The sequence below is a fragment of the Rhinolophus sinicus genome, chromosome 14 (genome assembly GCF_057876585.1).
Source record: "Rhinolophus sinicus isolate RSI-liver-muscle chromosome 14, RSI-T2T, whole genome shotgun sequence".
Classification (NCBI taxonomy): domain Eukaryota; kingdom Metazoa; phylum Chordata; class Mammalia; order Chiroptera; family Rhinolophidae; genus Rhinolophus; species Rhinolophus sinicus.
In genome coordinates, this window is record NC_142514.1 from 88,066,960 (window position 1) to 88,194,837 (window position 127,878).

Sequence of the window (127,878 nt, forward strand, 5' to 3'; positions counted from 1 at the left end):
AAATCAATCAACGCAGGGAAAGTTAAGGATGACCTCATCTCCTCCCTCCTTTGTCTCTCCTTACTTCCTCCCTTTCCTCCCCCCTCTCTCCCTGTGGCCCTATTATTTCTGCTTAGTGTAACATACCCATTAAAACACACACACACACACACACACACACACACACACAGAAAATAATGTGTTGGCAAGAAGGGGGAGAAATTGGAACTGAAACAGTATAGCAGTTTCTCAAAAATTAAACATAGAATTACCAGATAATACAGTAATTTCACTGCTGGGTGTACACCCAGAAAGAATGGAAAACGGACTCAAAGAGGTATTTGCCCACCCATGTTCATAGCAGCATTATTCTCAATAGTCAAAAAGGTAGAAATAAAGCACCCATGGATGAGTAAATAAACAAAATGTCATCTATACATATAATGGAATATAATATTATTGAGGCTAAGGGAGAAGAGGATGGGGAGTTAGTGTTTAATGAGCACACAGTTTCATTTAGGGACGTTCTGGAGATGGATGGTGGGGATGGATGCACAACAGTGTGAATGTGCTTAACGCCACAGAACTGTACACTTAGTGGTAAGTACAAGTTAAGATGGTAAGTTTTATGTTATGTGTATTTTCCACAATTGAAAAAAAAGAGCTAGGGGCGTCCGGTTAGCTCAGTTCGTTAGAGTGCGACGCTTGTAACACCAGGGTTGCATGGGCCAGTGTGAGCTGTGCCCTCCACAACTAGATTGAAGCAACTACTTGACATGGAGCTGATGGGTCCTGGAAAAAGAAAATTAAAATTAAAAATAAAAAAAGTTAGAAAAATTTTAAAAAGAGCTCATAGCTGAGTCCCTTTGTAAAGCAAAACTCTTTTGTATGATGTGAGGAACCACACCTCCTCCCCCACCTAATTTGTTTTGGAAATTCAGATTTATGGGTATTGAATTACCTATTGCCACACATACCTGAGATACTTTTGCTCTGGGAGCTGCCTAATTGCAATCACTTCTTCAAGGAGATTCTGTGACGGTCACTCATTGACAGACATTTTATTTCATGCTTGTGTCTAAAAATTACTTTGAGAGTCAGAGACATTTACTCACCTCCATTACTATGTGCTGACACGTATATGACAACCAACCTGCTGCTTAATAATGTCATTCTGTAATCGCCCCTACCGCAGGGAAACTGGGATAGATGGATACGTATTTTTCCGTAACATCACAAAAGTGCAATGAGAAACTCCTGTTTCTCTCAGCAATCAGTGGGAGTGCCAGGCGGGATGAGTAATGGACCTGCCAACCACAAATGAGGCTTCCTCTTACTCATCCATGCACAAAGCTGCTTTATCTCCCTGGTCCCACCCATATGCCCTCCCTGTCCTTTCCTCCAGAGAAGCCTGGGACTGAGATGAAAGTGGGCACACTGTCCCCCAAGTGCAAGGAGACTGTGAATCAGGAGCCCGCCTGGCCCTTGCAGCATGGGCCCCAATAACGCCTCCTGCCTGGGCCATACCTTTCTTCTGGGGACCTCAAAGCCCTTAAAAGCATTGACTATGAATCCTCACAGGCCTGAGCTAGGGCTATGGCAAGGTTGGGGAAACTAAGACACAAGGGTGTCACAGTCATGATGAATACCACGCAAGAGGATGGTCCAATGAGAATTCGGGACATCCATGTTATCTTTACTGCCCCCCTCACACACACACCCTTTTTCCTGCTCTTTTCTGGAATCGAATTCATATTTTCAATGGATGGGGAAAGGGAATAACAACCTTGCACAAAATGTAATCCACAAATAGCAACCCAGTACTTTGAGACAGCCCAGAGAATCTATGTTTGCATGGTTTTCAGAAAAGCTTTTCTTCCTGAACTGAGTGTCTCTCCTTTCTGAAAGCTTTATTTCTTACAATGCCAACCTTTTTGTAAGGCAGTCACCTCAGGCTATTATACTTAGTGTTTTCCGAACTTTAATGTGCAGAAAAATCAGTTGGGCCTTATTAAACTGCAGAATCTGATCCAATAGTGCTGGGTGGGGCCTAAGACTCTGGATTTCTAATAAACTCCCAAGGACCACACTCTGAGTAGCAAGTAGTAGCTAGCAGACAGAGAAAGCCACCTGTAGACAATAACCCTTCTTGAAAAAACACTTGGAGCCTATTCATTCCTCCCTTAACAGCAGTTTTCTGGGAGCTTAATTATTCTGAGTCTTTAATTATTCTGCCTCTTTAGAGTCTAATTTGCAAATGGTGCTAATGTTAGCATATCATAGCACTGCAAGGAGGTAAGAAAGTTGTGGTTGTTTAAAGACTATACAAACTAGGGAGATGGTGCTATCTCTGATCATACTTAACATAGTTAATAGACATGCTCCTTTAAAGAATAGTATCGGGTATAATTGTTTGCTCAGCAACATTCCAACACATTAGACTGAAGCAATTGTAAACTTAATAGGAGGTCACTTGGGGTGAAAAGAAAAAATGACTTTCAAACCAACCATACGATGCATGTCAAGTACATAGTCCAGGGGTAGAAGAGGTTTTACTACATATGTTTATCAGTGTCTGACCTGACATTTCACCTCCTCCATGTAATTCATGTTCCCTGCTGTTGTCATGACAACACTGATAAGTAGCTGGGCTTCTCAACACCCACGGAATGCCAGTCACCCAGGCAGTCTAATTTTTAAGTCTTCCAGCCTGTCACCCTATAAGAGGCGGTTGAGGCTCTGGGGCATGATTTCTAAATAATAAGGTGTACTGCAAAGTCTAGGTCCTGCCCAGATGGCAGACTTCAACCCGAGGCTGGCCCTGAACAGGAACCGATCACCGTAACAAGAGCTTTGTGTCTGGGCTCCTCTGGCCCAAATATCAAGGATAGGGACAAAGGGTACAGCTGGTAATATCTACTGCCCGCCAGCACCTCCCGTCCTCCCCCACCTCACTCCCCACCCTCTCTACGCCCACGCCTCTGTGTGGGCAAGATGGCTGAGACAGCGCTGACCCACAGTCCACCAGCGTGCTTCCATCCAGGTGTGTGGAGGGGGCTGGTGGTGGGGGGGAGGGAGCAGCTCCTCCAGCTCTGGCTTCTGCTACACAGCAGATTTTCATTCTCTTCACAAATTCCTTCAGCCTGACAACATAAGAAACGATTGTACAGGCGCAGTTAATATTCCCTGTGTACTCCTCCCCAACTTTCTCATCCTCTTTCCAGAGCTAACTATTATCATGACCTTGCTATTGCCATTCCGATGTGTATCTTACACTATTACTTCATATGTTATGTCATAATAAAAATACGTTATTGTTTTCCCTGCCTTTATATAAATGGCATCCCACTGTATGTATCTTAAAAACGTGATTTTTTTCAGTAAACGTTATCTTTGTGAGATGTGTCCATGTGGATACATATAACTCTAATTCATTCATTTTAATTTGCTGTATAGCATTCTACCGCATGGATTTAAAACAATTTATTATCCATTCTCCTGTTCATGGGCACTGAAGTCACTTCATTCCCACTCTTAAAAATACGGTTGTAATGCAGGTCTCTGGTCCCGCTCTCGGCGGGTGGACACAGAATATGGTGAGGCCAAAATGAACAACAACGGAGCCATAGATAGGGGAGTCATACCACTATATTCTCGATGGTGGCTGGTCGACACACAAAAGCAAACATCCGCCAGTACTCCAGCACGGCGTCTTCCTGCAGCCCAGTCTCACTGGCAGCCGGGCAAGACACAGTAAGTAGGATCCACACGATCCGCAATCCACCATCCACGCTTGCTAACCCCATTTGCTAGCTGCAATACGCTGCTCGCTTCTCTGCCAACCATCCAACCTCCTAGCATAGCCACGGCAATATATTAGTGGCCAATGGCCAACCGGTTACAGCTGATGGCCAACTAGTTACAGCTGGTGGCGTCTACTATCCGATCTTTCCATGTGTGGTCGAGAGCCTGAAAACTGCTCTTTGGGACTCCATCCCTACAATGGTTACCATGAACATACTTGTAAAGTCTCTTTGTGCACGTGTCCTAGATTCTTTACCTAGGAGTGGAACTGTTGGGCCACAGTAGACATATCTACAACTTTCCTGGAAGTTGTTATTTGCTGTTCCAAAGTGTAGCAGCTCGTACTCCCACGTGCAGTGGGAGTTCCTACCTCTCCACATCTTTGCCAACACAGAACAGTCAGAGTTTTTACTTTCTGGTAGTCTGGTAGCAAGGAATGGTATCCCCACCCCCTTTTAAGAACAGCCTATAGCTCACATGCCATACAGTCTGCCCACTTAAAGTGTACAATCCAATGGTTTTTAGTGTAGACACACAGTTGTGCCTCCATCACCATAACCGACTGCAGAATATTTTCATTACCCTACAAAGAAACCCAGTTCCCCTTAGCCATCACCCCCATTCCTCCTCCCTTCCCCATGTCCCCAGCCCTAGGCAACCACTGACCTACCTTCTATCCCTGTAGCTTTGTCTATCTATTCTAGACATTTCATAAGTGAAATCATACTTTCATTCTGTTCACAAATTCCGACAACAACAATTCACTTTATGTCTTTCACGTTGGGAAATATTTCAGTAAGTTGTTGGTGCCCATTTTAATTTGAATTTCCCTAATTACTAGTGAGCCTCATAAAGTTTACATGTGCTTACTAGCCATTTCTATTCCTCTTTTCAAAATTTCCAGTTGACATTCTTTCATCCATTTTTAAATAGCGTTACTTATCTTCTCCTTGTGTATTTATAGGAGTTAAATATTCTGTATATGAATCCTTTTTTGGTTGTGTATGTTACAGATGTTGTTGGAAGGCAATCCTCCTTGGATTTCTCAGTGCTCCTGCACTGTCCAAACCTTTCAAAGCAACAGATATGGACATGCTACAAAGGTAGAGAAGGCCTCCTTTCTCCCCAGTGCCCTCCCCGGGGCCCTTTACTCGTTATTTTCTAAAGGTGATGAAGGCATAACCATTTGTTTACTAGCCATTTGTTTACATTCCAAATGGTTATAAAAACCCAGAGACCTGCCTCTCCTTTCCCAGAGAGTGGATTTGTTTACATTAGAGGGCAAAGGTCTCTCCCTCCCTGAGAGTGGGAGGGACAGATGTGCCGAAAGCATGTATGCATGTTCTGAGATCCACGGTTTTGTTGTTGTTTTAATTTTTATTGGGGAATACTGGGGAACTGTGTGTTTCTCCAGGGCCCATCAGCTCCGAGTCCTTGTCCTACAATCTAGTTGTGGAGGGCGCAGCTCAGCTCCAAGTCCAGTTGCCGTTTTCAATCTTTAGTTGCAGGGTGTGCAGCCCACCATCCCACCATCCCATGCAGGAATTGAACTGGCAACCTTGTTGTTGAGAGCTCGCCCTCTAACCAGCTGAGCCATCCGGCCGCCCCTGAGATCCACAGTTTTAGAGCTCTTTCCTGTGTGACAAGCCCTGTGCATGCTGGGTACATCTGACTCTCACTGTGTTGCCCATTGGGAATTGGCAGTAAGACCAATATGTGAGGAAATAATTGATCTGTTCTCTGATCCAGAAACTTCATGTTTCCAATAAGGTGTATAGATATACCCAGGGTAAATATATATAGATATAAAAACTTAGATATCTTCTCTTAGTCTGTAGCTTGTCTTTTCCCTTTGTTTATGCTTTTTTTTTCCATTTTGGTAAAATATACATACATAAAATTTACCATTTCAACCATTTTTTTAGTGTACAAATCAATGGCATCAATGTATTCACAATGTTATGCAACTATCAAGACCATCCATTTCCAGGACTTTCTCGTCTTCCCAAACTGAAACTCTGTCCCCATTTAACACTAACTGCCCATCCTCCACTCCCCCAGCCCACACCGTTCTACTTTCTGTCTCTATGAATTTGACTCCTCTAGGCCCTCATGTAAGTTAAATCATTCAATATTTATTCTTTTGTGGCTGGCTTATTTCAGTTAGCATGATGTCTTCAAGGTTCATTCATGTTGTAGTAGCATGTATCACAATTTCCTTCCTTTTATTTTAATTGCAGTAAAACACACATTACATAAAATTTACCATCTTAACCATTTTTAAGTGTACAGTTGAGTGGAACTAAATAGATTCACATTGTTTTGCTATCATCACCACCAATCATCCACAGAACTCTTTTCATCCTGCCAAACTGAAACTCGGTACCTATTAACAATCACTCCCAATTTCCCCCTCCTCTGAGCTCATTCCTTTTTAAGGCTGAGTAATTTTATATCCATTGTGTATATATAACACATTTTGTTTATCCATCCATCCATTGATAGACACTTGGGTTATTTCCACCTTTTGGCTGTTGTTAATAAAGCTGCTATGAACATTGGGTATGCAAGTATCTATTTGAGTACCTCCATTTATTCTGTCTTTTGACCAAAAATAATAATAATAATAATAATAATAATAATAATAATAAGTTTTAACAGTTCACTTTTTTACCCTTTCCTGTATCATCTGTGGTATTTGTTTGTTTTTATGTCCCATAAGTATCATTTAAAAAAAATTCCCACACATGCTACAATGGTCAGCCTGGTTTCTGGTTCCCATTGCCCTGTGATCATAATGCTGAGGCTGGTCACCCCCAACTCAGGCTCTAGGCCAACCCCACCCAAATTACAGTAAACAGACTTTATGCCCTGGACCCTGTTATTGGGGTCCCCCATTAGCATTCCTTGGGTCCAACTCCAGTCTAGTGACTCCAGCCTTGTGTCTGGTTCCTCTTGGCTGAGTCCCATCCACGCTCATTGGTCTTCTAATGAATACAGTCTTGTGCCTGAACTCAACCCCATGGTCCAGGGCCTTGTTGTGTCCTATGCATGAACCACCCACCCCCGCTCAGATTGTTTGAGTTCTAGTCCCTTTTGTAAACCCCTCCCCAGGTCAGTGAGGTCTCAGAGAACCAGTGTCTTGGGGTCACTGCCTCCTCCCCACATCTGTTTAGTCTACAACCAGAGGTGCCTACATTCCTCATGCAAACAAACTGATCATTATTCGTTCTACCTTTTTTCATACAACCTACTATGTGCCAAGCACTGCTTGGATACAGGCAGACAAGACCCATGTCCTCATGGTGCTAACTGGGCAGTTGGGGAACAGGAAATAAATAGGAAAACATGTGAAGACATGAATTACTTAGAACCTATAATAAGGCTCTAAAGGTTATAAACAGGGTGTTGTGCTAGAGAGTAACTTGGCCATGGGGATGCTGCACCTATGGTGATTAGAGACGGCCTCTTGGAGGAGGAGCTAGAGATCTGAGACCTAAAGGAGGTGAAAGAGCTGGAGAAGAAGTATGCTAGACAGAGGCTCACTGCAGCTGCAGGAGTCACAGGCCAGGAAGAGAGTCAACACACTGCTGCCTGGGGTTGGACCTCAGCTCCTGAGGCTCAGCTGAGCAGCCCCAACTCTCCAGCTGGGCCCACATCTCCGCAACCAGCTCTGTTACCTCCAGGGCACTCACTGACTGTGTGGCCTGGTCCAGGACCCCTCATCTCCACTTGGACCTCCCAGAATCGCTCCACTGTGGCCCTCAGCCAAGCTGCTGCGGCCATTCCCACTGCCAAGAAACTCATGTGACAAGATGTTAAATAAGCATTTATTGAGTAGCTAACACATGGACAGCCCGAAGTTGCAAAAGTAAATAAGCAAAATAATTCAAATCAGGGTGTTGAAGCAATATTTGCATACTTATAGCAGCACTCTTCACAAAAACCAAAAGGTGGAAAATACCCAAGAGTCCATCGATGGATGAATGGATAAACAAAATGTGGCATATACATACAATAGAATATTAGTCAGACTTTAAAAGGAAGGAAATTCTGGCATGTGGTACAACTTGGATAAACCTTGAAGGTGTGAAAATTAATCAAGAAGACTTCAACCAAGACTGGAGTTGTGAAGGACTGCAGGGGGAGCACCCACACACTACCATTCATCAAAGTTTGCCCCACAGGGGAAGAGATATGCCTTACATCTCCAATGGGAAAATGTTTTCTACTCTACTACCCCAGCAGGAGGATGGAAGATTTTCTCCTCCCCCTGACAACAACCTAGCCAATGAGAGACTGTCACAACCCAGCCAAAAAGAAATGACGTTGAACCTCGGCTTTTTGTCTTGAAGGAATGAATTCAATCAAGAGACGGAATTTTGTGCAGAATAAAAGAGCCAGAAATTTATTAGGAAAAGAAAAGAAAGCCCACTCCAAGACATGGAGTGGGCTGACACAAGAAAGGGAAGCAGCCCCGCTTTACATTGTGTGAGGGCTTTTATTTCTATGGGTAGAATTGCCTCCCCCTCTCTCTTCTTTTATCTCTCTCCCTCTGAGGTGCCTAGTCCTCTGGCATTTAGCAATGCATTTCTTTTATTTAGGGTCCTATGTAAACACCCCCCCACCTTGGTTTTGGGGCATATGTAAACACATCCCTTTGGGGTATGTGAGAACCTGTAATCCTGCTGGGTAACTGCTAGGGTCTTCACCCAAGTAGGAGATGCAGCAAGGGGCTTTCTAACCAAGGCTGAATTTCTCCTGCTGCTCATTTCTGTCTACCTACCTACCCTATCAGACTCTTTGTTTATAATAGCTCCTCCAACTTCCCCTTTCCTCTATAAAAGAATAGTCCATTCCTCTAGATTTGCTTATGGTTTGGCCATATAGCTTGCATGTCCCAAATTACAATTCTCTGCTATTCTTGAATAAACCCATTTTTGTTGGTAAAATAACTGTTTTATTTTTCAGATCAACAGAGAGTATTACACTAAGTGAATTAAGCCAGTCAAAAGCGACAAAAACTGTATGATTTTAACTGTACATAGAGTGGTAAAATTCAGAGACAGAAAGTAGAATGTTGGTTTCCAGGGATTGGGGGAAGAAAGGTATGGGGGTTAGAGTATAATGGGTACAGAGTTTCAGTTTTGCAAAATAAAAAATGTTCTGGCGATGGAAGGTGGTGATGTTTGCACAACAATGTGAATGTATTTAATGTCACTGAACTGTGAGAACTCCATAAACTCAAACCCCTGCACTAGACACTTGACCAAACGCTAGCATGGCTTCTAGCAGCCTAAGGCCTGATCACAGGGAAGACCCACTCCCACCTGGAGAGCCTGTCTGGAAAAACTCAAGGCTGCCAAAAGAATTTACCCTTTGTTCCCAGCCAACGTCTAATTACTCCCTTTCTTAGAGCATTTATTTTAAAAAGCTTATAATTATAAATCTTTCCTCTTTTCAAATATGTGTATGTTTCTGCTACAACCCAGGAGTCTTTCTGAAGGACCTGAAAACCATTCCTTTTAATGTATCATCAAGAAGGCTAGGGCCACTCACCCCCAGTGTCTGGGAAGGGGAAAAGCCTAACTTTGGTAAATGCCAGTTAGAGGACACAACTGGCCTAGCTGCATTTACACTGATCAACCCTTTTCCAGCTTTTTGAAATGTTTCATTCACTTTCCTCCCTGCTTGAAGCCCTGCTCCCACACCCTCCCTTTAAAATGCCCAGTCATTTCTGGCAAATCTGAAAAGAGCTGAGCTGTTTCCCCTACTGCAGTAGTTACTGAATGAAATTTATTTTCCTGCTTTAACTAACATCCAGCTTTGTTTATCTTTGACAATTGTACATTTAAACATGGTTAAGGATATACATTATATGTTATGTGTATTTTACCACAGTTAAAATTTAATAGTCATAGTGGAAACATTTTACTTAAAAAACTAAAACGGACTTTTATTCAAACAGCTTGCATTCTAATGGAAGAAATTTGACATCTGAGAAAGATCATGAAATTGTCATATCTGAGGTACAGAAGAGGGTCTGGGAGTGTTTGCAGGAGAGACAGTCACTTCTAGTGGCAGGGTGGGGAGGAGGACAGAAATCAGGGAAGCTTTCATAGAGATACACGGAGAAGAGCATTCCAAGAACCCAAGGGGCCAAAGCTCTGAGGTGAGAAAGCAAAGGAATGCTCAGACCACAGCAGGTATTTCCATCTGGTGGGAACTAGAAAGCTTCAATCTGAGAGGAGCTTGCCAGAAGGAAATTTTGACAGGGAGCGGAGAATCAAATCAGATCTTGGTTTTGCTCTGTAGGCCAAGGGGAGTCACTAATGGTTTTTAAGCAGGTAAAGTGAGGGATCTAACTCACACTAAGGGGATTCAGAGTTTGCAGCCCTAAAATATGCATTTGGGGATATTGATTATTTGAAGAAACAAAAGACTCAGAAAGAAATTTTGAACCTCCCCCTTTACCTTCCTAAAGGAATTCAGAGATAAAAAACTGCTTAAAGGAAGAGCTACCACCTCAGCATCAAAATATGAACTAAGCGTGTGGCAGTCAGGGAAGAATCTAGCAAAATCTGTTTGTTAGACTCCGTTGTTTCTGGGTGGCCGGCAATAACTGGTTTGCCACACTTTTGCTCTTTCTCATCTCCCTGTGGATGGCCTGCTTTCCCTTTGAAGTCCCAGACCCCTGGCTCCCTCTCCTTAGTCCAGAATGACATGTAAGCCTCAGCTGCCTGATTCCTTTTCCTGTCGAATATTCTCATGGAACCCCCCATATGTACATGCATAATAAATTTGGTTATTTTTCTCCTTTTAATCTGTCTCATGTTAATTTGATTATTAGACCAGCTGTAAGAACTTAGAAAGGTAAAAGGAAAATTAGTTTTCTTCCCTCACGATACAAAAGGCAGAGGATACCAGAGGTCTGGTGGTGTGTACCAGAAAGAACACAGAGGCTGGGGGGAAATTCTGAGAGCTAATACCATTGTCCAGGTGAGCCAGTAGAGAAAGGAGCATAGAGAGAAAGGCCACGGTGGGGCCCTAACAAATAGCTGATGTGAAACATCCAGAAGGAAGTTGGAGCAAAGGAATGCCCAGGATCGGGGGAGGGCAGTGCTAGTTCCAACAGGAAGATAAAATGCAAAAAGAGGAATGTACTGGGGGCAAAAGCTGAGCAGTTCATATTTAAACTGGTTGAGCTAGAGAAGCCAATAGGATATCCATTAGTTTATAATACAAGTCTAGTACTGATTCATTGAATAAAAGCTGCTTTAATTGTTAATCTGGAAGGGAGATGTCCATGGTAGGGTTCATTGGGTTAATGATTTGATAACCCTTGCCCAGCTCCCCTCCCTCTAATGAAACTCAATTCCCTGGAAATTGGGTTCATACTCTAGATTGAGTGAGGAGAGAGAGAGAGATAAAGAGAGAGAGAGAGAGAGAGAGAGAGAGAGAGAGAGAGAGAGAGAGAGAGAAGAAGAAGAAGAAGAAGAAGAAGAAGAAGAAGAAGAAGAAGAAGAAGAAGAAGAAGAAGGAGGAGGAGGAGGAGGAGGAGAAGAAGAAGAAAAGGAAAGGAGGGAGGGAGGGAGGGAGGGAGGGAGGGAGGGAGGGAGCGAGGAAGGAAGGAAGACAGTAACTCCAGTAACTCTATTTGTAGGAGTTGCATTACCAGTTCCTGGATAGGAGGGTTTGGAGTTTGTGACTAGACCGGTGGTTCCCAAATTTTGATGTAAATGTGAACCCCCTGGGGATCATGTTAAAAAGTAGATTCTGACTGTGTAGGTGAGTGGAGCCTGAAATCCTTTGTTTCCAACAAACTCCCTCCCTGGTAATCTGGGTGCTGCTGCCCTGGGAAGCATATTTGAGTAACAAGAGGCTAGAACACACTACTGAGATGTTGAGAAGGCAGGAGGGGAAGAGAAGGGAAATGACTGGAAACCTACCTACTCAGCCCCAGAAGTCACCTGTGCAGCATCCATCCTGCAAATGCCTCTGAGTCTGAGATTGCCCCGAGGGTAGATGGACAAGTAGTGATAAGGAAAGAACTGGAAGAGCTCTGAAGTCAGGCGGGAAGAGCTCTGAAGTCAGGTGCTGAAACTTACTAGCAATGCAACATTTGGCAAATTATTTCCTTCTAAGATTCCTCAATCTGTGAATGACACAATAAGGGCTACTTCCCAGGATGGGAAATATGAAAGGAGGTAAGAATCAAGCCCGGTTCTTGCCATGACTAAGGATTCTGTCATAGCTAAAAGTGTTTTTCCTTTTAAATCTAAGGGGAGTCTACTCTAAATACCCCTCAATGGACTTTGTTAACAAGGAAAGGGTACATACAGATGAGGTGCTGACTAAGCTAGTGAGCTCTGGAGCCAGCCCATATGGGTTCAGATCTGAGCTCTATCACTTATTCACTGCGTAAAGTGCTCAGACTTCAGAACTAAATGGAGATGATAATAATGGCACATCTTTCGAACCGTTATAATGAGGATTAAATGTGCTAATGCACTGAAAACAATGTCTTGCCATGTAGAAAACCCTCAGTACATGACAGCAGTAGTTGTTATTATTTGTTTCAGATTAGCAAAAGTGATCTTTCATAAGAAAGTAGTCAAAGACCATCTTTGTGCTCCTTGGCTGACCACCACCCTCAATTCTATTCAAGAGGTTGAAGACTCCAAAAGGGAGTTAGAGATTGTAGAGAGAATTTCTTTGGAATAATTCTTGAAGTGCTTTGGCATTTCTCACTCCCTCCCCACAATGGGGTAGGTAGAGGGGGCGGGCACCTCCCCCTTGCTTCAAGACCAGTGGGAGGACCTTCAAGAGGACCAGCTGGGGAGCTTGACCTGTGTCCCCTTAAGTTAATGGGATACAGTGGACTGATGCTGGACTAGGACTTGTGTCTCAGAACCCCTCAAGGCAAGAAGCCATGGCTGACACGGAACAGCTTGCACTTTCGGAGTCTGTGAGCTGTTCACATGGATAAGAGATAGGGCATGTCTAGAGAAAGCTGGCCTGAAGTTGTCACAGAATCTGCCCAAGAAGGTTACCTGGAGAAGCAAGGAGAAGTGAGCGGACAGAAGCTGCCACGACCAGCTGACGGAAATGCCTTCACCTGTGCTAAAGAAAGTTCAGTGAGAGTCCCTCAGGGATCCCTCCTCCAGCATTTTTACAGGTTAAGTATCACTAAAAATCTCATGAAAGTGTTTTTTGAGATAGAATCAACTATAAACATCTGCCAAGCCCAGAGAACTTCGATGCCAGCTCAAGATAGATCTATTCCAGGAAGACTTCTCGTTCCCAACACCCTTACTTGTCTAGCCTACTATCTCCTCTCCACCTTGCTTTGATCCTGGAGGGGTCAGAACCCATGGTTAGCAAGCTGTAGGAAGAAGGGTTGAATCTCCAGGTGAGGAAGTAGTGACGTCTCCCCAAATCTCTTTCCTACTAGTGGCAACCCGTCTAAATCATACCAAAACTGTGGGAGAGAAGAGGATTAATTTTCAATGAGATGCAAAGATTTTGAGTTTTGACTGTTACACAAAACTGGACCATTGAATTCCTAAAATGAAACTGATTTGCAAGACTTGAAGTAACTGGAGATTTTTTGTCATCTGAGACTGACCAGACAAGTCACAGGATCTGTCCTAAATTTCTTCTGAGGGGTAAGGAAGAAAGAGTCCAAAGAGTGGGTTTGAACAGGCTGGGGGCAGGGGGAATATAGCTGTTTCTGTTGACAATAGCAATGGTCAGTGTAGCACAAGAGCAGGAAATCAACATCCCCTGAGAGACTGCAGAGCTCCTGGCAGCAGCTTCCATTACGTGGGTGAACAAAACTGACTCCTAAGCCATACACTAACTCCTAAAGGGAATAACTGGGGAAGAGGGGAAATTTAGGAAAATACCAATACTCCAAGTTAATCAATTAGGTGTCAGTTCAGAGCTTTAAAATTTGGGGTACTGTTGTACTTCTGACACATTTATACCCAACCATGGGAGATGTCAGAGGCACACAAGCTACAGGTGATGAACTTCATCTCAATTGTAATTTATAAGAATAGAGACTGTACTGCTCCATAACAAATTACTCCAAACTCAATAATTGAAACAACAATGCACACTAATTATCTCACATAGTTTCTGTGCATCAGGAAGTTGGAAAGAGCTTGGGTGGACAGTTCTGGCTCAGGGTCTCTCATGAGGTTGTAGTTAAGATGTCAACCAGGGTGGTAGTCATCTGAGGCTTGACTGGAGATGGAGGGCCCACTTTCAAGATGGCTCAGTGATATGGCTAGGGCAGAAGGCCTCATGTTTTCACCATGTGAGTCTCCTCAGAAGGCTGCTGGAATGTCCTCACAATATGGTAGCTGACTTACTTTAGAGCAAGGGGTTCGAGAGAGTGAGAAAGAAGCCACCATGCTTTTTGTGACTGTTTGGGAAGCCACACACCATCAAGTGATAGCACTATGTTCAATAGAGGTATCACTAGGTTCAGCTCAAACTGAAGTGGAAGGGAACTAAGCCCCACTTCTTAAAGAGAGAGTGTCAGTGAGTCCGTGGCCACCACGGAGAGTAACTTCTCTCCCATGCAGAGAGAAGAGGGAGACAAAACAGGAAGGAGGACATGCTGAGTGGAAGGGCAAACAGGCCCGTCAATGAAGCTGGGACCCTAAAGCACCAGGTAAGGCAAAGTTATGACGTATGCCAGATTTTGGTGAGGCCCTTAGAGGACGATTTCAAAGTCATGAAGGGACCTCAAATAAATCACTGGCAGGAGTCTTTATAGAAAGAAACTGGGGAGCATAGCTGACAGTATTACAGGACAGAGCTATCAATCAAGGACTTCATGAAATGTTCCAGGGAGGCACCCAGATAACCCAGTGTTCTGGGTCACAAACCCACAGTGATTAGATACTGGTTCAGATGGCAAATAAAAAAGAAAGAATTGTTTTAAATTCTGGATACAAAGAGCAATGAGAGCAGACTAGGCCGACAAATATTAAAACATATTTTAAACTTACAATAATTTTTTCAGTGTGATGATGCTGCATGAATAGATAATAAATCAGAATATAAAATCCACAAAAAGATCAAATGATAAGAATTTAAATATATGATAAAGGCAGCATTTAAAATCTTTGGAGAAAATATGCACTGTTCAGTAGGTTGGTATTGGGAAATCTGCAGAACTAGTTGGTAAAGAAAAAGTTGGGTTGCTATTTCGACAAAATTAATGCCTCATAGATTTAAATTTTAATAAATAAATAAATAAGTAAATAGGGGCGGGCAGATGGCTCAGTTGGTTAGAGCGTGAGCTCTCAACAGCAAGGTTGCCAGAAAATGGTGACTGAACTTGGAGCTGAGCTGTGCCCTCCACAACTAGATTGAAGGACAACAACTCGGAGGTGATGGGCCCTGGAGAAACACACTGTTCTCCAATAAAAAGATTGTTTTAAATAAATAAATAAATAAAACCACGAAAGTACTATCTAGTAACTAGAATAAAGCATGAGAAAAATATTTTATCATCTTGAAATAGTTTCTAAATATGACTTCCAGAAACCATAGAAGATCTATCAACTCAACCTCATGAAAAAAAAAAATCTTCATAAGAAAACCTATCAAAGTAAAACAAAATACGAACTGGGAAAAAAATATTTGCAACTCATATCACAGACAAAGATATAGACAAAGACTCTTAAAAATTAAAAAGAATCAGACCAAACTCCATAAAATAATGGGTAAAGACAGCTCATAAAAAAGGCTCTTTACATTAAAAAATTTGTCAATCTCTCTGATAATAAGAAAAAGCCAAGTTAAAACCCAGTGAGGTAACTTTTTTCACCATGTAGATTGGCAAGATCAAAATGTGAACCATGTGTTGACAAGTATCTGGGGATGAGTACATTCATATTTTGCTGGTAGGAGGATAAACCAATGCCCAAATTTGTGGAGAGATCTTGAAAATATCTACCAAAATTACAAATGCACTTCTAAGAATTTAACCTACAAATATCGTCATATATGTATGTATTGGGGAAGGGAGAATTCCCCTCCCCCCCTTTAGTTCTTACAGCTGGACAAGTAATAAAATAATAAAAATTGACACAAGACTAGGTTAACAGGAGAAAAACTAATTTAACATGTGTGCATGGGAGAATCACAATACAATGCTCAGATCATAAAATGAGGCTCAAAGAAATGATCGAACCAGGCACCTTTTTATACTATTTAGGTAATTTTAAAAAAAAGAATAAATTTGTGAAAAATTGACAGAACAAAAAAAAAGTGCTCATTTGAAAGGAATCTAAGCAAGGTTGGGTATTCATTAATGAGGAATTTAAACAAAGTGGTAAATTAGAAAAGGTAGTAAGATCTCAATATACAGACTCTGGCTCTGAGTTGTTTAACTCTAGCAATAAGGGGTTTCTTCCAGGTACAGGACACCTTTCACGTGGGGAATTTATTTGCTGCATTCAAGGAGACAGGGAGGGTCAAGTGTCCTCATGGCACTAGCTGCTGGTCAAGTAATTTTAATTCAAAGTAATCAACAACATGCCATTGTGGAATATTTTGGGGTGACCGCTCTTGGGCCCCAAATTGTCACATCACATATGAAGTAATTATTCATTGAAATTCCAAAGAATTGAAAAGATCCAAATGTCCATCAATAGTGGACTTTTTAAATGAAATGTGTACTATTACGCACAAGTTAGAAAATGGCAGAGATCTGCATGTACTGATGTGGGAAAGACTTCAGCCGGATACGTTGTCTAGTGACATAAACAAGGTGCAGAGCTGTGTGAATGTCACTATTTGTTTAAAAGGAGGAGGGACACGAATATTTACGTATATATTTGCCTGTGTACACAAAATCTGTGAAAGTCACACAAGAAGCTGGTAACACTGCTTACTTTTGGAGAAGGGAACTGAGTAGCTGGGGGGGGTGAAGGGGAGTGAGAGAAAGACTTCACTTTATTTCATTTTATATCTTTTGAATTTTGAAACATGTGACTAAAATACTATTAATAATTCCAGGATGGGGAAAATTTAAATAAAAACAAAACAAAACAAAAAGAGTAGGTCCCAAATTGAGAAGTGAAATCATGAACATGCAACATTCTTTTCTTATTTTTTAAATTGAGATATAATTCAGATATCATGAAATTCATCATTTTAAAGTGTACAGTTCAGTGGCTTTTAGCATAATATATACAAAAAGGTGTGCAATCATTACCATTGTCTAATTCTGGAGTATTTCATCATTCCAAAGGGAAACCCCATATGTTAGTGGTCACTCCCCAGGTCCCACTAGTCCCAGGTAACCATTAATCTGCTTTCTGTCTCTATGAATTTGCCTATTCTGGACATTTCATATAAATGAACTCATACACTATGTGATTCTTTGCAGCTGACTTCTTTCACTCAACATAGTGTTTTCAATGTTCACCCAGGTAGCAGCAAATGTCAGAACTTCATTTTTTTTAATGGATGAAAAATATTCCATTGTATGGATACTGTCGTGCGGGAGACCCTGCTCGCTGCGCCATTTGTCGTGCGCGGAGGCCTTCTCACCGCGCCATCTTTCAGGCGGGGCGGCCTGCGGGGTCTCTGCTCCCGCTCCCCACACAAGAACGCAGGATATGGTGAGGCAGAAAAGGAACACCCACGGAGCCATAGGTAGGGGAGTCATACCACTATGGTCTCACTGGAGGGTGGGCCCATCGGACGCCGACCTGCCGTCCGCCTTTCCGCCGACCGACCGCCGACCGACCGCCGACTCTTCTCCACTCTCTCCTCTGTTCCTCTCTCTCGGCTCTCCTCTTCCGCTCTCCTCGGCCCTCCTCTTCCGCTCTCTTAGGCTCTGCTCGGCTCTCCTCCGTAGTCGCAGCAGTTATACCAGCGGCCAATTGGCTAACCGGCCACAGCCAACGGCCAATCAGCCACAGCCGACGGCCATTCACCACCCGAGCCAGCACCCCTCCAAGTGAGGCCGAGAGCCTGTAAACTACTCTCTGGGGCTCTGTCCCCACAGATATATATACCCTTTTTGTTTATCAGTTGATGGTCAGTGGGTTGTTTACACTTTTCGGCTATTATGAGTAATGCTGCAGAAATGCAAAATTTTCATCTACATCGATTTCAAGATTTCCTAATACTCAAAATGAGAATTGGGCAGCGTGTATTGCCACATAATGGATATTTTCTGTACACATTTTCAAATACATTTAAAATACATTCTGGTCCAACTATGAAAAAGTCAAATGTTCATTTAAGTCCAATCTTTCCTTTTCCATCCCATGCACTGCTCACCCACCTTCCTCATCTCTTCTCGGTTTTTCCTGTCTTCTCTGTCTGATGCCCTGCCCCTCTGTGCAGTCCCAGTCGCCCTTTCTTCCTTTACGGTGCATTTTTCATCCCCGCTCTGTTTGCCAACATGTATAATCATCATTGCCAAATTAATTCATCCTGGAAAAAATTTAAAAGCTGACACACCCCAACTTTCTTTGAATAGTCATTTTTGCCATTAGCTCCTTGCCTGTAGGCCAAGAGGTTTGTTGAAACCCGCCCTGCCCCCCTTCTCCCGCAAATATGAAACTCTGGTATTTTTTAAGCCCAGATTGACTGAGCCCCAGAGACTCTCTTAACAAGAGATTAGGTTTAGCAGCAACTGGACGGCACTTAGCTCCAGATAAGATCTGGAGAAGCACCACAGACGTCTCACACACACACACACACACACACACACACACACTCCCTCCAGAGAAAACTTTTTGCCTGGAGTTTCCTGAGAGTCAGAGTAAACACGAAAGATAAGAGCTGCTCAGATTCTTCTGCTGCCATCTTGGTTCATCCAGGCTCCAGAGAGAATTCCCTCCGAGTGTGAAGCACAGGCCTTATTTACAAGAGTGGATACTTAGTAGTGAAAGTTCAGAGTTTTAGATCAGTCCTTGCTCAGGAGCTGAGGTCATTCTGTTACAGCCTGAAGGAAAGTTGTTTGGATTTTAAAATTATAAGTGTCATTGTCCTATAAGTGACTGAAACACTCTTTAATGGAATATAGACACATATATTTTTTAACTGTATGTTTGCCTTTATATTCCCACTTGGGAATGGCCAGCAGCCTGTCTCACCTGAACTACTGCAACAGTGTGAATTGCTCTCTCCGCCTCTCCCCTTGCCCGTCCTGTCATCCTACAGTGACACAGGTTGATCTCCTCCCACATTTTTCTGTCAGTCAGACCCATGTTCTAAAGCATTCCATGTTTCCCTGGTACGAGGAGGACAAAGTCCCGATTCTTAGCCTGCTGCATGGACACATACAACGTGCCACCTTTGGGTCCCCATCTATCTGTCACTGCTCTCACACACACCCTCTACTCCAACCAAACAGGTTCACTCTCCTCTGAACACCCCAAGCACATCCCGGCCTTGGCTCAGACCATACTCTCTACTCTCTGTAAGGCTCTTTCTTCCCTCATTCAACAAGTATTTACAAAGCCCCACTATGTACCAAGAGGTGGGACTTCACAGTGGCATGGAGAGTGAGGGCAGCAGACAAGGCATCAGGCAGTTCTAACACAGTGAGAAGACGGGTGGGAGTGGAGAGCAGGACTCTGGAGAAAGAGTCAACCAGCTGAGGGTGGGGGGGATGGGGGAGAATAACATCAGCCACACTCACTGAGTGCTTTCTGTTAGGGACAGCCGGAGGAATGAGTCACAGGAGAACAAGATTGGTCTATTAGAATTTATTTGGTGTGTGTGAGCTGCCGGAGGTCAGGCCAGAGCGGAGGGAAAAGATCATAACCTCCCCAGCAAAGAGGGGTATGGAGTTTTATAGGAGGGGGTAAACGAGGCTGTTCCCCCTTCAATGCTTCAGGGGGTTTTCATTGACAAAGGGTTTCAGGGCATGACCAAGCCCTCCAGCTCCACACCCTGGCCCCAGGTCACCATCTGGACCGCCCAGGCTCACCCAGGCCCACAGATCACAGACCCCTAGGAGCTAAAGCAAGACAGAATCAAGACAAGATGGCTTTTAAGATAAGGTTTCTGCTCCTGGCCTAAATATGGCTTAACACTTTCTACAACTGTTGTAGGTAAAGGTCTCCCCATTCTAGAGAGGCTGAGAGCCAGCAAGTGGCAGAGGGTTACGTGGGGCAGGCCCCTCTGCAACACCCCACTGGGAGGCCCACCTCCTCCACCAGCCTCCCAGGTCAGACAGGCCCAAGTGATGGCTCTGACAACAAAAGCTCTTACCCTTTGCGTTTCATTTAGTAAGTCATGGCATAGGCGCTTGTTCTTTGCAGTGGTTTTAAACTTTGTGTGCATGTTTTATCTTGTCTCCCCAGCTGGCTATGTCCCTGTGGGCAGGCCATAGTTTCATACACATTATTTTGTACAGAGTAGGCAGCCAATAAATATCTGTTGAATGAATAAGTGAATGAATGTACTCATAGCACCTGGTTATCTATCCAAACTATCTGTCCAAAAAATAGCTCCTCAAAACAGAGATAACTGCTCTTTCCTACTTTACCAGGGATGTTGAATAGATTAATTAATTTGTGTCTTTAATAAGACTTGAGATCTTTCGTTGAAAAACTCTAAATCTTGCTGGCTGAAAAAAAAAGCTTATGAAATAAAATATATTTTACCTTGTAATAGGGCCTCAAATACTCTCCTTTATAAGCATAACATCTCACTTAAACTCAAATTCAAACACAAAAGGTGAAGAGCATAGAATAAGGGGAAAAGGCTGATGTCATGTCTCTTTTGTGCGGTGTCTAGAATGATTTCTGAGCGCCGGATGGATGCTGCCCACTCAGAAGAAATGCACAAAGCAATGCCCCACTCAGAGTGGGCCTTTTCCTGAAGGGTGGATGGCTCTGCCCATCCAAAGCTGGGACACCAAAGCTCTGGAGAAGCTTCTCACCCAGCAATTAAATCTGCTGGAGCTACGCCCAGGCCCCGAGCAGCCTTCAGCTTTGTCTCTAGAAGAAAATGCTGCTGAGCACCTACGAAATCTGCAAGGAGATTAAAAATAATTGAACGAGAGCCACAGCTTTGCTCTCCTTGCCTTCCCCTCTGGGCATGTGGCTGCCTGCTCCCAGAATGCCGCGTGCAGCATGGGAGGTGGCCTTCCAGGGAGGACTGGGCATGGTTGTCCACACCCTTCTTTAAAGTCTGTCCTCTCTCTGTTTGAGGGACACTGCCCTCCTTCTGGCCAGGTTTCCTGTCTCCTCCACCGTCTCCCACCCCCATCCTCATTGTTCTACCCGCCTTCAAGGTTGGAAGCCATGTTCTCTTTCATTCTCTGCTCTTCACACTCTGTCCAAGCAACTCCCTTATTCCTATGGTGTCAAATACCCACCCCAAGTGGCAAAACCCCCAAATCTTACATCAATTTACACACTTGCCTGCTGAGAGTGCAAACTCATTATGCCCCAAAGTATTTCATTCCTGATTGTCTCCTGATTTCCCATCTTGATGTGTTGTACCACTGTCTGCCCTGCTACCAGGGGAGCCAGAAACCTGGGAGTCATCGAGACACTCCTCTCTTCTCTGCAGCCACATGTGCTGTGAAGTCCAGTCCTTTTCAAGTCCAAGCCTTTCCATTCCAACTACCAGGGCCTTCATTCAGGACCTGGCTTTGAATCCCTCAACTCCCAGCTCAGGGCTGGCACATAATTAGTTCTTAATACATATGTATTAAATTCATGACTGTAATGAAGAGTAATATGAGAAAACACATGATTTCCATGTTAGAGAAAAAGAAACTATAGGCCCAAGGTGGGGCTATTTACCCCCAGGACAGCAAACCCAGATTTAATTGCAGTTTCAGCCCCTCCCAGGAGTGGAATTTTAAACTGGAATTTCCTGATCAGCGCTGGTGAGGTAATCTGCCTGATAAGACCCTTGTGCCTTCCCCCAGACAGGCCAGACTTGCCTGAAATGATCCTTTCTTCTTCTCTTTTGCTAATAACTTTCTTGTCCTGCCCAGTTTCCTATAAGAACTTTCTATTTTGCACAAATCCTCACAGCATCTCTCTGGGTACTGGATGGGATCTTGCTCTATTCGGGAATCCTCCAATAAAGCCAATCAGGTCTTCTGATTTACTTGGTTGAATTTTGTTTTTTAACACACATGTGGAATTTTATAGAGATGAAATAAGATGCAGAGCTACATACAATTTCTAAAGTTTTAAAATTTCTGAAACCCCAGAAACTTTCAATTTTCTGCCTGAAGTCTAAAATCTCCACCTCACTCTACAAGACTTTTTCCCCAGCATCCTCAGCTAAAACCGCCAAGCAGTAGTGTGTTAAGGGGAAGGAGCCATCAGCTTGGGTGCAGACAATAAGGGGTGGTTTTGGCTATAAAGATTTTAAACAAACCAATTAAAACCCTCTGTTTTTTATTATCACCATGTGCTGGCAATTCTAAACAATGTCAGTGATAAAATTCTACTTGTCCCCCTGCCCACCCAGTAACCCTGTCTTTTTGTGGTTTTTCTTTTCATTGTTGTAAGGGAAGCTATATATGATCTTTAAAGCTCTGTCAATTAAAGAGAGAGACCAGAAAAAGCTCTCAATTGATTCAAAACTACCTTCTCCTCTACCTTCCTTGGCCTGCTTGAAAGATTCTTAACAGGATATGGAGATGAAAGAATTAGGCATTCATCTAAAGACTTTGTAAATTTCCTTTTCTCTTAGGGGTTATGTGGGGGCGGAGCCCCAGAAAGTAGTTTCCAGGCTCTCGGCCTCACATAGAAAGGTGTTGGCTCAGGTAGTAAATGGCCATCAACTGTGATTGCATGGCCATCAGCTGTGGCTAGTTGGCCGTCAGCTGTAACCAGTGAGCCATTGGCCACTAATATAACTGCTGTGGCTACGCTAGCAGAGAGAGAAGAGGGAGAAGGAAGAGAGGAAGATGGGGGCTAGCAAGAAGATGGTGGCTGGGCTGGCAAGTGTGGATGGCGGTTTGCGGACAGTGTGGATCCAGCCTCCAGTGAGAGTATAGTGCCGCCAGAGAGACCGTAGTGGTATGACTCCCCTACCTATGGCTCCGTGGGTGTTCCTTTTTGGCCTCACCATATCCTGCGTTCTTGTATGGGGAGCGGGAGCAGAGACCCCGCAGGCCTCCCCGCCTGGCACCCCGCAGGCCTCCGCAGCAAGCAGGGTCTCCCGCACAACAAATGGCGCAGCGAGCAGGGTATGGTGCCGGCCAAAGCTCTCCGAAGGGCGGTGGAGCAGTTTGTGTGTATGAACACCCAGTCTCAGGAAGACCAGGAGGAGCAGCTGCCGGAGAGCTGGACCCCCGTGGAGGGGTGGGAGGACGTGGACGGTTCTCCCACCAGCACAGGAAAAGCCATGCAGCTGCCGGAGAGATGGAGCCCCGTGGAGAGGTGGAAAGATGTGGACGGTTCCCCAACCAGCACAGGCCGGAGAAAGCGAAGGTCGTTGCAGCCCTGTGGGCCGGGGAAGTTCCTGCTCAGGCAGCCCGGATGCAGGACTTGTAGTCCCAGGAGGTAACGCTTGCTGAGTCCTCCGTGGGAGATGAGGGTGAGGTCAAGGTCGTCCCTCACCCCCAGGACAGCCCTGGTGAATGACTATGGACTATGGGGAATTGCCTTCCATCCCTAATTTAATGGACCGCTTGACTGTTTGTTTGGGAACTGTTGTTAGTGGAACTGGGGGATATTTGCTTTTGTCTCTTGACTGGCCACCATTGAGAATATGTAAGCACCTTGATTGTGAGTCGCTGTTGTTCCAGCAGGGTACCCTGAGAGGCACAGAGAGAGTGGCAGTGCCCTGAGAGCCCTGGCTGAGTCCAGGAAGTCTGGCTGAGCCCTGAAGATACCCTGGCTGTGCCCAGGAAGTCGGGCTGTTCCCAGAGAGAGTGGCAGTGCCCTGAGAGCCCTGGCTGTGTCCAGGAAGTGTGGCTGTGCCCACAGAGAGTGGCAGTGCCCTGAGAGCCCTGGCTGTGTCCTGCCCTGAGAGCCCTGGCTGTGTCCAGGAAGTGTGGCTGTGCCCACAGAGAGTGGCAGTGCCCTGAGAGCCCTGGCTGTGTCCAGGAAGTGTGGCTGTTCCCAGAGAAAGTGGCAGTGCCCTGAGAAATCCTAGCTGTGCCCGGGGAAACTAGTGGTACCCTAAGAAGTCCAAGAAGTCTGGCCGTGCCCAGAAGTACTGGTGGTGCCCTGAGAAACCCTGGCTGTGTCCGGGAAGACAGGTGGTACCCTAAGAAGTCCAGGAAGTCTGGCTGTGCCCAGAAGTACTGGTGGTGCCCTGAGAAACCCTGGCTGTGTCCGGGAAGACAGGTGGTACCCTAAGAAGTCCAGGAAGTCTGGCTGTGCCCAGAAGCACTGGTGGTGCCCTGAGAAACCCTGGCTGTGTCCAGGAAGACAGGTGGTACCCTAAGAAGTCCAGGAAGTCTGGCCGTGCCCAGAAGCACTGGTGGTGCCCTGAGAAACCCTGGCTGTGCCCAGAGAGCCTGGCTATGTCCAGGATATTGCATTCACCCCCAGGCTCCTCGCACAGGTCCCCTCGCGGAAGACGCTTGTCGTGTAGATTGTGAGGCGAGAGCCTGTAGGGGTGGAGTGTGGGGGCGGAGCCCCAGAAAGTAGTTTCCAGGCTCTCGGCCTCACATAGACAGGTGCTGGCTCAGGTAGTAAATGGCCATCAACTGTGATTGCATGGCCATCAGCTGTGGCTAGTTGGCCGTCAGCTGTAACCAGTGAGCCATTGGCCACTAATATAACTGCTGTGGCTACGCTAGCAGAAAGAGAAGAGGGAGAAGGAAGAGAGGAAGATGGGGGCTAGCAAGAAGATGGTGGCTGGGCTGGCAAGTGTGGATGGCGGTTTGCGGACAGTGTGGATCCAGCCTCCAGTGAGAGTATAGTGCCGCCAGAGAGAATATAGTGGTATGACTCCCCCATCTATGGCTCCGTGGGTGTTCCTTTTTGGCCTCACCATATCCTGCGTTCTTGTATGGGGAGCGGGAGCAGAGACCCCGCAGGCCTCCCCGCCTGGCACCCCGCAGGCCTCCGCAGCAAGCAGGGTCTCCCGCACGACAAGGGCTAAAAACAAAAAAAAATTAACAATTTTCCTCCCATCTTCTAAATTCTACTAGCTGGGATAATAATCGAATTAACAGAGATTAACAAGATAAAATCAAAACTTTAATACATGCCCATGGGGAATTCACATAAGCATGAAAATTCCAAAGACAGAGAGGCAACATTGGGTATGCATAACGTTTTGGACAAAGGAGAAAAAGGCGTGGGGGATGGGGTCTTAGATTTCAGAAGTGAGAATGGGCAATTTACAGGTAGTTAAGGAAGACTGGAACGTACATGGCAGGCAAATTCTTGCTGGGCAACTCAGAAACAATGGGACACATTGGGTATCTGGCTAACAGAGTTGGAGTCTTCCTGACTAATCTAGGATGAAGATTTCTTAATTACCCAAGGCTCCCTTCCTAAAGCAGGTAGAGTTCTCTGTCTGAATCTCTCAGGTAGGAAAGGGAAGAGGTTCAAATGTTCTTTGAGTCCTCTGTTTCTTAATAAATAGCTTAAAATCAATATCCCAAAGGCAGCTTCAGAATGGCAAAGTTTTTGGGTTCCCTTCAGGGCTTATACCAATGAAATAAAAGATTTCTAGGCCATTTCTGCAGTATTCCTATAGCCTTAAATACAATAAGCAATTGTTACAAACACGATGTAGTTTTGGGTAAAGATACACCATAAGCACACGCATCTCATTTCACTACCTTCTGAAATGCTAAAAACGAAACAAGTAAAACCCACATAGGGGCAGGGAAAATGAGAGAGAAAACAAATGAAACTTTGGAAGCTGGAAAACAGATGGACCAGTGGGAAATGATTTAGCTGACCTGAGAAAGTTGAATGCTAAACAAATGGGGAAAGCTGAAAACAGCTTGATTTACAGCTCAGAATCCTTAGAAGACGCAGGAAACATGGGTAAAGGAAGTATGCCTTTCATCCTAGGGAGACTAAGGTAAAGGCTGTTTAAGAAGCAGTAAATCCATGTATCCCCTCCCCAACTCCAGGACAGCAGAAGGTGGGAGAGCTATTCTCAGAAGAGGGGAAAGGAGAAGTTCTCTGGGATGCCAGGCACAGTTAGGGGTGAGGAGATTCTACTGAAGGAAGAAATGGTGTGAATGTTTACACACTGAGGAATGAGGCAGTTAAAGTGTCCCGCTATAATAGGCTTCCAGATGTTGGCAGCCAGGCTCTCACTCCAAGCAGGGTGCTGCACTATCCTGGGTATGTGTGTGTATGTGTGTGTGTGTGCATACCTAACCCGGCCAGCCCCAAAGAAAGAACTAAAGATATGGACCTAGCAGTTCCTCGTCAAAGGGCCCATGCAAATCATTCTAAAGTATTGTTCTCGGTCAGCACGACCTATCTGTTCTCAGGGGTCCCAATCAGGGGCTTAATTCCAATTCTTAATTAGGAGCAGGGTTAACTGACATCTAAGGAGAGACTCTAATGTGAAAGAGACCAAAACAAAGAAAGAGGGAAACAACCTGGAGGCAATAGGACGCTGCAGGGAGAAGATAACTTCCAGAACCCACTTTAGCATTAAGAGGAGCTGTCCAGCCTCCAGCCAGGGCCTCAAAAAGGGGTCAAGACACCATTTTATTTTTCATGCTATATTATCTTTAATTAGGGATGAAGACCCTTCCAATCGTGTCACCTAGATCACCCACTGCTCTGTCTAACTGCCTGTCTCTTGTCTCTTTCTTCCGCAGTGGTGAGGCGGATACACTTCCCGCGGGGAAGAGAAATGCAAGATTTGTTGCCTTTACCAACAGCTAAATGTTGGAGAGCAGGTTGGCAAAGCTGTTGCCATTGGCATCTTTCACATGCACCATATCAAAAAAACCACGGTGTCTCTCTTTATGGTGATCACATCAATTCCTCCCAGGTTAGCACCGCCAGTCACCATGCACAGGTTATCAGTGTCAAGCTTGAAGAAATAGTAATTTTGCTGGTCTCCAAATCAATCTGAATGGTGTCATTCACCTTGATGAGGGGTCAGGGTAGTGGAGGGTGCTAGCATCATAGGTCATGAGATGCGGGATTCCTTTTGTGCCCACAAAAGTATTTCTCACTTTGTACAACTTGTACATGGCCTCCTCAGGTGTAATATGATCCAACAGCAAAGCGACCCTTGTTGTCATAGATCAGACAGAAGTTCTCTCTGGTCTTGCTGATACTGATGGCATGCATCAAACCAGCGGGGGAGGTCACATCAGCTTGGACCTTGCCGTCAATCTTAGTAAATGCCTGCACGCAAACTTCTTTACTTCATCTCCTGTTAGGGCATATTCAGTCTGTTCCTTAGGGAGATGATGAGAGGGAGACATTCCCTCAGCTTGTGAGGACCGGTAGACGGATGAGGAGCAAACACATGAGTCCGTTTATCCAATGTTTTGGATCCATTACATGCTTCAGATGCTTGTTGGGATCACGAGCCATGGCTGCAGCATTTTTTAAAAACAGGAGGCAGCATTTTTTAAAAACAATGTTAAGCGATATACAGAGAAGAGTGCCTATTTGTGGGAGGAAGTGGGAGGATATCAAAAAGTTGCATCCAAAGAATAGAAGAGGTGCTATTAGAAATTAAAACTATATCAGAAATTGAAAGTTCACAGTAAAATTGGAAATCTTCCAGGGCAAAAAGACAAAGAGATAAAAAAATAAATAAATAAATAAGTCAAAGAACTGGTGATCCAACGTAGGAGAGAGGTGAAGGGAATCCCATAAGACGGTGAAGGGAGACCCCAGCATGACAGCCATGACAGCATGAGACCCCAGCATGCACCTGCCCAGGGGCAGCCAGCCCAGAGAGCTTTCATGAAGATGAAATCCATAGGATGTTTGATGAAAAAGAACATTCTGGAAAGGGATCTAGACCATAGGCCGAGAGTTTGGGATCAAATTAGTTATAGCCACACAGAAAAGTAAACAATTCTTTTTTAAAAAGATAATTGATAATTGGGAAAAACTAATAGCTGGACAGGAAAGACAGACAACAGCTCAGGCTCTGCTCTGATCAGTAGATAGTCCCACTAGAGTGAATACCGAAACTGATGTAAAATATGACAGTATTGGGAGGAGGGGGGAAGAAGAAAGGAAGGGTAATGTGTGGGAGGGGGCCAAGGGAGGAACAACAACTGCATCTTCATCTTTCATGGAAGAAAGAAAATATGGAATGCCTTAAACTGAAAAATAAAGCAATAGCAATATAAGACTAGTTAATTAGAGATCTAGAGGTAAACACCAAAAGAATCAGCTAAAAGCACATAGCTGACATGAAGGAAAGAGAAATTGGAGAGGAGGGAGAACGGGAAGTGATTTAGGACTATTTTTTGTGTAACTTGATGATTTAATTGACTTTTGAAAATAAATATATACTGTGTTTTGCCATGTACAATGCGCACCCATGTTTTTTGGCCCAAACTTTCAGGGGAAAAAAACTTTCGTTTTAATTTTTTAATTCAAATTTTTATTTGTTTGCATTTAGGTACTTGTTTTTTGTATTATAAAGGAATCTTAGCATTTATTTTTAAACATATTATGGTACAAGAAATTTTATGTAACAGATAATTACAAAACACAAGAACAGATACGAGGTATAAGAAATTTTATGTATCAGTAACAAATGTATGATATTTACGCATCATAGAAGGCCAAGAACTCTTCTTTGTTGTAAATTCAATGAAACCAGTTATCGTATTCCAGCGTATTATTTTGCATACGGATATCCTTATTGATTTCTAGAGTTACACTTTCAACTCATAAACATAAATAAAAGAATTTAAAACATTTATATTGACATGGAATTATAGTATAATACTATCCATGTATAATGCACATTCTTATTTTTCCCTCACAAATTTGGGCAAAAAAGTGCACATTATACATGGCAAAATAAAGTACATACATTTGATAAAAAGTAAAACAAACAAATATGGGATTTATTTGCAAGAGGAAAAAATGTTTATTCTAAACTAAAGCAACTCATTAATATTATGAACCCTGAGAAGGGCTCCTGGTGGTTAACTGGGCTCAAATTAAAAACAAAAACAAAACCAGAGCCTAGCAGCCGTTTCTAAACAGGGGCTTCTCATGCAAGCTGCACTTTAGGGAGAAGCCTATACTAAACTGCACTGTATTCCTGCCTTTTGAGCCAGCCCTTGTAAAGGAGTTCCTGGAATCCTATTTCAACGAATAGGACTGAGCCTTTCCACATCCAGTTAGAGCTGTGGAACTATATCCCCATCAGCATATTCACTAACCAATCAGAGGGGCTCTATTCTGACTAATCAGAAACTGAATATTAACTGAAGCAGCAAAACTCTCCAATTCTAAAGACATGTTGGGCTGAACTGGGTTGCCTGCAAACCCTGAAGCGTTTAGTCAAGGGCTGTTCACTCCTCAGGTTCTATCCGGGTGCTGAGTCCAGAGCCCATGTCTTCAGGAGGCTGCCTAGCTCAGGACAGGAATACATTCAGAGGGTGTGACATTGTGATTTATAATAAGAAATATATATTTGGTCTTCTTCCCAGTTTCTGGTTCACAGTTCCTCAAACACTTGGTATTTCCTAAGAGTTGAGAGTGATAAAGTTGTCTTTTTTTTTTCCAAGTTTTACTCATACGTTTTATTTTTATTTTTATTTTATTGGGAAACATTGAGGAACAGTGTGTTTCTCCAGGGCCCATCAGCTCCAAGTCATTGTCCTTCAATCTAGCTGTGGAGGGTGCAGCTCAGCTCCAAGTCCAGTGGCCATTTTCAATCTTTAGTTGCAGGGGGCGCAGCCCACCATCCCATGCGGGAATTCAACTGGCAACCCTGTTGTTGAGAGCTTGTGTTCTAAGCAACTGAGTCATACGGCCGCCCCTCTGGAAGCTCAGTGGCAGCTTGTTGTCTTCAATCTAGTTGTGGAGGGCGCAGCTCAGCTCCAAGTCCAGTTGCCATTTTTCAATCTTTAGTTGCAGGGGGTACAGCCCATAATCCCATGTGGGAATTGAACCAGCAACCTTGTTGTTGAGAGCTCGTGCTCTGCCCAACTGAGCCATCCAGCCGCCCCTCCGGAAGCTCAGCAGCAGCTCGTTGTCTTCAGTCTAGTTGTGGAGGGTGCAGCTCACTGGCCCATGTGGGAATCAAACCGGCAACCCTGTTGTTCAGAGCTCCCGCTCTAACAAACTGAGCCATCCTGCTGGCCCTAAAGTTATCTTTTGTTATGGGAATGAAGTGATTTTTGGAAGCACCTAAGAATGGGGTCTGGTTGCCAGAAAAACCAAACATGTGATTAGAGAGTTGGAACTCTCAGTACCCCCACCTCATCTTCTGGGAGGGGCGGAGGTTAAATCAATTGCAAATGGCCAATGATTTCATCAATCGTGACTACGCAATGAAGCCTCCATAAAAAGCCAAAAGGAGAGGGTTTGGAGAGCTGCCTAGTTGGTGAACACATGGAGATGCAGAGAGTTGTGTACCTGGAGAAGGCATGGAAGCTCCACATGGAAGGCTTCTCCATACTTTGCCTTATGCATCTTTTCTATCTGGCTGTTCCTGAGTTATATCCTTTTACAATAAACTGGTGACCTAGTAACATATTTCTGAGTTCTGTGAGTCGTTGTAGCCAAATAATCAAGCCCAAAAGGGGCATTGTGGGAATCTCTGATTTGCAGCCCGTTGGTCAGAAGTACAGGTAAGAACCTAGACTTGCAATTGGCATCATGAATTGGAGGGGATCTTTGGAACTTCCAAATTATAGCCCATTGGTCAGAAGAACCTGGGCGGGCAGCTGGCATCTGAAGTGTGTGTGTGTGTGTGTGTGTGTGTGTGTGTGTGTGTGTGTGTAGGGGGTGGGGAACGGACAGTCTTGAAGGACTGAACCCTTAACCTGTAGAATCTGATGCTATCTGCAGGTACTGTCAGAATTAAGTTGAATTCTTGGACACCCTGCTGAACTGGGTCCAGGAACCAAATTTAGAGGGCAATGCAGCACATCCATCCACATGTAAATATGTGCACACTGGACAACACAGTGTCTGATGGCAGAAGCATTGACTCATTTTTAGCATTGTTTATCCATCAGCAACTCTGTTGGAACTTCACACTGACTCTGGGCCACAACATGTTTCAGTTTCTATCCTTCCTCTTCTACCTGCCCAAAATGACTAGCAATAAGAAGTGAGGCAAAACTTTTAGTATAGGAAGTAAATAAATGGGACTTTATTTTAAGTGGAATATAAAATGACTATAATCTCTGTAAACTTTTCAAATAATCCCATCAGGAGGAAATGGTAAATTATACCACCTTTACTTTAAAGTAATATGTCAATAATGCCCACACCAAACCCTTCTGTCTCAGTCTGTTCAGGCTGCTACACCAAATACCACAGACTGGGGGGCTTATAGAGAACAGAAATTTATTTCTCAGAGTTCTGGAGACTGGTAGTCCAAGATCAAGGCACCAATAGATTTAATGTCTGCTGAGAGCCCTCTTCCTGGTTGAGAGACGTCAGTCTTCTCACTGTGTCCTCACAATGAGGGTCCAGGAAACTCTCTGGAGTCTGTCCCCTTTATAAGGCCACTAATCCCATTTCTGAGGGCTCCACTCCCATGACCTAATTACCTCCCAAAGGCTCCAGCTTGTAATACCATCACATTTGGGGATAGGTTTGAACATAGACATTTGGGTGGGTGGGTGATACAAACATTCAGTCTATAGCATGTACCTTAGAAGAGACTTTTATGGATTGATTAATTAACTGAGTCTTACTATCTTCCTCCTCAGTAGTCTAAGAGAACAACAACAACAAAAAAAAAAACACACACAAAAAAACATTTCCTTCACCAAACCACTGGCATAGGTTTCCATGAAGACCAAATAGAAAAGGACCACTACCCTAGCGTAACTCTAACACCGGGATAATAATTTCTTTACTTTTCTTTACTATTTTACCACCGCACAGGCTTTTTTACCCCCTTATCCACAATTTCACTTCCTACGGTTTCAGTAACCCATGGTCAACCGAGGTCTGAAAATATTAAATGGAAAATTCCAGAAATAAACAATTCATAAGATTTAAATTGCATACTATTCTGAATAGGGTGATGAAATCTCATGCCATCCAGCTCTGTCCTGCCTGGGAAGTGAATCATCCCTTTGTCCAGCATCTCCACACTGTATAGCCCCCCACCAGTTAGTCAGTTAGGGCCCATCTGGTTATCAGGTTGGTTATCAGAGAGAGTAAGAGAGAGACAACATTCATATAACTTTTATTACAGTATATGGTTATAATTGTTCTATTTTATTGTTAGTTATTCTTGTTAATCTCTTATTGTGCCTAATTTATAAATTAACCTTTATCACAGATATGTATGTATAGGGAAAAATAGTATATATAGGGTTTAGTATAATTGTGTTTCAGATATCCACTGGGGGTCTTGGAATATATCCCCTGCAGATAAGGGGGGATTACTGTATACTAAATAAAATAGTAGAGTTTTGCATGATTTTAAACTTTGCATGGATGGGAAATATGTATGATAATCTATCTGTATGTATTTTTTGTATCTTGTTCCTTTTGCTCAATCTTACATATGTGAGATGCATCCACTTTGCTGCATGCATCTCTCTTTACTCATTTTCAGTTGCATAACATTTCATCATATGAATAAGCCTCTCTCCATTCTACTGTTGATGGACACTTAAACTGCTGATAGTTTGGGGTTATGACAAACAGTGGAGCTAGGAACATTCTTGTTTATGGCTCCAGGTGAACATGCACACAAATTTCTCTAGGATGGTGCTACCTGGTAGAACTTTCTGCAACGATGAAAATATTCTACATCTGTGTTGGACAATACAGTGGCCATCCGCCACATGTCGCTACTGAGAATTTGAAATGTGACCAACGTGACTGAGGAACTTAATTTTTATTTCATTTTACTTATTGAAAATTTAAATAGTCACATGTAGCCAAGAGGCTACCATATCGGACAGCACAGGTATAAGGTACATACGTGGAACTGGTGAGTCTTCAGATCATAACTTCAACTCTACTGGATAATGTCAAACCATTTCCAAAGTTCCTGGTCCAGCTACTTATGTGTTTATGTGCAGAAGAAATGTCATAACATTGCCAAGCACCAAGCAGCAGTGGACTTCTTGGGAGAAACATGGCTATTGAGTCCTCAGGAACCTCAAGTGATATGTTAATTTTGGTTTATGAATATCATGTTTTACAACATTTACTAACTTCCTCAGCAGGTTACTAGCAAGTAGCCTTCACCATATTTAACAATGAAATTTGCTGGAATTGTGCTTTATTCACCCACGAAATCAAAGAGGGGACTCAGGTTTTTGGATTAGGAAGATGTTTGAGAGTGATTAAAGAATCACTGGTATAGTTGAAAGAAAACTAATTTTGGATCCAAAAGCCTTGGATTCAAATTCTGATATTGCCTCTTGGTAGTGGTGCAAATTTGAGAAAGCCACAACCCTTTGAGGCTCAGTTTATTCTCTCATTCAACAAACATTCACAAGCAGGCATTGTGTTGATGTTAGAGGTAAAAAGACAAAAAAAGGCTCTTAAGTATCTCACTGTGTATTTGAGGAGAGAGCCATATGAACTATTTATTCAATTATTCATTTATTCAATTACAGTAATGAGTATAAAAATATCTACCTTATAGTAACAATAAGTGAAAAGGCAACCTACAGAACGGGAGAAAACATTTGCAAATAATATATCTGATACAGCATTAATATCCAAAACATATAAGGAACTTCTACAACTCAAAGCAAAAAAAGTAACCTTATCAAAAATGGGCAAAGACTTGAACAGACAATTTTCCAAAGATGACATACAAACATATGAAAAGATGTTCAACATTATTAATCATAAGAGAAGTGCAAATCAAAACCACAATGAGATACCACCTCACACTCATTAGGATGGCTACTATAATATCAAAAGGACAGAAAATAACAAGCGCTGGCAAAGATGTAGAGAAATTGGAATCCTTGTGTACTATTGGTGGGAATGTAAAATGAAACAGCCATTATGGAAAACACTATGGAGGCCTCGCAAAAAAAAAAAAAAAAAAAGAAAACTAGAAGTATATAATTATATATCACATAATTATATAGAATTACATAAAGTCGTGTGTAAATATTAATAGAATTATATGATCCAGCTATCCCACTTCTGGATGTATATCCAAGAAAATTGAAAACAGCACCTCAAAGAGATACTTGCACACCCATGTTCATGGCTTTACTATCCACAATAGCCAAAAAGTGGAAGCGACCCAAATGTCCATCGGCAGAAGAATGGATCAAGAAAATGTGGTGTATACATACAATGGAGTATTAGACAGCCTTTTTAAAGGAAATCATGGATGAACATTGAGGACATCATGCTGAGTGAAATAAACCAGTCACAAAAGGGCAAATACTATATGATTCTACTCACATAAAGTATCTGAAGTAGTCAAAAATATGAGAAAGAGAAAGTTGAAAGATGATTGCCTAGGGGCTGGAGAAAGGGGAAGGGGGAAATTAGTGTTTAGCGGGTATAGAGTTTCAGTTTTGCAAGACGAAAAGGTTCTAGAGATCTGTTGCACAATAATCCAAAGACAGTTAACACTACTGAACTGTACAGTTTGAAAGTGGTTAAGATGGCAAATTTAATGTTCTGTGTTTTTGTACCACAATAAAAAATACCTAGATGTCATAAAAATGGTGGTGTGAGGTGAGTCTCTGGAAATCTCCCCTGGAATTTACAACAAATTGAAAAACTATAACTCCACAAAGGACTCCCTGCACAGCAGACAGGCAAGACAAAGAGTCTCACTATCAAATTCACCTAAAGGTGGGTAAATTGCGTGAGTGGGGAGGAGGGAAGGGAGAAGTATGGAGACAGGACCACGGGGGCGCAGGACGCAGACCTAGCTCAGTGCTCTGAGCTCGCTGCATCCGGGAACCACTGCAGCTGCGGGAGAGGGAAGAACTCGGACTTCTAGGACTCCGCTTATGGCCCACAGGACTGAGGGGACAGCATATACCACAGCTGAACCCAATGCTCATGGCAGAGACCTCGGAGCAAAGACTGAGGGAAGAAGGCTGAAAACAGTGGTTTAAGCCCTCACCGCCGAGCAGAGAACAGAAGACTTAGGCACTGAGACTAGCTGCCCCCTCCCTACCCTCCCAGAGCTCACCCTGCCCCCACCTGCCCAGTGCTACAAGAGGAACAGTAGCAGTGTCAGATCAAAAGAACAGAATATTTGCAGTTCTGAGAACTGGCGTCCACAGACATGGACTCGCAGCCCAACTAGTTCCGGCAATGGAGAGGGAACCGTGGTAGCAGCACTGGCTGTGTTGGTGGTCACTGCCATTGCTCTGGGACACCTCTCGCAACCCACCCAGCCCCTGTCCCCACCTATCTGGGCAGATCCCTGCAGGAGTAAACAGAGCTGCTGAAACACACGGGCTCTGAATCTGGTGCAGGAAGAGCTTTGGAACTTCAGAAGCTCTCCAAGTCCCCCCATGGAGGCGGCGCCCTATAACCCAGGAGAACTGTTCACAGAGGAGAAGTCTGCCTTCCAGGAAATCCCCCATTATGTGAGAAGCTGGAATAGTGCAAATAAAATATAACACTACAGTGTGAGAGAGAATAAAAGGCTGCAGTCGGACAGAAAATAAAACATTCTATCAACACCTACTGGAAAACAAATGAAAGACTTCTTTCTATCAACCTGTTGCAGAACCTACTCCTTTAGATGTCTAGGAAGAGAAATAATAAATCATTAACTGCCATGAATAACCAAGGTAACAAAACAGCTCAGGAAGAAAATGAAAAGTCTCCAGAAAATGAACTTAAAGACATGGAAATATGTGACTTAAATGACAAAGAATTCAAGATTGCAGTTCTTAAAAAACTCAACGAGATGCAAGAAAACACAGACAGGCAGTTTAATGAACTCAGAAACACAACCAAAGGACAAAATGAACTTTCCCCCCTCTTTTCCTGCCTCCCCCACCCCACTGTGGTTCAAGCCGTTGTTTCTCAGTCTAGTTGTGTAGGACACAGCTCCCTGGCCCATGCTTATATTATGAGCCTTGCACTCCCCCTGGCTGAGGCAGTCGGTCACCAGTCATGGGTCAGATGCTCACAGCACCTCACGGCAGCTCTCGCTGGCTGCCGGCCACTCACGATGGCACCACATGGTAGCCACTGGCCACTCATGGCAGCACATGGTAGCACACAACAGCCCACGGCAGCACACAGCAGCCTGCAGCAGCTCACACCAATCTCCGGCTTCTCACAGTAGCCCAGTTCCAAGGAGACCTGTTGTTCACAGTCTTAGCTGCAGAGAGTGCAGCTCACTGACCCATGTGGGAATAGAACTGGCGACCTCAGCATTAGGTGCATGGCGCTCCAACCACCTGAGCCACCGGTCTGGCCCCAAAATGAACATTTTACCAAAGAGATTGAAATTTTAAAAAAGAACCAAATAGAATTTCTGGAGATTAAAAACTCAATAAAAGAAATGAAGACTGAAATAGCTATCTTAGGGAGTAGAGTTGAACAGATGGAGGACAGAATCAGTGACATCAAAGATAGAAATCTGGAAATGACACGGATGGAAGAAAGAGACTTGAGACTTAAAAGAAATGAAAGAACTCTACATGAACTTTCTGACTCCATCAGAAAGAGCAATATAAGAATAATGGGCATACCAGAAGGAGAAGAAAGAGAGAAAGAAACAGAGAGTATATTCAAACAAACAGTCAACGAGAACTTCCCAAACTTGTGGAAAGAACTGGATCATCAAATCCAAGAAGCAAATAGAACACCTAATTACCTCAACCCCAACAGGCCTTGTCCAAAGCACATTGTATTGAAGGTGTCAAAAATTAACGACAAAGAAAGAATCCTTAAGGCAGCCAGGGAAGACGGTAACCTACAAAGGAAAGCCCATTAGATTATCATCAGATTTTTCAGCAGAAACTCTACAAGCCAGGATGGAGTAGAATCAAATATTCAAACTATTGAAAGAGAGAAATTATGAGCCAAGAATAATATATCCAGCAAAGATATCCTTTAGATATGAAGGAGGAATAAAAACCTTTCCAGACATACAGAAGCTGAGGAAATTTTCTAACACACGACCTGCATTACAAGAAATACTGAAGGAGGCTATTTGACCAGCATAAATAAGGATAATTTGTGACAAACAAAACATAAAAGGTGGGAGAGTAAAGGCCTGAACCAAAATACGGGAATGGAGAAAAATAAGCATGCTGAAGAAAATGGAATACTCTAAATATCAAACTTTCCTTTATATAAACTTAATGGTAACCACTCAAAAAAGAAAAAAATCCAGAACTGAAATATATACTGTAATAAAAGAAGAAACAGAGGGAAACATCATAGAATACCACCACACAGAAATAATAGACAACAACAAAAAGGCAAAGAAACAATGGAGACAGAGTCTTACAAGAAAACTAAAGATAGAATGATAGGAAAGCCTAATATATCAATAATCACCCTAAATGTAAATGGACTGAACTCACCAATAAAAAGGCACAGAGTAGAAGATTGGATCAAAAAACTAACCCCAACCATATGCTGCCTCCAAGAGACACATCTCAGCTACAAGGACAAACTTAGACTCAAAGTGAAAGGGTGGAAATTGACACTCCAAGCAAATGGTATCCAGAGAAAATCAGATGTAGCCATAATGATATCAGATGAAACAGACTTCAGGATAAAAAAGGTAACATGAGACAAAGATGGACATTTCATAATGATAAAAGGGACTATAGAACAAGAAGATATAAATCATCAATATTTATGTCCCCAATCAGGGAGCACCAAAATATACCAAGGAACTACTAACAGCACTAAAAGGAGAAATTGACCAAACGTAGTTATAATAGGGGACCTAACTACATCACTGACAGCTATGGATAGATCATCCAAACATAAAATAAATAAAGAAATAGCAGCCCTAAATGACACATTAGATGAAATGGACATAACTGACATTTATAAAGCACTTCATCCTAGAACATCAGACTATACATTTTTTTCTGGCGTCCATGAAACATTCTCAAGAATAGACCAAGTATTGGGACATAAAACTAGCCTCAGCAAATTTAAGAAGATTGAAATTATACCAAGCATATTCTCTGATCAAAAGGCTTTGAAATTGGATATCAACTGCAAAAAGAAAGCAGGAAAAAAACACAAATATGAGGAGATTAAACAACATACTTTTAAGGAATGACCAGGTCAAAGAAGAAAGAAGAGGAGAGATCAAAAGATACATAGAAACAAATGAGAATGAAAATACATCCTACCAAAATTTTTGGGATGCAGCAAAAGCAGTTGTAAGAGGGAAATTTATATCATTACAGGCTTATCTCAAGAAACAAGAAAAATCCCAGATAAATAACCTCATGTTACACCTTAAAGAACTAGGAAAAGTAGAACAAATGAAACCCAAGGTCAGCAGAAGAAAATAAATAATAAAAATCAGAGCAGAATTAAATGAAATAGAGAACAAAAAGACAATAGAAAAATTAATGTGACAAAGAGCTTTGAAAAGATTAATAAATTGAAAAACCCTTGGTTAGACTCACTAAGATAAAAAGAGAAAAGACATTAATAAACAAAATTAGAAATGAAAGACAGATGCCACAGAAATACAAAGGATCGTCCAAGAATACTATGAAGGAATATATGCCACCAAATACAATAAGCTAGAAGAAATGGACAAATTCTTAGAAACTTATAGCCTCCCTAGGTTGAATCATGAAGAACTGGAAAATCTAAATAGACCGATAACCAGTAAAGAAATTGAATCAGTCATCTGAAACCTTCCCCAAAGCAAAAGTCCGGGTCCAGATGGCTTCACTAGTGAATTCTACCAAACCTTCAAAGAGTATCTAATACCAATCCTGCTCAAACTCTTCCAAAATATTGAAAAAGAAACAATATTCCCTAACTCATTTTACGATACCAACATTACCCTGATACCAAAACCTGGTAAGGATAACACAAAAATGGAAAACTACAGACCAATATCTCTGATGAATACAGATGCAAAAATCCTAAATAAAATTCTAGCAAATCGAATGCAACAATGCATTAAAAACATTATATATCACGACCAAGTGTGGTTCATCCTATGGGCACAAGGATGGTTCAACATATGCAAATCTATCAATGTGATACATCACATAAACAAAATAAAGGACAAAAATCATATGATTATATCAATTAATGCAGAAAAGGCATTTGACAAGATACAATATCCATTTATGATTAAGACACTTAATAAAGTAGGTATAGAAGGAAAATACCTTAACATAATGAAGGCCATATATGACAAGCCCTCAGCTAATCTCATAATTAATGGTGAAAAACTGAAGCCCTTTGCTCTACGTTCAGGAACACAACAGGGCTGTCCCCTATCACCTCTGCTTTTCAACATAGTGGTGGAAGTTCTTGCCAGAGCAATCAGGTAAGACAAAGAAATAAAAGGCATCCAAATTGGGAATGAAGAAGTTAAATTGTCACTCTTTGCAGATGACATGATGCTATATATAGAAAACACTAAAGACTCCACCAAAAAGCTATTAGAAACAATAAACGAATACAGTATAGTTGCTGGCTACAAAATCAATGTACAAAATTCCATTGCATTCCTATATACTAACAATGAAATCTCAGAAAAAAAATCCTTTTCCAATTGTAACAAAAAAGAATAAAATACCTAGGAATAAACTTAACCAAGGATGTGAAAGACCTATATGCTGAAAACTACAAGACATTTTTAAAAGAAATTGAAGACACAAAGAAATGGAAAGACATTCCGTGCTCATGGATTGGAAGAATCAACATAGTTAAAATGGCCATATTACCAAGCAATATACAGATTTAATTCAATCCCCATCAAAATCCCAATGGCATTTTTTAAAGAAATAGAACAAAAAATCATCAGATTTGTATAGAACCACAAAAGACCCCGAATAGCCAAAGCAATCCTAAGAAAAAAGAACAATACTGGAGGTATCACACTCCCTGACTTTAGCTTGTACTACAGGGCTACAATAATCAAAACAGCATGGTATTGGCGGAAAAACAGACACACAGACCAATGGAATAGAATTGAGAACCCAGAAATAAACCCACATAAATATGGACAGATAATTTTTGACAAAGAAGCAAAAAACATACAGTGGAGAAAAGATATCCTCTTCAATAAGTGGTGCTGGGAGAACTGGAAAGCCATGTGCAAAAGAATGAAACTGGACTGCTATCTGTCACCATGTACCAAAATTAATTCAAAATGGATCAAAGACCTAAGCATAATACCTGACACAATAAACTGCATAGAAGAAAACATAGGTACTAAACTTATAGACCTTGGGTTCAAAGAGCATTTTATGAATTTGACTCCAAAGGCAAAGGAAGTAAAAGCTAAAATAAATGAATGGGAATATATCAAATTACAAATAGAATTACCAAATGACCCAGAAATCCCTCTCTTGGGTATCTACCCAAAAAATCTGAAAACATTTATCCATAAAGACACATGTGCTCCAATGTTCATTGCAGTTTTATTTACTGTGTCTAAGACATGGAAACAACCAAAATATCCTTCGATAGATGAATAGATAAAGAAGTTGTGGTATATATACACAATGGAAAACTATTTGGTGGTAAGAAAAGATGAAATAGTATCGTTTGTGACAACACGGATGGATCTTGAGATTATAATGCTAAGTGAAATAAGGCAGACGGAAAAAGTAAAGAACCATATGATTTCACTGATATGTGTTATATAAAACTGAAAACAACAAAAAAACAAAACATACAAATGAAGGAACAAAAACTCATAGACATAGACAATAGTTCAGGGGTTACCAGAGGATAAGGGGGGAGAGGGGAGTGGGGCTCTAGAAGAGGGTAAACGGGGGCTAATATATGGTGATGGAAAGAGAACTGACTTTGGATGGTGAACACACAAAGTGAGATATAGATAATGTGTTACAGAATTGTACACCTGAAATCTATGTAACTTTACTAATTGTCACCCAAATAAAATTTAATTCAAAAAGAAAAATAAATACTTATTCCACAGAATTCTTGTGAGAATGAAGAAATTAAATGAGATAACCTGCCAGACGAAATGCTTCACACATGACTGGTGCTCTAACGTTTATTTCATAGTGATCCAGACTCTTATCATCTTCGAGCAACATTATTTCCACAGCTTCCCATCTGGTATCCATGCCATCAACCTTTCTGCCTCCCAATGTAGTGAATACACCACTGTAAAGAAAATGACACTTCCGTTACACCACCTGCCCGAGCGTGGTCACTTACTGCCTGTGCAAAGTACAGCCCATCTGGTGCTCAGTTACATCATTTCAGGGATTCATGAGGATTCAATGACATAATGTATGTAAAGTGTTTGGAATCCTTGGGGACTGGTGGTGGGATTGTAATTGAAATAGCCGTTATGGAAAACAGTAGGGAAGTACATAGTAAGTGCTCACCAAATGGTCATTATCATTTCTCGAATGGTTCTACTGGTTAAATCAGTTTCTCCAGTTTCTTCTATTAGTGGATCCATATTACTTCATGGCGCACACTGTTGGTTGCCTACCCAACGCCATTTCTCTTTTCCCCCTGAAAGAACCCCAAGTTTGTCCAAGTATACAAACATGTGCTTCAGGAGAAGTAGCCCCTCATTCATTCCAAGGGATTTGTCCTCGCCATTCCTGTGCCAGGGACTGCAGTGCAGTGCCATTCCCATGGAGATCTGAAGGGAGACTTCTGGTAGACATATCCTTGGCTGATGAAAAGAAAAACAGTCCTTTGTTCCACCTCTGCATTTTGTCATAAGAATGTGATACACTAATGATGGCAGGAGAGAATACTATAAAGGACCAGGTCCTTGATGAAGACCTTGGACTACTGAATTCACCACCCAGAATGGTCCTACCTCTAAAATTCTGTGTGAGAAAATAGATTTGTCTTGCTCCACGCTCATATTCAGCTGGTACACACTGGACCAACCATATGGGTTGCTAGCATATTGAAATATTCCCGTGCTGCTTTGTTAATAGTTGCTGTCCAGTGCCCCCTGAGTGACTCTATCACCCCCATCTCTTAACCCTTCCCTAGAATTTTCTAGACTTCCCCTATCCCTCCACAATGGGTCAATAAATGCTGGTCATAGCAGAGGCCTCCAAAACCCTACTCCATCACTATGGCCAGGGTTTATTCTGATTGGTTATCACATTAAAAACCATGTCGAAACAGTTATACAATTAAAAAATAATTTTTGTCCTTACTGTTTCAGTCACTCGAGTCAGGGTTTACTATTACTTGCAACCAAAAGCTTGCTAATTGACACTTTTATCCACCCAGTCAGAGCAGCTCTTCTAGGATTGCCCTCTGCCACGGAACTCAGCTTTTCACTCTCATATGCTCCAACCCAAACTCACCCAACCCTCAATCTAGGCTCCAGCCCCACCGAGCCACCCCAATCCGTACAGTTTGCTCTCCTCTCTGTACGTCTGTAGCATCCATTGTCTGTGCCACACAATGTAGCACTTGAAAAGTCTCGCATTATTTCCTAATTCTTTTTTGTGTATGAGCACGCGTGTGTGTGTGTGTGTGTGTGTGTGTGTGTGTGTGAGATAATCCGTCAGAAAACAGTAACATTAAGGGCAGGAACTAAAGTGTATCCCGTGTAAGTCCCTCAATAGCGTGTCATCAGTAGGCTTAGAATAATATTAATTTCAGAGGGGAAAAGTGAATGGACTATATGGTTACTGTTGATTTTCATTGATTTTCTATTTGTTTTTATTTTCTTTTATTTTTTGGTGGGGAATGGGAGTTGGGAAAAGAATCTAAGGTATGCAAACCTATTTATTGTAAAAATTTACCCCCAGCTCTCAAACCTGCTTGGTGATCTCAGATCCATCTCCCCGTGGTCAAAGCCTCTCTAAGAAAGCAACATGAAAGATACATAGACCAGAGCCCAAGGAAGGCTCTGAATGGTATTTCATTCTGCTGTTCATATTTTCTACTTAAAAAAACCAAACACCACAAAACCCAGAACAGACTCACGGGCGTCTGTGTGGCCTGTGGAGCCCAGGAAGCAGCCCCAGAGCAGCTTGGCGACTCCTGTGGGAGGACAGACAAGCTTCCACAGTCAGACTGCTGCCCACACAACAGGAGCTGAGACTGACCATTGTGTCTACCACTTTCCGTTTTCTCCTAGTCTTCTTGGAATTGTGTGTGACAGAGAGCCTCTAAAGTCCCTTTAAGAAATATTCTAAGAGGTCATTAAAAAGTGGACCTCATTTCCACATCCAGGGCACAGATCCTATGACAGCCTTGCCCTAAGCTGGGGTCAAGGAAATGGGCGGCAGACAGGAGGCGCCTCAAGGCTCCTCCAAGTGCCTGGACCTCCAGTTTCCTCACCTGCTTCAAGGAGGTGATCTGAAGAGGGGGGGGAACACTCTAAGAGCAGCCCAAGAGGCCAGACCATCAAATACAAGGCTGCCTGATCCTCACCACTCCCACCCACCTAGGGGGCAGCTCAGGCTGTGTGAGGCTGGCCTCTGCCTGCAGTTTCTGTGACCATCCACAGGCACTGGCTGTGCACATCCCTAAAAGCCACGGGTCCACATGGTTCTGCATCACCCCTGCTCCCACGCACTGGGGGGCCTTCTTCATTGTTCTTTATTGCCTGGAGACAGTGGGTTTCCATGCACAGGGTGGTGCAGGCATTGCCTCAACGTGACTGTAGCTCCAGATGGCAGCATGCAGCACAGCCGACCCACACCCAGCCTCCAACAGGTCCATCCAAAGCACCCCTAATACACCTACTCTGATTCTTCTCCCCCTCAACAGACCTGATTTGGGAAGACAGACTCCCATGCTTGCTGGAATGCTGATACCAGCTGGCACATCGCCCACCATAAGGGCTGAGGGCCCCAGGAAAGAGCCCACTGAGGTTGGGGCGGGGGCTCCCTTGGGCTTGAAGATAGAAGCAGCTGAAATTTCAAACCCAAAATGCAACCGTTCAGAGATTTTTTTTCTGCACTTGCCTTCTTGTAGAGGCTTGTTCTTTCTTTGTTGCAAAAATGTTTTTACATCTTAAGATCTTTGAAGGATTTTTTTTCTTTATCTTTTTTTTTTTTCCCCCAGAACTGCCTTGCCTGCAGCAAGCCTGTTTCAGTCAGAGAGCGAGCTAGATTTCCCCCTGCGTGACACCTTTGGAAACTTTGCCTCACTCTGGAGAGCTGTCGCCAGAGAACCCACTCTTGGTTCCCCATCCCCAGATTTCAAAGGCAGGAGCATTTAAATGCATTGGGAGGCATCCAGGGACTTCCCAAGGCTAAAGGTATTTCCGAGATGCTGGGAGAGAGAGCCCCGCTGATGCCCAGTACTTCACTCCTTTTTTGGCGAGGACACTTTCTTGCCTGTCGGGCTAAAAGCAGCAAGCATGAAATGTGCCCTCGTTCATAAATCTGAAAAGAAGCCCTGATGCTGCTGCAGGAGGGAGGGGGGAATCCTAACCGGAGCTGGGCTTTCCAATAAAAGGAAGACCTATCAACTCTCTACTCTCCACTGAGCTGGCTAACTAGACTCCCCATAAGGGTTCCATGAACCTAAAACAAACAAAACAAAACAAACAAAAAACAACCAAAAAGTAAAAATAAAACCAACCCACTGCTCTACTTGAGAATCCTGATTACAGCTTGGCTTGCATGCCCAGAGGAACTCCGAGTCCCAAAGGGACTCGATGCTCAGCTGATTTCCCCACTGCAGCCCCACAGCTCTGAGTGAGGTGGGCACACACCTAATTGGGAAGGCATCTCCTACTCAGGTGCTACATAAGTGTGGGTGCAACCTTCCTGAGCCAGCTCCACCTTAGCCCGAAGCACATGCTCAGATCCGTGCTTTCCTAATAGGATGGGAAGGTCTGAGAGCTAACCATTTCCTCTCACTGTTCCAAACTAGGGCAGGGCCCGCCCCACATCAAACCTGAGGTTAGGAAGTTTGGCTTTTGGACTTCTCCACCCTCTCCTTTCTGCACATCTCTGTTCACTTCCCACCACACCCCTTTGGGCATTCCACGGCCCTTTGCCTTGTTAAGATTTGCTCAATGGGAATTAGCCATTCACAAATTAGTGTGAATTTATCTCCGATTAAAATAAACCCCTTGTCTGCTCTTAAAAACATTTTCCAGCAGCAGAGTGTTGGTGGTCAAGGTCATTTTCTTGGTGAGCCTCCCTACTTCTACAAGGGTCTGTCCGTGGACTTGACAGACCACTCTCTCTGGATGTCTTGATTTTCACCTTCCAGGTGATCCTGTTTATCAAATAAAATGTATTCATTTTGGAAAAGGGTAGTAGAGCAATAAAGTGATACTGCAAATGAGCTGGAGTTAAAATTTCCTAGAATTCTTAGGGAAAACCAGCATTAATTGAGCACTTTCTAAGTGTCAGGTTTGAACTTTCATTGACTTCAGATTTGACTTTCATACTATCCTCCTTTCAGAGAAAGGAACAAGTTCAGAAAGTTTGCTTCATCCAGCTAGCAAATACTGGAGGTGGAATTTTAACCAGGTTGTCTGACTTGCAAGTTCAGTGCTTAGGAATGGAAGCGGTCTTAGTAATTACCTGGTCCAACCTCCTCCTTATGGAGATGAGAAGACAAAGGCTTTTGTCTAATGACTTTTCCAAGCTCACTGATCCTAACCTAACAACTCAGGAATTCACCAGGCAACAAGTATATGAGTCTGTAGGTTTTTGCTATAGTAACTTCTCCCTTCCTCCAAATGGCTTTTCTTTTCTTATTGATAGTATTGAATATGCTGTTTACTGAAAACCATTTAAAAATTCCTTATACACAGTGTGTAAATTATAAGTAAAATTAAAGAGGAGTAGCAGACCCTGGACTACAATTCAGGGTTTCTTAATTCAAATCTAGGTCTTTGTGAGTAGTTGCACATGGCCTCCGACTAATACCTGCATAAATATTAGCGAAATTGTAAACGAAATGCCGTGTTTCCCCGAAAATAAGACCTAGCCAGACAAACAGCTCTAATGAGTCTTTTGGAGCAAAAGTTAATATAAGACCTGGTCTTATTTTACTGTAATATAAAACCAGGTATAATATAATATAATGTAATGTAATGTAATGTAATGTAATGTAATATAATATAATATAATATAATAATATAATACCGGATCTTATATTAATTTTTGTTCCAAAGGACGCATTAGAGCTGATTGCCCAGCAAGGTCTTATTTTCGGGGAAACACGGTGGGTATCCTGTAGACACTAGAGCAGTCTTGATACGATATTCTAACTTAAAGTATGCTCCTCTGGTCGAGTCAACATTTTCTAAGAAAAATCCTTTGGCCTCGATCCTTCATTTCCACGTCAGGGTACCTATTAGGAACCAAATGAGAAGAATAACCAAGACTTATTTTTTATAAACATTGATTGTGTGCTAAATGACTTATAACCATTATACCTCATACAACCTTACTGTAATGGAGACTATTATCCTACAATATACAAGCAAAAAACCTGCCACACTAGCCTCACTAGCAGCGGACTTTGAAGTCCAATTAGGAAGTGCTGGTGTGCCACAGGGAAACCTCAGGTTAATACGGGTCACTGTTTCCTGGAGCATCAGTATTACTGGATGGTAACTTAAAGCTTCCCAAACAGTTTTTCACGGGAATTTATTATGAAGTGGAATGCGAAATTTCCAGGGACTTCATTTAAAGCTAAAACAAGATTTTTGAAAGAAATGTCGTGCCTAGAGGTGGAGTAGAAGGCAGCTTGGGGCCATGTCTTTCTGTCCCAATGAGAGTACATTTGATAGAAAATTTTGAGGAGCAAACTAACAAAATAATGTTGGGAAAAAGAAGCCCCATTTTCACTCATACAATGTATATACTATCTATACTTAAACCAATCAGAATGGTAATTTTACCTTCACAAATAGTAAATATTCCTGAATATGAAATTTTAAAAGTATCTTGTAGAAGATTGGTTTAGGCAGATTTGAAGGGGAACCTTGCTCATTTCTTCACTTGTACGTTGCTCTAAACTACACACCGCATATTCACATATACAATTGAAAATTTTCTGCCCCACAAAAAAAGTAAAAATAGGTGAATTTAATTTTAATATATTTTATTTGACCCAAGATATGCAAAATATTATTTCAACTTGTAATCAATACTAAAAATTTATAGTAACTTTACTTTTTTTCATACTAAGTCTTCAAAATCCAGTGTGTATTTTATACTTACAAGCTAGACTCGCCACATTGCAAGGGTTCAGTAGTCATGTGACTATGGCAACCATAGTGAAAAGTGCAGCTCTAGAGCTATCAGAAACTTCAACACTCCAACATTCCTTTTTTATAGGTGAGGAAACTGAGGCCCAGAAAGATGAAGTGGGTCTCAGCAACTTAATAACTTGTCAGACTCCCCAGACTCAGGCCCTTTGCAAGTCTAAATTTTTGCGTGGTTGCCTTTTTTCTTGAAGTATTCTGTATTTTAAACTAAAACAAACAACTGATTAAATGAGTTTACAGCTTCTGGAAAACATTATTGGGGACTTATTTCTTCAGGAGTCCTTTAAGAGGACTGATGTAACAATCAACCACCAAACATGCACCTGCTATCCTCAGGCGCAGTTCATGTAACCCTTCTTTAAGGGGCATGTAAAGAGATGAACTTGACTAGTCCTGTGCATCCTGTGCTGTCTTAAAGTTCTGGCAATCAACAGCCTACCCACCATTCATGCAGCTGGCATTACAGGTTGATAATTAGAACTCAAGAGCATACCTCCCTCTAGAGGAGCAAAAATTACTGCAAGGACAACGAACAGAATTCTTAACGCAAAATTAAAATGGCACCCAGGAAGAAAAATCTTGGTTATGACTCTGTATAACGCAAACCTGCCTTGTGTGATAACTGGCACCTTAACCCCATTTATTATATTTTTCATAAACTCTTGTAATTCTAACCTGGTCCGTTGGCCTTTGAAGGGTTTTCTCTAAATCATTGATCTGTTACACCTTCTATTTGCAAAGAAGAATTTTTTAGAAAAACTTTTATTTATTTAAGTGTGTTTTTCCAGGACCCATCAGTTCCAAGTCAAGTAGTTGTTTCAATCTAGTTGTGGAAGGCGCAGCTCACAGTGGCCCATGTCGGGATCGAACCAGCAACCTTGTTAAGAGCACCGTGCTCTAACCAACTGAGCTAACCGGCTGCCCCGCAAAGAAGAAATTTTATGACCATGTGGTCCAATGCCCTCAACCTACAGATGAGAAATTTCCCCCCAAATGAAAGTGGCTTGCTCATCCCTCAGCCGGGAGAGGTATCCTGGGCAAATGGCTCCCCCAGCCCTGGAGCAAGGCTTGGCAGTGCTGACATGCTGGGGCAGCAGGAGACAAGTCCCATCATTACTGCCAGTATCGGTATCATTTAACGCAAGACCAAATACCTATGAACAGTCCTTTCAGTCCCTGGGGCTGGGGTACTATTTTGTGCCCTGTTAAAGGAAAGAATCATGATGATGGATCACTGTGGAGTTTGTCAGCTTCCCACGTAAGCAGAGGCCTTGTTTAAACTCAGAACCATCTCTTAAAATCAGTGTTTCTTAAAAATGTTCAGTCTGTATTTGGGAAGAGATGGCAAAATGGGTGAATCTAAATGTCGGTTTCAATTAATTCATCAGTCAATCCATTTTTGGCTGAGTACTCTGATTAACAGTCAAATGGTTTCACACGGTCAGTCAAAATGACAATCTAGTTTAAAATGCATCCATTGAGTACTGTACTAATGCCAGGGGTCTGACGACAAGAGTGCTACAGCGGCAGGTGGACTACACATAGCTCAGGCAGGTCACCATAAAATGGAGCCACTGGCCACTGAAGGGTAGGGCTAGAGGGCACAGATAAATCTATGTCAACTCCTAGTTTTCTTGTCTATGTAAGGGGCACATCCAATTGACATATTTATTGAGTATTTGCTATGTTTCAGACACCCTTCTAAGGTGCTGGAATACAAAACTGAATGATAAAAATCCCTGCCTTTACAGAGCTTACTTTCTAGTCAGAGGTAGGAAGGTGAGGGAGGACACACACTGCACAGATGATCCTTGAACAATACTAACACGGTGTGTGTGTATATGTGTGTGTGTGTGTGTGTGTGTGTGTGTGTGTGTGTGTGTGCGGGCAGGGGTGGTGCTTAGGGGCACTGAACCTCCAAGCAATAAAAGGTAACTATGCTGGCCCTCCGCATACGCAGATTCACACTCGTGGATCGAAAATGTGTGAGTAAATTCAATACGTAAGTTAGTTATAGAGCTATAGAAAAATAATGTAAAGGTAATAGGTGTGTAGGCGCCGTAGGGAAGGGGGCAGACCACAATTCCAGATAGAATGGTCAAGATACGTCCCTGAGGCAACATTACATTTTAAAACAGGGATCAGGTTTGGCAGAACTGAAAATTCTATCAGCATTTGTTCAATACACAAGTTCTCTAACTGCATCCACTAGTACAATCTAAATATTAGAACCAAAAAGACATTTCAAGTGACACCTCGCTAGGCCAATACCAGTAGGCATGACAGCCCTGCCTAGATCTACCTTTCTTGCCCACGTGATTAAACCTTGATGCCTCGGCAAGAAAAGTGACTGAAAAGTAAGAAGATAAAGATAACAGAGATTGTATAATATAGTACTACTATGTGACAAGCCCTGCTTTAAGTACTTAATATACTTTAACTCACTAAAAAAAAAAAGCTGTTTCTTATAGAAATTTTATACATAGAATTAGAGAAAATAGTAGGAATCCTACATACACATTACCCAGCTTCAGCAACTATTAATGTTCTGCTATTCTTGCTTCAGCTACCACTTTTCTGCGGGCATAGGGACCGGCATGGAGTATTCTAAAGCAATACAGGCCTCCTGTTCACTTCCCACACAAAGACTTTAGTCCACACTCTGAGAGAACAATTTTTTTAATGGCATAATAAAACTGTCATAGCCAATACGATGAACAATTCCCTGCTATCCCCTAATATCCGTCCCACTTCTAATTTTCCCTATTTGCCCATCTTTGCAACTGGTCTGACCTCATCAGGGTCCAAATGAAGTCTACAGCCTTGGAATATGCCTCTTGGACTTTTTACGTTTTATAATAGTTTTCCCTCCCTTTTCCCCTTATAGATGCTCCCTTATTCCGGATTTGGTTGATTTTATCTTTGTAGCATCATTTTTTTCTATTCCTGTGTGCCGTGTATATCTTGTAAACACTGGTTACACCTAGAGGCTACGAAGATTCAGGTGCAACATATTTTGGGGGGGAGGCAAGATACTTTATAGGTGGTTCTGTGTACTTCTTTTTACATCACACCAGGAGCACCCAGGTGCCTGGCTGTTCCACTTTTAATGACTGAGCCGAGCAATGGCGTTAGCCTGATCCACCCCTTAACCGTCTCCCCAAAGCTCTCCCCAGCTCTTCTCAACAGCTCTACCAGGCGGGCACCACCATTATCTCCACAGCAGTTAGGCGTTTGCCTACATAATGGAAGCAGATTCTGCAAACCTGAAGCATCCAGCCCACATGGGGCCTGCACCTGAGCTCTCAGATGCCCTCCCACCTTTCTAATTCCTGAAGCGCTCCCAGTGCCCATTGGAACTCCTGGTCAGAACCCAGCAAAAAGCCTGTGTCTTCAGCTTCTCCTCTGAGGGTTCCCTTTTCTTACTCCATCTAAACTGTGGCTTTCCTTACAGTACGGTTTCCCTGCCGCCCTCTTCATCTCATGTCATCAGACACTCCTCACTTCCCCTCCGTGTTGCAGGTATCGATGCTACTCCCTCTTCCTGTCCACTTCCTCTCACTCTCTGAAGAGTTAAGCATGTCTCTCACTGACACGCTAAAACGAGGCCTGTCCTAACACAGATGACCATTCCAAAACCCCGGCCTCAGTTCCCTGACCTTCTAGTCTTCAACACACTTGTCTGCTTCCCTACTGCAGCCACCCACACGATGGCTGTACCCTTGACATTACCAAGGGCCACCCTCTGTAAGTACAACTATAAACGACCCATTTTCGGACCTCCAGTCTCTCAGCTATGCACTCTAGCATCCTGACTCCAACAATTCATCGGCCCCAAGGACCTACTACTTTGTCACTGACAAGTTTCTGACCCCCTGAGAGCTATATACAGACTTTATAAAGGCTAAAATTTCATCCAAAGATGACAGTTAATCAGCCTTTAAATAAAACTGTTAAGTAGCACTGATATGAAACATGGAACCCCCTCAGAGATCTAGAGATAGGTCTGCTCACACATGACAGCTAATCAAAGGAGGATGTGGATGACACAGAAAATGATCAAAGACGAAAACCAAAGTTAAGAATTCCACAGATTCAACTCCGGAGGTTTCCACAACACTATCAACCAGGACTAAGACCTCTGGGGAACACAGATGCAAGAAAGGCAGTTTCCTTTGGAAACTAGCTGAAATGATTTGCTACCTGACGTTACAATTTGCCCCTGGAACATTTATAAAAGCCTTCTGTCTGAGGCAACACAAACCCAAAGGATACGGAGTTAAAAACTCCAACCAAAATGTAGGGAACGTGACAACCTAATCCAATTCAAGAGACAAAACATGGAGAGCACTTCTTTATGATCTTTAATGGTTGAAAACCTATCCATTTAATGTGGTCACACAACATCTTTATGAGAAACTACACTTTGAAGAGTAGAATCTGCTCTACCTGCTGATCCTTGCAACTCTTTTATCATCAAACAGTAACCCCCAGGAATCAAAGTAAAGCTCTTGATTGTTCATGGTCTTTATTTACTATGTGTATAGAAAACAAAGAATTAGAAAACCTGTCAAATTTTTGAACATGAAAAGGATTTTTTTTTCTTTTAAAGATTTTTGTTAGGGAATATTGGAGAACAGTGTGATCCAGGGCCCATCAGCTCCAAGTCATTGTCTTTCAATCTAGTTGTGGAGGGCACAGCTCAGCTCCAAGTCCAGTCGCCGTTTTCAGTATTTGGTTGCAGGGGGCACAAGCCCACCATCCTATGTGGGAATTGAACCAGCAACCTTGTTTTTCAGAGCACATGCTCTAACCAACTGAGCCATCCGGCCACCCCTGAAAGATTCTTTAGAAATGTTGCCAGAGTCCATGACACTTGAGATGTCCTTACAATGAATTTTCATCAGCTTCTGAAAGAACTTTTTTCAACTCATTTTCTGAGCCAAAAGGTTAATGAAACCACAGCCACAAAACAGGATAGGCCTACAACCAAGAAACAGCAAGCTGCTTGCACTGAATTCAACAAAATATTCACGAGAAGTGGAGATCTTCTCAAACAACTCTACAAAACTAGGAAGTTTTTCAACCTCTTGAGTCCATCTTCATCAAGTTATAGAGAAACCAATAGAAAACTTGATGTTAGCCCAGAACCATGGATTCACACTTGGTCAGACAGAGGCAACCAGCTGCCATGGTCTTAGCCCTTCACTCCAAGGCCATGGTTAACTGCTGGAGCTCCTGGGCCAGTGAAAGTTCTGCTCCTAAACTGCATTATCAAAGGAAGAGGAAGAACTAGAGCAGCATAGGAAATAACTGATTTTGTGCTTCAAAGAAATTATCTAGATTTCTCATAGAATACTTTTAGAAACACCTGCATTATTTGAAGGGATTAGGAAATCAACAAAATATGATAGAAAATTGATACATCTACAATTGACAAAATTATGTGCCAGCCTTTGGGCCGAGAGACCCAAACCTTCTCTCTTCAAATGGAAAGTAACTGTACCACCAATAATTATGGCCACTAAAACGTCAAGCACTCAAAATTCAATTGCAGCCCATCAGCAGGTAGTCCTGGAAGCGTGCCTAAGAACAGGCTCCTTCTTCCTAGCCTTCTGGGGAGCCAGGCAGTACTGAGCGAAGTAGAGTTTCAGACAAGTTTGGCAAGAATACTACCAGTGCTTACTACATTCCACAGCCGAGGGCCCACAATCCAAACAGGGAAACAGACACATCAGCAAGAGTTATGAGAAAAATGGTCCTCAAATAGAATCCCTGTATAGTAACAAATGTTGGCATTTTACAGGCCACTTCCTCCCAGCAGCAACGTAAATGAGAATGAATTGTCCCTAAATCCTGCCGACACGACTTTTGCCCAAGTGAAATTGATTCCAAACTTAGAATTTTATTAGATTTACCAAAAGATGTAACAGCTCTGAGGAGCTTGAGCACCCGATTCAAATACACCTTGTCAGAGTGAGACCAGACAAACACAAGAACCAGAAGATGCGAAACGTAAAATCCCAAAGTGTACAGATTGCTACGTCTGTTTTGTATTCTCTTTGGTTGTTTGTAGAATATTTTAGAGGGGTGACCACTGCATTTCACTGAAATTGTTTTGTATTTTGAACTTTTTTAAAGTCAGGAAGGGAGGCTATTATGAACCTAATAAATTCGACTTAAAGTTGTAAAAGCTCAGTTAACTCCTGCCCCCCCAACAATAACCCACCAACTCTCAAACAATCAGCTGCAAGCTTCAGTTTAAGGGAAACTAAGTTTATTGACAAAAATTGTTTCTGACGTAGGGGCTAAAACAGGCATTACTAATATAAAGCATATGGTAAAAATAAATAACTTGAGCATTTCTTTCAACATTTTGTGCTGTTACAATCTCACCCTACTCCCTCTCTCACCTGCTCCACCCACATCCCTTCTGAACACAGTAAGTGGCAATTCCAATAGACTCTCAGTTGGTTAGGTCAGAAAACCTGACATCACGTCAAAGCATACAGAACAAAGCTGTAGTGAATGATTACGGTGACAACCAACTGAATTCTCTTCTAAGTGAAACTCCCTTTTATAGAAACCATGGCCTTTTAATCAAATGACTTCAGATGTGCCTTTGGCATGTACAAATATAGCAAAAACAATTTGCCTAAGTTTGTCCAAAGTGCCTTTGCATTTACATAAAGGTTGTGGATGTTCGTTACATTTAAATATTTACGATGCCTCAAAAACATATTGGAGAAAAAATATATTAAAAAAATTGTACAAAGTTCTTCATTAAAATAGCTTAAATAAATCCTCTGTCAATACCAGACAGAGCCAGTGACTGAATCTGGACAACAGAGCTTAGCGCTTTTTACGTAATTATATGAAAACACTTGAATCAGTCTTCATAGACACCGCCGTAATAACCATTTGGTTAAAATCAATGTCGTATCTTCCAGATGCAGCTTAGAGTGCAGGCAAGGAAAATATGATGAAAAATACTGGACATAATATACTTCTGATTCTATTTGCCCTTTTTCGTCTTGGCTGTCTTCTCCTTTCTTTTTTTCACATGTTTAGGAATTTTGTTTTTTCTTTTCTCTCTCTGGGCTTCCTTGACCATCTTTTTTCTTTCCTGTAAAACAGAAACAAAAATCTGAAATACAGATAGACGAGAAAAATAGACTTATTTGAATAACTTCACACTTATTCTATGAATAGAATTTCAAGTAACACTTATTGTTAATCCAGTCAAGAGGGAAAACGATATTTAAGCAAAATAAATTTTAATTTTTTCTGCAGTTCAGTAGTTTATAAAGCAGCAGGAAGCACTTTTTTTTACTTTATGTCTAAGACCACCCATGGCCCACTCATGCACGGACTAGATAGGCTCCAAGTGGCAACATTTCCCACTAAATACTGCAGCTTTCCTTCTAATATTGAGCCCTGTCCCGTTGGTCCTGCCAGCAGCCATGTAGGGGGGCAGGGGGGACACATGTAGGGTGTTTGTTCATAGGAAGGCCACACGTTTTGTGCCCCTTGTCACAATGACCCTGGATTCCTGTTGGGTGTGTTGTAAACAGAGGAGCCATTTCTTCAGGCCCCCTGCTCTGAGCACACCCAGGAAACATTTTTTTAAAAGATGAGGTTTTCTTTTTATAGGAAAATTCCATTCATTTGGAATATTCATATTATTGCTACAATTAAAGAAAAAGATATATGTAAAAGGATAAAATGAGTGTAACATGAAAAAATAAAAATGACTATGGCTTGGTGGTGGAGTTTCGGGTGAAAACTATCTTTAAGTATCTTAATAAAATTTGAAGATAGCCAAACAGAAATATCCATGAGGATGTGTGCAGCTACTTTTCTTTATAAGTTTCATATTCTAACAGAAATGAAGGGTGGAAAGAGACAAAATATTTATTTCCAGTAGATAAAGAGAAAAAATGTAATAGCAAGTTGGGTCTGTCTCGCCACGGTCTTAAGAGCCACACTTTCCAACACTCAAAGGATTAAGCTACGAATGAAGAATAATAGTTACACAGCTGTCACGTATCTTTCCATCAGTAGTGTCTCTTCTGTCTATAGCTAGGAGTGGAAGAAATAGTCTTAGATGCGGGAAACACTGGGCGGGGCTATAAATCCCCCTGAAATGGCTCTTCAGTACCTCACCTTGGGGCAACTCCAACATCATTTGTACCTGAAGTGAATGACCATCATTCCTAATCAATATACTGAACTTAGCGTGTCCTCTCCCCGTGCACTGCCCAACGAGCCATTTAGAGAAGCCCAGTCTCTAGAGAATGTTACCACCGAAAGCAAAGTTCACACTTAAGAACTGAAACTACAATTAGAGGTACGTATTAATCAATATGATGCTTTCAGCCACCATCATCTAGATACTTGAACAAAGAGAAATGAGTGTGGCTATGCTGCCATGTTAAAGAACAAGGAAATTTGTGTTGTTGGCAAACCTTTTTATCAACCTCAAGGTCAGTGGTGGGTTTCTTGGAGCAGGCATGGTCTCCTTGCTCTTCAGAATCTGTATCAGAACACTCAGCGCTTCCAGCATCTTCTGAATCAGAACAAGTCTTTTCCCTAACTTGATTTTCTAGGAGTGCAGGGACCTTGAAAATATTACAGAACCATGTTATTCTAAACCAATCAGTTATCTATTGTATTAAATGTGTTAATGCCAGAATTCAGATGTCAGCTTGTCAGATATACATTGAAAAACAACAGCCTGTGCTGAAACATCAAAACGACAGAATCAACATCAGAGAGGAAGGGTGAAAGTAGCCATTCCAATAAGGACCAAGAAGATGCCCAAATGAAGAAACTGGGATGTACCTCGTGACCTAGAGCAACAACAGAACTGTTCTACTCCAGCAAAGGAGGTAGGCTGAGTTGGGATTTGGAAGCACAGTCATGCGCTGCCTAACGACGGGGATATGTTCTGAGAAAGGCAGTCAGGAGATTCTGTCACTATGCAAACATCACAGAGTGCGCTCACACACCCCTAGGAGGTGCGGCCTACTACTGTAATTGTATGTGATGTACTTTTACTTGACTGTTAGCGCAGGGGGTTTGTTTACACCAGCATCCCCACAAACACGTGAGTGATGTGTTGCACTATGACACTGTTACGTCACTAGGCGATAGCACTTTTCATTGTAATCTTATGGGACCACAATCACACATGAGGTCCGTCACTGAAAAGCTGTCATGCGGTGATGACTGTGAAATACAGACAGAAGTAACAAATACTTATTCAGATAACTTCACAGCTGTTTTCCTCTGAATCAAATTTCAAGTAACACTTATTGTTAAGCCGATCAAGAGGAAAGACAATATTTAAACGAAATAAATTTTCACTGTTTTCCTGAAATTTAGCAGTTTTTAAAGCAGCAGGAGTCACTATTTTTAAAAGATGAGGTTGTCCTTTCAAGAAAGGACAAGAAAAAACCAAACATTTGGACAAGAAAAAAACCAAACATTTAAAAGTCAACTGTACAAAAAGATTTCCTATCAGGTTGAAACAAAATATTCATGCTGTGGAATTCAAAGCACAACTGCCCAATAATACCTATTACATATAATTCAGAAATGCAAAATACTGGAATTTTCCTAATTCAATTTTTCCCATAAAAGACACAATAAATTTTCAAAAAACAAACTGTGATCCTTCATGCGTAAGCCTTTAATTAAAAACATTAAAAGGAATAAGAACTACCTTTATGATTACTTAAATTAGAATTAATCCCTGCTGTTCTAAAATGCAAAACAAAACAAGATTGTTTTAAGAAAAAACACTATAGGAATTCAGCACTGCAAAACTGCTAAACTCATGAGACTGGTCTTCATACATACTAGTATGAGACCAGATTCCACTGTTTTTTTAAGTTATTTATAAAAACATCAAGAAGCATATGGTTATCATTAATAACTTCACAAATGAAGACCAGGATACAAAAAGGATCAATGCTTCAGCTACCATAACAGACAATGCAGAGGCAGAATGAAAAGTAAACCATAACTTTCCGTATTTCAGTCTTATGTTTAAAAAGAATGAACACAAAAATGGCATTTCTGAAAATGCCCACAGACTTTGAAAGCATCTCTACTAATAATTATATCATTGTTAATTTAATTCTAATAATACTTTACATTTATTTTATACCCTTACAAGAGTTTTCACATAAATACCTTCTGAACGCCTGACAAATCTTTCTTCAATCCTGTGACGGTTTGGTACAGAATCTTGCAACCAAAAAGAAAACAAAAATCAACAACAAAAAAAGTAGACAATGAAATAAAACAATCCAATATTAAGAAAGAATGCTGTAGGCTAAATGATATCTTGTGGATTATAAAAATTTATCTCACTGTAACAAAGGAAGTTCACGGCATGGAGGTTATTCTCCCTCACCAAGCCAAGTCTAGCCCACAGGCCGAATCTAACCCACAGCTTGATGTTTTTACTGCTGTACACTCACAATCGATTTGATGATGGAAAACTCTAACTTTGAATCTCAATTAAATGAAAGGTATTCTCCTCCCCCAGATAACTCCATTCTCCTCTCATTAGACCTGTATCATTAAAAGTTACATTCATTATTATTAGTGTTTTTAATTTTATCAATAAAAATTTTGGGGAAATTTTTTTCTCTTTTTATATAATGACATATATAATAGCCTCAATTTTGCTTCTTGTCCTGCAAAGTCTAAAATATTTACTACTGTCTCTTTAAAAAAACTTTCCAGACCCTGAAATATACCAAAAAATGTACCAAAAAATGTATACACATTTTAAGAAAGGAAAAAACTGTGTTAATTGTAGTACTCAATATATACCAATAACAAAAGATGAATACAAGTCACGTTTGACTTCTGCAATTACAAGAGGTGCTCAAACTGGTTACCATCAGCATCCAGACACTTCTGATTACGGCAAACTACTGCTTGAGCATAGATAACATCTCTTAAACTGTGTACATATTTTTTTTTGGCACCCCCGGTATATGTTAATGGATCTAGTATAAGAATCATTTATATGCTAGACTTCTATACAAATCTTCCTTCTTCTGCAATTATAGTCTGTTGTACTCATTTGAATGTGTCATTTCCTTTCATAAATACCAATGATTTCCCTTAGGTCCAATGTGCACAGAGGACATGTTAATGCAAACGGAATCAGCCATCTCAGTAGGTTAGAAGGGAACACTCACGACTGCAGGTTTGGGATGGGAGCTTCTCTGCAAAGCTGCGTGCTGTACAAACCAAGCCACTCACATTGTCTTGTTGGGCATTAATGGCCATGTCCTCTTCCTTCAGTTTCATCATTATATCCACATCCCTCTCATAATTTTTCACTTCATTCAAGGTTCTAGGAATATATGCTCGCTTAAACACCTAACACACACAGAGGAAAAGTAAAATCGAAACTGTTTCCCACATACTTCTCACATTCGCTCAGCATCCTCATGCCCATCGAGTCATAAAACCACCTGTCCTCACCATCTGCAACACTGCCTCTAGCCAGGCTGCTTGCACACGCTGGAGCCCTGTGCTAACAGTACTTCGTTATTAATGATAAAAGACGAAATACAATTTAAGGTTTCCCTTAGCCTAACTTCTCTCCCCTCATCTGATTCCAAAAAAGCTTTTCTGAGTGGGAGAGAAAGGAATGGAGCTGCCTGGCTGTGCCTTACAAAGGAACATGTTCTAACATTTTATAACTGTGCCCTGGTGAAAAAAGGTTCAGAACTGCTGGTGAGTGCAGGATACCTTACATTCATCCATCACACTAATAGCTGTGAGATATTATGGATCATATGGATAGCTTATGGATCATCTTCACAAAAAATACGCTGATTCCCAAGATTAAAATAGTTTTTGTCTTTTTTTAACCAAACAAACATACATATTTAAAATCTACAATGTTACTGGAATCAATATTTAAATCATTTAAAAATTCACATTTGCAAACTAAAACAGGCTCCTCCTTCTTGAATCATATACTCCAACAGGTTCTTTAAAATGTCCCTCTCTAGGACAATGGGCTAATAGGCTGCTGAGTGGAATGATGTAATAGAATGTTGAGTTAAACAACAATTACATAACATAGTACATCTCAAGGAAATATTATCATCGTTTTAAAAAACTGCTTATTAAAATCAAGTTCATGCCCTAACAACAACAACAAAAATTAAAAAAATATCTCAAAACACAAGTGTTTCCCAAGGCTATGAATACATAATAAATCTTACCTCTTCATCCACATGGTCTTGGCTGGACCTTTCTTCCTTGGTCCTTTGAGATGCTATTTCCATGGCCTTAGAAAGAAAACAAAAATGACTTTCCTTCACATTCAACCTATAGAACCTAACATCCATTTCCCAATTTTAGTATCCATCTGCTCTAATCTTCGTAGGTATGAGCTCTTCACACTTCTGAAAGGACTGGGTATCCTCTCGTGGTCAGATCAGCTCTCCATGTTAGTCCTCAGCAAAAGGGTTACCATCAACCCCAAAGTAAAAGAATAAATCAAACTCATCTAGTCTCAGGGGATGCCTAGCTCCTTCCTCACAAGTAATACTACTTTTACTAATTTTTAAATTAGCAAAAATATTTACTAAAGGAAAACTGAGATCCAAAGAATGAAAGAACCATTCCCGAATTCCCGAGCAGTCAATGATGGGAATCAAAGAGAAGGTAGACTGCCCTCTAATTGTTAGTATATGGCTCTAATGCTGCTGCAGTACAAACCACCAAAGAGAGCAATCTGAGTAAACAATGACCAGCACGAAGAATGTGACAAAGATTCCATAGGATTCTTTTGGCTTGTTAAACTGTAAAACTGAAGATTTGTTCTCTACTCTATTCAGAATATACAGAAAAAAGGAAAGAATGGTGGTACCAGGTAACTTTTTGTTCTAAGGAAGAATTTAGGAATAAAAATAATGTGATATTTATTCATTCAACTCACATGTGATCACTTACTATTGCCAGGTGCTGATTAGGTACTGGCAGAACATGATTAAAACTCCTCTCCCTTAAGAGTTCATAGTCTAGCAGAGGGTGACAAAATTTCAAACAACAAAACAACAAAAAAACACCTTAATATAGAAACAATACAGAGTGACTACTTCTATTATAGAGCCACATACTATGAAAATACAGTCGGCTCCTTATCTGTGTATCTGCATCTGTGGGCTCTGCACCCCCAGATTCAGCCACCTTAGGATATAAAATATTCGAAAAAGACTGTTAACACCATGTTTCCCTGAAAAGAAGATCTAGCTGGACAATCAACTCTAATGCATCTTTTGGAGCAAAAATTAATATAAGACCTGGTATTATGTATTTTATTTTATATTATATTATATCATATTATATTATTATATGACCCGGTCTTAAATTATAATGAAATAAGACCGGGTCTTATATTAATTTTTGCTCCAAAAGACGCATTATTGCTGATTGTCCAGCTAGGGCTTATTTTCGGGGAAACACGACATTGTTGCTGACGTGCACTATGTAGTTAGGTCTATGATGGCTGCATCTGTGCTGAACACGTACAGACTTTTTTCTTGTCATTATTCCCTAAACAATAGAGTATAACAATTATTTACATAGCATTTATGTAACATTAGGAATTACAAGTAGTTTAGAGATGATTTAAAGGATAAGGGAGGCCTGTGTAGGCTACATGCCATTTTATACAAGAGACTTGAGCATCCTCGGATTTTGGTCTCCATGGGGGCCCTGGAACCAATCTCCCTCAGATACTGATGGATGACTGTACACCTTTGGAAATAATTATCTCTGCCTGATTTCTCCTCGAGAAAGTTTTCTGAACTGAGCTTTAAAGTTCATTAGGTAAAGCAAGATGAAGAAAGGCAGAAATGGGAAGGCAGTCCAGGGAAAGGGGAAAATGTGAAACGGTATGATGAAACCTGAAAACCTGTGTAGGGGCATACATTCATCTGTTCAGTATTCTATGATTCAGAGGTAACAGAAAAAAAATGAACTGGACATCAAAATTAAAAACTTGTGTGCATCAAAGGATGCAATCAACCGAGTGAAAAGGGAGCCTATGGAATGGGAGAAAATATTTGCAAATCATATCTGGGAAGGGATTAATAATATTCAGAATATGTAAAGAAATCCTTTAACTCAACAACAACAAAAAACAATCTGATTAAAAAACGGACAAAAGACTTGAACAGACATTGCTCCAAAGAAGAACATACAAACGGCCAACAAGCACATGAAAAGACGCTCAACTTCACAAATCAAATCTATGGAACACTACCTCTCACCCATCAGGATAGCTACTCAGAAAAAAAACCACCAAAACAAACCAAAAAAACCCCAAAATAAACCAAAACCAGAAAAGAACAAGTGCTTTCAAGGATGTGAGGATGTGGAAAAAGTGGAATCCTTGTGCATTGTTAATGGAAATGTAAAATGGTACAGTCACTAGGGAAAACAGTATGACTATTACTCAAAAAATTAGAAGTAGAATTACTATATGATTTGTACTCCCTTTGTACATAGCAGTATTATTCACAACAGCCAAACGGTGGAAGCAACCCAAATGTCCATCGATGGATGAATGGAAGAAAAAATGTGGTGTATACATACAATGGAATATGATTCAGTCTTCACACAGAAGGAGATTCCGACACATGCTACAACATGAATGAACTTTGAGGCCATTGTGCTTAGTGAAGGAAGTCAGCCAGGAAAAAACAAAGAATGTATGATTCCACTTATATGCTTCCACCTAGAGTAGGCCACATCACAAACACAGAAAGTAGTGTGGGCGGGTGAGGGAGAAATGGGGAGTTTGTACTTAATGGGTAGAGTTAGTTTCACAAGATGAAAAAAGTTCTCTAGATGGAGGGTGGTAATGGCTGCAGAACAATGTGAATGTACTTAATGCCATTGAACTGTACACTTCAAAATGGTAAATTTTATGTTATGTGTATTTTACAATTTTAAAAAGTCTGTGATTCAGAAAGGCCTCTGTGAAACAAGGGAAAGGAATCGATGGCCAAAAGCTAGTAAGTTTCTTACTACACATGCATGAACTTTGACAGTCTATGCAATATGGCCTGATGATTAGCCAAGAAACCTGGCTCTATCACTGGCTTTTCACTGTAGTTTTGATTCCCCATCTGTGAAATCAGAAGAAAAAGGTCTGAGGAAGTTGTCAAAATGAACGAACATTATGCTGAGCTATTTGAGTTCCTAGGAAGTGCTACATAAAGACAAATGACTGTTATTTTCTGTTCTTCCCGTTCCTTGCCCGTCTCACCTTAGACAGATACGCGTCCATGTTCTCCTGTGTGATTGACGGATCTGTGACAAATTCAAAGAGCTCCCGCACAGTCATCACAGCAACACCTCGCTTCAGAAAGAAATCTGTCAGCAGGAAATGTAAGAGAGCTTTACAAGGGAAAAGGTGATTGTCCCGACAATTTTATAGAGAAACAAAGAAATAAAAAGGTACCACTCTCCCAGAAAATGGTATTAAGTATCACTGCATCAGATGATTCAGCGCCAATGTTTTATCTCAACAGTTTAACAGAGTCCAGAATTCACACACAGCAACAAGGTAGTAGAATATTCCAGCTTCCACTCACCGTTGACATTGGTGCAGTCTTTCCTCAAGAACTCCAGGGCATGTGGGTGGTCATGCTCCACAGACTGAGACACGTCGATGATATACACATCCCCACCGCTGTACCTGGGGGCCAGACGTGCGGGGACCGTGACACACATCAGTCATGTGCACGCTTCCACTATGGAACCCAAGGGCCACACATGTGGGGAGGGTGGGATAGCACTACTTCCTACGTTCTTTGTTTAAACAATTCTCTTTTAAGAGCAAGGGAGATAATTAGTAAAATGAACAAGGTGGGGAAGGAGAGGAGGCCACTTTGACTAACAAGGGATGCAAATTCCCCAAGTCCTTTATGATCAGAGTGCTCCATTCAATGATGAAGGTCACCAAAGGCAGGAAAAACACCCTATACTATGACCATGTGGAAGCCAACTTTAAAACTTCCGAATTTAGTATGACATCTTGGATTGGGATTTTATTTTTTTAGAGGACATGAAACAACTTATGGGAGGTTCCTAAGGGATAGAACGTACTCACAGCATGTTAAATTCACTGAGATCTGCATGGACAAGTCTGGCATCCTGGTACATTCTCCTCATGTACTGAATGACCTGCAGGTACAACTCCCGAGCCTTGGATTCCGATAACTGGATGTTTTTCAAGAGTGGCGCTGGCCTAGCATAAAAAGAAAATGGACGACTGAGAGAGACTGACCCAGAACAAGCTTTCTTGTTTCTGCTACATCAGTACATGTACTTCCCTCGTATAACTCATCACTGTACCATATGGTTCACTACAGATGCACTTTCTAAAAAGTTGTCAACAAACAGGTCCTTTCCCAGCTTCCTGTATAAAATATTCCTCCAAAACAGGGTGAACTTTGTTAATCTGAAGCATTCCGAGACTTGAAAAGGTAGATGAAATTAGTAACTCTATGCACTAATACAATAAGAAAGTCATAAAAAAATCTTCCAAAATGAAAGAAGCCATTTAAATCAGAAATAGTCATATATTGGATAATTCAGAGCACTTAAAACTACAATTTTGAGCACGTAATTATTAGGCCTTCCACATACTCACATGTCATCTTTACCAATGAAACCCATGACAAGAACATGACTTCTTAGCAGGATAGGCTCTGGGCATGGGATCCCCGCTGTGTTTAGCCTATGATTAAAACATAAAAGGACAAATGAAAAGTCGAAACAGCATCTAAAACAAATTACAGCAGCTACAGCACACAAGATTAATATTACTGTTAGGAAACAGCAGCAGGGCCTCTCAATTTTATTACTATATTTCATAAAATCTAAGACACCAGTGTTTTAAGTGGCACCACCAAGAACGACAAAATACTGGCAATTCAACTACAACATCCTGTAGCCTTTAACATCCAACCTAATTCCAGAGATATTAAACTATGAAAAAAAAGTGCATCTTGGAGTTCATGAAATACAGCAGATATGTCCACAATTATCTTTGGAGTTGATCAGCCTGAACAACAGTTAGCAAAAATACCTGGACTCATACCTAATAGCTAACTGAGCACAAGATTTCAGAAGGACTTTCAAAACAAATACCATGTTTCCCAGAAAATAAGACCTAGCCGGACCATCAGCTTTAATGTGTCTTTTGGAGCAAAAATTTATATAAGACCTGGTCTATAAGATGATGATGATATGATATAACATATGATATATATGATATGATATATATAATATAATACTGGATCTTATACTACGTTTTGCTCCTAAAGACGCATTAGAGCTGATGATCTGGCTAGGTCGTATTTTTGGCGAAACACGGTAGTAGCACTTAATACTAAAATATCCAGTGTATGTCACCTATGTACAACATATAAAACATTCAAACATATTTGAAAGAGGGAAAAACAAATCTTCAAATTTTTGAAAAAACTTGATCTCAACTAGGTAAGACGCCTTTACCTGATACAAATGTGTCAGTGCAAACAAAGAATGTATAAATGTGTCCAAAACTGGGCTGAAATAAGAAAAGGAAACCAATAAACAAAGAGTTTAGGACCTAACAAGACTGTCTAAAACTCCAATACCTATTAAGAAATGACAAGAGATTCTCACCATCTGATTAAGTCACTTCCCTGCTTCAAATCCTGTAACAGCTCCTTATTACCCTCAGTATAAATTCTAAATGTTTTCACATGGCTTCCAAGGCTTTTTAAATGACCCAGCCTTGCTGAGTAACTGCGAATTGTAGCAGAAGTCTTCTGTCATGGGTTCTTAGCGCAGGTAAGGTAGTCCTCCTCGTCCAGAAATTGGTTACTTCTGCTCACCCAACAGACCTAATGGAACTGAGCAGCCCCCTGCGTCCCTGTCCTTGCAGAGAACACACTGGGATCTGCGGCCAGTATGCGGGCACAGCCCAGACACACACCCAGACACTCACCTGATCAAGTTCCTCATTTCTTTTTCTGCCCAAGTCTTCACCATTTTTCTGGGGTTTCCTTTACAATAGCCGTGGCGAAATCTTGAACGAGAAAAATATTTGTCATCTGAATCATTCCACTATTCTAGGGTTTATTTTTTAGGATATAGAAATTAAGCCAGTTGAAAATAAAAAAATCTGAGCTCACCTGAATTCCCCACTTACATACTTATCCCGATCTTTGAACACCAAAATAGAAGTTTTATAAATTTTGATTGCTCTGCTCTCTCCATTTGTTGTGCTAGCATGATATACATTAGCCTATGTTAAGTCAGAAACAAAGAAAATTAAGTTTGTGTTTAATAACTACAAACAGTATTTCACTTTTTCAATCTATTTGATTCTAACCTCAAAAGTTAAAAGTCAAGTGAACCGAAGTAAACATAAGGAACACGATCATCTTTTGAATGTGGCTTAAAGTATGAAACATCATACCAAAGAATACAGTAAATAGATCACCAATTTACATAGATAGTAAAATCCAATTTAAATACACGTGAGAAGTAGTTTTAAACATTTTTTATATCAAGAATATGGAAAATATTTGATGGTATTCTTACTCATACATCTCATGATTTATAAATTGAATTTTACTGAGAACTGCTTCTCATAGAATGAGTTGCTAATTTAAAAACACCATGTTTGGTGGCCGGTTAGCTCAGTTGGTTAGAGTGTGGTGCTGGTAACACCAAGGTTGCTGGTTTGATCTCCGCATGGGCCACTGTGAGCTGCGCCCTTCTTATAAAATAAAATAAGGGGCGGCTGGATGGCTCAGTGGTTGGAGTGTGGTGCTCTTAACAGCAAGGTTGCTGGCTCGTGTCCCACATGGGCCAGTGAACTACGCCCTCCACATCTAAATTGAAACAATGACTTGACTTGGAGCTGAGCTGCGCCCCCCACAACTAGATTTAAAAACAATGACTTGGGGCCGGCCCAGTGGCTCAGGTGGTTAGAGCTCCTAACTCCAAAGGCTGCTGGTTCGATTCCCACATGGGCCAGTGGGCTCTCAACCGCAAGGTTGCCAGTTCAATTCCTCAAGTCCCACAAGGGATGGTGGGCAGTGCCCCCTGCAACTAAGATTGAACATTGCACCTTGAGCTGAGCTACCGCTGAGCTCCCAGATGGCTCAGTTGGTTGGAGCGTGTCCTCTTAACCTCAAGGTTGCCGGTTCGACTCCCGCAAGGGATGGTGGGCTGTGCCCCCTGCAACTAGCAACGGCAACTGGACCTGGAGCTGAGCTGCGCCCTCCACAACTAAGACTGAAGGGACAACAACTTGAAGCTGAATGGCACCCTCCACAACTAAGATTGAAAGGACAACAACTTGACTCAGAAAAAGGGCCTGGAAGTAGACACTGTTCCCCAATAAAGTCCTGTTCCCCTTCCCCAATAAAATCTTAAAAAAATAAATAAATAAACAAATAAATAAAAACGACTTGACATCCTGGAAAAAGTGTTCCTCAATAAAAATAAAATAAGATAAAATAAAAACATCATGTTTGTCTTTCTCCACATCCATATATAAAGAAAAAAAAGAAGAAAAAGACATTCACTGACTCATAGTAACTAGACCTTAATCCCATCCCTATCAGTAATGATCTGATTAGCACGGAGGCCTGCAGTAACCTGACTGTGTAGCTTACTGCGGCGCACAAGTAGCTGGACTCCATGACACAGTAGAGGAATGGGAGTGAAGACAGTTATGTGCACAACTTTCTACCTAGTCATAACTAAGAAAGCCATTTTTACAACACTGATTAAACTGTCCTGACTTGTGATTAGCTTTTTCTTTTCTTTTTAAAGGCACAATTTATTTACCAAGTACCTTAGTTTCATTTGGTATCTAAAATAAGAAAACTAACATGAAAACATTCAGGCATCTAAAACAAAAACCACTCAGGCATCCCAAGAAAAGCTCACTTCCTTTCCTGTGCTAATGCAGCCATTTATCTCTGATATGATTCCTCTAGTCAACATCTTGAATAATATCATTCGTGTTCTGGGATCCAACACCTAAAAAGAAATGTAGAAAATGGAAAGCTCAGAAAGAATAATACCAAATATTTCTCAATTTGTAGTAAAGAAAATGTGAGGTGAAGGCCAAAGGAACCAGAGAGACAATAAACCAACAGGTTCATCAGTCATGGAAATGAAAGGCTCCCAAGTCCAAGGGAAGCAGAAACTGACTCCAGACCAACATTAGCTAATAGGAATATAATACAAACTACATAGGCAATTTTACATTTTTCAGTTATCACATTAAAAGAAGTAAAAGGTAACAGGTACAATTAGTTTTAATGTACTGTATTTAACCCAATACATCTAACGCACTATCATTTCAACATGTAATCAACCTAAAAAAGTTATTAGTGAGAGATTTAACATTCTGTTTTTTACCCTAAGTCTTCAAAATACAGCGTGTAATTACGTTTATAGCACCTGTCAATTCAGAACAGCTCCATTTCAAGTGCTCCATAGCCACTGTATTGGATATGTACCGTATTTTGTCATGTATAATGCACACTTTTCCCCCCTAAATTTGTGAGGGTAAAACAAGGATGCACGTTACACATGGCTAGTACTACTACAATTCTGTTTCCCTGAAAGACTGCACCAAAAACGTGGGTGAGCATTATACACGGCAAAATATGGTAACTTTGAACCGGGGTCAGCATCCTATAGATCTTAAGTCAAATCCAGGCTGCAGACTGTTTTTCTACAGCCTGCAAGCTAAGAATGGTGTTTACAGTTTAAAATACTTAAAAAAAAAAAAAAAAAAAAAAAAGAACTGTGAGCTATAATGCTTAAAGTATTTATTCTGTAGGCCTTTAAAAGAGCTTGCAGTTTCTTGCTATAGATGAGTAAATCAGGGAAGGGGTCTCCTTTAAAGTCAGGGCAGTCAATTTTGAGTAAAAAGGATCCCAAAATCCTCTTTAACAAACAGAAGGCAATGAATGAAAGCCTGCTCCTGTCCATGCCTGAAACTGAAGCAGCCACATATTTACGTGCAATTTCAAGGGATACTCGCAGTAGATCCTCAGGGCTCAGGCAGCCTCTCTAGCTCAGTGGAGTGAGACAGCGTCAAGAAGCGAAATCTAACTACTCTAGAGTCTTCCTTCAATGAGATGATTGCAATCATACCAGAAACTTAAGGTTCACAGAAACAAAACAACCTTAAAAGGCTGCAGGACTGAAACCCAAATGATTAATACAACCATTACAACTGGAGGAAAATGAAAGCTGAGTGAGTGAATGGCCAGTAACTGCCATTCCTTCTCTACCACACAGGTAAGTAGTGGGGGCGGAAGCCCGTTGAGCAGAGCACTTCTGATAGAGCCCAGAGCTTCTACAAAACTGGCAAGTAGCCAAGTTAGGGGCATACAAAGGAGCAGTGTAGCAAAATAGCTTAAACACAAAATATGGATTGCCTTTTCGTTTCGTTGAAGGTTTCTTTCTTTGTGCAGCTCTTTAGTTTGACACAGTCCCATGTGTTTATTTTTGCTTGTTTCCCCTTGCTTGAGGGGAAGTGTCCAAAAAGATATTTCTTAGACTAATGTCAGACAGTTTACTTCCTCTGTTTTCTTCTAGGAGTTTATGGTTTCTGGCCTTACATTTAAGTCTTTAACTTATTTTAAGTTATTTTTATATACTATGCAAGAGCGTGGTCCAGTTTCTTTTTTTGCATATCGTCTGTCCAGTTTTCCCAACACTACTTGTTGAAGAGACTGTTGCTATTCAAATGTATATTTTTACCTCCTTTGTCATAGACTAGCTGACAGTAAACTAGGGTTTATTTCTGGGCTCTCTATTTTGTTCCATTGACCTATGTGTCTGTTTTTACACCAGTATCATGTTATTTTGATCATTATAGACTTGTAGTATTGTTTGGTATCAGGTAGCATGATACCTCCAACTTTGTTCTTCTTTCTCAAGATTGCTTTGGCTATGTGGGTTCTTCTGTGGTTCCATATAAATTTTAGGATTATTTGTTCTAGTTCTAAGAAGAATGAACTTGGGATTTTGATAGGAACTGCGCTGAATCTGTAAATTGCTTTGGGTAGTATAGTCATTTTAACAATATTAATCCTTCCAATCCACGAGCATGGTTTATCCTTCCGTTCATCTGTGTCCTCTTCAATTTCTTTCTTCAACGTCTTATCGTTTTCAGAGTACATACAGGTCTTTTATCTCTTTGGTTAAGTTTATTCCTATGCATTTTATTTTTTTTTGATACAATTGTGAGTGGGATTGTTTTGTTCATTTCTCCTTCTGATTGTTGTTTATTAGTGTATAGGAATGTGACAGATGTTAATTTTATATCCTGCTACTTTACCGAATTCTTTTATTAATTCTACTGACTTTTGATTTTCTATATATAGTATCATGTCATCTGCAAACAGTGACAGTACTTCTTCCTTTCCTATTTGGATGCCTTTTATTTCTTTTTCTTATCTGACTGCTGTGGCTAGGACTTCAGTGGGGAGAGTGGGCATCTCTGTATTGTTCCTGATTTTAAAGAAAAAGTTTCAGCTTTTCACCACTGAGTATAATGCTAGCTATGGGCCTGTCAAATATAGCCTTTATTAAGTTGAGGTAAGTTCGTTCTATACCCACTTCATTGAGAGCTTTTACCATAAATGAATGTTGAAATTTTGTCAAATGCTTTTTCTACATCTATTGAGATAATCATATGATTTTAATCCTTGGTTTTGTTGATATGATGAATCACATTAATTGTTTTGCAGATACTGAATGACCCTTGCATCTTTGGTATAAATCCCACTTGATCATGGTGTATAATCCTTTTAATTCTGGCACCTATGTTTATCAGGGATATTGGCCTGTACTTTTCTTTTTCTGTAAAGTTGTTGTCTGGTTTTGGTATCAGGGTAATGCTGGCCTTGCAGAATGAGTTTTGAAGGAAACTTTCAACAAAACAGAAAGGCAACCCATTGAATGGGAGAATATATTTGCAAATGATATATCTGATAAGGGGTTCATATACAAACTATAAAAGAAACTCATACAACTCAATTACAAACAAACAATCAGATCGAAAAATGGGCAGAAAACATGAAAAGACATTTCTCCAAAGAAGACATACAGATGGCCAACAGACATATGAAAAGATGCTCAGTATCACTAATCACCAGGGAAATGCAAATCATAACCACAATGAGATACCACTTCGCAGCAGTCAGAATGGCTATTATAAAAAAGTCAACAAACAAGTATTGGCAAGTATTTGGAAAAAAGGGAACCTATGTGCACTGCTGGTGGGACTGCAAATTGGTACAGACCCTATGGAAAACAGTATGGCGATTCCTTATAAAACTAAAAATGTATATACCACATAACCCAGCAATTCCACTTCTGGGTATTTACCCCCCAAAAAACCGAAGCACTAATTCGAAAAGATATATGCACCCCTATGTTCATTGCAGCATTATTTACAATAGCCAAGATGTGGAAGCAAGCTAGGTGTTCATCGATAGACGAATGGATAAAGATGTTTAAATAGTAGTAATATATAGTATTTATTCCATTGTGGATGGAATATTATGCAGCAATAAAAAAGAATTAAATCTTGCCATTTGTGACAACATAGATGAATCTAGAGGGTATTATGCTAAATGAAGTCAGGCGGAGAAAGACAAATACCATATGGTTTCATTTATATGTGGAATGTAAAAACAAAAGAAAACAAAAACAGGCTCACGGAAACAGAGACCAAAGGGATAATTACCAGAATGGAGGGGGTGGAGAGATGGGTGAAAAGGGGAAGGGGAATATAGCCAATAATACTGTGATGTTTGCACGGTGACAGATGATTCCTAGACTTAGTGGGGTGTCACACTGCAAGGTATAAAAATGTTAAATCACTACAGTGTACACCTGAAGCTAATATAACCAATATAAGATTATGTACCAACTATACTATATACTTAAATAAAAAAATAAAATAGAAATATGATAGAATAAACTTACATATTTATGGTTCATAAAGACAGCTTAAGACTCAAAATGTACACGCTCATTGAAAATAAATTTTGAGGGGTGGCCAGATGGTTCAGTTGGTTAGAGCACGAGCTCTGAACAACAGGGTTGCTAGTTCGATTCCCACATGGGCCAGTGAGCTGCACCCTCCACAACTAGATTGAAGGACAACGACTTGGAGTTGATGGGCCCTGGAGAAACACACTGTTCCCCAATATTCCCCAATAAAATTAAAAAAAGAAAAGAAAAGAAAAGACAGCCTGGTTCCAGGGACATGACCTCCAAAGCTTTTAAAAAAAAAAAAAATAGACAAATTTTGAAAGAGAAAAAGAAAGGATTTCCTGTCTGAGTTATTTGAGGCTCTTTGAAAATTAAAACAGCCTCATCTCTCTGAGCTGGACCACACTTTGTTTTCTCTGAGCTGGACCACACTTTGTTTTCAATCGCAAAAAGAAATCACACAAAATAAACAAATTAGAGGACAATGAAGACACAGATCCCAGATCCCCTCCTGCCCAAATGTGAAATTCTTCAATTGTGCAAATGGTTCTAGAGCTCAGGCTGAGTGTTACTCCCTTGGGGATTGAGGTAAATAGAAGGGGTGCTTATGTCTGAAACCAAGGACCTGTAGGTGAAAGAGGCTACTATTCCAAAATCTGTTTGTGGATATGTGTATGGGTGGGGAGAAGGGAGGTAGAGTGCATAGCAATGTTTTGACCCTTTTAATCACTTTGTTCACATCAGAAATCCGGATTGGGATGGCTGGATAGCTCAGTTGGTTAGAGCACGATGCTCTTAACAACAAGGTTGCCGGTTCAATCCCCACATGGGCCACTGTGAGCTGTGCCCTCCACAACTAGATTGAAACAACTACTTGACTTGGAGCTGATGGGTCCTGGAAAAACACACTTAAATAAATAAAAGTTTAAGAAAAATAAAAAAGAAATCTGGGTCAATGTTAACATCCAATTACAACCCTCTACATGTGGGAAAACTAGGGGCAGATTTTCCCCCATTCTTGAATAGAAAGAATCAAAGAAGCATACTTTCTAAACCAAGTAAGGGATTGCTCATTGAAAATTTTAAGGCATTACGTGTCTCTCTCTCTCACACACACTACCACCAACCCTGCTGTGTGGCAGATACATGATCTGTCGTCTAGGAAAGTTCACAAAATTCCTGCAGATCTTGTTTCAGAGGTCTTATAGTCAATTCTGCTTCCCCCCAGAAGATGAAAGCATAGCATGGTGGCTTCACAGAGGGTGCATGACTCGAATCTGTCTAATAATACTCCTAATATAAAAAAAGCAAAATGTAGATCTCTAAACTCTGTAAGAAGGAGTAATTTTATATAGGAGTCATTTTAGGGAACATAGCATTAAGCAAGAGGGATGAAAGCAAACCACAATTCAAAGAAAAAAGAAATGCTACCTTAAAACAGTAACTTGTAAACACATTTAAATTGTACCTGTTCTACAGTTGCTCTGTCCGCCTTATCTTTGATGCGATACCTAACCAAACACAAAAAAGTATAAGTGACAGTCAAAATTCAGCCAGAGAAGCCAAAATAAAACTTTCTAATGTACATCATTCCAGTCAATTCCTAAGTAGGCAGTTTCTTTAATAAGAGATTTCATGATTTCAATGTATTTTCATCAATCACTGTAACTTCTTTCATTTTCCCTTAATAAGCAATTTAGTTCCCTAGGGCAAAAGGAGCATATCTGCAGCAAGGAAAAAAAAAAAAAACACACCTCTATCCATATTTTGGAAGCATTAAATAAAAAGAACAGCTGGGATAAAGTGAACTATGCTGGAAAAAAAGAAAACATTGAGCCAATAGTGTCCTTAAAAACTTTAATGATTCTATTAGTACAGAATTACAACCATTTATAAGGCTTTCTCTAGAGTCCTTTTCTACAAAGACACAAGACATCACTTCAAGACAGTTACTGAGTTCTGTATTAAAATGCAGACTCTGATTAGCTTCGGCTCATACACTAATTGACTCAATTAACACACTAACCTAAACTAGTAATAAAGATTCAAACACTTCAATGAAATAAATGACTATGGGGTTTCTCAAAAAGCTAGTATCTCTTGGGTATAGCAACAAACCAGAAAAAAAATTGGCTTTTAGTCAGAAGAAAATTTTAAGTTCAGTACTAGCATTGCTACTTGTGTCAATTTCTATAATAATATTGTTAATGTCTTAGTTATTAGCATATAGAAATTAGCCAGATCTTAAAAATGGGTTTTGAGAACAGAGATGTAAATAGAAACTGTTTTCAGTCATATCATTATTTAATTTTAAATTTTCCCTTAAAATTTTAAAAATAGATCCTGGAAGGGAACAATTCTTAATAAATTCTAAAAAGGGAGTTTTTTATGCTGTAAGATATTAACCTTTTAACAGTTTAAACATTTCAACAGAAATTTACAAACACTGTTATCTTCCTGATAGCACATCCATGAATTTCATAAGATTAGTTTTACCATATATTTCTTAGTAAAACTCATTTAATATTTTCAACTTACAAATGCACAAAATACCCTCATTTAAGCTTTAAAAGAAAAAGGTTTAAGTATATAAAAATCCCAAACCATCCTTTGCAAAAGAATTATGACCAAGATGCTAAATTTGTCTAGAATTAGTACCTATCAGCCATGGTTTATAGTTAAAGTATTACTTACATTTCTGCTTCCTTTTGTCTAGATTTTTCCGTGACTTTATTTATGACAGAATCAGTAACATTTAACTTATCTAAAAATAGAAAAAAATCCACAATGTAAACAATATGTAAAACAGAAAGACGTTAACAGTCCTTCTGAATAGGATCCTTCACCCCTCCTCCTCTTCTAATTTTCTAAATGTTTTACTATACATAGAATATATTTTAGCAATGAAAAAACTGTTTGTTTTTAAAGAAACACTAAGTTGTGTTTCCTCAATAACGTGTCACTTTCATCACTATAGTTATAATTTTTGAGCCATAGAAATGTAGACCCAGAAACCCCTCAAAAATACTATATTTGCATATGTTGAATTTCAGACACTTAGTATTTTGTATGACCAATATAGATAATATAACTGCCCAAATTCCAAGTTTAATTCTAAAAACGTCAGTGTCATTCCAAATTATAGGTCCATGATAGGCAATGGTAGGGTGAGATGCTGTGCTAGGTTTATAACAAGTCAATGTCTACAAGAGAAAGATGACCTTGTATTTCTCAAGAGGTGGTAGCTCAAATTACCATACTGATTCTTTGCATTCAGGAGCTCACTCAATGATTAATGCCTACATAAAACGTCTCTGGTAAACAAAATGTAATTATATCGAATATCCTAATATTTTCAATATCCTATGAGATAAACCGACTACAAAATCTAATACAATATAGACAGTAACTTGAATGGGTATCTGCAACTTTGTATTTGTACAACAGCCTAGAAAACAGGACTAAAAAGGCATAATTTAAAGTCCTTCCCTTGAAGCAATGCTTTAAATTACTAAGTTTTTATTTTCTCTAAGCATTATTCAGTCAGTAACACTGAATATATTAATTTCTTGAGCTAAAAAACTTTCACAACACTTCATGGTTTTGGAAAAATTTCCTCATAGCCCAGTCAAGAAATGTATTTTACAAACTCACCTAGATTAATTTTATTCTCAAATTTCCGTAAGACTTTGTCTGCTGGAGTAGACATTTTGGCTGAATTGTAGTTGGAAGGCTGTCGATTTGCCTAGAAGAAATGAGTTCCAGAGTATAAGGCGCTAGTTATAAATACAAACCTAAGGTTCACCATCGCATTTTTTTTTCCCCTTGGTTCATAGCTAACTATTAAAACATCAATACTTAAGAGGAGTACCCTAAGAATCAATCAAATTTGCTCAAGAAATTTTTTTAAAGGCATTTGAAACAGAAGGTTAAAGTTACTGGTGAAAACAAAGAGTCTATATAATCTGGATTTCTTTTTTTTTTAAATCTCTTTACAATGTATTCCTCATTATTACAAATGAATTAAAATTTAATGCATTTTTCTGATTTGGCTGGTTTACAGATCTAAAATTTGAGAATGTTACTATACCCTCAAAGTGTATAATATAGAGCTAAGACCATTAATAAACAGGTTGTAAGAATTTCATTTTGGGCCTAATAGCTCAAGAAAAGGAAAGATTAAGAATGAGGCTTAGCACTCAGACTAGTGCTATACAGAAACTTAAATAGCAAAAAGAGAAGAAAGGGGAGAAGACATCCAGAACCCACAAATATAAGAGAATGGAGTACAGATAAAAAGGGCCTGTAACAATTACTGATTCAATCCTGCTATCTAAGCCTGGAATCTATAGGCTGAGTTGTTTGTTTGCATAAAACTGTTAAATTTTTCTATTAAATATAATTTTTAAAGTAAAATTTGAGTTAAAATAATACATGTTCACAGTAGAAAACACAGGTAAAATTTTAATCACCTATAATTCTAGCACTCAAAGATAATACTTAACACTTAGGCACATATAGCTTTCCCTAGCTTTATTAAAAGAAATTATACTCTTACGTTGAAATTGCTCAATGTCTTACCAATGAATCAATGGAGGAGTTACCAAAACAAGATCACAAGTGTGAAATTTCTTTAGTTATTTTAAAAACGCATGCATTCTAGTCCACGATATAGCTGTTTTAATTTTCAAAGAAACATTTATGATTTTTTTCCCCTCCCTATCCTTTTAAGAACATTTATGCTCCAGTAAGAGGCACCACGTTAATCCTACGGCTCTGGAACACTTGGTACTTCAGTGTGAGCAGGCTCTACATGGCTTGTTACCTTGTGCTTAGCACGATGGTCTAAGATGGTAGATCATGAACATATCTCCATGTCATGAATATAGTCTTCCACTGGAACCCATTTTATGGCTGCATAATATTCCATTGTACAAACCAACCCCATAGTAAATTTAGTCAAGGTTGTTTCCAACATTTCTCTACTAGAAACAATACTGGAGGATCATTCTTGTAACTAAGTCTTGGTACACTCCTAAAAGACTTGCCGAGTCAAAGTGTTTATTTTGTAAGCTTTCAAAGCTTTTATCACATACCAGTTTATCCTCCAAATAACTGTATGTATTTAGTGAACCATCAGTTATATATTTTGTGTCTATGTCAGTTTCAGAAGTGAAAATATGGCATCTCTACATAGTCAATCTGCATTTTTTTAATTACTAATAAAGTTGAACTTTTTCTCCATGTTTCTTAACCATTTGTAGAAAACTGCCTGTTGTGTCCTTTCATATGCAGATTTTTAAGTTCATTATCTTATGACAATTTAAATAACTTTTAAAATTTACTTATTATAACCTGAAGAAAATCTTTCTTACTCAATTCCAGAATTACAAAAAGTCCCTTTATACAAGAAGACATAAGCAAACAACATGAAGATGTACAGAATCGTTTATAAAATACCTGTGGGTTACTCCTTCCAATCGACATACAACCCTTGGTGAGTTTTCCAACTCCATCATCCCAGTCCCAATCATCATCATCATCATAATCTTCCTCCTCCTCCTCCTCCTCCTCCTCCTCCTCATCTTCTATCTCACCTTCACCCATCTTCTCATTATTTTGAAGATCTTCAAACAGAACACCATCTTCCTCTTTGATTGTCTTCAAGTCAATGTTTTCACTAGAAATAACAATGTTTTATCATGTTTACACATACTCTAATTGGACTTACATATGAATCTATTCATGACATAATAGCTTAATCTATGCCAATAAATCTAAACATTTCCCTTATAACATATCTCCCAATAAACTCCATCGTAACACCAAGTTCTCCTGTTTTTCAGAGTTCTGTTCCAGTTGTTTGCTTATTCTCTGGGTCCTATTAAAGAGGTATATCAGGTTGAATCCACCTCTGCCTTCATGAAGTTAGAATTTATACTGTTACTGTTTCTGCTGAATGAACTGACTCTGATCAGTACGCCAGATCTGACTCTAGGAAAACCATTCAGATCTGTGTCAAGAGGGGAGAAAAAAATTTTCTGACAAAACTTGGGAATAAGTCTAAAGCAGCCTTACCTTGAACTCAATACCCCTTTACAACAAAAGGAGTTGTATTCAAGATTTGTGTTACACAAAGAAATCAGATCACCCTTATTCATGAAGGGAAGAAATGGTGACTATAAGCACCACAAATGAGAGAAGGAGGCTGGGTATAATTAAACAGAAGTGGGGATTGTCAAACCTAGAGAACAAGCCCCAAGTAGAGAGAGCACGATAGGGTCTGTTTTTGCCATATGAGAATTCAGACCCAGTGTTACCATATCTTCTTAGTTTTTCAAGAGAAGCCAGAAATCTGGATTTTTGTGTGAAATCTCCCCGTTAACTAGCATATTCAATTTTAACAAAACACTGTGCATACCAAACAAAACATGTCTGCAGGTCAGATTCAACAGAGGTACTACTAGTTTTGACCTCTCATGTGGAGAACAAGGTCAGAAACCATATAAAACAATTGATAATATGCACTACCAGCTTAAAAAGTCAGATGTGAGTTTAAGTAAATTCAGATGATCGATCCTGAATTTTTTTTTTAAGTGTGTTTTTCCAGGACCCATCAGCTCCAAGTCAAGTCGTTGTTTCAATCTAGTTGTGGAGGGCGCAGCTCACAGTGGCCCATGTGGGGATCGAATCAGCAACCTCCTTGTTAAGAGCAGCGCGTTCTAACCAACTGAGCTAACCGGCGCCCCAATCCTGACTTACTAATTAGCCATGGCTTACAGGACTCCAAATCTCCATGGACATGGGTGGAAGAGAACAAACAATCATTAGGCAGCTGCTATTTACTAGGATTTTATAAACATAATCCATAAATTAATCATTCATTTGCCAATGACCTAGAGTGGCATGTTAAAGTTATTCCTTCAATTGTACTAGGGCTTCTCAACCTTGGTGGACAATTCTTTGTTGTGGGAGGTTGTCTTGTACCTCATAGGATTTTTAGCAGCATCTCTAGCCTCCACCTACCAGATGCCACTAGTGCATTACCATCCCCAGTTGTGACAAACAAAAATGTCTCCAGAAATTGCCCAAAGTCCCAAGGGCAGGGGGGTGGAGGCAAAATCTATTGGATTACCTTTATAATATCCAGTGATGGATGGTAAACCAGTGTACACTCATTACCATTAACTATGCATCAGTCACATAGGCTGCGTTTCTTTTTTCCCTTAACTTCTTCACTAAGGTCTTTTGCATGCTCATCTGTAAACGTAAGTCTGGAATGCCCTTCTCATTTCTCTGGCTAAATCCTACTTATCCTTCCAGTATTAGCTTACTATCACTTGCTCAGGGAAGTCTTCCCTATTCTTCACCGATTTCTCCTTTATACTACTTTCTAATACAAATCATTTGTCTAATTATTTAATATGTTTCCCCTGCTAGAGTGAATCTCTGTGTCAGAGTGGTTTACTAACATATCCCTACCAACTAACACTAGATCTGACACATCGAAAGCCATCAACATATATTTACTAAAAATCTCCAATTGATTAATAAAATGGCCATGTAATGAAATCTTAATGTAAACATAAAGTAAAAATCATATTTTTTTTGGGGGGAGGGGATTCCAAAATAATTCTGGTTCATTCTGCTTTCAAGTAAAAGTTATCCTTAATTCCTTTTGTTTCATACCTCACATGCAATCTACCAGCAAACTGTCACTTCTACCTCCAAAACATATCCCTATGGTCCTATCTCTAACTCTCACCATCTTTGAACTGAATTACTTCATTACTTTGGAACAGCTTCCACTCTTGCCCTCCAAAACCATCCTCTCCACAGCACAGTAATTCCTTTAAATCATAAACCAGATGTCATTCCCCTGCTAAAATCCTTCCTATGGCTTTCTATGAGCCTAGAATAATATCTCAGTTCCTTACCATCATTTGTAAGGCTCTATACGATCTGGCCCCTTCTCACTTATATATTGTTTACCCACCAATCTTCTCAAGTACCTCTGCTGTGCTCTAGGCACAATTACCTCTAAATCTTCCTTTTACAGCCAAGAGGGATCTCACAGCTGGGACTCTGCAAGTGCTGTCCCCTCTTCCTGAACGGCTCTTCTCTCTGCTCTTCCCTAGGTTAGCTCATTGTTGTTCAGTTCTGGACTTAACCCCTTCCTGACCAAATCATAACTTGGCCTATCAACTGATTCTAATTATCTGCACAGTATATATTATTACCTGATTTTTGTTTTTTAAATGCCGCTATGTACTTGTCTACCCACCCTCCCAAGTAGAAAGTAAAATTCAATGACAGTAGGGACTTAGTTTATCTTGTTCATCACTATCTCCAGCGCCGAGGACTGAACCTGGCACACATCAGGTGCTCACATATTTTTTGAACGCTGAATGTAATTAAAGCTCAAAAACCTGTTTCCCAACCGCTATCCCCATCTCTGCCTCTCAGCGATGCTAACCAACCAACCTGGGAGCCCTGGACTCCCTAGACAAGTGGCTGTCATTGACTGCCGTAAACTAGGACGAAAGTCACTGCTGGGATGGAGAAAGACGCGAAACGCTGTAAAAAGAGGCCCCGAGTGATGAATTATCAGTCTCCCCCTAAACCACAAACAAGTGTTAACTCCCAAGGGAGCGGTGGCGGAAGAGAGAGCAAAATCCCAACAAAGTCGGTGTACTCAACCGCCGTCTACCTGTCGGAGGAATCCGCGTCGTCGAACTGCCCGGGGACGACCCGACTCATCAGCAGCCGCCGGTAGTCCATGACCGAGAGCGCAGTTTCAGCGCCACCGAAGGCCGCCGGGCCTGCGATGGGACAGGAGCCGCACAGAGACGGTTCTATGTGCGGCCGACCCAACAGCCTCTCCGCAGATGGCCGCCTCGCAAACCACTCAGAAGCCCTCACGCCAAAAGTGAGCGCCACGTGTTTTGATGAATTGGGACCTACAGCCCTCGCACTACGGCCTGCGCTCGACCGGAGGCCCCGCCCCTACCGGAAAGCTTGGCCTACCGGAAGTCCCGCCCCGGTGCCGGGTTGAGAGCTTGGAGCTTGCGCGGGTGTGTACGCGAAAGCGATACGTGAAATGTTAGGCGAACGTGAGAAGCTGTTCTCGCTGAGCCAGTGCTGGCCGTTCCGTCTGGAGTTTTAGTTTCTGCCCCTGGCTTTGTGTTTCCTGCCGCAGAAGGACGCGCCAGCCAGCCCACAGATTGTTTGGCCTGGGGGCTCACACCCACATAATTTCCCAAGTCTGGAAGAGAGACTTCGAAACCCCTTGGCCGAAACCCCTTGGCCGCGCCCGCGGGGAGCGTGGGAGCCCGGGAGGCTTCCCGCCGAGATTGGCTGGCGCGGGCGGGCGGACGTCACACTGGGACGTTCCAGCGCGCCTGCATCCCAGCTGCGAGTTTTTAAAAGCCATCCGTGGAAAAGGTTGAAAAGTGTGCTCCCTGCCACACAACGCATTGCGCGGGGCGGAAGCACGAAATCCTTATTGTGGATCCACGAAACTGCATGGACCCTGGAAGTGAGCACGCTTTTGCGACTTAAAAGAGTTTGGTGCATTGTTTTGAGGTGAAAATGAGTCAAGTGCTTTTAGAATATTGAAGTTTGTCATACAACTGAAAAGAATCTAAAAACAAAACCTTAGCGTTTTGGCCAGTAACTCCAGGGACACCTCTTTTAACACCCATCTTAAAACAGCTTTAGAGTGTCTCTGGAATATCTCTCGAAACATTTCAATAAATATTTTTAAAATCCAACATAAATCTAGTAAGGGCAGAATGAAAGATGGCAACAGTAAGCCTAACTTAAAATATATGTATAACTGGCAGATTGGGCCGTGTGAACAAAGTTGTAAACGTGTAATTGGAAGTTCTGGGTTCACAGACAAATTTAACAAATAAGGCCTTGCGTTTTTTGCATTTGGAAAACAAAACAAGGATTTTTCAGATCCCCCTCACCACAACACAGACAGCATTTATGTGTTTGCAAAACGGAGAAGGTAAGCGTCAAGTTGGGCCAATCTCCAATCCTGACTAACCTGCTTAGCTCAGTGGCTTTTTAATATCTTATTGAGGATGACGTAAATTTGAAAAAAAAATTCCTCAGTAAATTATTAATTTAATAATTCAATAAAGTAATCCAGGCAAATGGGTAGTGACTATAGATTGAGATGGTTTAATAGAAATAAATCATTGGAGTGCAGGATTTAGTGAATATTTACTCTGGACAATACTGGTCTGTTTGATGTAGGGGGTATGGAAAAACCGTAAGTGGACTTCTCAAAGTATGTATAATCAGTAAATACAAACACATACGCTTGAAATAATGGCTAAGATTAAAACAGTAAAATGAATAGGTGCTGAAATGTGAGATAGAGATTTAGACTAAAGACCTTGTAGGAACTTTTTAAAAAATAGATGAATGGGTAGGTAAGGAAGTTTTAGGAGAGAGAAGCACTTGCCAGGGCAGACTAATGAACTGGTAAGGAACATGATCTATTTGCAAAGAAGTGAGCCTGATCATACTAGAGCAGGAGGACTGGGTAGGTAATGTGGGTTCAGGCTATGGAAGACCTAGAAAGTCAAGCAGAAGAATTTGAAGTCAGTGTGATTGACATGCTTTCCATCTCTATTCCCCTGACAGACTTGAGGGGTCACAAGAATGTGGACCAGTGTGTTGACATAAGGGATGGGAAGAAAGCATGAGTTATAAAAAACATTTTTAAAAGAGAAATGGACAGGACTTGGTAACTGAATAGCTCATGGATAATGAGGTAGAAGGACGCCAAGTTTTGAAACCCGAGTGCCTGAGAGAATGTGGCATAAGGAGGTGAGGGAAAATTAATTTACATTGTTGGATTTAACTTGATAATGAGATATTCGAATAGCGATTGTCAAGTAAATAGAAGTACAGTGTTGATGGAACCTAATAGTAGGTATCAGGTAATATTTTGTGAATATTTTTTGATTAAGTAACTTAGAGATTCCTTCATCTTCTCAGTACCCACATCTTTTAGGTTAATTATTGGATAGTAGCCACACATATTGATTTTCTTTTGTCCGAATTAGTATTACTACCATACAAAGTTACCATGGTATATTCAGACTAAAATTTTTTATTTTTCCAATAACTTGACAAATGACATTTTAAAATTTAGGACAGTGAACTTTGCTGCTTTCTTAATGTGAGGAAGGATGGGGGCCGGGGGGAGTTTTCTGTTTGCATATACTAACAGACATTAAAATTATGTTTTTTAAAGAGGCCTTCCATCACTCAACAGTTAGGAGCAAGGACTATCAGAAAGTTTGGTCATCACTTCAGATATAATACTGTACATTTTGAAGTGAATGCTTTTCATAAAAATTAGAAAGCATGGCCGTAGCAGATGCCATGAATTCAGAAGTTTTTCTCAAGACTTAACTCACTCAAATTCTCCCTTCTAAATGGAAACCAGCAGTACTACTTGAGACTTGCCTCAGGTGTGCAGTGCTTAAAAGTTCTGGGAGGTACAGACGTATTTAGCATTCACATTGTTTTCCATATGAAATTTCTTCAAAATTACGAGGAACAATGAAAGAATCTCTAATGGAATCATAGAAGAGGGGAACACAGGGTCTGGTTTTCCCAGTTCTACTAGTATACAAAGAAGGCTGAGAATTTTACTGACAGAGAGTATTAAAACTGACCCTTCCTGGTCTTCGTGAAGTCCCATGAGTACAGCCAGGGGCCATGGCCGCAACAACTCAGTCACAGAGTCAGGACAAGAACCCAAGGAGCTTGACATCTGGTCTAGAGCATTTTCCACTATGTCAGCATGCAAATGATTCACATGTTCATAATGACATTGACAGTAAATGACTTCCTATCTGCATGAAAATTCCTAGTGCTGTTTGTCACAAAATAAAAGAGATTTTTATGTCCCAGGATCTTCATGAATGTTATTCTAAATATTTGACAATTATTAAGCAAGAGTGTAGGGAAATAATAGGAATCTATTAGGTTTGCCACATAAAATTGCCTTTTTGTAGTTCAAAAACAGACAAATATTGACAATTCGTATGGTTCAGCCCATAAATTCGCACAATCTTTCTAAAAGGCTGTTTAATGCTAGGAAATCCAGAGCTAACTGCACATTTTATTGTTAATTTTGCCCCAGGAAGTATACAAATGAGATATATGCAGAATAATTCATAACATTGGAAACAACCTAAATTTTCATCAGTAGGGGACTAGTTAAATTATTCTATATATATATACAGTGGATATGTAAACCTTAAATATGATAATGCAGATACATATTTGTTGACCTGGAAATATGGTCACATTGCTTCTCACTATGCAGAAGACTTTTTTTTTTTTTTTTTAAGATTTTATTGGGGAAGGGGAACAGGACTTTATTGGGGAACAGTGTGTACTTCCAGGCCTTTTTTCCAAGTCAAGTTGTTGTCCTTTCAATCTCAGTTGTGGAGGGTGCTGTTCAGCTTCAAGTTGTTCTTTCAGTCTCGGTTGTGGAGGGCACAGCTCAGCTCCAGGTCCAGTTGCCGTTGCTAGTTGCAGGGGGCACAGCCTACCATCCCTTGCGGGAGTCGAACCGGCAGCCTTGTGGTTGAGAGCCCGCGCTCCAACCAACTGAGCCATCTGGGAGGCAGCTCAGCTCAAGGTGCCGTGTTCAACCTTAGTTGCAGGGGGCAGAGCCCACCATCCCTTGCGGGACTCGAGAAGTTGAACTGGCAACCTTGTGGTTGAGAGCCCACTGGCCCATGTGGGAATCAAACCGGCAGCCTTCGGAGTTAGGAGCATGGAGCGCTAACCGCCTGAGCCACCGGGCTGGCCCTGCAGAAGACTTTTGAGTGTTTTTCACTTTCTTTTTTAAACAATGTTCAAGATTCTTTTTTATAATTATAGAAAACTTTTCATTTTGAAAAAATACTTTGGTCATAGTATTATGATGTTAATCAGGGCCCAAGATACTATGTACTGAATTATAAAAAATGAATGTCTTAAATTATTTACGTAAGGAGGTCCTCCCTCCTGGATTTCACTGACCATTTTATTCTTTATAAAAAATTTATAGACCTAAGTAAGAAAGGGCATATTTCAGTTAAACACAGTAATGTTATAGAAGACTAGAGTTAGACGTGATCTCTGAAATTCGATGAGTAGTGGAGTCAGAAGTCTGTCTAAACATCAATGCATGTGAATAATGCTATTTTATTTTTCAAGTATATTATTCTTGATACTTTAAAATCTAATTAGGAGGAGGAATGGTCTGAATTAGCAAGAAGTCTAAAAGACAGATTGTTATAAAATATAACTCAGTTCTTACTGTACTTCAGATACATTCAATAAGTGGAACAATGCTATAAAAAGCATATTGAATAGAGGTTTGTAACCAGCTGACTTTACTGAGAGATATGAACTCTTATAGAGTATCATTTAGGTCCACATATTTGGTATACTACTCATGATTAAACCAATGTGTTCTTTAAACATCTAAAATATTTTTCTTACTATCTTACTTACTTAATAAGCCTATACTATTAATTTACTTAATAAGCCCTTTCATCTTAGATTACATGAAGGTAACTTTGAGAATAAACCCTACATGAATTTTTATATATTTATATTTGAAGAATTAGATTTCACCTCATTACTAGAATCCTGTTTCATATATCTTCAATGTTAAAAGATGAATAACAACTACCCTAATGTTGTATAGAGCAGATTTAACGAACATCAAAGAATTATCAGTAAGAGATATATAGGTTATCACATACCCCTATGTTTATAGGAACATGATTTGACTTACAAAAAAACCCAGAATATTAAAATAGCAAGATACTTGTTTAATAAGGGAAAGTCAGCTATACAGTGGGGAAAGATGGTAGGAAGCACATTCTACCCATGCAACAAAAAATACTAATAAAAATTACATAGCAATGTACATACACTTTTACAAGAGGCTTATGATGTTTGTTTGAGGAATTAATATTAACGTCCCATTGATTATTAATACAGAATGAAATAAAGAATATAAAAAGGGAAAATGAATCCAAACTGACACTTTCCAAAGAAATTTATAGCACACTAGATGATCTGTTAGGTGGTGAGTATCTATCTCTTTGTTAGCAATATACAGAGAAACTAAGACTTTTTTATATTTTGTGATGATGATGATGATGATAACAGCCACGTACTGTGATAAGCATTTTATACACATTATTACTTTTAAGCCACAAACAATCCCATGAAATAGAGCTTTATTTTCCTTTGTAGATAAGGGCTGTTTTAACCTCCATTTTAAAGATGAAAAAAGTGAGGCTCGGAGTAACGAGAACTACAAACTAGAATCAACACATTTGACTATATTAAAATAAAATAAAAACTTCTGTGATCAAATTATAATCAACAAAGTAAAAAAAAGCCACAATCTAAGATACATACCATGTATTAACAAAGGATTAGTATCCAAAATAAAGAACTCCGATAAGAAAAAGACACATATAACACAACAGAAAAACAGGCAACATGTATGTATTAGTTTGCTAGAGCTGCTGTGAAGAAATGCCATACACTGGGTGGCTTCAACAATTCAAATTTATATTCTCAGTTTTTGAGGCTGGAAGTCCAAGATCAAAGTGCCCTCAGAGTTGGTTTCTCCTGAGGCCTCTCACATGCTGCCATCTTGTGTCCTCACATGACCGTTTCTCTGCCTCCTTGGTGTCTCTTCTTCCTGTAAGGACACCAGTCGTAGTGCATTGGGCCTGACCCTTATGATCTCATCTAACCTTAATTGCCTCCTGAAAGGCCCTATCTCTAACTACAGTCACGTTTCAAGATACTGGGGTTGAAGCCTTCAACTTATGAATTTTGAGGAAACACAATTCAATCCATAACAGTATCTAAGAGGCAGAAAAGGAAACCTGCAAGACCATTAAATACCTGAAAGGATGTACATTAAAAAGACCACAAAATACCATTTCATACATAGCAGTTTGATGTGTTGGAGGGATGTAGAGCAAAGGAACTCTTATGCCTCTGGTAGGAGTGTAAATTGGTATAATCACTTTGGAGAGTAATTTTGCGGTAGCTAGTAAAGTTAAAATTAATGTATTTTCTATAATCCAGCGCTACACTTCTGGGTAGATATGTACCCAGAGCCTAGATAAAAATTCTTTTTTTAAGAAAACTTACATTAAGTATTTTATTGTATGCAGCCTTCTTCAGTGTCCAGCTTTTGCATGTGGACATAGAACTTGGGAATACAAGCGTGTGGACGATCTTAGCCTTGGTCTCTTAATAACACATCTTTGCTCTTGGCAATCTTTCCTAATTCTTCCATTGCTGCTCTTCGAGACTCAGCTTTCTTTTGATTTCATGGCTTCAGTCTCCATTTGAATTGATGTCTGAACCAAGATAAGCAAAACCTTTAACAGCAATTCTGACATCTTCATTGTCTATGTTAAAGTTGTGTATTTCTTCATGATTTTTGTCTTCTCGATGTTCAAGTGCAGTTTTTTGGCACTTTCTTCTTTCACTTTCATCAGAAGTCATTTCAAATCATTATTACTTTCTGCCAGTGAGATGGCATCTCTGTATATCTTAATTTATTAATATTTCTCCTTCCTCTGAGTCTAGCCCAATTTTTCATACATGTTCTGTGTATAGATTAAACAGAGATAAAATTGTATATGTATATGTTTATACAGAGGGTGCCAAAAAAATGTATATACATTTTAAGAAAGGAAAAAACTGTATTAAATCTGTAATACTCAATATATACTGATAGCAAAAGATGAATACAAGTCATGCATATACATTTTTTGGCACCCCCAGTATATACACGTATATATACATAATGATGCTGTATCCATAACATTTTGAAACAGAGAACAATAGTGTGTATCCACAATTTGCCTAGGGTGCTGCGGGATATTTTGGAATTTGAAGGAAACAGTGGTACTGGACGTCTGTTGGATCCCCACACACTACTAGCTTGAGATAGTTCACTATTTCAATATAAAATCATACTACAATCCTTTCTATAACATCTTATTTGCAAAGCTGGGGTTTGGGATGATGGTGTGATAAAAAGCAAGTTGAACAGGAAGTGAGGGTTGGCTTTGCCCCATCTGACTCCAAGGTTTGAGACATGCAGTGCCCAACGGTACATTCAAGTAGTAAGTTTAGTTAAGAGTGAAATAAGATGTGATATTTTTCTTTCAGTTTATGTATGTGTATTTTGAATCAGTTATTAAGTGGGTGGGACAAATACTTGTTAAGTTGTTTGAGCTTAACTACTTAATAAATGGAACTGTTAGGTACTTCTTTTGGTCTAGGGGTTCTGTGAAAATATTACCGAGATGTTAAGGTGTCACAGAATGAGAAAGTCTGGGAACTTGATATATATTATTTAGAGTACATAAATGAGCAGTAAAAGTAGAAAAATATGGATGGGAAGAATACATACATACTAGCTTCAGTAATCGTGGTTATCTCTGGGGAGGGAGAAAGAAAGGAATTTAGATAGAAGGGACAGGTCATTAATTTTGCAGTACTATTTCGTTCTATTTTGCCTTATTTGCTTCTGATTTTTAAAAATATATTAAATCTGGGTAATTTGTCATATTGAGAAACTATATGTAGCATACCATTTAGAAGTAGTATTCTGGAATCTTACCAGCTCTCTGACGTTAGGCAAGTGACATAACATCTCTTATGTCTTAGTTTCCTTATCTGTAAAACAAGGATAATAACAGTACTGACCTTATGGGATTGTTATAAGATCAAACAACTTTATATGTATTCGATATTATACTATTCACGGTGCTTTTATATTCTTTTGAAACATTTTACAATTAAAACATTTTAAAATTACAGTACAACAAAAGAGGTTTGAAGATATCTTCCACTTTGTTGTGATGGTATTTGACCAGAATGATATATAACATGCTTTTTCTAGCAGTCATTTGAGAACAACTTTCCCTCCTGTTAAAAATTATTTTGTTTTGTTTGCTAGCACAAAGCCATGCCAAACATCTACTCAGTACAAAAGGTTGAACTATACATGTAATTCTTAAAAGGCTCAAAAAGTGTATTTCATAAATGTTAATGTAACTTGACATAAATCTACGGTCAGCTAATTCTTATTTCTGTCTTTCTCTTTCTACTGAGATGTCAGCAACGGAGATCACTCCCAGGACTTACTAACTCAGCCACTGACGCCAGCATTTCTTCCTTCAGACAGTTTGAACCCATTCTCAAATTTCATGGGACAAAAGCATTTAATGATGAAACGATAACATTTCAAAATCGGACAGGTGGCTTACCTTATACAGAGAAGACAGAATTGGAAAGTCATGTATATAATTACACAAAAGACAACGACATAAAGGAAGATTCATTTAAGGAAGAAAATCCAGTTGAAACTAGCACTTCCAGAAATAAAGACTGACTTGCCCATGAATGTGTCAGGCGCCTCCGAGAAGCCCGCCTCTAATCTGCTGCAGTGGATAGACACTGCAATTCACGGAAATGTCACTGGCTAAAAATACTGCCCTCAATTTGAGTGAACCTCAAAGCTGTCTGTGTAAGGAATGTGTACACAGTGATGTTGAAAAACCATTTTATACAGACAAAAACTTTAACCATCTTGATCTGATAGCTAATTATAGAACAAAGGAGGTAAGATTTTTAATGGTCAGTAGAATATTGAAGGATGTGTTTTTTTAAAAAGTGTATAATCTAGGACTTTCCCAAATAGTGATAAATCATCTAATCAGTACAAGGGACATTGCTTCTCTGGGGAAAATACCTTCCAGATCTTGAACCATTTAGAAACAAATTTTTCTTTAAAAAATTCAAGTCTATACTTGGAAATTAGCTCTACCCAATGATAATTTCTTCGAAGATCAAGGCTCTGTCTTACTCCTTTTATGCACCCTACCATCTGCATGGTGCCTTGACTAAAATGTACTTTTACATTTGGGGAGCCAAATTGATTGGAACTCAGACTTTACATTAAGAAAAAGTTTACAAAGAGAAAGAAGTACAGAGGTATTAAATTATTTGACAAGGAGAGCTTAAGATTTTTCTATTATGTGGGATTTCTATTGACAAGCAAAAATTACTTTTTAGCAAAGTGAAAACATTAATTTGTGTTGTGATTTATTGATTCTGGGCATGCGTGTAACATCCTAATAGCACTGAACATGCCAGCAGTATCAATTCTATGTGCTCTAAACAAAAAAGTAAAAATTTTAGGAATTGGTGTGGGCAAATAGATATAATTTAAAAATAGCATAAATAATACCTTTTCATCATAAGTTTGATGAGAAAATCTTTGATTATTATGTTTCATTTGCAAGTATGACCAGTTTTTTGTTGTTGTTGTTGTTGTTTATTTATTTGGAAGCAGCATTTAAAAGAGAACTTTATTTCCCTTTTCCCTATGTTGATTTCTGGAAAATGACATTTTAAAAATCTGTTTAATTAGCATTTCCCAAAATTGTTCCTTTTCATTTCCGTTGTGTTTAGTCATTCAGTGATTCAGTCAATAAACACTTTCAGGCATCTTTTATAAGCTAGGCCCTGCATTATGTGTTGGTTATGTAATGGTTAAAAAAACAACAACAAAAAGATATGGTTTTTATTGTCATGAAAATAACATCCAAGTAGAGGAGATAGACATTAAACAAATAATCACACAAATAAAGGTAAATTTTCAATTATGGTAAGTGCCCTGAATAAAAGTCACAGAAAATTATATAACGTTATATAGAATTACATATAAACTTGCAGTTGTGATAAGTGCTGGAGTAAAAGTAAGATGGGAGGTTTACTGTCTTGGTCAAGGAGTTTGGAGAAGGCTTCCTGATGTAGTGGGAATTGAGCCGAGCTCTGAAAGATAGTTGGAGTTAGTACGGTAACAGGATGGGAGAGATTCCATGTAGAAGTAACATGTGCAGAAACCCTGTGGCGTCCACCTGAATGAAGCCCAGTGTTGCTGGGTTGGAGGCAGCAAGAGGGATGTAGTAGAAGAGGATGGAGAGGTAGCACGGGGCAGGTGTCAAGATCCGACAGCAAGCAGTACCTTATGGGCCTCAGTACAGATAGTTGTCTTTACCCCAGAAGTATGAGGAAACTTTAGAATACAGAGGTCTAATATCTAAATTCTAGAAAGTTACGCAACCCACTCCTACACAGATATCTTTTACTGGGTTCTTATGTCATATTCATTTCAGTGTTTTTTTACTACAACTTACTGTCTTTTTTATATCCCCCAAAACCTGTATTGTGGGCAGCAAATCAATCTCAACCACAAGACACATTCATCTGGCATTCTAACATTCACAGGAGTCATAGCACAGGGAGGTAATGGTTCAATGAGGAATAGAAAAAAATGTGTATTCAAAAGAAGCCTCAGGGACTGCAGGGTAATTGATAACTTTGTTTTAATTCCTGTGAAGTCAAATGAAGTATCTCCCATGTGTCCAGAAAAGTTTGCATCATAGAAAATGGTGAGAGTATCAAAGTTTAATTTTTCTTTTGTAAAAGTTAATGTGATACATATCTTTATCATATATCTGTCGTTTGTGCTCTGCTATGCTGTTAGGTGCTACACATACATGTCGCAATTAACACTTAAGTACTCGTATTTTTGTTAAGTGAGCATTATTATTGGAAATAGATATTATAGTTGTTACTTTATAGCCCAAACTAGGGATCTACAGTTCGAGGCCAGCTCTGACTTCAAAGTTCAGGATAATTCTACTCTTTCATACTTATTTACTATAATTCACAGATTACCGTTTCTTCAAAAGGAATACAGAATTCTGGGGAGATGTCAGGCAATCACCAAAAGGAAGTCACAGTGGATGGCATGGAGACTTCAGGCATTGCCACAGCTTGTTTTTCTGAAGACATTTCTTCGAGTGGTGGAGCCTCTCAGGAGGATTGCAAGACACCTGACACAGAGCAAAGTTTGGAAAGCTTACAACCTCCAGAGAAGGATATGGTTTTAAATGAAGTCTTGTGGAAATTGAAACATGCTAACAAAAAGCAGCAAACTCTGATCCAGAAGCTGCAGTGCAGTAACATTTATTTACAGAAGAGGGTTGAGGAACTACAGCTGAAGCCCACCAGACAGCAAGTGTTCGTTGACATCCTGAATAAGCTGCAGGAAACTGCCGAAGCATTAATTGAAGACAAATACAGAGTAATGCTAGAGAAGAATGATGCCGACAAGACCTTGCAGAATTTGCATGACATTTTAACTAACACCCAAAAACATCTTCAGAAGTCGAGGAATGAAAAGGAGACCTTACAAGCAGAGCTTAAGAGGAACAAGAGCAATTATGTTTGTTTACAGGAAGGGTTCATAACTGAAATGAAACAAAAAAATATAGCTGTGAGTCAGTGCATAGAGATGGGCAAAGCCTTAAGCAAGAAAGAAGAAGAGGTAGAGAGGCTGCAGCAACTCCAAGGAGAATTGGAAAAGGTCAACACTTCTGCTTTGAACTTGTTGAAAAGGGAAAAAGAAGCCCAAGAACAAGAGTTCCGGTCTTTACAGGAAGAATTTCAGAAACGTGAAAATGAAAACCTGGAAGAAAGACAGAAACTGAAATCTAGAGTTGAGCAATTGGTAGCGCAAGTAGAAGATTTGCAATTCACATCTGAAAGTGAAAGGGCTAAGAATACACAACTTCAACAGCAAATCAACGAAGTAAAGAATGAAAATGCAAAACTTCAGCAGCAGGTTGCCAGGAGTGAGGAGCAAAATTATGTCCCTAAATTTGAGATAGCTCCGTTAAAGGAGCACTTGGAGGAAGTAATGGAGTCAGCTATCACAAAGGTATTGTCACAAATTCAGTCTCTAATGCAGAATTTCAGGAGTTTCTAACAGGCCGGTGGTGCGTATTTAGGCATAACACACAAATTTGTTTGCAGAAAGAATAATTAACCAAAAAGGAGAGAGAAAATGGAAAATGCACCATAGTTTTGGAGAAGGTTCTTTGGTTCTTGGGTACTTACACTGAAGAACAGCCATTTCTGTCGCCTTTTAATTATTATAGTAGAGGTGAAAATTTACATGGGAATTTTGTGGGGACCTCTGACCAATCATCTGAAGCATCCTTTAAGAAAGGATATTTCTAAGTGGGGATCTCAATCTCTTCATACCACATCTGCCTATTCAACAATAAAAATGAATAATAAAATTGCATATTTGGTTTACAAGGTAAAACCTATATTATATCACATAATAATTTGTAAAATTATAGACACTTTTATTGAGATAAAATTGAGATAAAACATATTAGTTTCAGGTGTGCAACATAATGATTCGATATTTGTATATATTACAAAATGATCACCACAATAAGTCTAGTTAATATCGGTTAAAAACAGCGTGAGAGCCTCATATCAATATTTTTGGAAAGGCTGTAATTTCGTATTCTCTGTAATTCAGATGGCTTTTTTGGCAGACAACCTGGTAGTGATAATTTTCACAAGCCAGGACACATCTATTTCAGTTGTGTAGGTCCACCTTAAAATACTTAATGATACGATCTTATTACTTCCATTTGGAAAGAAGGCTAATCTGAGCTAGAAACATGTATAAATTTACTTTTGTATTTGTTATAATAATTTGATCTGAGCTGAAATGTTGCCTTGAAGATGTCCTTAGTGGACTCTTTCATGAATCTGTAATCGGTACATGTAAGTATTATTTACAAGTAAATAATTCTATTATGTTTAATGATTCTTAGGAAAATATTATTCTCTATGTTTAAAATTTTTTCTCTGTGATCTTTTCTCCAGAACAAAGGAAGGATTATCTAAGCCAGTGGTTCCCAAATCTTAGCATTCATCAAGCTGGAAAATGCTGATTGTTGGGGCCCACCTCAGAGTTTCTGATTCCGTAGGTGTGCGGTGGGGCCCAATAATGTGCATTTCTAACAAGCTCTTCATCTCACTGATGCTGCTGGTCCAGGGAGCTCACTTTGAGAACCACTAACCTAAGCAAAGATGACCTTAAATCGAGCTGCTAACCAAATCATGACAAATTTTGAGTTGGTAAACTCTGAATGAATTAGTGTAGCTGTACAGAAGTTTATCACAGTGTATAATATTTTTCTTGAGCTTTCTTTAAAACAAACAGTAAAGTTCTTTGTTCTATCTTGACTAATCCATTTCTTTAATATCCCCAAATCATTCTTACCCTGCTTTTGGTTTTGCTTTTCATTAACTCTAGGTCTGTTTTTTCAAAGTGTGGTCTGGGAGTATCTGTGAGGTCAATAGTATTTTCATAGTAATATGAAGACGTTATTGTATTTTTCACTCGTCATTCTTTCACAAGTATCCAGTGGAGTTTCCAGAAACTATATGACATGTGATGCTGTAATTGTTTTCATGGCTGATACAATGTGTAAAGCAAATGTGAGAATCCAGCTGCTTTCTATTGAGCCAGCAAAAAATATTTGCAAAAAATGTTAATAGTGCCACTCTTTTCACTAATTTTTGTTTGGAAAATGTGGTAATTTTTAAATTAAGTTGTTATTTATATTGACACATAATAGATTTATTGTTATTTAAATGGATTAGTAAACAAATATTTTTAAATGTGCTCAGTTGTAATTTTTAATGCAATAAATATTGATAGATATAACCTACATAAACAAAAGGTTGTTGAGGTCCACAGTAATTTTTAGGAGTTATAAAGGGGTCCTGGGAATCAAAAAATTTGCAAACCACTGTTCAGCAGTTTTAAAAATGGTATTTTACCCAGCATTTTACTTAAAAAGTAATCCAGATTCTTTGTCTTTATTGTGACAAACCTGAATTGTGTACACATAGGATGCAAAGATGATACATTCTAATTTGTTCCTGAATTGTTCACCTTGTGAAGGAGAGAGCCTGAATCCCCTAAATGTGAAAAATTCTCAGCTGGCCTCCAAAATCCACAATCTTCTGGCTCTGACAGTAGGACTTCTCACATGCCAGGTAATAAAAAAAAAAATAAAAAAAATTCATATTTTTTATTGGGGGATAGAAAAATCGAAAACCAAAAGAGGCAATGGAAAGTGACAGAATTAAGTTGTAAAAGAAAAAAATGGAAGACAAAACAGGGACCTTTAAACCAACCGGTCAAACCTGTCATCCTTTCCTTCCCCCTGCTGCTTCTTCCTATTTATTTTTCTTCAACACATAATTTCCAGAAGTCTACAGCAAGGGAACGTAATAAGAGAAAAAATAAAGACATCAGGTGAAACCCTTCATTACCTGAAACCCACGTTTCAGGAAAGCTCTCTGAGAGCAATAGTCTTGTACTCGGAGTCAGTCTGCTCCTGCTGATTAGCGATTGTTGACATTAATGAGCTGTTTACCCAAACAGAGCCAGCCCTTGGGCGGGGGAGGGCGCTGTGGAGCTGTGTATGTTAGTAGAATGAAAAATGAATTTAGTGTCGGGTGAGTTCAAATCCTGACTTCTCCACTTCCCGGTTGTGTCACTTGGCCAAGTACCTTCACCTTTCTCAGCCTTAGTTCCCTCATCTTAAATAAGGGAAATGATACTTGCTGCTGCCCTGGGAGTCACAAGCACTACATTTAATGAGAGAACATATTAAAGGACGGGACACTTGATAGTTTCTCAAATTAGCTCTCTCTTCCACTTTCTTTCTATTATGGTACATTTCTTTGATCTTAAGTGTATTCATCTGAGCCAAAGTTGCAGGGCATGGGTTTGTGATGTTCTTGAAGCAACACAAACCTTATTTCTATTTTGTTCTAGCAAAAATTTGTTAAATACTAGCCTTTATTGAATGCTAGAAACTGAGCTAAGTGTTTTATGCAGAGTTCACAAAGTGGTGGCCCACAGACTGTATCTGCCTAAAGTTTTGTTTTTAAATATTGGAATTTGAATGTGGCACAGACTCTTCTTTGCTGCAAACCTTTTCACCCGACCCTGCCCCTCAAACATTTGCTTACTCACCATATTTGCTTGGTTTTCTCCCATCTCACTGGAGGCTGCTGTTTTCAGTCTTCTTTGCTGGTTGCTGCTTCTCTACCAGACCTCTCACTGATGGAGTATATAGATCTTCCTAGTAGATCTCATCCCATGCCACACAAATGTTATATTTGCTTATTCTGTGTCTCCCACAGCACTGAAATGTAAGCCTTCAAGATGGGAGACTTGGTATGTTGTATACTCTGTACCTAACGCACGTTGAGCTCCTGACAGACACTCAACTATTTGCTGAGTTCCCAACCTGTCTTTGGAGCCATTTAAGTTTACTGTTCTTGCTTTTCATGGATTATTTCTTATACCATTCTTTATATTATCAGCTCTTTTTTTTAACATGGAAAAACAAACCAGGGTTAGAATAGTTGTGTTTCTTATCCAAAGTCTCACTTGTGGTTAAATGGCAGAACTCAGATACAAACCCAGGCAGTCTGACTCCAATGTGTGCACTTGTGACCCTTGGATTATATTGGTACAAGTACCTTCATCTGGGTACCCTGAAAATACCTAGAGTTTCAGTATTGTTGAGCATGTCTGATTGTTCTAGTGTCAGTACAACATTTTGTCTAAAATTTTAATTCATAAATCGACTAGGCTAAGAGGGAATGCGGGTATGAATGATGAGTGTGTATGGTTATTAGAGATGCGTCTTAACCTCCCTGCGAGTATACTAATCTGTCCCAATAATAATTATATACAAGTTAAATCTATATGAATTCTTTCACACTAACCCTATACTGGATGTCTTATGATGAGTAATTCAAGAGTTGGGTTCAATATTATTTTACCTCCTTTGATTTGGTTACTTATTTTGAGAGGGTCACTTATTTTGTTTCATTTGTGTTTTGTCCTTCCTCCTTTTAGCTTTACTGAAAAAAATATTAATCCAGCTTCTCAAACTGTTACCCTTAGGGTACCAACAGTCCTGATGCTGAACATTTCAAAGAGAGTGAGAAAGTGAGTGACACAGTGGTACAAAAGTTGAAGAGCTTCTATCTTAAAAGGAAAAATTTAGATGAAGAGGTACTGTATGTATTCTGCATTCTAAAAATTGTATCATTTTTAATGAAAATAGTAGTCAAAGGTAATGTAAAAGTAGAAGGAAACTCCTAAAATTTGGATTTTTTAAAAATAATTGTTTTTGTGGACCAGATTAGCTTCACTGTAGCCCTCACTAAGGAGATACATTGTTCAACATTTAACTTATTTTGTAATGGAAGTCTGTATAAGAAAGTTTTGTTCAACTACCCAAAAATTGGTATGATTATTTTTTCACTTTTGCATGTCATTAGTGATTCCTGAAGAATAGTGTATTTTGATATTTCTGTAGTGATTTCTAACTTTATCACTTGGAATAATGGATAAACTGGATACAAGGGTAAAGGAAGAGGCTCCTGAAATTTTTTCAGTTATTCTTTTCTTGGTGCTACAGAGATTAAGGGATAAAAATAAGAGTGAGTTAAATAGGGAAGATGATAACAGTATATTAACTTGTGCAGTTTTTAATCTGAGAATAGAGAAATGACAAATTTATCTGGTTAAAGGTATAGAAACATTCAAATCTGGAATCCTGGATCACTATAACAAATTCAGTCCTGTACTACAGGAAATTACTTCTCTGAAGTGAGGTGAATAGAAAATTTGTTGCAGGTTTCTGGGGAATGTCTTTGTCTCCTAACTAACCTGTAGAGAAAAGGATCAAGAAATAAACAAACATGCACAGAAATTACTGGCCTCCACTTCTTAAACCAGCCTTCAAACATAAGCCCAGTTGAGGATTGGTGCAGGATGTTACAGAAGTACAATTTCAGATATTTATGGTTTTTTTGTAAATTTCTGTGCAATTACTGAAATATTGGCAGATGAAATAATATGATCTCTGACTTGATTTGGTGAATGGGGGTGGAGGGAGAAGGAAGTGGTTGGGAGTATAAATGATGCAAGATTGGCATGTAAATGTCTAACTATTATGTTGTTTTGTACATCTGAAACTAATAAAAAATAATAATAATAAGCTGTTAATAGTTGAAGCTGGGTGATAGTTACATGAGATTTGTTAAAGTTCTCCATTTTTTTTAAATAATTGAAATTTTTCATAATAAAAAAATATTCTGTCAGCACGCTTTACCTCACTGATACTTGGAGTATAATGAAGGAACAATGAACAAATAAGAAATGATTTTAAGTTGCATCTAGAAAAAGTTGGCTAGTTTTTTTTTATTCTTTAAAGAAGAATTTTAGTAACCTTATTGTAAAAACAATAGAATACTAGTTTAGGATAAGCTCCCTGGAGACCCCAAGCCCACACCCAGGTTCAGTGATTCGCAAGGACTCTGCTTACAGTGTACTCAGTTATGATGCATTATTAAAGTGAGAGGACACAGAGCAAAATCAGCAAAGGGAAGAAGCACATGGGGCAAAGTCCAGAGGACACCAGGCTCAGGCTTTCCAGAGTCCTCTCGCAGTGGAGTCACACAAGATGTGCTTCATTCCCACAGCAGTGAGCTGCGACAACACTTGTGGAATGCTGTCTACTCAGGAAGCCCATTTGAGACTCAGTGCCCAGGGTTTTCACTGAGGGTTGTTCACATAGGCAACACGTACCAAAACTTCCAGACCCTCCAGGTAGAAAGAGGTGTTCAGCATAAACCACAGTCTTTATACAAATAGGTTAGGCACACTGAGCCATTCCTATCAGGGAATGATGGAAACCCTCCCACAATCAAAGTTCCCAGATGCCAGTCAGGGGGCAGCCTGGCTGGCAGGCCTTTCTAAGGAGAGCAGCCTTAGACCTGCTGTGTGAATCTTTTCTGGACAAGAGCTGTAAAAACAGTGTATCTTTGGAGAGCAAGTATTGGACTGTGCATGGTTTAATAATTTTATTATAAATATTATAGATCATAGTTTTATTTCCTCTCCTTCTCTGAATTATAAAATGCCTTTTTTCTTAGCTACTGAAACATAAAGACAGAATCACAACGTTTAAAGAGATAATTGCTAATGAAAAAGCATTTCAAGATCAGGTTACTGAGGTGAGTTTAACATCTATGTACTGTCTTTAACTTACAAAAATACAATTTCAAGTGTTTATATTCTTTTGGTAAATTTGTGTAAATCATTCTAGCTATAAGTTCTATAATTCTATTATTCAAGCCACTGAAGATCTCTGACTGTTTAACTGATAACGTATTTATTGTCAAATGTTCTAAAGAGTGTGAAAGTAGTAGAAGTGAGCACAAATATGTTTAATCTCAGGTTACAGACTTGGATTCAAATGAAGCCAAAAATGTCAGAGATGTACCACTCTTATTGGGAGCCAAACTGGATAAGTACCACAGTCTAAACGAAAAGCTTGATTTCTTGGTAAGAAAGACCTTTTGCTACTTTGCTTTCATTTTTATACATAACACCATTTTGTTAACAAGTTTGAGAAATTATCAGCCTATGAAAGTTTTGCACATTAAAATGGTCACACGCTGACATTGTGGCAGTATTATTCATCCACAAAGTATAGAATTGAAGTTGGCATTTTCAGGTTTTGAAATTTTACGTATTATTCCATCTGATTTCTGTTTAGACTAATCAGATTAATTTTTTTCAAAATGTAGGAATCAACAAATGTGTGCAATGTTTCATAGTGAATGAAGCATATTTATACTGTTGCATATGCTACCACCATTCTTATAGCAGTAGCTGTTTATAACAACCATGATTAAAGGGTGCTTTGGGAAACAGCACTCGTCATTTACTTTAGATGGCATCTAAAGATAAGGCATCAGCACAGAAAAGAAATGGTCATTATGTGACTTCATGGAAATTAACTATTACAATGGTGGTAATCATTTTGCAGGATATAAGTGTATCAAATCAATACTTTGTACACCTTAAACTTACACAATGGTATATGTCAATTATATCTCAATAAAGCTGCAAAAAAATTAAGGCAGATAAAAACAGGAAAAATATGTTAGAAGAAAATGGAAACATGATCTTGGTATCTAGATAGTTACAGTTACAATCCAGTTGGATCCCACTTTAATGAAAAGGTGATTAATTAACATTTTTAATAGCAGTTAATTAAAGAAGTCTATCATGTTTCTAAATTATTAAAAATCAGCATTCTGCACTAAATTTATACATATCCATTTATGTTTAAAAGAAGAAAAAGTCCATTGCTGAGGGCTTAAAAGGTTTCTTCTTTTCCAATTCATTATTATTTTTTTCCACTAAATAAGTAATTATTGATTTTTCATCAAATATTAAGAATTGCTAGTCACTATGGATATAGAAAGCTAAATTAAACATAGTCTCTGCTTCTAGGGAATCTAGAAAAGAAGACAAAATACATAAATAACTATTCACAAGGAGGAAAGGAAAAGTTTCTTATACAGTGTCTAGCATCTAAGAGAGGAAATGTTTGGTGACATTTCTGAACTGGAGTTCAGAGGAACAGATGACATCCAAGTGGGACAATCATGGAAGATGTTGTGAAGGGGATGGGAGTTGGGCCCTGAAGACTAGTAAAATCTGAGCATAGAGTTAGATGAGAGCACTCAATGAGTTCTGTCATTCATTAGCTTCTGTGTGTCAGGCATAAAAGATGATAAGAGTGGACCTGAATCTTCCCAGCACTGGGAAGGTGGGATGAGGAAAAGGACACAAATGGAAGTGTGTCAGACACACTCTTTAAAATGTGCTTCAGTCTTTCTTGTACAAACCGTATCTCAGAGAAACCAGATAACTGATGAGAGAGAGTTCTTCACTGAAGAAAGTAAGTTATTAAAAACGGAAGACAAGATGCATTTAGAAAATTATATTTTGTACCTCTGAATAAAGTAAGGAATCTAGGCAAATATAATGGCTGCTAAACCTTTAAGTTCAAGACTGATAGGGAACTTCAAATGAATGGGTCAGACTGATAAATACCTGAGCCCACTGATCAATCACAGCACCACCAGTGGTGAGACAAGCAGACCTGTGCCCCCTGAAGTGATGCAGGAGGACGCACACAGCATTGTCTATGAAGTAGTCTCACCAAATCAACTGGATCTGAAAACAAACTTCTAGACATAATTACCAGTTGACAGTGGATAAAGAAACATTAAGTGGTACCATGAGAACAAATCCATGTGAAAATGTGAAAAATTCTAATCAATAAACACTGGGCATGAAGAAAGGGAGGGAGAGAAGAGAAATAGCTGTCATAGACTAAAAGAGATTAGATAATTAAGAGACAAATCAACCAAATGCAGTGTGCGAAATCTGTGTAGATCCTGATTTGAACACACCCACTATAAAAAGATATTGAGATAATATCAGAAAACTGAATACAGTCTGGGTATTAGATAATATTAAGAAATTATTAATCTTAATAGATGTGATAGTGGTATCAGTGTGTTTTTAATAGCCCTTATCTGTTAGTGATACATATTGAAAAGTATTTATGAGTGAATTAAGATGATGACTAGGCTAGTGTCGTGCGGGAGACCCTGCTCGCTGCGCCATTTGTCGTGCGCGGAGGCCTTCTCACCGCGCCATCTTTCAGGCGGGGTGGCCTGCGGGGTCTCTGCTCCCGCTCCCCACACAAGAACGCAGGATATGGTGAGGCCGAAAAGGAACACCCACGGAGCCATAGGTAGGGGAGCCATACCACCACGGTCTCACTGGAGGCTGGGCCCACCGGACGCCGACCTGCCGTCAGCCTTTCCGCCAACTGACCGACCAACGACTCTTCTCCACTCTCTCCTCTGTTCCTCTCTCTCGGCTCTCCTCTTCCGCTCTCTTCGGCCCTCCTCTTCCGCTCTCTTCGGCTCTGCTCGGCTCCTCCACAATCCTCCGTAGTCGCAGCAGTTATACCAGCGGCCAATCGGCTAACCGGCCACAGCCGACGGCCAATCAGCCACAGCCGTCGGCCATTCACCACCCGAGCCAGCACCCTTCCACGTGAGGCCGAGAGTCTGTAAACTACTTTCTGGGGCTCTGTCCCCATAGCTAGCTTTAAAATATTCCAGGAAAACAAAAAGGTGGCAGAGTGAGAGTGTGTGTTTGGGGAGGTGGGGTGGAGGGTAGGGGTGGTTGGGTGGTTGGAGACAGATGGAAAAATGTTGATAATTGTTGAAATAATGGGAGGTTCATTATACTGGGAGGTTTTTGTATGAGTTTGGAATTGTCTCTATTTTTGTATGAGTTTGGAATTTTCCAAAATAAAAAATGTTTTGTTTTCCTTTTTTTGTTTTTGAAATGCAGAAGTGTGCTCCAGAAGGCTCACTTCTCATTCTCTAAGGAACACTAGGCCAACAAGACTCAGTCTCCTAGAGTTAAATTTGATGGCTCAAACCTCCTCAGATGCTTTGTCATGTGGTTTTCTGTGGTCCTTCTGACCCCTCACCTTTGGTTCTTCACAATTCTGATTCTGCTGTCTGCTCCATTCACCTTCTGACCTCCTCCATGCTGAGACAGGGTCCTTGATCCAACTTTACCTTCTGGCTGGCTGTAGCATTTTGGATGTTTTAACTGTTGAGTATAAAATGTCACCTGGAATGTCTCCTAGAAGCCCTGGATAAGGGACATGAAAATCAGAGATTTGTTGTCCAGTCAACAGCACTGATGTTCAGGGTTTAAGTTGGGCTTTTTGTAATGATCCCTCAAGTTCCTCCTAAATCCCATCTTTAAAATATGAACCTTTTAATAAAAATACGATGTTCTTTAACCAGTTTTACAGAAGATATTCTTTAGCCATTATTATGGAACAGTTGAAGATTAAAAACTGAAACACTGGATTTCCAGTCAAGATGGCAGAGTAGGTAAACACTGTGCTTACCTCCTCTCACAACCACATCAAAATTACAACTAAACTACAAAACAACTATCATTGAAAATGGCCTGAAGTCTAGCTTAACTGAAGTTCTACAACTAAGGACATAAAGAAGAAGCCACATCAAGACTGGTAGGAAGCGCAGAGACACAGAATGGTTTGGTCCCACACCTGCTTGTGACTATTCAAAATCGGGGGGATATCTCAGCTGTGGAGCCCCCTCCCAGAGGTGTGAGGGGTCCCAGCCCCATACCAGGCTCCTGAGCTCAGGGTTCCAGTGCCAGGGAGAGAAGTCCCCACAATTTCTAGCTGTGAAAACCAGCAGAGATTGTGGCTGAGTGAAACAAGGGCAGCTGTAGACCCAGACACTCCTCTTAAAGGGACTGCGTACTGATTTACCAGCAGATGGATTCACTTGCTCTGAGCTCTAGTGCAGGGGCAGCAGCTTAAAAAGTGCCAGGGACATAAGGGGTGGAACTGAACTGTCTGGCTTCAGAGTGAGGGCTAGAGGGGCAGCTTTCTCCCAGTGGAGGAGCTGGTGGAAGCAATTGTTTCTTTGTTAAGCCCTTCCTGCACCCAGCGTGCAGATGTGGGCAGCCACCATAGCTGACTCTCCATCAGCCTGGCTAGTACCGGTCTTTCACTCCACCCTGGTGATTCCCTAAGACCACACCCCACCCAACTTTCTGGCGCACTCAAGCCCCTTCCAGTGGCTTTTCCATATAAACAGACTGTCTTGACTCATGTTGCATATTTTCCTAAAATCTCTCAAAAGTTCACAAACCCCAAACAAGCATCATCTGGCTTCTGTATGTCCTGTACCTCTGGCTGAGCAGCCCTAAGTCCAGCATTAGCTGCAGCCAGCCTTGGTTCATGGCTTGGACTCTCAAGGCACCTCCAAGCCCAGTATATGTGGCAGCCATCTGCAGATTGCTTTGTGACTTATACCAGGTGGCACTACGCAGGGTACAGGCTGAAGCTGAACTTGGCCTGCAGCAGGTCCCCTCACAGGAGGCCCTGGGGCTGGCACTCCTGGTGGTCAGCTTCAGAACAAGCCAGAGCCCCACCTGCCATCTCCAAGGATGATATACCCAAAGGGCAGAGGGGGCAAGTACCAGAGCCCTGCTAAAGTGAATCCTGCTCCATATGGTCAGCCCCTGCACAACAGCTCCTCTACTGTAGTCACGGTCAGTCCTCATAGTGAACCAGCCCGAGGGTCAATTCCCCCCCCATTGATGTGCAAACAGCAACCTAGGCTCAACTACAACAGGAGGGCACACACAACCCATACAAGGGACACAACTGCATCGCCCGGTTCTGGTGACCAGGGAGACTGTGCCATTGGGCCCCACAGAACACCTACTATCTAAGGCCACTTTACTGAGACAGGGAGATATAGCATCCCTATATAATACATAGAAACAAACCCAGGGAGGCAGCCAAAATGGGGAGACAAAGAAACATGCCCCAAATAAAAGAACAAAGCTCCATAAAAAGAAGTAAACAAAATAGAAGCAAGCAATCCATCAGATGCAGAGTTCAAAACACTGGCTATAGGATGTTCAGTGAGCTCAGGGAGAACTTCAACAAAGAGATAGGAAACATAAAAATGGAGATAGAAAATATAAAAAAAGAACCCATCAGAAATAGTACAATAACAGAAATGAAGAATACATTAGAGGGGATCAACAGTAGATTAGATGAAACAGAGGATCTAATCAGTGATTTAGAAGATAAGGTAGCAGAAAACACTCAAACAGAACAGCAAAAAGAAAAAAAAAATGAAGATAGTTTAGGGGATCTCTGGGGTAACATCAAGTGTATCAACATTTGCATCATAGGGTTACTAGAAAGAGGAGAGAGAGAGAGCAAGGAATTGAAGACTTATTTGAAGAAATAATGACAGAAAACTTCCCTAACCTGGTGAAGGAAATGGATATTCGAGCCCAGGAAGAATGGAAAGTTCCAAACAAGATGAACCCAAAGACGCCCACACCAAAGCATATTATAATTAAACTGCCAAAGATTAAAGGCAAAGAAAGAATCTTAAAAGCAGCAAGAGAAAAGCAGTTACCTACAAGGGAGCTCCCATAATACTGTTAACTGATTTCTCAACAGAAACTTTGCAGGCCAAAATGGATTGGCAGAAAATATTCAACGTGATAAAAAGCAAAGACCTACAACCAAGATTACTCTACCCAGCAAAACTATCATTTAGAATTGAAGGACAGATAAAGGGCTTCCCAGACAAGAAAAAGCTAAAAGAGTTCATCACCACCAAACCAGTATTAGACGGAATCTTTTTTTTTTTTAATTTTATTTTATTAAATTTATTGGGGTGACAATTGTTAGTAAAATTACATAGATTTCAGGTGTACAATTCTGTATTACATCATCTATAAATCCCATTGTGCGTTCATCACCCAGAGTCAGTTCTCCTTCCATCACCATATATTTGATCCCCCTTACCCTCATCTCGCACCCCCCATCCCCCACCCCCCTTACCCTCTGGCAACCACCAAACCATTTAGACGGAATCTTAAAGGGACTTTTTAAAAGATGATAAATAAATAGACAGACAGAGAGAGAGAGAGAGAGAGAGAGAGAGAGAGAGTATGAGTAATAAAATGGCAATAACTACATATCTATCAACAGCTACTTTCAATGTAAATGGACTAAATGATCCAATCAAAAGATATAGGGTGGCTGAATGGATAACAAAACAAGACCCATACATATGCTGCCTACAAGAGACTCACTTCAGATTGAAAGACACACAGAGACTGAAAATAAAAAGATGGAAAAAGATATTTCATGAAAGTGGAAACAACAACAACAAAAAAAGCTGGGATAGCAATACTTACACCAGACAAAATAGACTTTAAAACAAAGAAAACAAACAAGAGACAAAGAAGGACCTAGTAATCCTACTTCTGGGTACTTAACAAAACCAACCAAAATGGTACTTTGAAGGAATGTGTGCATCCATAGGTTCATTGCAGCATTACTTACAATAGCCAAGATATGAAGGCAACCTGGGTGTCCCTGAATGATGAATGAATAAAGAGAAGGTGGTGCAGATATCCAATGAGATATTGCTCAGCCATAAAAAAGAAGGGAATCTTGCCATCTGCAACAACATGGATGGACCTAGAGGGTATTGTGCTGAGTGGAGTATGTCAGAGAAAGACAGATGCAGTGTGATTTTGCTTATATGTGGAATTTAAAGAACAAAATAAACAAAACAGAAACTCATAGATACAGAGAACATTTTGATGATTGTCAGATGGGACAGAAGTTAGGAGTAGGTGAAAAAGAGGAAGGGATTAAGAAGTACAAATTGGTTGTTACAAAGTAATCACGGAGATGAAGGGTATAGCAAAGGGAATATAGTCAATAATATTGTAATAACTATGTATGATGTCAGATGGGTACTAGATTTATTGGGATGATAGATGGGAGGGCATGTGGGGGCAGAGTGAAAATGGTGATGGGATTAAAAAGTACAAATTGGTAGTTACAAAATAGTCATGGGATATAAATTAAAGCCTAGGGAATATAGTCAATAATATGATAATAACTATGTATAGTTCCAGGTGGGTACTAGACTAGGCAGGGGGATCACTTCTTAAATTATATAAATGTCCAACCACTATGCTGTACACTGGAAATTAACATAATGTTGAATATCAGCTATAATGGAAGAAGTTTAAAAAAGGGGAGAAAGGCATAGGGGAATAGAAGTTCAAATTTCCAGGTATAAAACAAATAAGTCTTGGGGATGTAATGTAGAGCACAGGAAATACAGTCAATAATGTTGTGATAGCATGGTATGGTGTTAGATAGTTGCTGGACTTATGGTGATCATTTCTTTAGATATATAAATGTTGAATATCTATGGTGTACACCTGAAATTAATATATTGTATGTTAGCTATGTTTTAATAAAAATCTTTAAAAAAGAAAAATAATTTAAAAGTGAAATAAAAATAAGCATGTAAAAAAAAGACTAGAAATAACAAGTGTTGGCAAGGATATGGAGAAAAGGGAATCTTGTGTGCTGTTGGTAGGAATATAAATAGGTGCAGTCACTGTGGAAACCAGTATGGAAATTAACTCAAAAAATTAAAATAGTACTACCATATGATCCAGCAATTCCACTTTTGGGTATTTATCCAAATATGAAAACACTAACTCAAAAAGATATCTACACCCCATGTTCATTGCAGCATTATTTACAATAACTAAGATATGGAATCAATCTAATTGTACATTGATGGATGGATGGATAAAGCATTTGTGGTATATATCTATTATTCAGCCATAAAAAATAATATCTTATCATTTGTGACAACATGGATGGACCTCAAGGTCATTATGCGAGGTGAAATAAGCCAGACAGTAAAAGATAAGCACCATGTGATTTCTCTTATATGTGGAACCAAAAATACAAAAAACAGCAACAACAAAAAAACCCAAGTTCATAGATACAGAGAACAGATTGTTGGTGATTGTCAGAGAGGGCTCGGGGAGTGGGAGGAATGGGTACAGGAGGTCAAAAATTAAAAGAAGATGAGACAAAATACATTCCCGGGACTTGAGGGGGTGGGAAAACTATGAAGGGGACATAGTTCAGGAAGGAGTGTCTGGGAGAGTGGATGACAAAGATCAGTTTGATCAGTCAGTGGAACCCATGAGGGTACAGAATATGTTTAGTTGCGAGTTGCCAGGGGAAGCCAGTGTTCGGGAAGCTGGGAAGGAATGTTTGGGCGAATAGCCCAATATCCCAGTAAAATCCAGACCCTGATCTTAAAGAAAAAAACAAACAAAAAACAACTGACTGACTATACCAGGGATTAGTGAGGATGTGATGTAATCACACCTCTCATGCACTGCTGATGGGAATACAAAATGGCACAACCACTTTGGTGGTTTATTAAAAAGTTAAACATACACCTACCATCATTCTACTCTTAGGTATCTGCCCAAAAGGAATGAAGGCACATGTTCATACAAAGGTGTGTACCTGAAGGTTCCTAGTAGCTTTATTTGTAATAGCCACAAACTGAAAGCAACTCACATGTCTACAACAGATGAATGGATACATAGACAATGACACACTACTCAGTAATAAGAAAAAGATGAACGACTGATACACATGCGACTGAGGGGAACCGCACAATAATTACTCTGAGTGAAAAGAGCCAGACAAAAGTAAATACTATTTGGTTCCATTATACAAAATTCTAGAAAATACAAACTGATCAATAATGACAGAAAGCAGATCTTTCTGTTAGAGTATGGGAGTCAGGGCAGACAGGCAGGCAGGTGGGAGGGAGTACCAGGAGGCAAAAGGAAACTGGTGAGGGGGGTGGTGATGGATACGCATATGTATGTTCACTATCTTGATTGTGGTGATGGTTTCATAGTTGTATACATATATAAAAACTTAAACTGCACTCTTTAAATATGTGCAATTTATTGCCTATCCATTATATTCTTGTACTGTAGCCGTTCAACTTTACACTCTTTAGCAGAAAATTTAAAATTTTGTATTTCTTTTTCATTGAAAACCCCAAAAAATTTGCTTACAGAGATATTCCTGTATCTCTAATATAAATATTCTTTAAGAAGTCTTTTATTCTTTCTTTAATAGGAGGTTAGCAAATAAGAAAATTCAATCTGAGGACTTAAAAGGTTATTACTTTGATCTTTTTATTTTTTTAATTTAATTGAATTTTATTTTATTGGGGAAGGGGAACAGAACTTTATTGGGGAACAGTGTGTAATTCCAGGACTTTTTCCAAGTCAAGTTGTTGTCCTTTCTTTTTTTTTTTTTAATTTTTTTTTAATTGGGAAAGGGGAACAGGACTTTATTGGGGAACAGCGTGTATTTCCAGGACTTTTTTTTTTTTTTCCTAAGTCAAGTTGTTGTCCTTTTAATCTTAGTTGTGGAGGGTGTCGTTCAGCTTCAAGTTGTTCTTTCAATCTTAGTTGTGGAGGGCGCAGCTCAGCTCCAGGTCCAGTTGCCATTGCTACTTGCAGGGGGTGCAGCCCACCATCCCTTGCGGGAGTCAAACCGGCAACCTTGTGGTTGAGAGGATGCGCTCCAACCAACTGAGCCCTCCGGGAGCTCAGCGGCAGCTCAGCTCAAGGTGTGGTGTTCAATCTTAGTTGCAGGGGGCGGAGCCCACCATGTCTTGAGGGACTCGAGGAATCGAACTGGCAACCTTGTGGTTGAGAGCCCACTGGCCCATGTGGGAATCGAACCAGCAGCCTTTGGAGTTAGGAGCATGGAGCTCTAACCTCCTGAGCCACCGGGCCGGCCCAGTCCTTTCAATCTTAGTTGTGGAGGGCACAGCTCAGCTCCAGGTCCAGTTGCCATTGTTAGTTGCAGAAGGCACAGCCCACCATCCCTTGTGGGAGTCAAGGAATCAAACCCAGCAACCTTGTGGTTGAGAGCCCATTGACCCATGTGGGAATCGAACCGGCCACCTTCTGCATTAGGAGCACAGAGCTCCAACCGCCTGAGCCACTGGGCTGGCCCTATTACTTTGATCTTGAAAGCCATTAATGAAACTCAAAGTGTGCCATCAAATCTATAATGAAAAACAGAAGTGAGAAGGAATTCCATAAAAAGTGACTTCGGTAAAAAGTCACCAATTATGTGAAGCTAAGAATGGTTGAACTCCACCCTCCAGGGTGTAGTGAGTAGATGCAAAGGAATAGAATGGAAAAGGCCTTATTAATGGTTAATAAATGAATAAATGTGTCTTTTCCACTTCTAGACATATCCTTTCCAAAATCTTTTAAATTTTCTTCACCTTGATTTTATCTGTTAAATTGAGGTAATAATATCTGTACTCCCTACCTTAAATGTAGTCAGAGGAATAGGACCACTGACATGAAATTGTCCACATTCATTTACATAAGAGAGAAAAGACAAGAAAGTTGCTATTTCTGTAGCAAATTTATTTTGCCATTGCTTCCTCGAGGATATTTCACTACAGACATGTACTCATATAGAAGAAAAATGACAAATATTCCCATTAAATAACGATGTGAAGAATGTCCATCAATCTTCTAATGTTTTAAATATACTTACGAGTAATTGCTTTGAAAATAAAGGTAACTGCTAAAGGAACTTGTGAATACCCTTTCTTGATAATTAATCCTAGATATGACTTGTAGAATACAGTTTTAAAATTTTTTAAGGAAGGCGCAGCTCACAGTGGCCAACACAGGGATTGAACCAGCAACCCTGGTGTTATCCGCACTCCAATCAACTAGCTGGCCACCCCCAGTTTTTAATGTTTAATGTTTTTTCTGCAAATATAAATTAGACCATAAGTCAGAATATGACATACATTGAGCTGAACCTTTTTTAAAACTTGTGGTCATTTACGCAAGTGAAAATATTTATCAAATCTGAAAATGCGCTATCAAGCACAACATCAGTGCTTTACTTCAGGTAGAATCAAATATGTCTCTACATTGGTTACGTATGGAAAGAAGGTAGTGAAGATTTGGGGTGAATAAATATTTGTATTCACTAACAGGGTTTAATTATTTGTAAAGCTGTTTCATAGTATCAAATTGAAGAGAAAGCTGAAACATTATAATTTCTGCTCATCTATCCTAAGTGCAATCTAACTAGGATCTGGTTCATACAATCTCGATTAACCTCTGGTACAGCTCAGTTTGAGAGAATATTGGAAAAAAGTGTAGCTCACCATTCTCATTTGTTCTTAGCATCCATGCTTTCATGGAAATTTCCAGGTTAGTATTTTTACTGATGTTTCTACATAGATTGCAAAATTGGGAAATCTTCTAGAGTCAAAAGAAGACCACTGCAGCAGACTCATTGAAGAAAATGACAAGTATCAAAAACATTTAGGCAACTTAATAAATAAGGTACAAATTTTCTTACAGAAATATTTGTCTTTTAACTATGCCAAATGTTAAAATAATAGAATTTTGGAGCTAAAAAGAATCTGAGGGATGATATAACACATTTATATTTATTTTTTTTCCACTTTATAATGACATTATAAAATGTCCCCATTAAGGTCCCCATTAGCCTTTTAGCTGAAAGCTAACAAAGAACATTGTGTGTATCTATCCTTCTGCTGTCAGCAGCTTCAGGTTTTAGAATTGCTACTTCATTTTGAGGGTAATTATAAATCTTGCCAACGTAGTGTTCTAGTTTGCCATTCAAAAACTGTGTTAACTTTAACCAAATGGACTGTATCCCTTATTTGATATATACACGACTTGTCTGGAAGACAACTGGATCATGGTTGACACGCTATAATTGTCCATTTTTCGACACTTCACTTTCTGCATGATGAAGAGACACATTATATAATTCCATCTCTAATCGTAGTTCTGATTTCAAAATATAAGGAAGATGTTTTGCCTGTTGTAAAACTTGCGTTGATGGGACTTTAACTTGTAGAGATTTTTTTAAAGCAAAAATAATAAATAAAATTAAATAAAAATTCTAGAATTTATCCAAGAATAATTTGTTTAGCTTATTTTTTTCAAGATTACATCATATGAAGAAATTATCAAATGTGCTGACCAAAGGCTCGAGATATCTCACTCCCAGATTGCACAGTGAGTTGAAAAGCTTAATTTTTAATTTTGTAAACATTTGCTGTTATTTTCTTTTCTAGCTTGCTAAATTCATTTTTCTTAGGCTCCTAGAAAGAAGATAAATGGGCTGTTTTATAAATTAAGACCCTTCTTCAGTAATATATTCAGTTTGCATAATGTCTGGACTACTTGAACAATAAGATTTTAATCTTCCTTTCTCAAAGTGTTTTTTGATTTCAGGGGGCGGAGGTGGTGGTGAAGGAATTAGTGAGAAACATCCAAAAAACTTCAGAGGATATTGCCATGGTATTCAAGTAAAATAACTTTGCAATGTTTAGAATTTATTCACAAAATGTTTTTGAATGCACACCAAATGAAATATACATACATATATCAGTACCAAATAAGCTCTCTAATTAGAATGTGATTCAGCTTGAAACATTCCAAACTTAGTGTTTTTAAAATCTGCAAAGTTTTTCCACTTATTTATTATCCTCATTTCTCATATGCTTTTTCCTCCACCCTTCCTCCAATTTCATTTACACTGTGCTGGCTATCTCTAGAGCTTAAGCAACCCCCCCCCCCCCAAATATGAACTTTCTATAGGGCTACTTACCACAAGATAATTGAAAGACAGTGTAGGTATTTGTATCTTCCGAGTTTGCTTTTGTTTTTCACTATTGTTTCTAAGAAGAAGGAATGGTGAAAACAATTTTCCCATTTTTCAGAGTAATGCAGGCAAGTTTTAAATTTAGAGGGGGTAAAGGGGATATTGTTTATTCAAGAGAAGTAAAATTAGACCCCTCCCTAGCTTAGAACCAAGAAAACTTGGCCCAGTCATCATGGCTCATGAATATAAAAACAAAGAATAACCTCATATTTTAAAAACAATATCAGACCATTACTTTGGCCTTATTGCTTTGCCCCAATTATTTTTAAAAGTAAAATATTTTTAAACTCATATTTTAGCCGAGTGGTTGATCTGGTTTGTGTTCAAGAAGAGACCTGGCGTCTTAGTTCTATAAAATTAATTGAAAAGGTTGCCACCAGTGACTGCTCATTAGAATTTCTTGGAGTGCTTTAAAAAAATATCCAACGCCCACACCTTAGTCTTAGACCAAATAAGCCAAAATACCTGGTGGGACCTGGACATAGGTACGAGGTGTGATCAAATAATACAGTGAATGTTTAAATTTAAAAATTTATTACAGTAAAAGACACATTGTCATTAATCCCCCTTAAAACACTTCCCCTTGCTTTGGACATGCTTATCCCATCCTTCTAGCCACTTCTGAAGCAGTTCTGGAAGTCCTCTTTTGTGAGTGTCTTTAGTTGCGCTGTTGTGGCTGCTTCCATGTCCTGAATCATTTTGACTTTGGGGAAGAGCCAGAAGTCGCGCAGTACCAGATCTGGTGAATAAGGTGGATGAGGACACATAGTAATGTTTTTATTTAACAGAAATTTCCGTGTATCAGAAGCAATGTGTGAAACAGAGCCTTGTCATGATGGAGGATGATTTACGCACACTTTAAAACACACCTTCTCTGAACCATAGCTCACACTCAACTGGCTGCACTGAACAACTTGACTGATTTTTAACTAATGTGCAAAGACAATGAAGTGGAGAAAGGATACTGTTTTCAACAAATGGTGCTGAAATTATTGGAAATCCATTGCAAAACAAACAAAACCAAAAAAAACATAAAACAAAACAAACTTTGATTTATACCTTGTGTCACCTACAAAAGTAACTCAAAATGGATAATAGACCTAAATGTAAGTGCTAAAAGTATAAAACTTCTAGAAGAAAATATGAGACATTTTATGTGACCTCGGGGTTAGGCAGTGATTTAGGTAAGACACTAAAAGCATGATCCATAATGTAAAATTTTGACAATTGGATTTCATCAAAACTAAAAACTGCTCTTAAGAGCATGGAAAGACTAGCCACAGTCTGAAGGAACATATTTACAAGTCTCCTTCCAGGGGGAGGAGAAGAATGAACCACAAAATACAAAAGATTTATTTCGTGCCATTTCTCTGATAATAAGATATGATAGATGCTGGCTTTTGGTATACAGAGGATGTATTTAATAAATATTGTCATGTATTCCTCAGTTGGACAACTTCTCCTCTTTACCCTTTGAAAACAAAAGCCTGAAAGCTCTGGACAATAAGGAAGAGGTTTCAAAATAACAGCCTATAAGTTATATCTTGAGGCAGATGTGTTCTTTTGGTCCATATGAGGTTTAAAATACTTTTGAATTACTGCCAAAGGACGATTTCCTGTGAAAATTTAGATTTCCCTCTCTTCTTTAAAAATAAGATCTGGCATCATTGCTGTAACATTCCCACATGGCAACAGTTGGCAAGAGCTGAATAGCAACTTCTTTCTTTAGGAAAAGGGGTATATGATCTCTGGTTTGTCGGAATGAACATTTATCTGGCTTCCATCGTGACATATACTTGCCTGACTCTCCCATAAGTATTTGAGCTTATAAGCCTTGCAATAGAATTTCCCATCCCCTAGGGGTCTGTTTGCCCTACGTAGCAGTCTAATGACCCCCAAAGATATCCAGATCTAACATCTGGAACCTGTGAATGTTTCCTTACATGACAAAAGAGACGTTGCAGATGTGATTAGGGTTCTTGAGATCTCCATCTCACCATTATCCTTGATTATTCACCTAAACCCTAAATGCAATCACGATCCATACAAGAGGGAGGCAGAGAGAAATTTGATGACAGAGAAAGGCAATGTGACCGTGGAAGCAGGGGCACAAAAGGCCATGCGATGAGGGACCATGAGCCAAGGAATGAGGACAGCCTGCAGGGGATGGGAAACGTAAGGCAAAGGATTGTTCTCTGGAGTCTCAGGAGGGAGCGCGTCCTTGCCGACACTGTGATCTCAGCCCAGTGAAACTGATTTCAGACTTCTGACCTCTAGAACTGTGGGAAAATCAACGTGTGTTGTTTAAAGCCACCAAGTTTGTGGTAATTTGTTACAGCAGCCCCAAGAAACTAATTTCCCTCTCTGGATGGGAAAGTGAATTTGGGAGGAAACTATTTTAATTGAATTTGCCCTTCTAGGGGCAGCAAGGGAAACCATAAGGATCTCTTTTGCTAAAAGCCATAAAAACAGAACACAAATCTCTAGCAGGCCACCGAAACACTGTGATCCTTCTTGTAACACTGTTACACGTTTTCCCATGGTAAAGCAGTTCACAGCTCAGGGGTTTTGTTTTTAACAGGTTACCCCCACAATCGTGTTGGATTTACTCATACAGAGTGATCAATTCTCTATCCACAGTGTAAACGAAGACACCTAAATGTCACTCTATAGGTTTACTACTGTGTACTTTCCTTCATCACCACTGGAACCTCTAATTCCAGGGAAAAACTCATTAAACAATTTGAGTTGCTAAGAAGAATCCCAAATACCCATATAATGACATGGATGGATGAACTGGAAAAAGCGAGACCACCATTTGAATTGATCTACTCAAATCCTCCAATGAATCTAACAAAATATTAGTTTAGAATAATCAATGTTACTCATAAATTTTTAATTGTTTCTTCTTTCAGTTTAGAAGAAAGAAATACATATTTGGAAGGTTTAATTAGGAGGCCCAGAGAAAAAGCCAGAAAACCAAGGTAAGATTTTTTTTCTTTTTCTAAATAATAATGTCTTTAACTTTAGAATATATGTATAATGATAAGTAATACATTAAAAAACTTTTTTCCTTATCTCAATTTAAAATAAAGAAGGTAAATTATATGGAAATACTTGGGTTTTTGCCTAGCATAAAAACTTGCTTGCTAAACGTTTTTTGTAGGACCTGAATTGGAAAGTCAGGTTCTGTGGCCTCATGGAACTTCTGATCACTTCTAAGGAAGATGCTATAAAGATTCTGAGCTAAGATTTTGTCTACAATAACACAGCTTACTCTGGTCTAAATATATAGCAGACCAGATTTTATCACAGGATTTCCTTACACTAATGTTAAATCTTATAATACATCATTTTAGAAGACTCAGTATTTGATGCTACAAGGTGTATTCACAAACCTAATGGGGTTGATTAAGATTGTAGTAGATGTTAAAATGGGACTGTTCCTGGCCTAGTGTCTTTGGTGCCAATAAAACATTTACTTGTTCCCAAAAGCAGAGTGTGTTTTCTCATGTGCAGAGGTTCTGAAGGAAATTTCAAAGAACTTGTTTCATGACTCATATCCAATATATAAAAAGTGTGGAGATGGGGGAAGATTGGAGAAGAGATTTCTTTGACTCTGTCATGTTGTGAGTTCCCATTATCCCCAAGTAATTCTACCTCTTTTACCGAGTGACTTGTGAGGGGATTTCCAGGGGATGCCTTAAAAAGCTTTGAAATGCTTTTGCTAAGAGTTGGGAAACACAGAGGATCAGCAACTCACTCACGCCTGAGAAATGGAAAACAAGCTGGGAAGTGCAGCAGAGGGGGGCACAGGGGGGCCCTATTGAGATGGTCTGTTCTCCCTGAGATTGTCACCAGGACAAAGCATGTATTCCATAGTTTCTTCAGAACCATGCAGGTGAGAGCTGTGTTATTTTGGGCTCTGCCCAAAGCTGCCTGGAGGGCTACCAGCAGCAAGAAGCTGGAAGGGAACACCAAATTCTTGGGAGCTGATGAAGAAATATCAAGTGACCACCGGAGGAGAGATGCAGCAGCCCCGGTCCAGGGAACTGGAGGACAGAGGTCCTTATTTAGCAAAGGGAAGCAAAGAAAATGAGATGTCTTCTTTAGCAAAGGAAAGCTCCAGAGAGAGAATCAGTTGTGGCCATTTGCCACGCCCAGAGATTCGGGAGCCACCCAGCCAAGTAAGAATGTTCCACTGCCTTGCTTCGCCTCCCTCCCTGAGGAGGTTATGAGCAAAGAGAGGGCAGAAACTGACCTCTGCGGGCAGGCCGTGGCCACCAAGTTCTACTTTTGAATGAAGATTAAAGAAGGGATTGATTGATATTGAAGCCTGGACGTACTGCTCACTGAATTGACACTGTTTATGCCTCACAGTGAGGACTGACTGTTACCTTAAAAGTGAGCAAAAAAATCACTGGGCCTGCTTGGTGTTCAGCCAATGGCAACAGAAAAGCATCCTTGAGTGAAAAAGTCTAAAGTAGAAGGGGAGACAGACATGAAATTTGTATTTTGATTATATCATGGGTCATGTTTGTTTGTTCCACATACCATTTGAAAATCAAAACCCCTTAGCAGATGTATATACTAGTATTTGCAAAGTAATAGATTAACTACAATTTTTCCCCCTAATGTCAAAGAGTATGATCTGATGCATGATATATTACAGTAATTGCTAATTTAAACTGATTGAATCTTTTGAGTTGCTGAGAGAAACTGAAATATTTTCTTCTAGAATTATTTTAAAATAAGAAAATTTGCATATGAATTGACACGGTTCACTAGTTTAGATATTTGTTTACTGTGTAAATAACATGGCCTATTTTCACAATGAACTTGAGGCCCATTAGATGTAGCTTGGCCTTGAAGCAAGGGGGTGGAACAGAAGAGCTCTCAAGGCTGTTTCTGAGAAAACTTAAGACTTACTCAGCCTTCAGCCACCACTGTCCATGAAACCTCCCACTGACCGACTGACCTCAGAAACTCAGCGTGGGGACATGCATTGCTTTAGACTCCTTCTGCATCATTTCAAAATTATGGTGCTGCTTTTGCTAGTTGTGTACAATAGAGGAAGGAGTGGGAAATAGGGAGATAAAAGCAAGCACTTTAATAGTCTCAGATGTTTTATTTTGCCGCTACATCTTTATCACATTCAAGGAAACTTGTTAGGTTTTCAAGTCATAGCCAGAATTTTAGCCTAAGTAAATCTGTGAGAATGTTAAAATGTAATGAGACTGTGGCTCGATATATTTATTTAGTTACAGTGAGAATGATCCGTATATTACATACTGAAAAGCTTTATCTTAATCTTTTAGGGTCTTATAGTTCTATTCTAAATGACAATTTCTCCTTGAACATGAAGGAAAGACTATATTAAATAGCAACATACTTGTTCACTACATTCACTATTTTAGTGTTCCTTACCACCACATCTTTTTTTTTTAACATTATTGTATTTCTATTTCCTACAGACCAGGAAGATTAGAAAACCGTCCAAAGTCCATGACTGTGGTAGGTCATACGGATGATCATTATAAAGAATATTATGTTTCCCTGTAATTCGATGATAACACAAGATTAAATAGGAGTTCCTGAAGTTACGTTTCAGGAATGTTCAGCTCAGCTTCCCCCTCTGTCCTCAGATGAGGGCCTCTTTGGCCTCTGTTCATAGTTCTTTCTGTAATTGGAAGCCCCTCCCTCTGAACCTTTCCTTATATTGGTCGTCTTCACTTCATTCCTACAGCTTCTGCTTCATGTCAAGCCTTCATCATTTTTCTTCCGGCCTATTACAGTCATCTCCTAATTGGTGTTTCTTCCTCCCAACCTCCAGAGTAGATAGAGAGATCTTTCAGAAGCAAAATATGATTATGCCCCTTCCCTACATAAAACCCTTCGATGGTTCTCAGTTGCAGTCAGGGTCAAATCTAGTTTCCTTAGCTCAGCATAAAAGGTCTCTATGATCTAGCCCTTGCCTTCCTATCCAGTCTTCCCATCCACTGCTTCCTGCTTGCTGTCATACTCACACATACCAGCCATACCTAACCTTGCAATTTTCTAAACATGCTATGTTATTTTTATGCCTTCCTGTTATTGCCCATGCAGCCTCCCCTACCTGAGTGCTCTCTCATGTCTCCTTTTCTCCCCCTTACTTCAGTTCCCAGCTCAAGCTCCATCTCCTCTATGAAGCCTTTCCTGTCCTGTGACCCGGGTGGAACTGACTTGCTTCATCCCATGTGCCCACACTGTACCCTTTGATACAACAGCACCTACAACATTTCATTCCAGTTCTCTGCTTACATGTCCCTTGACTTGACTGGAACTCTTTTAGTGCAGGAATTCTCATATTCATTTTGGTATCCCCAAGCACCTATCCCACAAGAGTACTAAACAGTTGTAAATAATAGACGGGCTTGGGACCTGGGACCAATGCTACACCCTGATTCCTAATAGAAGATTCAGCCGCTGCTGGCCCTGTCCCACACAAGTCCATGGGGATGTATTCATAAATACTGTGACATAGGTCTGTGGAGGAGGGGTACAATCGCAGGTCTTCACTCCATATGCCCCTTTGAGACACACCTGTTGGAATGGTTGAGTTATGAGGACACCTTAATACTACCAATTCTTACCTATATTGTGCTGGTGAGTCGCTTCATGAATTTTTCAGATTCTCGCTTCTATTCCTTTTTCTTCATTCTGCCAATTGGCAACCAAACCAGGGAAGATGAAACTCAACCAACCTTATTCCTTGTCATGTTCCTTCATGGGAAGAAGATTGAAACAAAAATAATGATTAAAATATAGTATTGGTATTATCTGTGATGTTCACCTATCTGTAGGTTTTCCTTGTGTCCCTTTTCCGTATGTAATCCAGAATTAGCTGCTTATGGAATAAGAATTCAATAAGTAATCAAGAGTTAGCTGTTCTGTCACTGACTGCCTGTCTTTCCTGAAAACTTAAGAAACATTTTTTTCCTTTCATTTTTAGATGCCAGCTATTTTAGAAGGAAATAGAAATGATTTCAATTAAACAAGACTGAAGATTAAACATTGATCATTTTTGTCAACTACTCCAGGAGCAGAGTCACTACTAAGTATAGTACCCAGATCAATCCATACAAATGATACATTAAAATTGTATAAATGGTGAAATTTTACATTCCAAAAGATGTGATTACTTTCCTTCTAGTTCCATCCCAAAAACAATCAAACATATTCTACTTCAGTCCAAACAGATTAATATAGTGGCTTATTTTCTAAATCTCAACTCTCATTTTCACAGAATATCACTTCCATATTATCAGGCCTTCAATGACACAAAATAGTCATGTATCTCGTTTCAACTTGTTGCTTCCCTTGCAGGACATGCTTTTTCTCTCCAGGCAGGCAGGCTCTTCCTACTACCAACCTAATTTAAAAGGACACTACTTTTGAAATCCTTTGGAATTAAACCCCAGATGAAAAGAGAGGACTGGTCTTTTGAGACATAAGTCTTAAAATTTCCACCTTAACATAGTTTTGAGTAATTAGTTCTGAATTTAAACAAAGGAATCAGAGGTAGCTGATTTCGTGAGATGAATCAGAAAAATAAAGGAACATAACATCCATACCATCCTTTTGATAAATTCTAGAGCTAGGATGGAGGTGTAACTATTGAATCAAAAATATACCTTGAGTGAAAGGGAAAACATTATTTCTCTCACTGTAATTAGTTTTGCACTTAAATTAGTCAGGTAAGTACAAGGGGAAAATATATAGAGAATATATATCTGGCCCTGAAGGAAGTGCTAAGTAAATTAAAGCTATTATATGGGGCAGCTGGTTAGCTCAGTTGGTCAGAGCATTGTTCTCTTAACAACAAGGTTGTCAGTTCAATCCCCACATGGGCCACTGTGAGCTGCGCCCTCCACAACTAGATTGAAGGACAACTTGACTTGGAGCTGATGGGTCCTGAAAAAAACTCATTTAAGTAAATAAAAGTTAAAAAAAATTAAAGCTATTATTATTGTTGTTATTTTTGTTGAGGAATTCTATAAGACAGGTCTTATATGAATTTTGAAATATAAAATTTGTTAATTTCTCAAATTCAAAAAGTTGCAATAAAACTTAAGACAAACCATCAGAAATGCACAGTGAGTTTGCAGGCATAACAGTGTTTCATTTCAGAAAATTAAGCATTGAAAGCTTTGAAAGTGATTCAAGTTTTAAAAAGAGACATTATTATTATTATTATCAGTTTCATGGGCTCCTCTAGGGCAAATTATGATAGGAGAAAGACAAATATTAAGATAAAGATAGCTAATGAAGTATTTGGAATACGCACACAAAGGTGATGAAAAAGTTGGAATGGAAGGATTAACAAGTTGTCTACAACAGGACTGTGTGCCTCAGTGCTACATTTGCTGTGTGTGTTATTAGAATGTATGACCATTTATTTACAGGTCGTCTCAGCATGAGTGTGCCTCCTTTGGTGCATGGTTCAAGGATGCAGAATGTAGGCCAGTCCTTCTTTCAGTAAACATTTAGTGACTTTCAATAAATGATGTGACAGCCTCTGTGTTAGATGCCAAGGACTCAAAGAAAAATCAGGCAAATATCACCAAGGACTACATAATCTATTGGGGAAATTCTCGTCTAGAATGGTAGAGGTGTGACTGCCCATGGTGCTCTAGAAGCATAGATGAAATGGTCCTGGGCTGTGTGGAAAACCATGGGGAAGATTTTACAGAAATGATGACACCTGAGCCAGATCATCGCAGCTGACGAGATATTCCCCACGTGGATAGGAGAGGACAGACAGCAAGACGGCACACTGACAGGGTGGAGGCCTGAGATACCCTGTTACATTCCCTGAACTACAGGTGATGTCTAAAACCCACGTTCTTCCTATGGCAGGAGATGAAGATGATCGTGAATGGCGTTATATGCCGTGTTAAATTTGAACTTCATTATGAGAAGGTTTGAAGGATTTCATGTACAGGAGCGATGTGGTCAGATATACATTTTTGAAAGATCACCCTAATCATGATATAAAGCATTGGTTGATAGTGATGCTAGAATCAGAAGTACCAGTAAAATACTGCTACAAGAAAAACTGACACATGGAATGAAAATGGAATGCAAAGTGCTTTTAAAGGTAAAATGAAAACGATTTGGGAATTGGTTGGCTATGGGAGTGAATAGAGAGGAACGAACCTAGGAAGCCTTGCAGGGTTCTGGGTGGGTGGTGGCCATCTTAGCTGAAGGAGAGTATACAAGAGGGACAGTTGCTTTGCTGGGAAAGATATGAGTTGAGGTTGCTGTGAAACATGAGGAAGACATTTACTAATAAGTCGTTAAATATATGATGAGAGGATCCAGTGATTTGGGAAGGACCTGAAGATAGAGAAGAGAGTACAGGCATAATTGATGGATCAAGGTCTCTGAGGAGGTAAGAGGGAGTAGGTTCCACAGGGACACCTCCTCTTCTGAGACCAGAAAAAAGGAAATCAAGACAAGTACGTTCAGGGAAACTGAACTGTGATGTGCTACTCTAGGGAACTCATGGCTGAAAGCTTCACCCTTCTTACAGCAGGAGGGGAGAAGTGAAGGTTTGAAAGAGCCCAGCTTCTGCCTGCACAGAGCAAGCTTTGGCTCTCAGCGCAGGATATTACAAGGAGGTACAAATTCCTCTCCTCCTCACAATGCTTGTATTTTTACCCACTTTCTTCTCCTTCCCTCCATTCCCTTGTTGCCTTGATTCTGATTGCATCTTTTTGAGGACTTGCTCCATTATTAATTTTTACTCTCTCAAATCTTTAGTTTAAATTCTTTGCTGAATACTTACCCTAGCCTAAAAAAAGAGAAATCCTTCCTGAATTCTCTTCTCTTCTAGAGCTATCATGGTTCCCTTCTTTTCACTCACTATTATATCTTCTGAAAGATTTTTATTTCCAATTTACAAAACACTTTCACATATTAATCAAGTGGCTATCTCAACTTGATTGATATTTTTCCATAGCAGCAGTCTCAATAGGCCACTCTCATTTTTAAAGGCTGTATAATATTTAATGGACTACACACACGAGTTGCCCAAAAGAAGTATACAAGTGGACACTTTTGTCAACATCGCTCAAGCAGTAGTTAGCCATAATCAGAAGTGTCTGGACACTGATGGTAACCACTTTGAGCACCTCTTGTAATTGCAGAAGTCAAACGTGACTTGTATTCATCTTTTGTTATCGTTATATTGAGTATTACAATTTTAATGATTTTTTTCCTTTCTTAAAATACATATACATTTTTTGGCACCCTCCATATATATAATTTATTTAATTATATTTTATTCAAGTTTTTACTTCATCATCCAGTATTCACTGTTTTACACGCTGCGGCTCCAAACTACTTGTGTGACCTTGCCCATATTGTTTCCTTTTCTGAGAATGCCCTTCCCTGTCCTAACTAAACTAAACTTCCTCCCTTCCCCACTTTCACCACCTAGTTCCTCATATTTAAAACATTTGTATCCTTTAAATCCTAATTTAAATGTCTCCCTCTCCTTTCTACTGAAAGATTACCTATCTCCTCTATTTTTATCTATGACTTTCTAGTGATACTTAGCACATTCTTCCCTAAATTATAGCACTTGAGAGACAGGATACTGCAGCAGAAAGAGCCCTTGACATGGCATGGTAAGAGTTAGGTTCAAGTCCTGGCTCCTCCGTACGAGCTGTTGTGAGAAACTGAGTTCATAGTCACAATATTTTAAGAACAATTATAGGACTGTGTTAATATTCATGTAAAAATGTAAATATTTTGTACTTATGTCTCTCTTTAAAAGATTATAACATTAGCCTATAAAAATACAACTCCTGGTATAAGTGAGTGACATACGTAATTCAAATTTAGCAGATCCAGTCTGAAATATACAAAGGACTTTGGGAGATAGTATGAATTCATGATTTTACCTCACTCGGGTAAGTTGTGAAACTGGACAAAGATCTTCCTGTATTTAGCAAGGCCATGCTTGCATGAAGAGCAATTAGAATATATTCTTCAAAAAAAATTTAGAGCGTGACATGGTGAACATTCAACAATACTGTAGTACAGTCGGGAATTCTTAGAGTAAATGAGGCCAGGGTCAAAGGAGACATCATGAACAGAGAATGTTCAAGATTTCACAGCACTACTCCCCTGATGCATTCCTCCACTTAAGTTTGGACTATAGAATTTGAACATCCCTAACCAAAGAGCTTTGGTACTGGAAGAATAGTGTTTAAAAAAAACTCAGTTCTTCCCCTCCTGTGTTCTTCCTTTGCTCTCACACTACTACCAGATTCACAACACTTCACACCAGATTCACAGCACTTCACACCAGATTTGTGGTGGCTTTTCCCCCACTAAGCAAGTCTCTGCAACCAGCTGGGTATCCTATAATTTATCAATTCTAACACAATCTACCTGGAGGAAACGTCAGATCCCACACATCAAGGGCTCAGTCCCACAAGACTGCCCTCACCCCACTTCAGAAGCCAATCCTAAGTCTAGGTTGTTACCTGTGCTTCTAACCAATCAATCGGCTATGAATCAGAGCTTCCCAACGACCTCCTCTTAGCGTGGCTCACAGAACAATCAAATGAAGAGACACACAGGATGAAGTCTGGGAGGGTCCTGAGCAGGAGCTTCTGTCACCCTCCCAGTACTTGGATGTGCTCACCACCCTGGAAGCTCTCTGAATCCCAAACTTTTGGGATTTGATGGTGGCTTTGTCACATAGGCATGACTGATCATTAACTCTGTTTCCAGCTCCTTTCCCTTGCCTGGAGAATGTAGTGTGGGGTTGAAAATGTCAAGCTTATAGTCATGGCTTGGTCTTTCTGGTGACCAGCCCCCATCTAGGAGCCACCCAGAGTCACATCATCAGAACAAAAGATGCTTCAAGTGCTCTTATCACGTAGGAATTTACAAGGGTTTCAGGAGCTCTGTGCCAGGAACCGGGGCACACATGCGTGTATACACACACACACATATGCATGTATACACATATATACACATACACGTATGCATATATTTGTTCTATTATCTCACAAATAGGTATAAAAACTACAGCACAAACACGAGGAATTACTACAATTAATAAATAGATTTTTTAATATACTCTTCCCTTTATTAAGGTATGATTAACATACTATAAAATACACCTATTATAAGTGTACAAATCAATGCTTTTTAATAAATTTATAGTCATACAATAGTCACCATATCTAGTTTTTGACTATATCCATCACCTCCACCCAAAAATTTCCTCTGGCCTGTTTTCAGGCAATCACTGCTTCCACCCCCAATTTCTCCAGGATTCTGGTCAGTCTTGTGTCTGGGGAACATGCAAGGGAAGGGTCAGTGAGAGAAACTGATCATCTGCTGTGTTTGAGCATGAGGCATGGAGACAGCTACTAGGTAAAACTTTGGTATTTCCCTGTCCACTGCTGTGATCCATCTAGCTTTTGTACAGGCTGGCTGGCAAATGAAGTTAGTTTGACCGAGATCACCTCCCCTCTGAGAGTGGCACACATCTCTACCATTCCCCTGGGATGTGGCTGTTTTTAATTTACCATCTTGGCTGGGGAGGGGAGTGGTGGTAGCAGTTTCAGAAGCTTCCATTGGCCTTTCATACTCTTAATATTCTGAATAGCTAGTACTAGGAACCAGTGTGAGGGTCTTTTCAACCACTGCTCCATCTGTACTTTCAGAGATCAGATATGGGTAGGGAGGTCTGTGATGACGAGCGGGTAAAAGAGAGAGGAGGGGCACACGCTAGAGTGGGGCTAATGTATTTAGCAATATCCAATTTATTTAGCAATATGAAATAGCAAAAGAAAAAGGCAATTAATAGAATGTGCTAATGACAGAAAGTAAAGGTGGTTAAGACTAAACTACATTGATAACAATGTCATGTCAAAGGAGTACACATATATACAAGTTTAATAGATCCCAACACGTTTACTATTGATCAAAAATCACTTGGCTAAATACACAAATAACCTCAGTAAGGAGTACCAAAAGCAGTAATAAGCCTATAGGATAGTAACTATTATAGTGGATGCCAAAAGCTCACCAAATGTGGGGAGAACAGCACTGGAAAAGTCATATATCAAAACCTTACCAGGTCTGCAGCTGAGAGAAACTCAGGCGTCTCCCACAGCACTGCTTGCTAGTTCCCAAGAATGCGCTGCTGCTGTTGGCGTTGTTGTTGTTAGAAGTCAAGGCGTCTTCTGAAGCTATAAGCTGCAAGCTGCACATAAGTTCTCAAGGTGTTAACAATCTGAAGAATATTGCTGTTGTTGTCATTGCTGCTGTTGATGTTCTTGGAGGTTAGGAAGCCTTCTGATACTGCAAGCTGCAAGCTGCAAACAAGTTCCCAAAGATGCTAGAATGATGACAATTCACCAAGAAAAGAAGTCTCTACTGTCCATTGAGGCAAGTTCTGATCTTTTACTCTGAAACAATCCAATGCTGAAAAGCAGTCCTGAAACTGCAAATCTTCTGAATAGTAATCTCTTGAAACAGCAATCAATCAACATCAATATGTCACCTGAGGTCTGTCTTATGTATCTCTTTAAATGCACCCCAGAGCCAACTTTGTGTTCCTGCCTCCCCTCTCAAGGAATCGCCAGTTCCAGGAGGGTTTGGCAGTTAATGATAGTAATGTTGCACATCGGGCTGATGAAAATAATACCTGCTATTCTCTCCTGGGACCCTCAGCCCAAGGCCTTCCAAAGCTTGGTGACGTGCCTGTCACGTCATCTTGATATGACTTAGCTACTTCTTCATCTGCTGATGCGGGCGAAACAGACAGAAAGCAGCCTCATCTCATGTCTCCCCTGCCTGGGAGAATGAGACACGAGGGAATTTACTGAACCACTGATCACAGCACAGAAATCACATCATTTACAGGAACAGACAAAAGCTAATAGAAGTCAACACTAGCCAATGAAGGCAAATTTCCCCCAACATCTTTCCTACAAGGTCTGATAACCTGAAGGACCCACTGGTAGCTGGACCTGGCTGCAATGTACTCTAAAAGGGGCCAAGTTGGTACTTTGGGTCCCAGATATAATGTCAGTTCAGACCTTGTGGTCCAACAGTCTTCTAAAGGTCTGGGTGTTCCCTTTCCTCAATGCATGATTACTCTGAGTAAATGTCCATAGGTTCCTTTGAGGAAGGAGGGGGTATTCACTACCGAATGGCAAATGTTGTGGGGTTTCAGGGCTCCTCAGCACAGGAAGCTGGCTTCTGTTTAATTACTGGGTTCTGGGATTGAGAACTGGCTCAGGCCCGACTGAGGAAGCAATCATGACTTTTCATTGGTGTGACTGCCCTCGACCTCCTGATCTTTCTTGATTTATTTAATTACATAAATTAAGTAATAAGTTGAGTGCCCATCTATCTTATTAACCATGGCTCGCTACAGTTTACTCCTGCCCATTCCCCGTTACCTCTCCCTTATTCTGACCTTGCAGCTCATGGTGATAATTGTGCCCACCTTGTTTCTGATGGTTAAATGGTGCTACTGGCCTCCTGTCATCCCCATTGCTATGAGCCCTGTTCCATACTAGCATCTCTTACCCCATCCCGTCTACAGAGGACAGCTGACCACTGGTCTCAGTGAGGCTGGAGTCCCACTCACTGGTACGTTCCTTATCACTGGTAAACAGTGATCTCCAGGTCATCCCACAGAATGTACAATGTTGAGTTTCCAGCCTTACATACTATATCCATTCTAACAGGCACACATTTAGGGGCCTGGCTGAGAAAAGGAGGGGCCTGTGAGGTGGAAGAAAACTAGGAGAGTAAAATTGTCATTGAGCCTAGCGAAACAAGTGCTAAAGAGGGGTACGGAGGGAGGGCTTCGATAATGACTTCTGGATTTAGCAAGATGGAGATGGTTTAGGGCGGGGTGAAAATAAAAACCCAGTTGGAACAGGCAGAGAAGAAAATTAAGACGTGAGCTACTGAAGTTTTACTGTGTCGGAGGGCAGAAAAAGGAAGGTGTTGATGACGGGGAACAGGGAGGGACCTTGGGAGAACTTTGCTTTTTAATATGGGCAGTATAATATTTTTATGTTGATGGGAGCAATGAATGGGAAAAGTAGAAATTTATGAGGAGGCAGAGAAGAGAGGGCTATTTTCAGAATCACAAGTTTTAAGCAGGAGATGGGATCCAAACCACAAATGATGGATAGCCTTTGATAGGCCTGTAAACATTTTTTATTGTAACAGCAAGGAGGGCAGAGCATGAGTGTACAGACGGAGGTAAGCGGTAGGTGAGGGATGAGGTGCTTGTGATTTTGTCTGTTATTTTCAAGGAAAGATGAACTGGGGAAAGGTGGGGTGGGGGGGTCTATGATTTATGAAGAAAGAAGACCAGGTGGGAATCATGCTCTAAGAGGGGTGGGAGGAAGGTAGGCCCTCCTTGTAAGTGAGGAGTTGGGAGCTAGGATTCCTTTGAAAGCCTTCCTTATTTTGTTTCTTTTTCCCATCATGCTCCATTTTCATAAGGATCACAAAATAAATTTTTTTCTTTTAGAGGTAAAGTATAGAATGCAACACCCAGCTCTTTTTTCAGCCCTTGCTAGGTGAAAGAACACTTAAGTCTTTGCTTGCATATAATAAACATAACTCTTTTTTTTTCTTTGCTTGCTATTTTTTCATTTCTTATTAGGTCTACAATGGAAATTAGGCTGTGGAGGAAAGATGTTCAACTTGTAGCAATACAACAAATTCAACAGATATTTTCTGAGTTACCACAGGGTGTCAGGTGCTATTCTATCACATTGACTCCAAGGCACAAAGATCCCTGGGCTCAAGATGTTCACCGGAGAGGGCAGGAGACATATAAACTGTAAGTTATGTCAGAAGATAACAAGTGCTGTGACAAAAAGGAGAGAGAGAAAGGAATGGAGAGTGTGGGGGAGAGGCGGTAGGAAGGCTGGCATTTTAAATTGGGAGGTGAGGGTGCGCCTCAGTGACAAGTGACGGTTGAGCAAAGGTTGAAAGGACATGAGGAAGTTCCTTGGCTGCACAGTTACCTGAGGGAGTACAACAGAACAAAAACTCGTGCTATTAGCACATTTGCTAATAATGATGAGAGAAATCTTAATCAAAGGGAAAGAGGGCTCTGCTTTTACAAATTCTAAGGGAATAAAGTAAGTGGAAAAAGTGGAGAATCAACTGCAGGTTTGCCTGAGCGTACAAAGAACACCCAGGCTGTGGTATATTCCTGGAGAACAGCTATCTTTAAGGAGGTAGGTGCAGAGGTGAGAGTGAAACTGGGAGGTATTTGGGAGGCCCGAAATAAATTAGTAGATGTAAAGATTGGAGCCAACTAAGGGGGAGAGCTCCTGGGTGGGCAGCCAGGGAAAGCTGCTTACTACAGGGAAAGTAG

At 40.0% G+C, this 127,878-nt stretch overlaps 2 protein-coding genes, 1 non-coding gene and 1 pseudogene across 6 annotated transcripts; 1 reads left to right on the forward strand and 3 right to left on the reverse strand.

The window, feature by feature from the left end:
- Nucleotides 1-26,504: 26,504 nt before the first annotated feature.
- On the reverse strand, nucleotides 26,505-27,284 carry LOC109454613 (small ribosomal subunit protein eS4, X isoform-like; annotated as a pseudogene).
- Nucleotides 27,285-53,502: 26,218 nt separating this feature from the next.
- RIOK1 (RIO kinase 1) lies at nucleotides 53,503-80,425 on the reverse strand. Of its 4 annotated transcripts, none has more exons than XR_012497330.2 (17): nucleotides 80,045-80,425; nucleotides 76,795-77,014; nucleotides 74,989-75,079; nucleotides 74,029-74,098; nucleotides 72,803-72,845; nucleotides 67,258-67,350; nucleotides 65,487-65,599; nucleotides 65,300-65,380; nucleotides 63,956-64,042; nucleotides 63,413-63,550; nucleotides 62,895-62,998; nucleotides 62,567-62,673; nucleotides 59,511-59,576; nucleotides 58,470-58,653; nucleotides 57,448-57,501; nucleotides 55,716-55,868; nucleotides 53,503-54,373 (listed from the first exon to the last, which is right to left on the reverse strand). XR_012497330.2 is itself a non-coding variant. In XM_019745413.3 (17 exons), exons 1-17 carry the CDS (start codon nucleotides 80,113-80,115, stop codon nucleotides 54,263-54,265), a joined length of 1,722 nt encoding a protein of 573 aa, XP_019600972.2. In that variant the 5' UTR covers nucleotides 80,116-80,374; the 3' UTR covers nucleotides 53,503-54,262. The 4 variants fall into 4 exon arrangements, 3 of the variants coding, with proteins under 3 accessions (XP_019600972.2, XP_088647518.1, XP_074191361.1); XM_019745413.3 differs by having other exon boundaries at nucleotides 58,534-58,653; nucleotides 80,045-80,374; XM_088791392.1 differs by having other exon boundaries at nucleotides 58,534-58,653; nucleotides 76,932-77,014; nucleotides 80,045-80,360.
- On the reverse strand, nucleotides 54,732-54,861 carry LOC141572590 (small nucleolar RNA SNORA11). The gene has a single exon (XR_012497913.1). It is a non-coding gene; the product is annotated as a small nucleolar RNA SNORA11 (small nucleolar RNA).
- Nucleotide 80,426: 1 nt separating the features above from the next.
- On the forward strand, nucleotides 80,427-117,014 carry CAGE1 (cancer antigen 1). Its single transcript, XM_088789815.1, has 11 exons — nucleotides 80,427-81,349; nucleotides 88,525-89,034; nucleotides 91,154-92,203; nucleotides 94,207-94,353; nucleotides 96,284-96,394; nucleotides 98,323-98,403; nucleotides 98,627-98,734; nucleotides 109,994-110,098; nucleotides 110,733-110,803; nucleotides 114,368-114,436; nucleotides 116,927-117,014. Exons 2-11 carry the CDS (start codon nucleotides 88,885-88,887, stop codon nucleotides 117,012-117,014), a joined length of 1,980 nt encoding a protein of 659 aa, XP_088645941.1. The 5' UTR covers nucleotides 80,427-81,349; nucleotides 88,525-88,884.
- The last annotated feature ends 10,864 nt before the right edge of the window (nucleotides 117,015-127,878 follow it).

What these genes read in the sequence shown, in the direction of transcription:
- RIOK1 (XM_019745413.3), bottom strand. Translation starts at nt 80,115, where the DNA reads ATGGACTACCGGCGGCTGCTGATGAGTCGGGTCGTCCCCGGGCAGTTC. An exon ending in AGACAAAAGGAAGCAGAAAT is followed by an intron (nt 72,846 to 74,028) that starts GTAAGTAATACT and finishes GTGTTTGGTTAG; the next exon opens with GTATCGCATCAAAGATAAGG. An exon ending in GAAATGAGGAACTTGATCAG is followed by an intron (nt 64,043 to 65,299) that starts GTGAGTGTCTGG and finishes TTTTAATCATAG; the next exon opens with GCTAAACACAGCGGGGATCC.
- CAGE1 (XM_088789815.1), top strand. Translation starts at nt 88,885, where the DNA reads ATGTCACTGGCTAAAAATACTGCCCTCAATTTGAGTGAACCTCAAAGC. An exon ending in ACGAAAAGCTTGATTTCTTG is followed by an intron (nt 98,735 to 109,993) that starts GTAAGAAAGACC and finishes GTTTCTACATAG; the next exon opens with ATTGCAAAATTGGGAAATCT. An exon ending in TCTCACTCCCAGATTGCACA is followed by an intron (nt 110,804 to 114,367) that starts GTGAGTTGAAAA and finishes TTCTTCTTTCAG; the next exon opens with TTTAGAAGAAAGAAATACAT.